Raw genomic sequence first — 108215 nt, forward strand, 5'->3', positions numbered from 1 at the left:
TTTGTACGGTTTGGATCGCTATGCAACTCTGCCATGCGTATGGTGGAAGAAAAATGGTGCCGAACTATCATAGGAAGCTAGCCCTGTCCACTGTAGGATGCAGATTGCCGGCTAACGCAGCCAGCAGGGAGGTGGCTACTGGACAGTTCTATGTGGGCTCCATGCTGATGAGTTTGTTGGAAACGGATTGGCTACTCCCCTGCCACCGCCTATGGCTGATGATCAATGCTCTGTGGGACCCACCATGATGTATGTGTTTCATCCATGTCGTTCATCTATTCTTCCAAATCATTTTATGGCATGAGACCAAAAATGAGGTATAGCCCAATCTCAAGTGGACCACATTACAGGAAACAGTGTTGAATGAGTGTGGACCATTAAAATCCTTTTGGGGACCATAAAAGTATTGGATCAAACTGATCTTTGTTTTTTCCCTTCATCTGGGCCTGTATGGCCTAATCAACAGATTAGATGTCAAATAAACAGACAGTAGGCCTTAGGGGATTTTAATGGTGGATATCCAATCACTACTGTTTTCCTTTGGTGTAGTGTACCTGAGATTTATATCCCTCTCAATTTTGGAATAAAATCCTAAATGATATGTAAAAATGGATGAAACGGAAAACACAGACATCACGGTGGAGCCGATGGAGCACTGACCACTAGCCACAGGGCTGGTGGCAGGGGGAATAGCCAATCCGTTTCCATATTAGTTTTACTAATGCTATTCAACTTCTTTTTTTTTTTTTCGTATCATTTTAGAGTATGATACAAAAAATTAGGCACATCAAATCTCAAGTGGATCACACCACAAGAAAATAGTAGTGATCTCACCATTAAAAACTTTCTAAGGCTCATTGCAATGGTTATTTGCAATCCAACACGTTGATTAAGTCACATAGACCCACACGAAGGGAAAACACAAATATCAACTGTATCCAAAATCTTTGGGACCCCAAGAAGTTTTTAATGGTGGGCATTCAATTACAACTGGTTTCCTAAGGTGTGGTCCACATGAGATCTGGACGTATCTTATTTTTGGGTTCATAGCATAAAATGAGCCCGAAAAATGGATGGATGGTTTGGATAAAAGAAATACAACCTGATGTGGCCTACAAAGCACCGTCCAGTAGCTAGACTCAGTAGGCAACCGGCGTCCTCCACTGTAGGGATTGGTAAGCATGTTATCTTTCCATTTTACACGCGCGGATTAAGTGTTATTACACGGGTAACTCGTTAACGGGAGTTACCCTTATCGTAGGGCCCACCTTGATCATATGTTGTATATCCACTCCATCTATCTGTTTTTACTGCCCTTTTAGCACATGTTCCGGAAAATTAAGCGTATCCAAATCTAAGGTGGACCACACCGCAAGAAACAGTGATGATTGCACGCTCACCATTAAAAACTTCCCAAGGCCCATTGTAAGCAGACCTGTAATGTTTATTTATCATCCAACCCGTTCAAACAAAACTAGATGAAGGAAAAATACAAAGATTTGTTTGATCCAAGACTTTTGTGGCCAACAAATGGCTTTTAATAGTCATTCACCACTTTTTTCCAGTGGTGCGGTCCCCCAGAGATTTGGATCTTCTTGATGTTTGGGATAACATCCTAAAATGACCTGAAAAAACGAATGGACGGTGTGTATATGAAACACATTTAGGAGGGTGGGCCCCACATGGTAAGGGGCTGTTACCCGGACCGCTCCCCATTTTACATGAGATGGCTTCCCGTGTGGCGATTCTATCACCAACATGAGGGTGAATCAGGTGGTACCCAGATAGCACGTCTATGAATGGTTCCCTGGTGGTGAGCGTTCAATGACCACTATTTTCTACGGTGTGGTCCACCTGCCATTTGGATATGTTTCATTTTGGGGTGCATGTCCTAAAATTAACTGGGAAGATGGTATGAATACACAACACAGACATTACTAAAAATCATATATTTTACGTCAGATAACTCATTCCGGATTGCGAGATACGCCGGATCTAAGGTCCGATGGTCCGAATCACTTCTGTCGTCGACCGGGCCTTTTCTGATCCATCTTGGCCATGAAACTGTCTGCGACCCGCTCTACATCAGAGGTATACATCTCTGGAGTCATTATTTGTTTTTCAAGTACTTTGTACAAGTATAAGATTTTTCTTTGTTGGGCCTTCATGAATATTTAGCCCTCCTAGCTGAGTTCCATTCAACATCAGTGAAACCTCCTCTGCACAAGCTCTGTTAGCAAATTGAACAAACCCTTAATGTTTTCCCAAAGGAATTTTAACATGTATCAATTCCTCAAACTGGCTAAAAATTTATCTCAAATGGTCATCAGTAACATTTGAATCCAGAGTGCCAACAAATATAGTTGTATTATTTGGGTCGTTCTTGGACTGAGTTGCTTGAGCAGTCGGGTAGGAAGTTTTTGCAGGATACTGCTGCTGTCCACCCGTGTTCTTCTTAGTAGCTGCTGGACCGATCCGCATTGGCCTTGTCGAACAGAACACTCAATTCATTTCTATCATGGCACGCACTTGCTCACTTTCATCCCCAAATCTTACAAACCCATAGCCCTTTGAGTGTCCTAATTGAGAAAATATCAGGCTTGTTGAATGCAATGTGATAGTTGCAGCAAGTTTAATAGACATGACCAAGGGTAGCAATGGGCTGAGTAGTTTGCCCAACCCAGCTTTGGGCTGGACTTGTACCTACTTGCTTAGATCATGTGTTGGGCTTCCGCCTCCATGCATGGTCTGATTAATTCTCAAGCCAGGCTTGTGCTCATGTCATTTTAGCTGCTAAATATGTGCATGTGTTATATCCTACAAATATATAAACTAATTCAATCCTAGGTTAAGCAATCCATCCATCTTGAATGTATTCCTTTGTTTTAATTCCTCTGTAATGTCTTTTTCTTTGTGCATTTGTGCTCCACGTATACCAATTTTTGGTCTGGGCTGGATCAAGTCGGTCCGTCTCAGGCTTTGGGTAGGGCCAGGCCTAGCTTGGCCGAGCCTAAATCTGGACCATTGCCACCTTTAGAAATGACCAAAATGTAACTACCTTCCTTGGCCGAGCCTAAATCTGGACCATTGCCACCTTTAGAAATGACCAAAATGTAACTACCTTCCTCGCTATCCATAATTGACGTAGCGATTGTATCATTTTAGTATCGATTATTAATATTTGTAGTACTATATAAATATATATGATGCAACCACATGGAGTATGCATGTGCCAACGTTACGTATTTCAAGTGACCATGTTTAAATGGTGGGAATTTTAACTGCCACTTAATAATAATGAACATTTAGTACAGATACATTTTGGATTGTTTGGTTAAGTGTAAATACCAGTACAATAATGGTAAAAGCATAATAATAAGTTTGCTCGCTGGCAATCACACCTTAAAATTTAAACAAAACTAAATGTTACTTTCGAACCAAAACTCTGTGAGCCCATTATAATTTATGTGTTATTTGCACTCTGTCTATTCATTATTTTACCTCATGAGCTTAAAAATTAAGGCAGATCTAAGCCTCAAGTGATTGTATCATCCAAGAATCCGAATCTTCTTTTTGCTGCAAATAGAATTTTCTTGTTTTTCATGTCATCAATAACATTATTGCTATTACTACATTAAATGCAATATATGATGATGTGGCTCAATCACATTGTAATAAATATGTTTTACCTGTTTGTAGCAAGGAGAGAATCTGGATTCATCATTGAAAAATGTAGACTCAATAATAATATAGCTCACTTTAGATCTACCTTGTTGATGAACTGTGCTCACAAATGAAAGAATGACCCCAATGAAACACACCATCATGGCATTGCCAAGTAGATAAGTACTGATTACACATAAACCAAGTCTCCTTTGAAATGCCATACCTGTCAACGGCAAATACTAAAGGAGCACATCTTTGGTGGATTCCAAGGTGGGTGGGATCCCTGACCGTGGGACCCACTGTGGCATGGTCCATCTAAGATTTGGATCTGCTTCATTTTTTTGAATCATGATCTAATATGAGCTTTTAAAATGGATGAACGGTGTAGATGTAAGGCACATACACCACAATGGCCCCACAGTTAGAGGGATCCACCCAAACCGCACCAATACTAAAGTAACCAATTATTACCTATTTATGTAATTACGCTAAATCCAACATACCCTTTGGTTATTCATTATCCAAAAGTGTGTGATCCAAGGCCCGGCTAGCTTAAATTTGATTTTTATTTATTATTATTATTATTATTTTACTGTCTAAATTCAGCAAACAAGCGTATGCTAATCAGAGTTTAAGATCATCTGACAGATCTCTAGTGTGTCCCCCACTAATCATGCGGTTTGGATTTGTTGTATGTGTGTCACATGTGGACTGACTGAGTGCAGGCGCACGGATCTCATACTCTAGCAAGTGAACCTATCAGGCTTGTTGAATGCACAATCTGTATACTTTTGAATGGGAAGTAAACATTTTGTTTCATTGTAAAGACGATTTCTCCGATATATGCTGTTGATCAAAGGAATAAGGTTGTGTTTAAATGCAATGTGATAGTTGCAAAAGTTCAATAGATAGGAAATGCAAGGGTAGCAATAGGCTGGGTAGTCTGCCTGACCTAGGTTTGGACTGAGCTTGGACCTACTAACTGGCCCATAGGTTGGGTTTGGGTGGGCCTCCCATGCATGGCCTGATTAATTTGTAGGTCAGGCATGGACTCATATCACTTTTGCCTGGCTTGTTCGGCTAAATATCAATTCAATCCCAGGTTAGGCAATCCATCCATCTCGAATGTATACCGTTGGTTTAATTCCTCTGTAATGCATTTTTCTTTGTGCATTTGTGCCCCGCATGATCAATGGATATATTAGGAACAATTTTCGACGATCCCTGATATAGAAGTAGTTCAGGAATTGCTAAATATGGGACCATAGAGGTGGATTCAATAGTCAAAAAAGAGGATTTGATTGAATAAGTAGGAAGTATGGATTTTTACCAATTTTTGGTCGGGGCTGGATCAAGTTCGTCCATCTCAGGCTTGGGCAGGCCCAGGCCTAGCCTGGCCGAGCCTAAATCTGGCCCATTGCCACCCATAGAAATGACCAAAACGTAACTGCCTTCCTTACTATTCGTAATTGATATAGCCCTGTTATTTCTTTCATTTTGAACTTTAAAGTAGGATAATTGCATTTTAGGGCATAGGTAAATATAACAAACTTTTCTTCTATAGTTTCGATTAAGAAACTCCAGTTAAAAAACTCCCATAAAAAATGATGTGAACTCTGTCTTGCAGATAAAGCTGAAATTTGTGATGATGCTATTGCCACCAACGAAACAATCTTGGGAGCTTGGCAAACTGAGATTCTCCATTTGTCTCGATCGAGACTGCATCAAGAATATCCATATCCTGGACAGTAAGAGGAGGAGCTCATGTAAATTACTGCATACAAAACTTTCTTTCTGCCTTTAAGAAGCAATATCCCTCTCCAGACTCGCTCATGAAACTCAACAGCTTGGACAGAGCAAAGATAATAACATGTCTCTCTTTACCCTATACAGACAATGCATCAAATGCATGCCTATCACTCTTATGGACTCCAATATACAGGTAATTGCATGTCAATGCTTCTGATATGTGACCATCATCATCTAGACAGTGTCAAGTAGGAGGGATGCCAACTTTGTAACAAGGATACGACATTTCTTAAATGAATAAATAACTGTTGTCTGACACCTGCATAGGATACACATGTTGGACACATTTTGACACTTTCTATTTGGAAAAATAATTTAATTATCCTCTTTTCATAATTTTTTCGTATTTATATTCTAATTACAAGAATATAGTTCGTAGTATATCCATATCTTATGCATATATGAAGCACAAATTCTATCATACCATGTTTTTCTTTATCATATGATTCTGCATGGATGTGTGGCCAGATTGATTTCTTGGGACCCCTCTGTGACACCCTGCATTCGTGACCAAGTTACATAGGATCCTAAAGTATCTGAAAATTCTCTACGTGATCAGGTTCAGACTGTTGGATTGTATGTGCTGAAAAGCATTTTCCAAAGGGAACTTGGTGAAAGCGCAAACATGGAAAATAATTCTTTCATTCTCTTTTCTGCTGGAGAGCTCCTTGGAGATATTTTCTCTCTAATTCACAAGATCTCGGAGGTACTTCCCATCTGAATTTATGGCATATAAGCTAGTTGGTTTTCAGCATGTGCTTCTAAAAGAGCTGTCTTATCCACTTGATTCTAGAAAATTGCGACCCGAGAATCACTTGTTATTGCTGGTGAATGATTGAGACTTCTGGTTCTCCTGCAAACACTGTCACAAGCAAGTGAATGTCAGAAAGATGTCATGAATTTACTATTGGAAACAATAATCATGGTTGCGTCGGTGTGAATTGAAGTTCATTCACAGCTAGTGAAAGTTCTTACAACCGTTCATGTTGATTTAATGGGCTTTAAATTATTTATTGGGTTGAGCTCCTGATGTGTCTATCAGTTTGGGTGCTCCTATCAGAATCAAGTTTAAGTGGTTTTCTTTAATAAAACTATGGTCACAGAGAATTTTTTCTCTAGCAAATTTCCCAATCTCAGTTTAATTCCAGGAACTAATTAAATTATATTTAACTCATTGACTGTTCAATTTCAGGAACTTGTTGAGGCTGGTTTCTCACCTTGCTCAAATTCCATCCTCTGCGGTTCAATTCAGAGAAGTTTTATTAGCAATGCCAGTGTCACGCAAGCAGCAACTTCAGATACACTTGTTACAAAGTCAGATAACAACCGTTCCGCATAATCCACTTGATTCCCCTGCCTGTAAAGCTAAAGGGGAGTTATTTGATGCTTTGGTAGTGCAAGAACTTTTGATATGCATGCATCCCTACACAGCGTACGTTTTACTCAAATTAAACAGACAAAGCTGCCAAACCTTCATGGTACGTCTAAAAAGGGACCCATAATTTATGCAGCTTAATTTAAATTACTTGTATGCAACCTATGCAATTTTTGACCAATTTTTAAGTGTCTGTGTTTCATCCATCGCACTGCCAGTGTCAAGTTTTTCTCGAAGCTAAATCCACGTAGAGGTGAAATTGTAAATGTAGAGGTTGAGTTCCGTACTCTTTCCAAGCTATTGGTCTTACGGGCTCCAATCTCGAACGTACCGATCAGGCGCAACTTCGGTGGATCCCGGGATCCACTGATGTGGGTGGGACCCCTGACTGTGGGACACACCGTGATGTATGTGACTACATCCACACTATCCATCCCTATTGAAAGCCCATTTTAGGGTATGATCCAAAAATTGTAGCAGATCCAAATCTCAGATGGACCATAGTACAGGAAACAATGGCCACAAAAGCTTTGGATCAAGATAATATTTGTGTGGTCTCTTCATCTAGGTCTTTGTGACCTTATCAATAGGTTGGATGGCAAATAAACATTCATGTGGAATCCATGAAGTTTTTAATTGTGGGGATTCAATCACGACTGTTTCCTGTGGTGTGGTCCACCTAAGATTTGGTCAGCTTCATTTTTCGGATCATGCCCTAAAATGAGCTGTCAAAATGTCTGGCGGATTTAAGGCACATACATCACTGTGAGCCCCACAGTCAGGGGTTCCACCCACTTTGGTGGATCTAGGGATCCACCGAAGCTGTACTCTCAAACCACATTTAATGGAGGAAAGACCACTAAAAAGAAATGCCAGGATCTTCCAATTTGGGAGATTTTGAGGTTACCATTCTAAAGGAAACTACTCTTCAAAATTTTCATCATCCAGGTTGATTCAGTCACTTGCAATGAATTTTCAGATGCTTATTAGACCTTTTTGGCTATTGTTGTTTGTGCAAATATTGTATTCCTGGCTGTTGAAGCAAATTTGATACTAAATCTTGTATCTTATGAATTCACCTATCTACAGTTTTATTCTTGCATTACCCATTTTATAAATGTTTCCATCCACTGGCTTGTTTATGTGTATTATGATAATTTAGAGACAGTGGCCCATATTCCATTGATGGCTTGTCAAATTCAGTGGTCATGTTTGTTACACTTTTATGTCGGATTGGAGTAGACCAACTCATGAATGATGCACTTGCATAATTTGTTTGAGAACTGATCACGTGCAGTCAAAGATACCACAACTTGTGGTATTGTGCTATCTTTTCCGCCAAGTTGCCAGATGTGCAGAACATGAAAATGGTAGGCCACGCCATGAGGTTTACGCATCTAGAAAATCAGGTTGATATGCTCACTAGATTGGCCACACCTTAATGTCAAATCAGATTGTCGTTTGTCGATTTATTATAGTGGAATAGCTCACCTGATGCACGAAAAGGCCTGATTTTTGTTCCAAGTGATCTTCACGGTGGGTCCTATTGTTTTCACAGTATTGATGCCTACACAAGTGATATGTTAATGGGAAAGATAGTATGGTTCCACAAGTTGTCTTACGTTGCCCGTATGTGACCAATTACTCAATTCATTTTCATTTTCAGGATGAGAAAAGCTTCAGTGCTCCGGGAGCATGTGATAATCCGCTGCATGCATAGGCACCCATGTACCTCAAATTAACCGTCCGAATCATGGACCCCAATTAGATTTTTGTAATACAAAATTTACCCGGATGATCCGAACTGCCTGATTAGTGGACAGAATAGAAAATGTTCAATTGTCCGAATTACACAAACTGAAGTCCAATGAGCAGAGGTCAGGATCATTTGATTAATCCAATTTACAGTGGGGAACTCTATTTGGATTGTTTGAGGTTTGAACTAAGGTACAAATATGCAGTATGCCACTATGGCTCTCATAATCTGCTAGCGTATCAGGAAACTCCTTTTTCATATATGTACTGTATTTGATTCCGATTAGGGAGACAATATTTTAACATTCTTGGATGGTAGTTTTCAGGATATCATCCATGCTTCAGTTACTCAGGGCCAGAATGTAGCTCAGGTGACATCCATCACTTCATCACCATCTCCAATCATCAAGATATCATTGCATATGGACAAAGAGCCTCGAGCTAATGTTTCAGCGTAACAGCACATCTCAACACTTATGATGATGGTTGGGATGCATTTCAGTCTTTTTCTGCAGATAATGCTTCTACAGCTGCCCAACAGAAGTGGTAGGAGTGGAAGCTGTGCCTGTTTTAAATGACAATTCTCCCATCTTGGAAAGCAACCACCAAAGCAAAATTGACTTTGAGGAGAGTTCAAATTTTGAACTTCATGAGGATAGTAGACAGGTGAATGATATGCACAATCCAGAGGGTTGTGGAGAGAATGTATTAACAAGACAAGGCAACGGAAATGATCTCCAAGAGTTCTCTACTCCACAACCTCCCAAAAATGTCGTAGTGCGAAGCAGCAACAACCCTCTTCGTGGCAATGCGGGTCCAGTGATCAGAAGTGACGGTGATGGAAATGACGAAGAGCTCTCTGATCCTCGATCGGTTGAGGATGCTGAAGAATCGAATCCCAACCATTATTTGCAAGTGGGTGGACAGACTATGATGCAAAGCCGAGGTGATGGAAGTGATCTCCGGAATCCTCCAATTTTTATTTTTTTTAAAAAAAAATTTTAAAGGAAAGTGGACTGATACCACTCCATGCATTAATCACAAAAAATTACAGCCATTCGGGTGGGGCCGAACAAAAAAGGATACGGCCGTCACCTATCTTGTAAAACAGGGCAAAGCAAAACAAAAATAAAGAAACAAAGAAACGGGGCTGAACAAAGGCTCCACTGATGATGAACCAACCCGCTAGCTAGGTGGGACAGATCTGATTGACCCAAGCCTGACTTTATCCAGGAAGATCAGGCCGCGCACTTGCATATGAACAGAAGCAGAGAGAAGGTGGAGCGAATTGAGCTGACACCTGCTGCCTTCGCAGGCCATGCCGTCAACTGGTCCATTGGCTTCTCGAGGGATGTGACTGAAGGAGAAGGAGGCCAAATGTGAAAGATGGTGTATCCTGCTAACCCAAGCCTTCCATCTCCAAGGGACAACAGATTTGCCGATAAGAAGATCAATCATCACTTTAGAATCGGACTAAACAATAACTTTAGATAGCCCTCTGTTTAGACATATTAACATACCATCATGGATTGCTCGCAGCTCAGCCAAATTATTGGATCCTACTCCGTATCCTGAGGAGAAGGAAAACAAAAAATCCCCATTATCCATTCTGCATATGCCACCGCCACCAGTGAGACCGGGGTTCCCTCTCGCCGAACTATCCACATTGACCTTCATCCAACCAGGGGGCGGCGTCATCCATTTGATGACCAAAGAACTACCGTTACAGTGAATCAGGACTCTGGGCCTGGGGCTAATGGGATGAGGATTGTCGTTGTGGCTGAACATGTCGTCTCCAATCACCGTGTTGGCCCACCACTTGATGCGGGCGATAGAAGAGTTGATGTGCATCTTTCTATTCACGAATGTGGAATCATTTCTGGAATGCCATATCTCCCATAGGATAATAATGGGGAGGATGTATTTGATGTGGGTCGACGCACTGCCCGGAGCCATGGCACTTCTCCACTGGAGTATTCTATTGGCAATTGTTGGATTTGGGCGCGTGGGAACGCCGCAAAGGTTGCCGAAATACTTTCAAATTGAGGCCACCTGATGCCCATCTAGGAAGAGATGGTTAATTGATTCAGTGCCCGGTCTTGGAGAGTCTGTACCTTCATAGCACTTGCATTTGGATGCCAAAGCCATGCCTTTGGACTGAATTCTACCATCAGCAGGGGAGGCTCCCAGAAGTAGTCTCCAAGAGAAAAGTGACATTTTAGGAGGAAGTTTTTTATGCCATAACCACTTGGCCCAAGACGCTGCCGGGGGAGAACTTGTGAAGAAATTCTAGGCTAATCTAATGGAGAAGACACCCACCGAATCAAGGGGCTAGAAACAAGCAGGGTTGCAAATCCTTCTTGGAAAATCACATCAATGATATCCTGAGGGAGGAAAGAAAAGACCCCTGATGGAGGAGGGCGACCTGCACATCCCAGGAAATCTTTTACCTGAAGATCTTTGAGGGCCTCTGGGATCGGTCTGTCTACTAGGAGCTAGAGTGGGCCCATGTCCGTCCAATTGATCGACCATAAGTTGAAGTCTCCCCGGCCCAGATGCCATTGAGCATTCTCCACCAAAACAGGGAGGAAGCAGCGAATCTATTTCCAAAAGGGAGAGGAGCTAAGGTGCGGCGTTGATGGGGCGTCCAATAGCAGGTCCTTGCAGTGTTTGTGTAATGCCTTGAGCGACCCATCTGTATTCTTTTGGACATGTACATATGTATATCTCTTTTATTTCAGTAGACTAGTTGCGGTTGTGTACATGCTCCAAGTGATTCCAAGTTGTGCAATTAAATTTGATTAACTGCAAAACCATAAAAATTATGATAAGTGACACTCGGGAACTCGGGAGTCGAGTGTATGCACGACCCCCGATTTTCAAGGTGTTACAAGATGGTATCAGAGCAATAGTTTGGACTCCCTTGGGCGATGGGTCATGAACTCACTTACGCGTCTGCTGACTTGAGAGGATACGTATTAGAAACACAACAGGGACTTAGAATGCTAGGAACCACCCCATCCCCTGAGCTGACGCTCTTAGACGGAAGGTAAGACTCACAAAGTGTTAGGGTTGGGTAGCGAGAGTAAGTAGTGACGCTACGAAACAGGTTCGAGAGCCTTACGAAGGGCTTAGGCTGAGGAGAGAGAGCATAACAATATTAGAATTCGACTTAGGAGCCTTACAACACGTTTCAACCCATTCCTGGGCAAGAACTCGAGAACTTAACAGCAAGACCCGATTCGACTAACTAGGAAATTTAGGTGGTCCAGTCCACCTAATCCCTAAGGGCCCGTTTGGCCAACTGTGTTAGGTGGGACTAAGGTGAATAGAATGGTAAGAGTAGCAATAAATACATGTGTAAGGTATTGTCCCTAGATTGTTTATATTCCATGTTTTCCAATACTAGGTTTGGGATGCATGCCATTAAAGGTAAATCGCGTGATTTCCCTTCAATTACACTTGGTAATCTATTATTATGGGCCTTAAAAATCCCATATCACACCTTCCAACATAAGGCTCATTCTACAAAGCCTATGAAATAAGTTTCAAAATCCTGTCCCACACCCATTCTAGACAGGCCATTCCCAAATCTTGAGTTGGAAGTAACATTGTAACCCCGTTTAGTACAAATAAATGCCCATAGCCAGACTGGCCTAAGTCGAAATCCCTCTTTCCAACATATCTCCTTAAATATAAACCTGACATCACCTTATTCTTGAACTCTCCCAGTACATTGGTAGGAACGAGATGGGAATGGAGTGATTAGATGGTCGAAACCATCGTCCTAGACCAAATGAGCAAACACCAGGCCAAACTTGATAGTTTCAATATGTTCGGGGATAAAGATCCATGGATGAATGAAAATTTGACACAAATAGTAAAAATATAAGTAAATTAGAATTTTAGCCCCTAAATGGGAGGAATCTCATGAAACCAGTAGGCTCATTGCGTAGATCGTCTTCTCCTACCCTAAATTCATATACGGTACGTCGAATAACTCATTTCGGTTTGTGAGATATGACCGTCGCAAGGTGCTCTCGCCGATGAGCCAGGGGACCGCGGGGTCACGCCGCCGAACCGGCATGCTCGTCCCTCCACAGGTGTGCTCGGCCAGCCACTGCCGCGTGGCCACCCCGCCAAAGGTCCAGAGGACTGCGTTGCCACCCCGCCGCTGCCGCATTGTCACCCCGCCGTAATTTCCTACGAATTTGGGTCCACTTCAAAAATTCATATCTCCTTCGTTAGAACTCTGATTTAGGTGATTCAGAAACCAGATTTAAGATTTATGAGTCTAGTTTTATATAAAAATAATAAAAAAATAAAATAAAAATTATAATATAAGTAAAATTAAGATGTTTTACCAACTGTCTAAAAAAAATTATTAATTTCGGATAGCTGTTGTTCCTAGAATTTTAATAATTTATCTACAACTCCAAATGATATGAAATTTTGTGAGATGACTTAGAACTTGATGGTAAATCATTAATTTTTTTAAAAAATAATACAGTTTCTAAAAGTACAAGAAACGTTACAAGATGGGTCCCTTCCTCCCTTTCAATGTACACACGAGTGGGGCCCATTCCCTTGCTATTTAGGACTATCTAAAGTCCATAAAAACCTATCTGTACTACTTCCATTACCCTCAACCATCCCTCATAGACCCTAGAGAAAACTCTCTCTCTCCTAATCTCAAAACCCAATCCCCAAGCCCACCATCTTCTTCTTCACTCTAACCCATCTCAATCCTCATTCTCTCAAACCCTTTCCAAACTTATCTCAATCTCATTTCTTCAACTCATTCCTAATCACTTCTCAACTTCCATCCCTCAAATCCATTTTCTTAAACTCATCTCCAAATTCATCTCACTCAACATCTCTAAACCTATCTTCTCCTCCTTCACAAACCCATCACCGAATCCATTCTCAACATCATCTCAAACCCATTCACCAAATCCATTCTCAACACATCCCCTTCAACACCCCTATTTTTAACCCATTCTCATCACATTCCCCTTCAACAAAACCTATTCAAAACCATCCACTCATTCACTCCCATAAGCTCATTCATAAAACCCAATGATTTGTAAAAATTGATTTTATATACTTTGGCATAGATTGATCATTAGATTATTGCAATTGGAAATTTTTTATATGAGGTGGTAATGATCAAGAGGCAACAATTTACTGTCCACTTTTAACTTTATTTTAGCCCAATTATTAATCTTTTCCATTCAATTTCCTTTCATAGGCTAATTGGTGTTGTTGCCACAACTCGAGCACACCCTTTGAGGTTTGTGGCCACAGACCTTAATTTCTTTACATTCTCCAAAACTTTCCAGATAAAGAAAAATGCTAAGGATGCTATGTAGTCCACCTAATCAATGAGATTTAAGTTGCCTCTAGGATCCAACACATCGACCTGGATGGTGTGATCTGACCCTTCAACAGCTTGGGCTAAGTATTCCATCCGATAAGTTGCCTTTGTTGTCCTGTTGGAGCTGTAGCAGAAGTTGAGTCTTGATTGACTCCATTAGCTCTCTCCAAACCACCCTCATTTTCTACACCCTCTCTCCAAACCTCCTCACCTTTAACACTCCTTCATTCTCTTCATCTTTCCTCTCCCAAAACCCACTCCCAACATTTATTTTCATCCCATTCTCAACTTTCTTTTCTAAACTCATTCATGAAAACCGACCTCAAACCCATCTCCTCCTTCTTCTTCTTTTTTTCTTCTTCTCGAAACCCATCATCAAAAGCCCATTACTTCAATCCTTTCCTCTTCTTTTCTTTCTTCCAAAGGTAACCATTGAACTAAAATATGATCATCTGAAACTCAAATGGGCCATCTCATGGAATAGTTGAGAAGGAACATCCATTGTTAGTTATATACGGGGCCTATCATGATCTTTATCTGCCACCCAATCCATTCATCTAATGTGCTTCATCACAGATAGGTGAGATTGCTCTAAATGAAAATAAATAAATTGTGATTCCATATACACATCCCCATCTGAATATTGTGTTGTCCACGATTAAAGATACTTTGTAGCCATAGACATTCAATACTAGATTTTGGTACCAATGTTGGGTGTGGAAGTGGCTAGGAAACAGATTAGTCATGAAGACAGATGGTTGACTGGTGAAGACTCTACTAAAATAGGAGCTGATAAGCAAGTTCCAGGACAGGCGATGGGTGTTGGAAACAGTTTTAGAAGCAGAAACTAAACAACAAGCTGAATCTATTAATGGGTTTTGTTGCAAAATGCAAAATAAGTTAAAATGGATTGAATTTAAACAGGTCTGCAGTAGAAACGAAATATGCAGTGAAAGATAAGAATGTTTATTTCTAATAATACTAGGAATCATCCTATGATTAAACTAATTTTTTATATATGTTTTTTTTTTATATTTTAAGTAGTTTTCAACGCAATTGAATTAGGACCCTTGAGTAGGATTGGGTTTCACAGTTTAAGGCTCCGAAAGTTCGTATTAAAGGCGGGCTATGGTAAAATATGTCAACTTTTCCTATTCTGTTAAAGAATTAAGGTTCGTACCACATTGAGAAGACGACATTCTTCGTCTTTCCTTTTCTGCATCCTTCTTAGCGTTATTAGCACTTCAAACCTCTAAAATACCTTAGAACCTTCGATTCTTCCTTCCCTCTCGAAGTTTAGGAAACTGAAGTGCAGTCTGCTCCTAACCCACTAGACATGAGATCGAAATGGTGATATACATATAAGATTTTATACTATTAGAAACCTTTTTAGGATAATCATTTGACCATAAGAACCATGGGAGATTTAAATCTCTAAGTTAGGCAAGAATTAAAATGAGAACCCTCTCAAACCAAGACCCAAAGGACAACCTTATAAATAGGAGATTTAAACTTTCCAATAATGGTCGTTCCCTAAACATTTATATTGATCAGCCTACGGAATTACGGAAGTATACACCTACGAAGCATTCGTGGCTTGACTCAATTCTCAATCCTGGGTGACTACCAATGGACTCACTGCTTTGACCGAGCAGAAGACCAGGATCCACCAGGACGAAGAAGAGATACAATGAGTCTTCTACCCTGGTCAGGTAGATGATCGACATATCGGGTTAAAGCTCACTACAACTGTCTCTCCGTATTGGTCTACCATTGAAAACAAATATTTTTACTCTAGATAGAGGAAAACCATCGCCATGAATCTAAATCTTTATAAATAAATTTTAGTAAACCATTAAGGTGAAAAAGTTTTAAGGGGGGTAGACTAAAATGAGTCAGCCTAGCATAGATAGTATACACCCTACCATGCATATAAACTTGAAATCAACAAACATAGGCAAATGTAATAATGAAACCTTTACTCACTACCCTTAGGCAATTTCGGGGATGAAATTATTTTTAAAGGGGGTAGATTATAACATCCTGGATTTTCACTGTTTTGGATTTCCAAAAATCCATTAATTTTTTAAAAAAATTTAATTAACATAAATATTACTTAATAACCATTAGCACTCAATGTTAGTGTATACAGGGGTGGTACCAATAAAGAACCACACCAGTCCGATTAATCAGCCGTAGGAAGCCAATGAATCCTCCCGATTACTTGAACATCAGGTGTAGTGTAATGTCCCGCCCAATCAGAACAGTGTCTTGGGGCGTCCACGCAGGATTTGCCACAAGACCGTTCATTTAAGCTACTCATAGTGAGGTATCACAAATAAATTAGACCAAGATTAGCCCAATTGATTAGGCCAGACGGGTCCTGATAGAACCTGATGCGGGCCTCCAAGGCAGATGGCAGTTTCCACCTAGCGACAGCCCGTGCGGGCTATACCACATCACGGGAAGGTCAGAAAATTATAAAAATTTAGGAGAGCATAGATCTCACTGGGCTCAGGGACCATCGCGGACCACGAACCCAGTAGACACTCAAAAGTGGAATCTGGCACTTGCCAGATGCGCCCCACCAATGCTAGAATTGGAATCTGGCACATATAAATAAAACTGAAATGTAAGACATTTCAGCTGTCAAATTTTTTCATAATTTATGATGAGGGTCTAATATATTTTTCTACGCCCGTCCACAAAATCTGGGACCCGATCATGGCACGGTGACCGTTGATCGCAAATCAGACCCGTACGACCAAACCCCATATCTGATCGTCTCTAAATTTTGCATGGCCCTTCATCGAGCCATGGGGCATTTATCTTATAAGTTTCATGGTTAGAATGCCACCAGAACCGCTCCAATCACCAGAATGGACCCCACGGGTCCATTTAAAGGTCAGAATTGTTTACTCAGACCCCATATCTGTGCATCCGTTTGTTCTCAAATTTTATATGGCCCCTCATTGGGCCATAAGGCACCTACACACCAAATTTGATGGCCAAAGGGGGTGTTGGGTCCGCCCCAAAGCTAATGAGGAATCCTAAAGGGCCATTGTGGGAATCCATTAAAACTTAAGGCTAGAGGGCCCAAATTTAGCCAACCCTTCGCTAACTAATCAAGGCAAGCATGACTAAATTAAAGATCTAACTGGGGCAGAGTCAGATAAGGCCCGGATCTTGAATAATAGACTAAATCAACCCCGTTACTCTTTTAGCTTGAAACCGACGGCTTAGAGTAATCATGACTAAATCTCCACTTTCACTAGTTATAAATAGGCCACACTATGAACATAGTTAATCCATACCCTAATCATCACCCACAAGAAATTTCAATACCTAATTCATTCCAAAAATGCCTTGATTTTCCGAACAAGCTCTAAACCGCTCGTTGGTGGGCCACCAGTTACAAAATTATAGAGTAATGTCCGTCTTACTGGGCTTGACGTCCATCGTGGGAGTCGGAGCTAGATACTATCCAGAATCACTTAACTTAAGCCAAAGGACGAGTACATGAGAAGTGCAAATACCCTAAAGGAAGAAGCTGAAACTTAAGTGAATTTGGTCGTCCACTCTTATTCAAAGTTGAGAGTTTCGGACCGTCGGTTTACGACCAAACTTCGCACGTGGAGTAAGGATATTTCCCTGCTCATATCCGTATAACCGCGACCCCGATCGACCATCGGTGACCATTGAACAGACTTCTAATCATATCTGTCAATCAGCCCATCCAAATGGCGGGCCGATCATATTCATGTGTAGATCATCATTAGGGCCAACTATCCAACGGTGGGTGCCAAATCTTATGCCTCGTAGTGGCCCCTAAATGGTAGAAACACACTCCCCTAGGGCTAGTATAGTGAAAACCCACCCTTAGGGTCATTTACACCAAACCTGACACTATATAAAGGCCGTATTTAGGGCACCCCCTCCCCCATACGAATTTGCCCTAGGGAACAAAGGGAGAGAGGAGAGAAAAAGGAGAAGGAAGAGAGGAAGAAGAGAGTGAAGGTGAGAGTGAAGGTGGACTGTAGGCAAGGTGGGACCCAAGGGAGTTCAATCTTGCACCTACCTACCTCTTCTTCAAGGAAGAATCCTCCACCACAACCACGCATTCGCTCCGTTGATCATCTAGGTAAAAGCCCTTATCCTTTTTCTTAAAAACCATGAGTTGAGGAAGGATTTGCTTGAAACTCTAACATGCAAATGGTTGCTTTAGGGATTCCGGCCGTTAGACCCCAAAGCCCTCATTCCTAGGTCAATTTTCGAGTCTCCAACGACTCCAAGGTGCGGACTATTATCCTTAGGTGGCTTAGCACCAATTATAGTTGGAGTTTAATGATTTTGTTTGCTTGGTATGTTGTATGGAAGAATCTAGAGGAACCTAAGAATGGTATGTTGTTGAATTGTATGGAATGACATGTTTTGTTCTCCTTGATGTTAAATCTTGACTCTCATGATCTAGTGTATGGATGATTACATGCTCATGATTGTTTGATTTTTTTTTCTCTCATATGTGTTGCTTCCTAGTGTGTATGATTCATTGTTCTTGTATAATTGATCCCTTGAAGTGTAGGAAGTGCTTGACTTCCTCCCAAATCCACACCACTCACATGCACCTTATTCATGATGTTGTAGTTTGTTTGCTAGGAGTGTTCGAATCATATGTTGAGATGTATGTGAATATGATACTGTATGCTAGATGATATCCTTGATGGTTGGCATGTTAAGAGTCATTCTCAAATCCTTGGATTGATTAGGAAACTTGAGGAGAGACGGTAACCCCATTGGTAGGGCTATCCAAGTCTAAACCCATGGATTTGGGCGGGTGCGCGTGGGAGGCAGTAATTCGACTACATGGGCCTCTTGTACTCGATGTCGTCCGTCACATGCTCGCCTGACTCATGCGGTTTAGCCTATTTACTGTCCAACCCTGGTTGTTAACCATGTTTGCTCACTTATGTATGGAATCTGGAACACCCTACCACTGTTGTAGCCCATCGATACCGGATGGAATATTGATCCATAGTCTCGTGAGCCGGGCATGGTGGAATGGGACACTGTATCTGAGCTGTCGGCTTACGCTGGGGTGACGCGTCTCCCCGTAGTGACAGCCAGCGATCCCTTTCTCTCAGCACTCCCCGTGTGCTTGAAGTCGGGGACGGGGAACCCGACAGGATCAAGGATCGCAGGGTCATGGCCTCGCAACTCGTTCAGGGCATTTCATACGTGGGGTGTATCAGATTCCTAAATCTGCTGGATGAATGGACTTAACTAAGAACCTGGTTAACATTATCATTGCATTGTACTAGTTAGGTTGGCGACTCGACAGTCAAGGTCGCTCTGAGGGAGTGTTGACATATGCGATCGTTAGACGGAGTCGCTCGAGGGAGAGTTGTGGCGAGGGCATACATCATATCATCCACCATGCATGTGCATTAATAAGATTAGTTAGGTATTTGTGAATGGTTGCTTTTCATTAAATTCTTATTATAACTGATGTTTATTACAACTTAAGTGTAATAGCACCCACTAAGTTGATCACTCACTCCCACTCTGGGATGGTGTTTTAAAACACCAATCAGACTCGCCCGTAGATGCAGGTGATGCAGGGTACGTGGAGCATAACGATGCGGGCCTCGAGGAGGAGGACGAGTTCTCCTATTTCCAGCTGATGAGCGGGACCTCATCGGATCAGTTGGCGAGATGTTGGATTGCTAAGTAACAGACTCAGTCCTATTCTTTTTTACATGATATTTTGTGATTTTTGTTGGGCAATGCCTTGAGCGACCCATCTGTATTCTTTTGGACATGTACATATGTATATCTCTTTCATTCCAGTAGACTAGTTGTGGTTGTGTACATGCTCCAAGTGATTCCAAGTTGCGCAATTAAATTTAATTAACTGCAAAACCATAAAAATTATGATAAGTGACACTCGGGAACTCGGGAGTCGAGTGTATGCACGACCCCCGATTTTCAAGGCGTTACAGTTTGGCACGCATGAGAGAAGCCTAGGGTCCAATGCTTTCACTATACAAAACCGTCGAGGCTAATTTCGTACGAAAGTTAGCCATAACTTCCTGTAGTCTTCTAATCCCCAGGCCTCCTTCATGTAGCGGTGTTGCAATTTTCTTCCAGGCGATCCATTGCATCTTACCTTTGCCTTTGGCCCAGGCCCAAAAGAACCTGGTGAAACTTCTTTCAAGAATATAAAGCACCTGACCCAGGACATGCATAGTTGCCATAACATGAATCGGGAAGCTCGCTAAGACATGCCGAATAAGGGTAGAACGCCCTGCTTGGGAGATAAATCTGCTTGCCCAACCGCTGATTTTTCTGTTCACCTTATCGATTAGATACTGAAATTGAGATGATTTGATCCTTCCTTTAGCCAGAGGAGCCCCCAGGTAATGGATACCATCTCTGGATCTACCGAATCCCAACAACCTCTCTGAAGCTCTGATTCTCCCCGACTAGATGTTTTTGGAGCATATTAATCTGCTTTTGATATTGTTGATTTTCAGACCCGTAGAAGACTGGAAAATGTCCAGGAACTTTCTGGCCTAGTTGAGCAAAGACCTGCTGTTGTTTAAGAAAAGAAGGGTATCATTTGTGGATAACAGGTGAGAAATAAGAGGAGTGTCGTGTTGCATTTTGAAAGGTTGACACCCACCACTCGCAACAAGATGCTTAAGGTTAATCAAGAAAACCTCCATCGCTAGGATAAATGGGGCCGGAGAGAGGGGGTCACCCTATCTCAATCCTCTGGACGACTTAAAGAAGCTCGCAGCTTCCTCGTTGATGAGGATGGAGAACCAATTGTTTCCCCAATAGGCTACCATGAGCGTGATACATCTGCTATTAAAACCAAATCCGCCTAAGGCCTGTTTCAGGAAGCTCCAATTCACTCTGTCATAAGCTTTTACCAGATCTAGCTTGAGGATGAAATTCCCACCCCTCACTTTCCATTCAATATCTCTCATTGCCTCCTGGGCCAGCACAATATTCTTCACAATTGATCTCCCTGGAACGAAAGCTCCTTGTTCCTGAGAAATCAGCTTAAGCAGTAGATAACTTAGACGGTTAGCCAAAATCTTAGCAAAGATTTTATAAATAACATTACATAGACTTATGGGTCTGAATTCAAAAAATCTGGTAGCCGAGGGGACTTGGGGATTAGGCAGATGAGCATGGATGAGAACTCTCTCGGGATGGCTCCCCCCGCAAAGAAATTGACAGCCGCTTTATGGATATCATTGCTAACAATGGGCCAGCAGGTAGAGAAAAATGCCGCAGAGAAGCCATCTGGGCCAGCGGCCCCGTCTTTAGGAATGGACTGAATGGCGGCATGAACTTCCTCCATAGTCGGCGGGAGCAAGCTAAGGGATAGTTTGGATGAAGTCCGTCTGGGCTAAGACAGGTTCCTCCTTTAATAGGTCTTCAAAATATTTGGTAGCTGCTAGGCTAATCTCTTGCGGATCAGTAATGGGATCACCTGATTCTGGTTTGATGGAGGAAATCGTCGTTCTTCTGATCTTCTCATTAGCCGTAGAGTGGAAGAACTTTGTATTCTTATCCCCTTCTTCCAACCAGGAGTTTCTCAATTTCTGCTTCCAAAAAATCTCTTCAATGAGTTCTAACTGGGTCAGTTTTTGTCTGACTGTGAAGTTGTCATGAGACAGGTCTTCGTTAGGTGAGTTTTGCATTCTGATATCTAGGCTTTCTAGGACATCCTTTGACTTCTGGATTTGGTGGAAAATATTGTCAAAAACTACCTTGTTCCACACTTTGAGTAGCTGCTTGGTTTTCTTCAATTTGAAGTGGACATTGAGCATTGGTTGGGACGCACAGACACCCTCCCAGGCCTTCGAAATCAGTTGTTGAAAAGAGTCATGCAATGTCCACATCCTAAGAAATTTGAACGATCTTGCCTTGGGCTAGGAACGGGAAGGAAAAAGTAGCCGAAGCAGGGCGTGGTCGGAGTGGATGCGAGGGAGATGTTCAACTCTAAAAAGTGGAAACTCAGTCGCCCAACTATTATTGAAAAGAACCTGTCCAACCTGGCCCAAACACATGCAATCCCCGTGCGATTGTTGCACCACGTGAATCTATTGCCAACAAAACTTGCATCAAGAAGGCCAGAGCTATGAATTGCATCTGCAAATTCTGACATGTTGGATTTGTCCGAGTCTCGGGATCTTCGTCTTTTCTCAAGTTCCACCACCGCATTAAAGTCACCTCCAACTGCCCAAGGGCCTTAACAACTGTCATTTCATTCCAAAGATTTCTTCTTTGCAATTTACAGCAGCAAGCATAGACTATAGAGAGGACAATGGGGATGCTAGGGGGCTATAATGCTAGGGATAGAGAAATCATCTGATTGGAGTTGGCGGTCACCGTGACATTTAGGGAATTGTGATAAAAGATCCAAATTTTACCTCCTGCTTCGCTGTTGGAAAGCGAGGAATGGAAGCCCAACTTGAGCCCAACCGCTACCCTTCTCTCCTCCCTTAACATAGGCTCTAAGATTGCAACCATACTAGGATTGAAGTTCTTGACCATTTTCTTGAGCGATTTCATGGTCGGAGCATTACCCACTCTGCGCGCATTCCAGATAAGGGTGTTATCCATCTGTTACACAACCTGTATAAACTGCCCTTCGCTTCAATCTACGAAGCCTACTATAACATTCTCCTACCGGCTGAATACTAGGAGGACCTCTGGTAGCTTTCTTCCTGCCTTTTATGGTGACCGATTTCTGGGTCATCTGACCAGTTGAATGGTCATTTAGTTGGGAAACTGCCTGTTGAACACTCTCATGATCCAGGTGGGTGGGTTGCGAGGTAAAACACTGGGCTTCCTGCCTGAAAAATGGCAATAGATCAACCGTGATTTGCCCCATATTTTCTGCTGTGCCAGGATCTAAAACTTTATTCTTCCACCTAGTATTCTTCCTCCCTTCCAAATAAGTTGTTTGCTCTTTGTACCTGGGCCAAGCTTTTGGGTCCTGAGGAAATAGGGGCAAGCCGCCAACCAATTGTGCTCGAAAGGATGAAGTGTCTTTCCTGGGAGTGATAGGGGGATCACCCTTAGGTAGAGGTCTGGATAACTGAGAGGAACTGATTGTTCCTGCAATGGGGGAGAGGACTGCGAGGTTATCAAGCTTGGGTTGGGGGACCGGGCAAGGGTAGGCTATGGGGAGAGGGGTAGGATTAAAGGGAGGTACTGCAGGGATGAAGAAGTCCTCAAGATCTATTGAGGGTCAGATATTGCATATTAGACCCCATTTATTACTTGGATTTACGAACATGATACTGTTTAATGGCTTATTTTAATCGTGTTTGTGTTGTAAGGTGAATTTATGGGCATGGACTGAAAAAGGGTGCTAAAAGCATGGATTTAATGGTCTAAAATCACCACTCGTGCTAAAAGATCAAAGAATTTACATGCCAAAAATCTGAGAAAATCATACCACTCGTGTTAAACAGACCTGAAAACTGTCCAGAATGCAAGATCATAGGGTTCCCACCATCTGTTCAGCTCGAAACTTTATATCTGGCCCAAGGACTCTAAATTAACCGTAAAAGTCGAATTTCAGCCCTCCGATCCCTGTGCAAATGGCCCAACGGACAAATCTACCTATAAACCATTGATATCAGCCCACCTGATATTTGGATGTACTTCAATTTTGGTCTCAACCCGTTAAATGGGGAGAAAAAAATGAATGGATGGATTGGATTTCTCAAAACAATCACGGTGGACCCCACAGAGATGGTGTGTGTACCATGCACAAGAGTTCTCGACGTGCACCACACCGCAAGACGGGTCAAACCGACTTTGACCCGTCTCATCTTCATAAAAACGGAAACTCCATTTCGGCGTGAAACAGAGATCCGCGAATGGTGTAGATGGCCCACCATCTCAGTCCAGATGATTAATCTGGACCGTCCATGAGAATCACACAGGTCCACTGATCAATGCCTAGGTGGAAATATTTCAAGAAACAACGAGGAACATATTTCAGCGGTTCAAATTCAAGATAGATGGCAGCGAAAGAGATTAAATGGGCCAAACCATATCTGATTCAAAACTATCCATCTCCGACCGATTTTTCGAGGAGAGTGCAATGGACAGTGTAGATTTCTCAACCGACGTTGATCATGGGCCCCACCAATGTCACAGTGTAAGATGCTTGCGCAGGCCCCGTTTCCGCGTCCGAGACCCGACGATCCGAGCTGTTTTGCACTCGTGGCCAGGATCGGTACGACGATCCTGGCCGTTCAAAACCTCTCTAAGGAAGTTCCTACTAAGTCCAAGAAGACTAAACGTCTTAGATTCTTCTTTCATTGGCCGCAAAGCTGATCCGACGCAAGTCAGTTTCCAAAGATACCGCATCGACCGTCTGCTGCTGCGTAAACAAACGACCTGGCTGCATAAATATCTGTGGAGGCAGCTTCTAAAAACAGCCTATCCACCGACTCTACAGCAACCGACCTCCCTACAACTGCGTATAAAAGAAAGAGAAGAGGGAGAGAGAGGGGATCCAATCCGATTGTGGACATGAGTGCAAGAGAGAGAGAAGTTCAAGTTGTTGTTTTCTTTTTTTCTTTTTCTTTTTTTTTTCTTTTTTTTAAATGATTTTTAAGGTTAGCCCAATCATGGTTGGCTTAACCTTTTAGCTATGGCTTAGAGGTGAAGCTTGTAGCGTGATGGGTAGTACTTTACGGTCTTGATTCATGTTTGAACTACTTTGATCATCGTTTGATTAATAGAAATATTTTCAGTTTTTAATGGTTTGTTGTAATTGAAATTACAATAGATCTGCGATGGCTTTGAGTATTCTCTTTCCATTATTTTGATTGTGAAGTTAGGATGTTCTGTTGTTCACCATTGCCCCTTGGACATGGTTGGATGATGGAATATTTCCTAACATTCATTCATCTCTTTGATTGGTTGTGGATTGGTTTAATTCTGTTGTTTACTTTGTCTCATGGGCATGGTTTGGTGATGGAATCAACTCTAATCCTCGCACCTTTCATCTCTTTGAAAACTAGATCAAAGGAAGTTCAGATTGAGTTTTAGTGATATATCTTCCAACTAGATGAAGATGGGACTCGAAGTCTAGTTGAGTTCATGAATCAAGTGTAGATCTCCCTGATCTTTACAAGTGGATCCTCTGAATCCCTAGTTTCTTATCTTTGAAATTTACAAATTTTAGTTTCACCATTATTCCCTCATATTCATTCAATTTAGATTTCATCTTATTCTAGTTCTTGTTTTGGTTATTTTCAAATTACGTACAGGTTTTAGTCCCTGTGGATTTGACCTCGGTCTTACCGAGTTTATTACTACATCACAATCCTATACTTGGGGTGTAAACAAGTTTTTGGCGCCGTTACAGGGGATTGACGGTTACGTTTTTCTGAAATTAACTAGTTTTAGAATTAGGTTAAAATTAGGGTTTTCTAACTTTAGGTTTAGATTTTTTTTCTGACTTTTAGAAACTAATCTAACTTTCCTATTTTGTAGGATTCTGAGATAAAAACTTCTAAATTGGTAATCTCTTTTTGATTTTCTAGTTTTCTAAACTTTCTATTTCTAAATTAGGATTTGTTCTATATTTTAGGAATTTTCCTATTTTGGTTCATCTTTTCTTTCTTTTATTTTTTAGAAACTTCCTAATTCTAGGTTAGAATTTTCCTAATTTGTTTTTAGAAAGTTTTTATTTTTAGACTTTCTATTTTTAGAAACTAACTTGTTTTGGTTTGTTTTGCAGGTTTTTAACTTAGGGACTCCAATCTGGTAACTTCTTTCCAACACTCCCTTTCTTTCTAGATTTTTATTTCTTTTCTTTCCTTTAGGTATAGGTTTAGAATCTGAATTGAGGGTTGTGAGTGTTTCATGCCCAAGTGGGTTCGTGACAACACTCGCCGTCTCTTGATTAAAGGAGGATTGGTTGAGGGGTTAACTGTCCATCACAGGACTAGACACCGCTCGAAATCCCCTTAGTTAATTGAAGTGATGGCTGACAGCGAACCTCTTCTACCCCAACCTAGGGTGGAGGACATTCAGGATGAGAATGAGGTGCATCAAGCACCCCCGCCTCGTACTTTATGAGATTATTTACAACCGGCGAGGGTGAGTACGCCCTTTTGCATGGTTTTTCTTGAGAATACGGGACATAAGGATATCAAGCTAGGGGTGATCCAACTCTTTCCTAAATTTCATAGGCTTGAGTCAAAGAATCCATATCTACACCTGAAAGAGTTTGATGAGATCATAGCCACATTATATTTTCCAAATGTGTCTGAGGACATAGTCAGGCTGAAGCTCTTTGCCTTTTCTTTGAAAGAGAAAGTTAAGACGTAGTTGCATTCACTACGTCCTACATGTCATGCCCCAAACTCAGAAAATGGGCTCACAAAATTTTCGATCGCCGAATACGGCACCGACAGCCTCCGTAATGCCCCATTCTCGGATCCCGGCATTCATATGCCAGATTCTGATCCTACGATTCTACAAGGAGGATTTTTAGTATGATTTTTTTTAATGGAGCATAACTACAAGCACAACCAAGTCACAAAACAACATCACCACATATCCACTATATCAAAAACTTTAAGTACAATGCGGAAAGGAAAATACAAGGTGATCAAAAGGCTCCAAAATAATCTAATACGTGCTCCTGTCTCAGTGCTGCTGCGATCCAACGTCACCTGCAGGCAACGGTCGTGCATAAGCTTACAAAAGCTTAGAGGGTGGTGTAAGTGTGTGCGCAAGGCGAGTACCAAGTATACAATATTAGAGTAATGCAGAAATATGAGGGTAAGTCCATGAATACTATCAGCTGTACCAAAGCTATGTGAAGCAAGGTATAAATGCTATCGACCATACCAAGGTCATGCGATGCAAGACCTATGTAGCCAAATGTCATATGCGAGATGTAAAGCAAGCATGTCAGTCCTCATCAAGTACATATATCAGTACAGTTACTCTCTAGGATATCACCGGGGTCTAATACACTTCACACTGACTGCCGCCTCCCTAGCCGCACAGCCCAGTAAATGGAATAGACCACATTATCCACCTGACCAGTAGTTTGCTAATACCTACCCGACTCGTCGATAGCAGACTCATTTGCAAGCTGGTCAAACTCAGCCTAGCTTATAACCCCCTCACTCTGGCGGATAAGGCCACACCCCCTTCCAACCGACCACGACACAGTGGGAGACGCGACCTACTGGTAGTTGGCACTCCTGCCCTCGTGTATCCACCCGGTCTAGACGTTAGAGCATCTCTTGGTACTAAAAAGGTTCTGGGACTTTCACCCAAGAACATCCTAAGTGCCCACAATGCTAGAACCAAGTATTTTCAGTATCCGATACGGCCATCCACGATGTGCCTGTGGAGCCACGACCATGATGTCACTAGGGCGTACAATGATCATGACACACAAATATGAGATGCATGAGTCATACTATCTAGTCATGCAGCAATCCTGCGCGTACCATGCGCTCATGTGGGTAACTCTTATCAGTGAGTCTCATGAATAATCTGCTCAATGGCATATGCTATGATCAGTCACTCCTCATATCAAGCATACATATGATGCGAATGGGTATGAATCATGGAATTATACTAAGCATGTTATATGGCGATAAACTATCCTCACAACGAAGATGGGCCTAGACAGCCTACACACAACAAGTATGGGCCTATCAATGGGCCTTAGGGAGAGTTACAATGTGGACATTTAACCAACATTGTACTTACAATGTGGGCTTCAAACCATCATTGCTCCCAAGGCATAGCCCGCCATAAACATCATTACATAAACTATGGTAGAATCATACATTACAATGGACTTGTGTACATCCCGTTGGGCCTCGACCCATGGGCCTCTGATACATTAAATGGGTCGCGCCACATGGGCCTCATATATATATCAAAGTGGGCCTCAACGGACGGGCCTCATATATCACATCGAGCCTAATTAAATGGGCCGAGTTGAATGCATCTATTTTTAGAAATCAATATAGAGTATTATATAAAAAAATGAATTATATCAAAAGATCAACTAGACCGTACCATATCTAACCGTGGTGATAATGATTTCCACAGTAAAATTCCAGTGGGCCCCATTATAGGGTTTATTTCCCATCCAGTCTATTCATAAGGTCATAAAGACCGGGATTTAGAGGAAAAACAAATATCATAATGGTCCAAACTTGGTAGCCCAAGGGTTTAATGGTGGACGTTCAAACCCACTGTTTTCTATAATGTGGTCCACCTGATCCTAGATCTGTCTCATTTTTTATTCCATCACAAGCCTTAAAATTGTCTTTCAAAATGGTTGGACGGTTTGGATGTAACACATGCATCATGATGGGTCCCATAGGGATGGACAACATAGATAAAGTACATACCTTATGGTGGGGGTCCACACTGATGAAAGGTGTGAATACAATACATACATCAGTGGGTCCCACATGGGGCCCACCATAACATTTATCTGCCATCCAATCTGTTAATAAGGTCAGACAAACCCGGATGAAGAGGAAAAACAAATTTCATAAAGATCTAAAACTTCTGTGAAATCCAAAAACGATTTTAATGGCAGACGTTCAATCATCACTGTTTCCTGTAGTGTGGACCACTTGAGTTTTACATACGGCTGATTTTTGGGGGGCCCACTGCCCCAAAGGGGGCCTACCAAATGCACAGTGTTGATGTTCTACACACATCATAGTGGGGGCCACGGCTGGGACCCACGTCCCTGCCCACCACGGCAGCGCAGGACGCTGCTGCGTCCTCTGGACGGTCAGCAGCGACAACGCCTTTTGTTGCTTTATTTTTTTTCATTTTTTTTTATTTTCTTTAGGTTTTTCCTAGATGGGGCATGCATCAGGTGGATCCACTCCACCCATTGGACTCTATGGCTTAAGACAATCCAAATGAGCCTAATATTCGGCATGTTTTGGCATGTAGAAACATCAAGGTGAATTTCAACGGTAAAACCACTATTTTCTATGAAATGGCCCGCCAGATAATCGGATTAACTTTATTTTTCGGCTCAACGCCTAAAATGAGCTAAGAAATAAGATGGATGGCGTGGGTTTGATCCTTGCATCAAGGTGGGGCCTGCATGAGCGGTCCACCCCAAAGCCTTGAACCAAGCTGATATTTTTGTTTTCATCCCAACCTCCAGCATGCGTCCAGGGAGGTTGGGCGTTAATACACCACATTGTCAGTTCACACTTCAATGTGTAGCCACGTCCAGTGTCCATGGATAATGGATGGTTTACATACAATTAAGGGGGGCCCCACCTACTAGATGGCTTGAATAAAATACATGCTTCATGGTGGGGTCCATCCGGGTGGGCCACATAGCCACATCATCACACACAATAAAAATGAAAGAGAGAAGGAGACACATGCGATGGAGGGACCCCGACACTATGGGCCCTCCCTTCATGCATTCAATCATACATCAAGTGGGTCCCAATACATGTGGGCCCACCAAATCAAAATCAACGGTGGAGATTCCTTCACTAAAATGGAAGGTCTAGATGACCTCTTTCAAACTTAAAAAAGTAAGCATCATGATGGGGTCCATGGAGAATGGCCCCATCATGGAATGATCATGTGAATCATAGTGGGCCATCGGCCACATCTAGGGTCCAAAGTGAGATCCATACCATCAATCGGTAGGCCCCACTTGACTCATCATCAAAAGAATGAAATCTAGGCCTATAGAAACACCCACCGTTCGATTTTCTTGGTCCGATGGAACGCCGATCTCCTTGTGCCTCTCTTTGATGGAAGATGATGAGAAATGAAGGGCTAAGATGATGGATTTTGGGATGGAAAGTGGGTCACACACATCTCACTTTCTCTCCTTAGAAATGCTTGGATGTCCACCACTCTTTTGCCTGAAATTTGTGTTAAGAAAGAGAGAGAGAAAGGGTGGTTGTAAGAGAGGTGATGCGTGTGAGTGATGGATGTGAGTTGATAGATGTACTTGACATGAGAGTTGACTTAGGGTGGTTGCTTAACTTGGGGAGAAAGAAAGCATGGGTTGTGCACTTTGATTGATTGATTGATTGATTGATGGGATGTGTTGTAGAGATTCTCTTGGGTTTACAAATGCGTGGCGTTTCTTCAAAATAAACACTGACCTACATCTCCTGGCTAGGGTATCGAATCGGTGTGCAAGACGCGGCGTTGGAACTGCGGTGACGATGCGGTCGTAACGGTACAAGTCTTGGATTAAGCCAACTCAAATATATGGGATACAACTTAGGGTTGCGTACAAACATCGATTATAGGTCACGGGTTGTCGAAATTCGTCGAGAATGATCGCGAGAGTCGACGGAACAGTACGAAATAGGATACGGGCCTTACACTAGATCTATTGGCACATGGAATAATATGCAAAGGGAGTTCATAAAAAAAAATTTTCAACATCATAAAACGAATACCCTTAGAAAATCAATCATGAACTTTGCCCAAAAGGAGGATGAAACATTCTTCAAATGTTGGGAAAGGTTCAAGGATCTTGTCAATTCATAACCACAACACGGTTTCAAAACGTAGCGCATTACACACTTTTTCTATGATGGACTGACATCTTCCATGCGCCAATTAGTTGAGACGACGTGCAATGGGGAATTCATAAATAAAAATGTCGTTGATGTGTGGGATTACTTGGATAGACTTGCTAAAAACGCACAATCATGGGACACATACCCAAAATCAAACACTATGTCTAAGCCGACTTAATCTAAGGTGAGGGGAGGAATGTCTCCTGAAAGAGGATGATGATATCAATTCTAAAGTGACTAATCTCATAAGAAAAATCGAGGCCATGGAATCAAAGAAGGATAAGGTTAATGAAACAGTTTGTGGTATCTGTGATTGCAACATTCACACAACTAAAAATTATCCAACAATACCTGCCTTTCGAGGGGTGTTGAATGAACAATCCAATGCCGTAAACAATTATCAATGACCTTTCAATGGATCTACCTCCAATACATATAATCTTAGTTGGAGAAATCATCCAAACTTCAGTTGGAGGAATGGACAGAATGCTACCCCTCAAGGTTTATTTAATCAAATTCCACAACAAGAGAAACCTCAAGAGGACTCAGTTCTACAACATTTTCAAAAGAAAGAGCTTTTTAATTAGAGTATGCTACAAGACTTTCAAAATCTTACATACATGAACTTAAGGCTGAAAATACAATTGGAAACAAGGGGAGCTTCCCAGCTCAACCTCTTCCCAATCCTAAACTGCATTATGAAGTTAGCAACCCAAGTTCTTCAAATCAGATGGAGCAAGATAAATCCAGCACCACTCTTAAGAGTGGGAAGACATTGACAAAACCATTCCGATTAGGGCTGAAAAGCCTAAGGACCCAAAAGTGGACAAAGAAGATGGATCTAACCATGCCCCACCAGAGTTAGAACTGGAACCTCAAGGGAAGCTGGTTACTCCATTTCTCCAACGGTTGGTTGCACCAAAATCTCTCTCTAACTCTCAGGATATTATAGAAGTGTTAAAAAAAGTGAAGGTCAACATTCCTCTACTTGATATTGTAAAATAAATACCTTCATATGTCAAATTCCTAAAAGACTTATGTACGACCAAAAGACGGCAAAATATTCAAAAGAAAATCTTCTTGATTGAGAAAGTGAGTGCCATCCTAAAGCAAGATGTGCCGTAGAAATTCAAAGATTCTGGTAACCCAACCATATCATGTGTAATCGAGGACTATTGAATTGAGCACGTACTTCTTGACTTAGTGAGAGTCAATTTGATTCCCTACTCGGTATACAAACATTAGGTTTGGGTGAATTAAAACCCACTTTAACTATACTACAACTTACTGATCACTTTGTTCGTGTACCAAGAGGGATAATTAAGGATTTTTTGGTCCAGGTCGACAAATTTTACTACCATGTAGATTTTATCATCCTGGATACTGAACCCATCAGTAACATGAGCACTTAGATTTCCGTCATTCTTGATCACCCATTCCTTGCCACTTCAAATGCAATTATCAATTGCAAGAATGGTGTCATGAGTATGTCTTTTGGGAATATGACATTTGAGTCAAACATATTTTTCAATGCGGGTAGACGGTTAGAGGACGATGACGATTTTCACCACATTAACATGGGACACCTTTAACCTTAACCGCTGACCCTCTAGAGATGTGTCTGGCCCACTCTCATGATTTTGATGATGACATGATTAGGGAGACATGTGTCATGCTTGATGCTACACCGGTACTTGAAGTTAATCGATGGAGGCCACAATTTGAAGAGTTGCTTCAAACTGATGTAGTGCCTCTACCATCTAACCTCAAGCCACTGAAGCTTTACCTAAAACCTTTGCCCTCTGATTTGAAATATGCATATTTAGGTTAAGATGAGATATGCCCAGTAGTGATTTCTGCCTACCTAGAGAAAGAACAGGAGAGTATGCTCATATCTACTCTTATTGAGCATAAGGGAGCCCTTGGATGGACGAGAATGCGAAGACCGCTCGGCAGTTACAACGTAGACTAAATCCAAACATGAAGGAAGTAGTTAAGGCCGAGGTTCTTAAACTGTTGGATGTAGGTATCATATACCTTATATTTGATAGTCAATGGGTGAGTCCAACTCAGGTGGTTCCTAAGAAGTCCAGAATCACCATCGTAGCCAATGCCAATAATGAACTCGTGCCAACTAGAGTTATTATTGGTTGAAGAATGTGTATTAAATACAGGAAGTTGAATACCGTTACGAGGAAGGACCACTTTCCTTTGCCCTTCATTGATCAAATCTGAGAAAGGTTAGCTAGTCATTCCTATTACTGTTTCCTTGACGGGTATTCGGGCTACAATCAGATAGAGATAGCCCCTGAAGATTAGGAAAAGACCACATTTACATGTCCCTACAGTACCTTTGCTTACTAAAGGATGCCATTTGGAATATGTAATGCCCCTGCCACCTTTCAGCGATGTATGATGAGTATCTTTTCTGACATGGTGGGGCAATATCTAGAGGTCTTCATGGACGATTTCTCTGTCTTCGGTCCATCTTTCAGCGAGTGCTTAGAAAGTCTTAAATGTGTGTAGAAAAATGTGAAGAAAAGAGCTTGGTACTTAATTGGGAGAAGTGTCATTTCATGGTTCATAAGGAAATTGTCCTTGGACATATTATCTCGTCCAAAGGAATCGAGGTGGTTAAGGTAAAAATTGATCTTATCTCTAACCTACCTCCACCCAAGAACATACGAGACGTGCGATCCTTCTTAGGACACACTAAGTTTTATAGAAGATTTACAAAAGAATTTAGTCTCATCTCTTGTCCTCTATGTAATCTGCTTCAAAAGGATGCACCATATGAGTGGACTGATCCATGTCAGGAAGCTTTCACTAAGCTTAAGGGCATGTTGACCAGTGCACTCATCATATAGCCACCCAACTGGAGCATTCCTTTTGAACTTATGTGCGACACGTCTGATTATACTCTTGAGGCAGTTCTAGGCTAGAGAAAAGATAAGAAACCCTACGTTATTTATTATGCGAGTAAGATTCTAAATCCTGCCCAAGTGAACTACTTAACTACGGAAAAAGAACTCTTGACCGTAGTGTTTGCTTTGGACAAATTTAGGTCATACTTGATCGGATCTAAGATCATTATTTATACAGATCACGCAGTGCTCAAGTATCTTCTGTCTAAGAATGATGCTAAGCTCCGCCTGATAAGATGGATCCTCCTACTCTAGGAATTTGACCTAGAAATTAAAGATAAAAATGGAGTAGAGAACGTAGTGGCTGATCACCTATCCCGCCTTAATCCTTCTGATTCCCTTGAGACGACACATATTAATGACATATTCCCTGACGAATAGTTATTTAGAGTCTCTCATTCACCTTGGTTCGCTAATATCGCTAATTATCTTACCACGGGTTCCATACCGACACATTGGACTGTGTAAGTTAAGAAGAAATTTTTCACCGAGGTGCGTAACTTTTTCTGGGATGATCCATATTTGTTTAAATATTGTCCAGATCGAATGTTAAGGAGATGTGTGTCAGATGATGAGTATCAGAGTGTTATCTCCTTCTGTCACTCACGGACCTGTGGTGGTCACTTTTCTGCTAAAAAAACCATGGCGAAGATTCTGCAGTGTGGCTTTTACTGGCCCACTATGTTCAGGGATACTCATGAGTTTTGCAAAGCTTGTGAGCGTTATCAGAAATTGAGAGCATTTTTTCCATCGAAATATGATGCCCTTAAATCCCATTCTTATCATAGAGGCATTTGATTGCTGGGGCATCGATTTCATGGGACCATCCCCTAATTTTTTGAAAATTTATATATTTTGCTCGCTGTAGACTATGTCACTAAATGGGTCGAAGCGATTCCGTGTCGGAATAATGACCATCACACAGTCATTAAATTCCTAAAAGGGAACATCCTTTCCTGATTCAGAATGCCTCGAGCCATCATTAATGATGGGGGCTCACACTTTTGTAATAGGCTATTCGAGAGCTTAATGAAGAAATACGGTATCTCTCATAAGGTGAGCACCCCATACCACCCACAGACAAGTGGGCAAGCTAAGATTTTCAATATGGAGATCAAACACATTTTGGAGAAAATGGTTAACCCTGACCGTAAGGATTGATCAATCCGATTGACCGATGCCTTATAGGCTTACCGTACTGCTTTTAAAACCCCTATTGGAATGTTTCCCTTTAAACTTGTCTATGGGAAGGCTTGTTACTTGCCTGTGGAGTTGGAACATAGAGCCTACTGGGCGATCAAAATTTTGAATTTCAATCTGGACAATGCTGGCTCGCTACACAAACTTCAATTGAATGAACTCGAAGAAATCCAAAATGACGCATACGAGAACTTGAGAATTTACAAGGACAGAATGAAGGTGTTTCATGACCAACATATTTTGTGAAAATCATTCACGCCTGGTCAGAAAGTCCTTTTGTATAATTATCGATTACATCTCTTTTCGGGTAAGTTTTGATCTCCTTGGACCGACTCTTTTACCGTCATCAATGTTTATCCTCATGCGGCTATCAAGATTCGGAATCCAGACAATGACAATGAGTTTAAAGTGAATGGACTTCGCCTAAAGCCATTTGTCAAGAAATTTGATGCAGAGGACATGTCCATGCCTCTAAATGATCCTGTTTACTCGGATTGACTTCCTAGTCTGATGGAGGTATAAGTATATTTACTGCTTTCATAGGACTTGGGTAGTTTGTTTTATGTTGTTCTAGGTAGTCGGTTTTATGCCATTAAGTTAGTTTACTTTCTACATTATTGTAGGATAGTTTACTTTTATTGAGTTCACTCTTGCGCTGACCTGCTTCCATGCTAAGATCTTTGTGGACAAGCCTCTTGATTCTTCCGTCCAAGTACTATCTTTCCATCACTCATCTTTTCCTTTCGTTGTCTCATGTGCATTGCATGCTTATTTCTTTTACATTGAGGATAATGTAGATTTTAGGTTGGGAGTGGGAGATTAGGTCACCTAATCAGTGTTTTCTCTGTCTTGAGCAAAATTTGTGAAAGTTTTTCAAAATTTTCTAAAAATTCTTATGAATTCGAAGTGATTTTGACGGCCATCATTGATTTAGAATTATAAGATATGGAGTGTTGGGGATTTACATCTCTTAGATTTAGCTATCTGATAGATTCCACATTTGAATTTGAATTATCAATTCATGATTAGAAGTTTTAAATATTGATTGAGTCATGATTTCACATGTCATATCTCGCTTACACATTGAGGTTTCAGTTCGATATTAAAGGATTAACTTGGTAATCACTAAGCATGAAAGGAACCAGCCTGAGAATTTTACCATCATGCTTATAAAGAAGAATTGAAAGGGTTGGGCGAATGACCTTCACCATAGGTTTGCTCCCTATAGGTGAATGTTCGATTCCCCACGGTTGACAGTTGAAAAGGGTTGGGCGAATGGTATTTGATTGCTTGCCTTCAAGTGCAGAGGTTCATAAGTAATATCCTATGAATACAAGGTCGATTCCACAGGGAGATGAATTGCGAGAAGGAGAAAATCAAATGCAAAACAAACTAAGTAATAAACACTAATCCGATGATTTGATTTTGGGATTTTTGAATGGATGTAATTCAACTGAATTAAATCAACACCCATGCTTCAAAGTTCCACACATAGGTTAATGTTTCAAAATCATGATGACTTGGATAACACAACTAGGATCCAAGCACTATGGTTGGCCTAATCAGAAAATAAAACAATTTAAATATTTTCATAAATAATATAAAAAAAAAAGAAAATCATGGATTTGCACCATTGATATATATTCTCAAGCATCAGTGATTTTAAGAATTCAATATAAATAAGATAATGAAAATTAAAGAAATATAACAGGTTAAGAACCTCTCCTATCTAGGAAATCTGATTGATCTAGGGTAAGCCTATTCATCAATGTGAATCTCATATGATGGAAACATATGGATCTCACAAGAGGATAAAAAAAATTAAACAATAAATAACATGCATACACCATTCTTCTCATCATTAAAACAATCAATCATCATAATCTTAAAGAATTATTAAACCCATGTGCTTCCTTTATAGCTTGGGCTAAAGGGAACTTAGAAAAACATAACTAGGATAGCAAAAGAAAGCAACAAGAAAGAAATAAATGCAAATAGAAAAGATTTAAAAGGAAAAAAAACTACTTATAAAATTGAAAACCTTTTAAAAACCCTAAATATTGCTCTTGAATACTTCTAATGATGCTTAGGAATGCCCTAGGAAGCCCTATTTATAAGTAGGGAACTCCAATTTTCGTACAAAGTTGAAAAACCCTAGAAACCGCCTCGAATATACATAGTTTCTCAAAATAGACTTCTCACTACACAGTTTAGTTAAAATAGTATTTACGCTGCATAGTTTTCTAAAATAGACTTCAGAGCTTCATAATACACTTTTCAGGATAATTTCAGGATTATTCACTTCAAATCTTCGATTTTCTTCATCTTCATTTGGTTTTCTTAGATCTTTGGCATGTGAATTTTTCAATCTTGGTCTCCTAAGATCCATTCCTTGCCTTAGTGATTCTTGAGCATCATATCCATGCTTTTTAATACCATTTTTCAATCCAAGCTCTTAAATTCACCTTTCAACACATATATGAGTAAAATAGAACATTAAGTTGATTCATATTTTAAAACCAAGATGTAAATGGAAAAAATTATGCAATCTTTGAGTCTTAACACACCCCAACCAGCATTTTGCTAGTCTCGAGCAAAATAAGCGAAAAAATTTACATAAGAATAAAAATTAATTCTAGAAATAAAATTAAAATGAATACAAAATTCTAATTACACCACTTTCGTAGGTAATCTCGATTGCATTTAGCATATGCAATAAGCCTATAAACCCCTACGTTTTCCCTAGTGGACGAGTTATAGTCTCATGAGGATTTCTATAAATGTTACCCACAAACATTGAAAACATGAAAAATAGTTCAACTCTCAGAAATTTGTACAATTATGCCTCCATTCATCATATGAATTCCAAAACAAAACAATACTTACCCTAAGTCTAAAGTTAGTTAGAATCTCAATTTTCTAATCCATTACATCTTTGAGTTCAAAGACCTAATCAAAATTTAGAATAGTTATGAAATAATATCCTTAGGTGCTCCGTGACACTAGTAATTTTGAGAAATATACATGTTCCCTATCCTAACTCCTTTCAATCATCCCAAGAATATGAAATCTCTAGTTATCTCATTTTTTTCATGACATTTCTTGTTTTATCATCATATCCCCATTATTATAGACCACCCTTAGATGAAAATTCCTACCGGGTTTGCTTCATAACCTAAGATATCGTACTTGTAACGGTAACAGTAATGGATACTTAGGTATCCTTATTCCGGATTACTGACATGATTGCTATGGTAATTGCATTCATAATTTATAATAAAATTTTCTTTTTCCATCATTTTTTTCCTTCAATATTCTCTCTTTTAAGCATATATCAATGGTACTAGTTCATTCAACCTTGTTTGAATCTAAATTTGTTATTCTAGTTCATATATCATATTCCTCACTTAGTTAGCTAAGGTGTATTGTGAATTCAGTATATCAAATTACAACTCACTTTAAACTAGTGATTAGATAATTGAACTCAAGTCTATAATTTTCAATTATCAGATTTCTGACTACTATCAACCTAGACTAAGTATTAAATTTGCCTTTTGAATTCGCATAATATCATGTTCACATTCTTATATATTTTGAAAATGTTGAAAAATTGTTTCCATAAAACTAAAAAAATAAACTTAAACCTAACTGAAATCTAAAAATAATAAAAATAATAATAAAATAAACTGAAACCCAAAAAAAAAAACCTTCACATGGATGACTATCCACACCCCCCAACCTAAAATCTACATTGTCCCTAATGTAATGATAATGTAATGCAGAGAACAATAAAAATAAAAGAAAGGGTGGATAGTACCAACTTTGAAAAACTCACCTGCTATGTGACACTAAAAAGAATTGAATATGATACAAATCCTACAGAAATGCTCTGTCAGACTAGGAGCTTCATTCTGAATATTCTGGCTCATGAAGAGGGAATGACTCCCCTATCAAATGAAAGTTTTCCACATAAGGCTTCAATATCTAACCATTAACCTTGTACATATTGCCATTACATGGATTCTCAATTTCAATAGCCCCATGAGTATAAACATTCTTCACAATGAAAGGGTCTGTCTATCTTGATCTTAACTTTTTTTGAAAAAAACTGGAGACGAGAATTGTACAATAGGACCTTTTGCTGAGGTTCAAAATTCTTTTTCAGGATATTTTTGTCATGAAAATCTTTGGTCCTCTCTTTGTAGATTTTAGAATTTTCATAGGAATCTCTCATCATCTCCTCTAATTCATTCAACTCTAATTTCTTTTGTCTACTTGCTTGGTCCATATCAAAGTTTAATTTCTTTATTGCCCAGTAGGCTCTATGTTCAAATTCCACAAGCAAGTGGCAAGCCTTCCCATACACCAATCTATATGGAGACATTCCAATCAGGGTTTTATAAGCATTCTTATAAGCCCATAAAGCGTCGGATAGTCTGAAGGACCAATCCTTCCTATCTTGCCATGTAGTTTTCTCTAAAATGTGTATGATTTCCCGATTAGAAATCTCAACTTGCCCACTCATTTGTGGGTAGTATGGGGTGCTCACTTTATTCTTGATGCCATATTTCTTCATCAAAGCCTCAAATGTTCTATTGCAAAAGTGAGACCTACCATCACTAATGATGGCCTTTGGAGTTCCAAATCTAGAAAAAATATTTTTCTTGAGGAATTATATGACCACTTTGTTGTCATTGGTCCTACTTGGAACTACCTCAATCCACTTTGAAACATAGTCCACACCAACCAATATATAAAGAAATCCAAAAGAAGATGGAAATGGGCCCATAAAATCAATACCCCAACAATCAAATATCTCCAATGGTAAAATTGGGGATAAAGGCATCATTTTGCGCCGGAACACTCTTCCCAACCTTTGACATCTATCACAAGCAACACAAAAAGCATGAGTGTCTTTAAATATGGTGTGCCAATAAAAACCACACTGTAAGATTTTTGCCGTGGTTTTCTTAACAGAAAAATGGCCACCACATGCTTCCATGTGATCAAAGGAAATAACACTCTGAACTTCATCCTCTGGAACACAACGTCTACAAATCTGATCAGTCACATATTTATATAAATACGGGTCATCCCAGAAGTTCTTAACCTCGGTTTTAAAATGCTTTCTATCTTGTGACTTCCAATGATATGACATTTTTCTTGTTACAAGATAGTTCACTATATCTGCATACCAAGGCAATTTGGAGATCACAAATAATTGTTCATCAGGGAAAGTGTCCTAGATATGCATCTGCTCAGTGAGATCATCTAACACCAATCTAGAAAAGTGATCAGCCACTACGTTTTCTTGTGACCTGGTTCTTCTTTGTGACCTGGTTCAATTTTTTATAGTCAATGTAAACACGCCAACCAGTGGTGACACGTGTTGGTATGAGTTCATTATTAAAATTTTGCACAATAGTTATTCCAGATTTCTTTTGGACTACTTGAGTTGGACTCACCCAAACACTATCGGATATTGGGCAGATGATTCTCACATCTAATAATTTGATCACCTTAATTTTTACAACTTCTATCATATTTGGATTGAGACGCCTTTGAAGTTGTCTAATTGGTTTGGCGTCCTCATCGAGGTGGATCCAATGGGTGCATATGAAAGGGCTTATACCCTTGATGTCAAAAATGGTCCAGCCCAAGGCTCCTTTGTGGTCCCTTAGAACTTTCAACAATTTAATCTCTTGATTCTTCTTTAAAAATGAAGAGATCACCATAGGATAAGTTTTATTTTCACCTTAGTATACATACTTAAGCTCATTTGGTAGTGGTTTTGTAACACCTCGTACTTTCAGTACTCGGGTGTCACCATGTGGGTCTAAATTAGCCTACGTGTATGTGGTAACACACGTAGCTAGATAACGCACGTCGAGTGGTCCCACAACCTACATACCTATATAATAAATGAATAAATAAATAAAGATAGATAAATAAATAAATGACAATGTAAAGGTAATAATAATGATAATTAAATATTTAATAACATAAAACCATGAGATGGATAACCCTAATAATCTATACATGAGATGGACCCACAACATGATAGAATACATATATGTGTGAAAATAATAATAAAGTGAAGCAAAGTGTGAAATTAATATTAATGTTAATATGTGGTTAGTAATATGCTATAAGAGTCTTAAAAATGATCCATTAGCACCTTTGGACCGTTGGTGCTCGAACTGAAATTGATCTGACCGTCGAATCAACGTAGTGGTCACTTTAGGGATGTGAATCAAGTTGCGGGCCCCACCTGGACCTCGGATCTGCCCTGTCTTCGGTAAAAGGCTATGACAGGACCCTGCAAATGGAATGGGCAGAGTGGATTTATCACAAAACATCATGGTGGACCCCACCTCGCAGCGCGAGTGCACAGAAGAGACGTGCACCGGCGGTGCACTGGTCGACCCAGCTCGGTCAAAGCGGGCTGACCCGCACTCTCCCAAAACAGAGAGAATTCTTTCTCTATCTCTGTTTTCGACAGACGACAAACGGCGTCCATGTGGGACGCGCCCTGGCCCACCATCTCATATCAGGTGGATGATCCGAACCGTCTATCCTGTGCACAGAGGGGGCTCGGCCAAAACCCGATGACTCCCGCATGTAGGTACAACGTACGTACACACAAACGCCAGCGCAAAAGGGCCCCACAAAACCATGTTTCCAAAAACGGAAACTGCCTGCTGGCACGATCCGTGTGAGCCCTCCTCCCTCAATCTTAGCCCTTCATGTGGCCTAATCCTAGCCCTACAAAGTTAGAGTTTCATGCAAAGAAAAGGGATAGAAGCAGCAGCCGCACCAAATGCCGGTTCTCTTCCCAAATATCGGCCGAGAGCTTCCAATCTCAAACCCACCAGAGAAATGCATTCGGAGCTTCACTCCGACCGTGCTCTGAGCTTCAAACCATCCCTGTGGACTGTTCTGAAGAAAGAAAAGGGAGAAGGAAGCCCTTTTGAAGGAAACGCCATTAACAGCTCCCTCCTCCTTGTTCAAACGGCAATGGCCCCTGTTCGAGTTAGGACGAGCAGAGTCGTTCTAGTGATGCTACTGACCTTCAAAGGAGGTGAGAAATAGAGAGAAGTGGAAGAGAAACAGAGGAAGAAAAGAGAGAGTGGGGAGGAAGGAACGGCTGGGCGTCCATCCAGCTCCAACGGGTTGCAGCAGCTCGCTGTGCGACCTGGTCCGGTTGTTCAGACCTCCATCCGAGCCTAAAATCTTGGGGCTTCCAGGAAGAAAGAATAGAAGGGAAGAAAAGAAATGAGTGAAAGGAAGAAGGGAAGGAAGAAACAAGGCAGTGAGAGAGAGATGGTGGGTTCGGGTAGCAACCCGACTCGCTGCTGAGCCGAGTTGACTCGGATCTGGTTCGAATGATGCTGGGGTTCCTGCAGAGAATGAGAAAGGAAGAGGAGAGAAGAAGGAAGTGAGAGACAGAAGAATGATGGTGCTTGGAAGCACTGAGCTGACCAGGCTGAGTTGACTCGCTGATTAGTGAGTTGGGTCAACTCAGTTGAGCCGAGTCGAGTTGAGCTTGGGCTGGTCTGGTGTGGATGGACCTTCCAGCAAATAAAGAGAAAAAGAAAGGAAAGGAAGAAAAGATAGGAAGAAAGAAGGAGAAGGTGATGCCGTGAGGGTTGAGCCGAGTTTACTCGGACACCGAGTCAAGTCGGTTCAAGTCGGACCAACTATAGGTGCGTTTCCTCTCATGCATTACATTGGGACTCTAAATAGAACATCAGTAGATTATTTATACTATAACTAGCTATTATAATCAAAGGTTTTAATTGTCAAATAGTTGATCTTAGTATTTATCATCATTAATATTGCTATAGTTAATGCATATGGTTAACCATCGGCAGGTTAACTTTGCTAGTGTTAGTTATTATGAGTATTAGATATTAACATTTATCATGCTATGCCTATTTTGTCACCGTAGGTTATTAACAATAGGGTTAACGTTAATAGCCTTAATAGGCAATTATCATCTACTTGCACTTCATTCTAAAATTAATATGGATTAATTATGTGAGTTAGATTTCAAACTCCAAACCAAGGTCTAAAATTGGATTGGTGGATAAAACCCTGAAGATAGGTAACCCAAACCATAAGTCGTGATCCTAATCTTATAAATTAATGAGTTTATCCTCTACGATATCACTAAAGGTTCTTTTCACTATTATTATTATTATGAGTCACTACTAGTACTATTATTCATGGGTGGTTAGGTAATTTAATATAATATTAGTCATTATAAGATCCTCAAAATTTATAACTAAGTTATTTATTAACCTTACTTATTTATTACTCCCATTAACAATATCATTAGTGGTCATGCAAAATAGAGTTCAAACTCCATAATCAAATCCTAGAATCTAAGTTCAAGACTAAACCCTAGAAGGAAAATCCTAATGTTACATTAAAACCCTAAGAAGGAGTAATATAAACTTTAGGTTATGACTTCAACCATAAATAGTATGCAGGACTTGATATAACCATACAACTTCATAATTCGTAATATGACCCGACTCTAAGGGGGCGCGTACCTCCTAACAACACAAGTAGGTGATCTTATACGTCAGGTGATGATTTTTTTCCTTGAGCTTTTCATCTTCTCATTAGCTTAAGTTATAGTTTTTATTTAAATTCATAATTGATATCTCCCTTTATAATCATATGTGTTAGCTAGTGGAAATTGAATTGCTGTATTACATGCTTTATGATTATCCTGTATAATTGTTCATGCTTGTGGATTTCTTTTTGTGGATTGCTTACGGAACTTAAACTGGTACATTAGTGGGAAATTCCCACATATGAATGTACACTCATACTTGGGATGTAACTTGATTAGTCGTGATCGTAATGGACCTTTGACTTGGTGGTTATTGAGTGGTGGTCTAGATGGATCATTGATTTGGGCCTACCATCCAGGGTTGTTGTGCCCAATGGTCTTTAAGGATGGTCTTTATCATATAGTTTTGATATCGGCCTTATGTGGCATATTTTGATACTCGCCCTACGTGGTTTTGTTTTGGTACTTGCCCTAGATGGGTTCGATATTTTATACTGATTAACCATGCGATGGTAAGCCCCATATATTGTAACATGATTGGCCACTAGTCGATGAGTTCCATTAAACATCTTAAGGTGGTAGCCTCATGGGCCAGGGATGGTGGTCATGGGACACTATGCCCGAGCCGTCGGCTTACGCTGGGCCATGTGCTCCCTGTAGTGACCGTGAGCTTATTTAAATTGGCTGGTTGCAATTGGACTAATAACGGGTTGGCTAATCATGTATACATAGTGCAGAACAACATCTATTGCTGTCGTACGTGACATACGATTCGCCTGACTAGATGTTTTGCCCGGGGCACAGACCATCATCTATTGTCATCGTATGTATTTGCATGTCTGGATGTTTTACCCGAGGCACAGACCGTCTAGAAGTTTTTCCTAGGTCGACGTTTTTGCCTGACTGGATGTTTTTTCCGGGGCACAAACCATCTAGATGTTTTACCCGGGTTGATGATTGCATGGCTGACGAGCCTAACGTCCGTCTGGATGTTTTACCCGGGACAGTGATTACATACATGCATCCATGCATATAATAAGACTACATTTACTCTGTTTTTGCTGCTTGAATGTTTTATACTATTTCTTACCTAATGCGGCGGTGCGTAATCTTGAGGAGAGTTCACACTGAGTTGGTCACTCATCCATCAAATATATAATCGTACAGGTAGCACAGGTAGCCCTGATGATGTTCACATTCATATTGGTAAGGAGCAGGCTATGGTTGACAAGGGTGCATGATTATATTTGCTAAGGGCTGTTACAGGATTTCACATCTCAAGATTGTTGCAAATTTACTTTGTTTCACATGTAATGTTATTTCATTTTGTATTCGTAAGAATGGAGACATTGGTTTGTATAAGTCATTATGGGCACTCTCTTGTATAGTCTAAATGTAATTGCAATTTTCCTTTATGCTGATTTGTCCACTTTACGCTCATCTGCTTACTCTGATAAAAGAAAAATATTATATATGACCATCTTTTAAGGTTAACACTCGGGTTTTTGGGATACGGGTCATATACTCTGGTCCTGAAAAGTCGGGGTGTTACAGTTGGTATCAGAGCATAGTTTGGACAAACTTGAACTTGGGAAATGATCGTATACAAACTTTAAATGTCTCAAGTTAGGATATTTAGAACAAGAAATTTGAACTTAGGTGAATTTTGCCTAGAATTAGAAGAATGGTTGAGAACGTAGAGATCCAAACTTAGGCTCCCCCATAAATTGTTATGGTAGCCATTTGAATTGATGTGAAATTTCCCTATAACTAGGAGAAATTGAGAATATAGGGAATTAAGATTTTAAATTCCCTAGAAAATTGCTTGAATAACTATAAAACTTAGAAGTGAACTTAGATTCCCTTGGAATCATTAGATAGTCAATTGAACTTTCACTTATGTAGGAATCCCTTAGAACTGGGAAGAAATGAGAATGTAGAAACTCAAATGTTAGGTTCCCTAGAGAATTGTTTGGGTAATTGTAGAACCTAGAAATGAACTTAAGTCCCTTGAACATTTTAGGTTTGGTTATTGAACTTAGCAACAGAACCTTGGTTCTCTTGAAAGCCACCAGGATAATCATTTGAACTTAGAGATTAAATTCATGTGCCGTGGAAGGACAAATACCCACTATGATGCGATTGAGATGGAATAAGAACATTCCTTAAACTTGACTTTTGATGAATAGTTTTCTTAGAAACATAGACTTGACAATTCTAAAAGCCTCTTAACTAGAAATAACATTGTCGCAATGGTTAGCAAATGAGATGAACTTAGACTTCGTAGGAAATTTCTTATCCCCTAGATTGTATATGGGATCAAGCATGAACACTCTCTGAACCTAAGAAGTCATACAAGGAATGTAACTTGAATTCCCTAATACATCTTCTTACACAGATGTAACATTTTCCACAAGTTTCAACAAGATAGAGTTAGTTAGAGATGAACTTATAGAATCTTAGATAAATTTTCAACCATAGGATGATCATGTCAAGGCTAGATTTGAAACCCTGGATGAACTCAGCAAATTTCAAACTCAAACTTCCACGTAGGAATTTGGTCATGGAATTTTTAAGTAGTGCACTAGGTGATCAGACTGTGCACTGGAAGTGTGATGGTCATTCACGCCCATTCACGTAAACTTTCGGGCACTTTCATTGAAAAATTTGAAGATCACATGATATTTCCCACGAGTCTAAAATAATTGGGGTCACAAGTTGATGAAATCATACTTAGGCGATGTTGCGCTGTTTGACTCAAATTCTAAGTCCTAGCAAATCTTAATGATCTCAATGCCCTGATTAGGTAGAAGAACTAGATTTACCAGGATTAGGGATTGATACAAAAAGTCCTCTGTTTTACGTAGGCAAAGGATTGATGTATCAGGCTTAAACATACAACAGTCATCTATCCGTTACAGCTCGAACACTGAAAACCAGAAAGTTGTATTGTACTTTACATGTTGGGAATTATCATTAAAGGTAAAAGAAGAAAAAAGCAAAGCTAAGATATTATCATTAGCCACCCAAAGGAACTTAAAATCTTAGTAAGTGCTATGAGAAATCCTGATGTTAACAAGCATTAGTAAGATCCCCTAGTTCCGATTGATACTAAAATGATTTCTAACATTTAGTGGGACCTAAATGCATCAGTAGGTTTGCTAGGATGGAGAGTTAAGGGTTGTGGTAGATCGGAATACAACATTGAAGTTTCACACATAGGCATACACAAAATAGGGTACACCTTGTCACCAAATCTCGGGACGAGATTTCTATTAAGGGGGGTAGATTGTAACACCCTTTACTTTCAGTACTCGGGTGTCACCACGTGGGTCTGAATTAGCCTACCTGTATGTGTTAACACACGTAGCTAGATAATGCACGTCGAGTGGTCCTACAACCTACATACCTATATAATAAATGAATAAATAAATAAAGACAGATAAATAAATAAATGACAATGTAAAGGTAATAATAATAATAATTAAATATTTAATAACATAAAAGCATGAGATGGATAGCCCTAATAATCTACAGACGGGGACACACAACATGATAGAATATACACATGTGTGAAAGTAATAATAAGGTGAAGTAAACAATGTGAAATTAATATTAATGTTAATATGTGGTTAGTAATATGCTATAAGAGTCTTAAAAATGATCCATTAGGACCTCTGGACCGTTGGTGCTCAAACTGAAATTGATCCGACCGTCGAATCAATGTAGTGATCACTTTAGGGATGTGAATCAAGTTGCAGGCCCCACCTAGACCTCGGATCTGCACTGTCTTCGATAAACGGCTATGACAGGACCCTGCAAATGGAATGGGCGGAGTGGATTTATCACAAAACATCATGTTGGAACCCACCTCGCAGCACGAGTTCACAGCAGAGACGTGCACCCGCGGTGCACTGGTCGACCCATCTGGGTCAAAGTGGGCTGACCCGCACTCTCCCAAAATAGAGAGAATTCTCTCTCTCTCTCTCTCTCTCTCTCTCTCTCTCTCTCTCTCTCTCTCTCTCTCTCTCTCTCTCTCTCTCTCTCTCTCTCTGTTTTCGACAGCCGACAAACGGCGTCCGTTTGGGACGCGCCGTGGCCCACCATCTCATATCAGGTGGATGATCCGAACCGTCTATCCTGTGAACAGAGGGGGCTCACCAGGGCCCCACAAAACCATGTTTCCAAAAACGGAAACTGTCAGCTGGCATGATCCACGTGAGCCCTCCTCCCTCAATATTAGCCCTCCACGTGGCCTAATCCTAGCCCTACAAAGTTAGGGTTTCATGCAAAGAAAAGGGAGAGAAGCAGCAGCCGCACCAAATGCCGATTCTCTTCCCAAATATCGGTCGAGAGCTTCCAAGCTCAAACCCACCAGAGAAATGCATTCGGAGCTTCACTCCAACCGTGCTCCAAGCTTCACACCATCCCCACGGACTGTTCTGAAGAAAGAAAAGGGAGAAGGAAGCCCTTTTGAAGGAAATGCCATTAACAGCTCCCTCCTCCTTCCTTTTTCAAACGGCAATGGCCCCTGTTCGAGTTAGGACAAGCAGAGTCGTTCTAGTGGTGCTACTGACCTTCAAAGGAGGTGAGAAATAGAGAGAAGTGGAAGAGAAACAGAGGAAGAAAAGAGAGAGTGGGGAGGAAGGAACGGCTGGGCGTCCATCCAGCTCCAACGGGTTGCAGCAGCTCACTGTGTGACCCGGTCCGGTTGTTCGGACCTCCATCCGAGCCCAAAATCTTGGGGCTTTCAGGGAGAAAGAATAGAAGGGAAGAAAAGGGAAAGAAAAGAAATGAGTGAAAGGAAGAAGGGAAGGAAGAAACAAGGCAGTGAGAGAGAGATGGTGGATTCGGGTAGCAACCCGACTCGCTACTGAGTCGAGTTGACTCGGATCTGGTTCGAATGATGCTGAGGTTCCTGCAGAGAATGAGAAAGGAAGAGGAGAGAAGAAGGAAGTGAGAGACAGAGGAATGATGGTGCTTGGAAGCACTGAGCTGACCAGGCTGAGTTGACTCGTTGATTAGTGAGTTGGGTCAACTCAGTTGAGCTGAGTCGAGTTGAGCTTAGGCTGGTCTGGTGTGGCTGGACCTTCTAGCAAATAAACAGAAAATGAAAGGAAATGAAGAAAAGATAGGAAGAAAGAAGGAGAAGGTGAGGCTGTGAGGGTTGAGCCGAGTTAACTCGAACGTCGAGTCAAGTCGGTTCAAGTTGGACCAGCGTTTCCTCTCATACATTGCATTGGGACTCTAAATAGAACATCAGTAGATTATTTATACTATAACTAGCTATTATAATCAAAGGTTTTAATTGTCAAATAGTTGATCTTAGTATTTATCATCATTAATGTTGCTATAGTTAATGCATATGGTTAACCATTTGTAGGTTAACTTTGCTAGTGTTAGTTATTATGAGTATTAGATATTAACATTTACCATGCTATGCCTATTTTGTCACCGTAGGTAATTAACAATAGGGTTAACGTTAATAGCCTTAATAGGCAGTTATCATCTATTTGTACTTCATTCTAAAATTAATATGAATTAATTATGTGAGTTAGATTTCAAACTCCAAACCAAGGTTTAAAATTGGATTGGTGGATAAAACCCTAAAGATAGGTAACCCAAACCATAAGTTATGATCCTAACCTTATAAATTAATGAGTTTATCCTCTACGATATCACTAAAGGTTCTTTTCACTATTATTATTATTATGAGTCACTACCAGTACTATTATTCGTGGGTTGTTAGGTAATTTAATATAATATTAGTCGTTGTAAGATCCTCAAAATTTATAACTAAGTTATTTATTAACCTTACTCATTTATTACTCCCATGAACAATATCATTAGTGGTCACGCAAAATAGAGTTCAAACTCTATAATCAAATCCTAGAATCTAAGTTCAAGACTAAACCCTATAAGGAAAATCCTAATGTTACATTAAAACCCTAAGAAGGAGTAATCTAAACTTTATGTTATGACCTCAACCATAAACAGTATGCAGGACTTGATCTAACCATACAATTTCATAATTCATGATATGACCCAACTTTAAGGGCGCATGTACTTCCTAACAACACAAGTAGGTGATCCTATACGTCAGGTGATGATTCTTCCCCTTGAGGTTTCCATCTTCTCATTAGCTTAAGTTATAATTTTTATTTAAATTCATAATTGATATCTACCTTTATAATCACATGTGTTAGCTGGTGGAAATTGAATTGCTGTATTACATGCTTTATGATTATCCTGTATAATTATTCATGCTTTTGGATTTCTTTTTGTGAATTGCTTACGGAACTTAAACTGGTACATTAGTGAAAAATTCCCACATATGAATGTACACCCATACTTGGGATGTAACTTGACTAGTCGTGATCGTAATGGACCTTCGACTTAGTGGTTATTGAGTGGTGGTCTAGATAGATCATTGATTTGGGCCTACCATCCAGGGTTGTTGTGCACAATGGTCTTTAAGGATGGTCTTTATCGTATGGTTTTGATATCGGCCCTATGTGGCATATTTTGATACTCGCCCTACGTGGTTTTGTTTCAGCACTTGCCCTAAATGGGTTCGATATTTTATACCGTGCAACCATGCGATGGTAAGCCCCATATACTGTAACATGATTGGCCACTAGTCGATGAGTTCTATTAAACATCCTAAGGTGGTAGCCTCATGGGCCAGGGATGGTGGTCATGGGACACTATGCCCGAGCCCTCGGCCTATGCTGGGTCATGTGCTACCCATAGTGACCGTGAGCTTATTTAAATTGGTTGGTTATAATTGGACTAATAACGGGTTGGCTAATCATGCATGCATAGCACAGACCAGCATCTATTGCCGTCGTACATGACATACGGATTCGCCTGACTAGATGTTTTGCTCGGGGCACAATCCATCATCTATTGTCATCGTACGTATTTGCCTGTTTAGATGTTTTACCCGAGGCACAGACCGTCTGGATGTTTTTCCCGGGTCGACGTTTTCGCCTGACTGGATGTTTTTCCTGGGGCACAGATCGTCTGGATGTTTTACCCGGGTCGATGATTGCATGGTTGACGAGCCTAACGTCCGTCTGGATGTTTTACCCGGGACAATGATTGCATTCATGCATCCATGCATATAATAAGACTACATTTACTCTGTTTTGGTTGCATGGATGTTTTATACTATTTCTTACCTAATGTGGCGGTGTGTAATCTTGAGGGGAGTTCACACTGAGTTGGTCACTCATCCATCAAATATATAACCGTACAGGTAGCACAGGTGGCCCTGATGATGTTCACATTCATATTGGTGAGGAGCAGGCTATGGTTGACAAGGGTGCTGTTGAGGGTCAAATATTGCATATCAGACCCAGTTATTGCATGGATTTACAATCATTGATACCGTTTAATAGCCTGATTTAATCGTATTTGTGATGCAGAGTGTATTTACAAGCATGAACTGAAAAATGGTGCTTAAACCATGGATTTGACGCTCTGATGACACCCAAGGCAAGGGACGGACTCCAGGGGACCAAGATCAATGGAATTACACACCAGGGATCTGAGAAAATCAAGTTATTCACGTTAAAGAGGCCCGAAATTAGTGAAAAATGCAAGATCACATAGTTCTCGCCATCTGATTGGATCAAAACTTCATACATGGCCTGAGGGCTATAAATTAACCGTACATATCAAATTTCAGCCCTCAGATCACTATAGAAGTGCCCCAACTGACAGATCAGCCCATAAACCGTTGATTCTGGGCCCACCTGATATCTGGAACTGTCTCAACTTTGGTTTCGGCGGTTTAAATAAGACGAGGAAACAAATGGATGGATCAGATCTTTCATATACATTACAGTGGGCCCCGTATATACAGCGTGTATATAAGGTACACAACTGTCGCGAGCCGCACCGAATCCACGTAAAGCGGGTCAGCGCTGCTGACCCGCGTCTCCTTCTCAAATAAGGCAACTGCCGTTTCACGCGGCGAGACGGACGGACGGTGTCCGTTTTTGCGGATGCTAGTGGGCCCCACACATTGTCCCAGTAGGAAATCCAAACCGTCCATCGTGTAGAGGGCCTCGACTACTACAAAACCTTGCTGAGATTTTACACCTATGCATGCACATGTGCGCGATACAGAGGCCACAAATAGGCGGTCCTGCGACGTTCAAAATGATTTTTGAGGTGATTTCTTCTCTGGGCCGCGTCAATGGACGTTCAAAACCACCCATTCTTGACTGAAATTTCGTCTTGAATCTAATGGACGGGGTGGATTTTCCTGAAAATACCTCTGTGGGGCCCACCGATCACGTCAGCGCCGGACGTGCGAAAGGCTACGCACGTCCGCGAAATCTGACTTTTCAGGCAGTTGTGGCCCACCATCTTTGATCATATGACAGATCTGAACCGTCCATCGTGTAGGCCAGCCAAAATACTTTCAAGAGACGCTGATTTTACAGAAATAATGCAAGGAACGCGAGAGTTATGAAGCCCCGAACTTGGCTGCGAAAAGGCTTTCGCTGCGCGTGCGATAGCTTCCCAAATCCGATTTCCACCACTCCAAAAGTTATAAAAAGAGTTCCAAACGTGGAGAAGAGGGTATGCTTGAATAGGGGACGTCAGATAAAGAGAGAGAGGCAACAGGAGGGCTCATTTTGGAAGGCTTCAACGTGGGATGTTCGACAGGGAGCTAGGAAAGTAATTTTTGTTTTTTTTCTTTTTTCTATTCTTTTCTTTCTATTGTATTTGTTTTGGATCCAGCCCATTCATGTTGGGCTGAACCTCTTAGCTAGGGCTAAGAGGTGAAGCTTGCAGCGTGATGGGGGACCTTTTTGCTTGTGCCTTTTGTTTAGACTGAACTGATGTTGATTTTAGTTGATTATTAAAGGAATATTTTTCTTAGTCTTTAATGGTCTGTTGTGACTGAAATTACAATGGGTCTGCAATGGCTTTGAATATTTCTTTTCCCCTTTTAATGTTTATGACGTCAGGAAGCCCTGTTGTTCACCATCGTCTCATGGGCATGGTCGGATGGCAATACCCTTCCTAATCTTCATACATTATTGATTGGTTGGTAATTAGTTTAATCCTGTTGTTTGCTTTGTCTCCTGGGCATGGTTAGATGATGGAATCCATTCTAATTCATATACCTTTCATCTTGTGAAGACTAGATCAAGTAGGTTCAGTTTGATTTCCATGATTCTTGATGCAGGCAAAAGATCTCCCTGATCCCTACAAGTGGATCCTCTGAATCCCTAGTTTCTTTCCTTTAAATTTCTTAAAGTTTTAGATAATTATTCCACAATTATTTCTTAAACTCTATTTGGTTTAGAACACATCTTAGTCTAGTTCTAGTTCTACTTGGTTTCAGATAACGTATAGGTATCAGTCCCTATGGATTCGACCTCGGTCTTACCGAGTTTATTACTACATCACAACCCTATACTTGGGGAGTGAACAGGTGCATGATTATATTTGCTAAGGGCTGCTAAAGGATTTCACAACTCAAGATTGTTGTAAATTTACTTTGTTTCACATGTAATGTTATTTCATTTTGTATTCGTAAGAATGGAGACATTGGTTTGTGTAAGTCATTATGGGCACTCTCTTGTATACTCTAAATGTAATTGCAATTTTTCGTTATACTGATTTGTCCACTCTACGCTCATTTGCTTACTTTGATAAAAGAAAAATATTATATTTAACCATCCTTTAAGGTTAACATTCGGATTTTTGGGACACGGGTCATAGACTCGGGTCCTGAAAAGTCGGGGCATTACAGGTTTTAAATTAAGCTTTAGAACATTGGTTGGTGATGGCAGAGGTCGCGAGTCTTTGATAGATAGGATTTGAGTGTGCGGTCTCCATTGGTACATACCAATGTCCTGTGTGGTAGAGCTATCATTATCATCACAAATTTCAATAAAAACTTTTTCTAAATCAAAAATTTTCAAGTTTCCAATGACTTGAATCAATTCCTCAGTCAGACTAGGTTCCAATTTCTCTTCTTCTATCAAGAAGTCCATGAAATTCAGCTCATGGATCTCATTATTATCAATGGGTTGCTTACATAGATTGAAAATATTTAGCTCTAGAGTCATGTTACCAAAAGACAAGTTCGTCATTCCATTCCTGCAATTTATGATTACATTTGAAGTTGTTAGGAATGGGTGGCCTAAAATATGGGAACTTGAGCGCTAGTATTTACACATGGTTCAGTGTCTAGTATAATAAAATCTATGGGGAAGTAGAATTTCTTCACTTGGACTAGCACGTCCTCTAAAATTTCCCTTAGTACCTTAATAGAGCGGTCAGCGAGTTGGAGTGTAATCTTAATTAGTTTAAGCTCGCCTAACTTCATTTGTTTGTAAATCGAATAAGGTACTAAGTTGACACTTATACCAAAATCTAGCAAAGCATGCTCAAGTTGAAAGTTCCCAATAATATAAGGAATAGTGGGACTTCCCGGGTCTTTATATTTAGGTACAGCCCTTTGTTGAATGATAGTGCTCACTTTCTCAGTAAGGAAGGCCTTTTTGTGCACATTTAATTTTCTCTTTACAGTACACAAGTCTTTGAGATATTTAGTATATGATAGAATTTGTCTAATAGCATCAAGTAGAGGAATATTGATAGTAACCTTTTGGAGCACATCCAACACCTCTTGATATTTCATGGGGACAGTTGGATTCTGAAGTCTAGATGGGAACGGAACTGGAGGCTCATATGACTTAGTCTCTTTATCCTTTTGTTGTTGCGGTTCTTGAACCATAGTCGGTTCATCATTCTCTTCAGATAGTGGCTCATCCTCTGGTATTTCTACCGGTTGCATTATCTTGTTATCGACCACTTTTCCACTTCTCAAGGAAATGATAGCCTTAGCTTGTTCATGATGTAGCTCACTTAGATTTGAATTTTCAATGAAATGTGTATTTCTAGGGTTTGACACAGGTTGAGAAGGGTGTCATTTTCCCTAGCATTTAGTTGAGTCTCAATTCTATCCACAATTATCTTTAATTCCTGATTTGATTGGATTAGAGACTGATTCATTTGAGCTTGAGAGTTCATGAATGCGGTCAATGCATCCTCCACAGATAATCGCTTTGGTGGGGGCACATATGGTGCATTGTTAGGTGCCTCAAAGAAGTTGTTTTGTGGAGGCATTTGAGGTGCATTGGGCACATTAATTTGTGGTCCATTCCTCCAACTAAGATTAGGATGGTTACGCCAATTTGGATTATACGTGTTTCTCATTGGCTGCATAACTGACCTTTGGTAGTTATTTATAGGATTTACTTGATTATGCTCATGCGTGATATTTTGTACAACTGAGATTATTGGATAATCCTTTATGTCATGGTCTGTACCACCACAAATGCTACAAAAATTACCTAAGGAAATGTTTGCTTTAACCATATCAACCTTCCTAATTTCCAAGGTTTCGACCTTTCTAGCCAATGCAGCGAATTTTGCATTAAGGTCATCTTTCTCCCTTAAGACATACATCCCCGCTTTCTCTCTAGGAATGGGTCTAGTTTGGTCTGATTTAGCAGATACATCCCATTTCTGCATATTATTTACTAACATATCTAGAAAATCCCAAGCCTCATTATGATCTTTGTCAAGAAAGGTTCCACCACGCATCATCTTTATGAACTGACGGGTATCCATGGTGAGCCCCTTTCGGAAAGCATCAATCACGTGCCATGGTTCATAACCATGATATGGACAAGTAATTAGAATATCTTTGAAGTACTCCAAAGCTTGAAAAAATAGTTCATTCCCCTTTTGGGAGAATCACATGATTTCTTATTTTAGTGTATTTGTTTTGTGCTTGGGAAAGAACTTTTTCAAAAACTCTCTACTTAGGGCTTGCCATGAAGTGATGTTATTGAGTCTCAGAGAGTTGAGCCATGCTTTGGCCCGATCCTTTAGAGAAAATGAGAATAACCTAAGCTTAAGTACATCCCTATTGCCATTATTTACTTGTAACGTTGCAATTACTTCCTCAAAGTCCTTGAGGTGCAAGTAGGGGTTTTAAGAATCCAAGCCATAAAATTTAGGAATTAATTGAATCACACTTGGTTTAAAATCAATGTTCCTTATGTGAGCAAGGAACACTATGCAAGATGGTAAAGTTGATCTCTCAGGGTGTAAATGTTCATGTAAAATCCGTGGTTGGTTTAACACATTCCTATGAACTTCATTTTCATCCTCAAGAGGAGGATTAGGTTGATTTTCTCTGTTTTGATTTATAGTTGGATCTTGCAGATTTGAATTTGGATTATCAACTGGGTCTGTTATGGATTCCAAGTGATGTTGAGTGCTTCTTCTAAGTGAATGATCAAGGCCTGGAACTAGTATGCCTTTGGAAGAGAGTCGATTATTTTGATCCCTACTCTAATGGGACATAAATCATCCATACCACACAATAAATACCACTAATTCAAATAGCAAGTATGATACTTAAAATAAAAATAAAAACTTAACCAACAATACAAGCGGCAGGGCCCACCATGAGGGTTTAATCCACAAAGCAAAATAAATTAACAACCCAGGCAGTAGGGTCAACCATGAGGGTTCAATCCACAAAAATAAATAAATAAATAAATAAATAAATCAACAAAAAGATAACTAATGCAGAAATTAAACTATGCTAATATGGAAAATAGATTCAACAGATGATCTTTGTGATTAAACAACAACTACAAGACAACATAACACTTATGTGATAAAATCCCAAGCAGGGAAACCTTATGTTATAGTTAGTGCTTAAAAGACCCAACTGAATTTACTTTCAAAGAAAAAAAATCTATAAATTTTTTTTGGAGGGTTTAGAAGAGAACTTACCTTAGAAAAAAAAAAACTTACCTTAGCTATCTTTCACAGATCTGATCTATCTCAGTCTCTCCCCGGCAACGGCGCCAAAAACTTGATTGCTTACCTCCAAGTGCAGAGGTTCGTAAGTAATATCCTGTGAATACGGGATCGATCCCACAGGGAGATGAATTGCGAGAAGAAGAAAATCAAATGCAAAACAAACTAAGTAATAAAAAATAATCTGATAATTTAATTTTGAGATTTTTTGAATGGATGTAATTCAACTGAATTAAAACAACACCCAAGCTTCAAAGTTCCACACATAAGTTAATGTTCCAAAATCATGATGACTGGATAACACAACTAGGATCCAAGCACTATAATCGGCCTAATTGAAAAATAAAACAGTTTAAATATTTTAATAAATAATATAAAAATTTAGAAAATCATGGATTTGCACCATTGATATATATTCTTAAGCGTCAATGATTTTAAGAATTCAATATCAATGAGATAATGAAAATCAAAGAAATATAACAGGTTGAGAACCTCTCCTATCTAGGAAATCTAATTGATCTAGGGTAAGCCTATCCATCAATGTGGATCTCATATGATGGAAACATATGGATCTCACAAGAGGATAAAAAACAAAACCTAAATAATGGATAACATGCGTACACCATTCTTCTCATCATTAAAACTATCAATTATCATAATCTTAAAGAATTATTAAACCCATGTGCTTCCCTTCTAGCTTGGGCTAGAGGGAACTTAGAAAAACATAACTAGAATAGCAAAAGAAAGTAACAAGAAAGAAATAAATGCAAACAGAAAAGATCTAAAAGGAAAAAAAACAACTTATAAAATTAAAAACCCTTTAAAAGCCCTAAATATTGCTCTTGAATGCTTCTAATGATGCTTAGGAATGCCCTAGGAAGCCCTATTTATAAGTAGGAAACTCCAAGTTTCGTACAAAGTTAAAAAAATCCTAGAAATTGCCTCAAATATACATAGTTTCCCAAAATAGACTTCTCACTACACAATTTCGTTAAAATAGTATTTATGCTGCATAGTTTTTCAAAATAGACTTCAGAGCTTCAGAATAAACTTTTCAGGACGATTTCAAGATTCTTTACTTCAAATCTTTAATTTTCTTCATTCTGCACTTGGTTTTCTTGGATGACATGTGAATTCTTCAATCTTGGTCTCCTAAGATCCATCCCTTGCCTTGGTGATTCTTGTGCATCAAATCCATGCTTTTTAGCACTCTTTTTCAATCCAAGCTCTTAAATTCACCTTGCAACATATACATGAGTAAAATAGAACATTAAGTTGATTCATGTTTATAAAACCAAGATGTAAATGGAAAAAATTATGCAATATTTGAGTCTTAACAGTCTTTGCCATAGGTTTGCTCCCTATAGGTGAAGATTTGATTCCCCTCCTTGGCGTTATTTTTAATGGAAAAATCAAAAGTTAGTAGAATGAAAGGATGATATATGAGGCGAATCTTGGTTTAGGTTTTAGTTGTCCTGAATGCTCTTGTTGGTTACTAATGATATCATGAAAGAACGAATTAAATCTTAATGTTGATAAGTCGAGATTACACTATACACTCATGGATCCTAATGTTTAGAATTTTTTCTAATTGAGGGGTTAATACTTTGAACTTGAATATGAAATCTACGGTGCACTCGAGTTTAAGAGAAAGTAATACCTAACCTTCATGAATCTTAGAATTCTCGTATCTGGATTGTTTTCAAAAATCACTCGAGTTTATAGAAATATGTCTTGTAATTGTCAACTTATTTTTCGCATACTTTGCTCGGGACTAGAAAAATGCGGGTTGGGAGTTGTGTTGAGGGTCAAATATTGCATATTAGACCCCAGTTATTACCTAGATTTACGAGCATGATACTGTTTAATGGCTTATTTTAATCGTGTTTGTGGTACAAGGAGAATTTACAGGCGTGGACTGAAAAATGGTGCTAAAAGCATGGATTTAATGCTCTAAAATCACCATGGCAAGGGACGAATCCTAAGGGACCAAGATCAAAGAATTTACACGCTAGAAATCTAAGAAAATCACACCACTCATGTTAAACAGGCCTGAAAACCGTCCAGAATGCAAGATCACAGGGTTCCCACCATCTGTTTGGCTCGAAACTTTATATCTGGCCCAAGGACTCCAAATTAACCATACACGTCGAATTTTAGCCCTCAGATCCTTATGGAAGTGTGGCCCAATAGAAAAATCATCCCATAAACCATTGATTTCAGGCCCACCTGATATCTGAATGTGCTTCAATTTTGGTCTCAACCCCTTAAATAGGGAGATAAAATGAATGGATAGATTAGATTTCTCAAAATCATCATGGTGGACCCCACCTGAGATGGTGTGTGTACCATGCATAAGAGTACTCGATGTGCACCTCACTGTAAGACGAGTCAAACCAACGTTTGACTTGTCTCATCTTCAAAAAAAGGGAAATTGACCGTACTCGCCTTGAAGTTTGGGCGAATTACCTCAAATGCTACGACACTTCATATATTCCCTAAAGGGCCTTCTGACATGCTTTTAAAAATTACTTGGACCAAAATGCCCTTATCCTTGTTTCAGTAGTTGTATGGTTTTCCAGGGAAGAATAAGTTACGTCGTATTGAATGCTAAGAAAGTAATGTGTACGAAATCCTTTTTTGCATGCAGGCAAGGGCCAAGCTCGTGGGGCCCACATTGATGTATGTGTATAATCCATGCCGCCTATCCTTTTTGCCGTGTAATTTTAACGGCTAGGGTCTAAATATCAGCCTGATCAAGAGCTCGAGTGGGCCACATAATAGAAAACAATGGGGACAATGGAACCCATTATTGAAACTTTTCAGGCTCACAAACTGTGATGTTTGTTAGAAGAGGACACTGCCCAAGTCAGGACTTTTTTAAGCCCACATCGAGCAGGTTGATAAGGCGGACGAAATGGATCACCCCATTGTGGGCCTTAGGCTATTGTATCAATGGCTATCCTTTCATTTGGGAGTAAAGGATGTGACCATGTAACAACTGTGACTCATATAACATGATAACTACGTGTAACATCTCAGAAAAATTCATACAAAGGCCCGAGTACCACCTCAGGCAGAAATCACTAAGGACCAAATTCTTTAGAAAATTGATGAGAATTAACTAAGTGATAAACTAGATTATCTATAAAATTAGCTCTAACCACTTTAAATATGAATTGCAAGACCCAAAACTAGCAGAATCGTTAACGCTACATTACCCAAAAACCTAGGATCCATCCCAAAACCCAGTTGCTCTTGGGAGCACTTTGAAACTCTGTATCAGACCTGGACCACACGTAGACATTCCGATTAATGTGAAACAATACGCTTATGACCGCCTTACTGGGCTTGACAACCATCTCAGAAATCAAGTCCTAATAGTATCCAGAAACGCACAACTTGAGCCTGGAGCGAAGTGTGTGAGAAACGCGAATATCTTTAGGAAGTGAACTGAAACTTAAGTGAATTGAGTCATTCGCTTACAGGCTAAATCTAAGGAATTAGACGGTCAGATTCTGACCCAATTACACCCTTAGATCAGAGAAATTTTTTAACACATGTCAGTGTACTTGTGGCCCTGATCAAGCAACGACGACTGTTGAACTAAAACTGATCCTCCGCGATCGATTTGTAAATTCGATCGGACCGAAAACTTAACTTAACCTAGATCTAATGTCAGGGAACTTACTTCGGACTGTACGCAGAAAAGAGGCCTTCAGATGTGCTCCGTTGGACCGAAACAGCCAACTTTTGGCTATAACCTAAGTATACAATTGCCCTGGGGCCATTCTCATCAGTTCTAGGCCTATAAAAGGGCCTTAAACCTTCTTTCTCTCATTCCATAAGAATTTCTAAACCCTAGGAGAGAGGAGAGAAAAGAGAAGAAGAAAGTAAGGAGAAGAGAGAGAGAGTTAGGGATTGTCGCTGGGATTCGATTCCACCACTCCTCGTGCTTAATCACCTCATCCGTGTCGCTATACCAGCGATTCTAATTCTGTTTTTAGGTAAGAAATCCTAACCCTAACATATTTTTGGGATTTAAATAGAGCAGATGGTGAAATAGCTAACCTATTTTATACTATAAGTTGTTGTTGTGCCGTAGACAATGACTTAGTGTTTAAACTGAGTTCGTTACGAGTCTACCAGCGAAAGGTGCGGACTATAAACATTTAGGTTATGGTTTTCAAGGCTCTCAATGTCAGTAATGATTTATAACTGACTAGATTGCTGTCACATGTGCTTAGATATGACGTATTCCATGTATTACACATATATATATATATATGAACTATGTTGAATATAGTGTATTTCATGTGTTTGTTCAAATGTTTGAATGAATATGAAATTATGATTTGTGCTTGCCATAATTATTCATCGTAAATATATGATTGTTGTGTGTGTGACAACTCCTTATGAAAGGATTTGCCCTAATATAGGTTATAACTAAGTTATATCATGTATGTTGAAATGTGTAGTCCAAGTATTTGATAAAATGCCCGAATGAGAAAATGCTTAATGTAATGTACATAAATTGGGTGCTGAGATAGGATTCTCAATCCCCTTATACATAGTTACAGTTTCCTTTATGTAACCTATCTTACTACTGTGTGATTTACAGATGAAATGCCTATGTATGATGACATGTGTAGTATGTGTTTGTTAAAATGCTCAAATGAGATTTATGTTTAGATTTGGTTGTCACATGCTGTCTTGGATTATCATATGTGAATGCTATTGGTTGGAGTGTGATTGGGGTTACAATGTAGTCCAGACAATTGATAATGGTTTACAATCGGTGGCCATACTGGTTAGCCACGACGGATACGTTCAAGGAATTCGAGTCAGGGCTCGTTACATTAGGGTTACATGTAAACAAAGGCATAGGTTACTCATTATGCGCCTGTAGACTGGAGTATATTCGATTGACACTTTGCATTGTGCTACAATACTGCCATCATAGTCACATTTCCAGAGTGTGGATTCATCGTTCCTTTTTTTTTTTTCTTCTTCTTCTTCCTTTCTCTTCTAATCAAAGAAGCCACGACTTACCATCTCTTTATCCTTTGGATTTGGGAAAAGCTTCACTTAAAGCCCATTTAGCTATTTATCCCTCTTCTTCAATCTATTAGAAATCTTGTGGAGGGTTACATGTGTTATGTTCCTAACATGTTGAGGAAGCTTTATTTCCCAGCCCTTGTTTGACATATTTAGGGGGGAGAAATAACGATACTTTCAATTCTAAATCCCTCTCAAAGGAAACCATTCTTAGACCATATCATTAATATTTTGAGATCTCGAGTCATTTTTTTCCAGGTAGTTATTTTTGCCAATTCCACGAGGTTGCTCTTTGCTGCCTGGGATCTCCACATATCGTATAATAGAGTGAGTCTTCTTGTGCTCCAAAAGCATGATCAAAGATATCCCGACCCTTGCTCAACAATACCTTGTGTTAAAATAAATGATACAAGAATTGGGGTCATGTTCTTTCCTCTCTCCTCAAGAGCCATCTAGGGAGTTATCTCAGAGGTTGACATGCATAGGTTGGGAGATAAAAGTGTAGAAACCCTTTTTGTTGGCATCTCCAAATTAAATATTATATATATTTGAGATGCTCTTATTGAAATTTATAACAAGGAGGTGTGAGAACTCTACTCCAAGCTCTTGTTCGTGGACAATGCGTCTATTAGTTGGTGCACTCTTATATCTCTTACCATGGATTATTAGAAAATGCTAGAAAGCTCTTATTTTAAGATTGTCTAGGGCTCCCTTGGGTGCTACCTTTCGAATTATTCTTGCTAGCAAGTTAGCTTCTTGTTTGATTTTCTTTTATTTTCTTCCATGACCCAGGGTGTGGGCTCTCCCTCCCTAGCTTGGGGTGTAGGCTCGATCTTTTCCATGTCTTTTTCTTCTTTCTTTCTTTCTTTCTTTCTTTCTTTCTTCTTCTTCTTCTTCTTCTTCTTCTTCTTCTTCTTCTTCTTCTTCTTTTTTCCTGACCTGGGGTGTAGGTGCTTGTTCCAAGCCCCACTATGTGGGCTTGTTTGTTTCCTTTGCTTTAAGGGCTTTGGCCCTTGTTTTTTATTTGTATTTAATTAGGTTTTGGCCCTTGGTTCGTAATCAAAGAAGTCTTTTCTTGCTTCCTTGAATGTATTCTTTTAATTTTCATAATACATTAGTATATATAAGGAAAAATTATTATAATTCCTAGAAGGTATATTTTTTCTCTCTCTTGAAACCTTCAGTTAAAAGATAACCATCACACAAGAAAACATCTTTATTGTTTCAAATACTTTATTACATATAGATTTCTGTCACTAACCCTACAATACTACATTTTTTTTTTATAAACATCGATTCCACACACTGAATTATGTACATATCATAACAAGAAAAACACCTTCTCTATGTTCAATTATTTTCATACAATAATGAATAAACACACATAGTAACCACATGCCCACAAACTTGGTGATTTTCCTCCACCCAACTATACCTTCAGATCCATCAATTGACGTAACGTAAGTGCATGGAATGGCTATAAAGAGAAAGAAGGCCCACCAATAGATAGCTCCTGAGCCACATGTCGCATGGTTGGCCGAGAGTCTGGATCTGGCCGAATGCATGAAAGAGCCATGGATACCACAAATAAGACTTCCTGTGCAACACCAGTCATTGGATCCGAGAGACGTTGGTCCAACATATCTTCTAGGAGTGTATCTTGTCCACTTGATGATGACAAAGAGGAGATGAGCTCCCCGGGATGACTTCCCATCATCACTTCAAGTGCCACAACACCAAAGCTATATACGTCGCATTTTTCAGTCACTCTCATTGTATATGCAAGCTCTACAAGAAATAATATAATTAGTATGTTCTTTTCTCTTTGTTAATCATCAATAGCTAAACTCTTAATCATATATCAAAACTCACGTGGGTTTCTTGAGTTAGGTTTCATATCTTGTAGGTTTTTGTGCTTGCTAACCCTAAGGCATCTCTACAAGAATGTGTTTGGTACATTTGGGAGGTGAATAAGATGGGCCAGGCTTTCGGATGATCTTGCTAGAAAAGTAGGGATGGTCCACTCACCAATCATGCCACACACACACACACACGGACACGCACAGACACACACACACAGATTTTATATATATATATATATAAAGTGTGTACTGTTGGCTTATTTATTTATTTATTTTTCCTCAAAATTGTCTATTGTTTTCACGTGGAGGTGGCCTGCCCAATAAGCGGACTAGTATAATCATAATGTCGGGTCATCTGGATGGTTGAGCCGACCTTCATGTATGCCTCAAGAGTCGGGATCCTCTGTTATCAGGTCAACAGAGAACTCCTGTTACCCTAATGGTTTGGCGTCCGAAGCTGTTTTTTATTATTTTTATTTTTTTAGTGAGTAGTGACGTGGACCAATGAGAATTAGGGTATCAGGAATTCTCTGTTGACCTGATAACAGAGGATCCGGACTCATGCCTCAAATGCCCTAACTGCATGAGAAGTTGACATGTATGAACTAGAGTGTAATGGTGCGCATATAGGCATCATTGCAACTACATATTTCTTTGGCAAGGATTAGGTGATATGGACATTGTTTCGCAATATTAAAATGGATTTAGCGTAATTACCTGTATCAATATTCTGAACCGATAAACTAAATCTCTCTCTCTCTCTCTCTCTCTCTCTCTCTCTCTCTCTCTCTCCCCAGAAACATATGGGAATCAAAGGAAACAACCAACAAACATGTTCCACCAAAGAGATTCTATGCTATTAATTTTTAAGTCTGTAATGGTGGGACCCATAGTTCTAAGATACAAACTACTGATATGCCCCAATTTGGATGGCTCGTACATTAATAATTCTCCTAATTGGAAATACTAGCCATTGAGTTTGAGATATATGGTTATAATCATTGAGTTTGTTTCAAAAGGGGGATAAACGACTTTTTTTTAATGAGACAATGACTGGTTCATCAGTCATCCTTTAATTAAATTCATACAACGAGGCTTTAGGACTATATTTTGAACGAGTAAGTGGGTTTTTGGAAGGAGTTTAAGTAAGCTCTTTGGGACAATAACTAAAAGGATATGCAGGTGTACCTCAAAACATCTAACTTTTAACTAAATAAATTTAAGGATTGGAATAATATCCGTGGTACGTTTCATTGCCAGGCCTGTTACAACCGTCTGATTAGAGAATCTTAGTGTGAAAAGTGAGCATTTTCAAAAACAATTTTTCTTATATTCCAGTTGCCCTATAATGCCACATCCGGCACCAGTATGCTAACATATGCACAAACTTTATAATATGTAAGTGCTAGCCAAAAGATAGAAAAGCTTATGAAAAATAAAGACCAATTACCAATAAAACTATTAAAGTGTGGAGAATGTACTAGCAACTAACCTGGAGCTATGTATCCGCAAGTGCCTGCGAGTGTAGTCCAATTTGAGGAATCGGGTACCAGCAACCGTGCAGTTCCAAAGCCAGAGACACTAGCCTCAAGTTCTAAATTCAACAGAACATTGTTGCTTGATAGGTCTCGATGGACAATTGACAGGGTACAATCATGGTGCATGTAAGATAAAGCATGGGCCACACCTTTGACAACCTTCACCCTTGCAGTCCAATTCAATTGTGCAGCTCCTTCATCATTTCTTAGGATGCTTGCCAAGTTTCCCCTTTCCATATACTCATATACTAGAAATGAGAATCGAGCATGCGAACAGAAGCCATATAGCTTCACAATGTTGCGATGGCAAATTTCCATTAATGCTTTTATCTCATTCCTAAAACTTCTTTGATCGGATTGATTCCCACCTTCGAGTGGGTGAAGTTTCTTCACAGCTACTACCTGGGCTGCTGGTAAATTTGCTTTGTAAACTTTCCCGTAACCTCCAGTTCCAATGCAGTACTTTTCATCAAAACCCTCTGTCGCCTCCAAAATGTCTTCAAATGTGGCAATCCCATCATAATTCCATATTGAAAATGTATTTCCTTGCTTCTTTCAAGAACTAATTTCTCTATTCCTCTTCTTCTTTGATAATAAATGGAAGAAATTATGCTAACGATTGCAAATAAAAGAAACAATACTGAGAAGCGAAGAATAATGAGGATCACAACTTTGTGGCCTTTCCTTGCATCACCATGACTTATTGAAGAGGCGTTGCAAGGTCGCAAACCTTGCACTTCACCACATAAGCCTTTGTTTTTTATGAATGCCTCTGTCGGAGCCTTCTGAAAGGGTTTGCTACGAGGAAGATGACCTTCCAAAGCATTGTATGAAAAATCAACAGACTGTAAGCTGACCATCCATTCAAAAGAAGGCGGAATGGAACCTGACAGCATGTTGTGAGAGAGTAATGTAGGAGCATTTTCACACTGGGCTCGAGTGGGGTCGCCTGTTGGATGCAGGGGCACACTTGGGGTGGGTGACCCATGCGATTTGGGGCCCACGAGGGAGGTCTCGTGTTCGAGACTCCTTACCAGGGGTGAGTAATGCGCATTTCACACCGGGCTCGAGTGGGGTAGCTCGTGGGATGCGGGGATACACTCGGGGTGGACGACCCATGTGATTTGGGGCCCATGAAGGGGGTTCAGCCGAGGTCCTAACCCATGAGATGTGGGGCCTGGGATATAAGATAAAGGGATTAATTCGTCATACTCTAACAGTTCAAGCTTTTAGAGCAAGTGGTTAATTGTCCTGCATCAAATTGGTATCAAAGCGGGAGGTCTCGTGTTCGAGACTCCTCACCGTGGGTGATTAATGTAGGGGCATTTTCACACTGGGCTCGAGTGGGGTCGCTTGTTGGATGCAGGGGTACACTCGGGGTGGGTGACCCATGCGATTTGGGGCCCACGGGGGAAGTCTCGTGTTCGAGACTCCTTACCAGGGGTGAGTAATGCGCATTTCACACCGGGCTCGAGTGGGGTAGCTCGTGGGATGTGGGGACACACTCGGGGTGGACGACCCATGTGATTTGGGGCCCACGAAGGGGGTTCGGCCGAGGTCCTAACCCATGAGATGTGGGGCCTGGGATATGAGATAAAGGGATTAATTCGCCATACTCTAACAGTTCGAGCTTTTAGAGTAAGTGGTTAATTGTCTTGCATCAGAAAGGTTTAAATTTTCCAGACTAACCAATTTTGCGAGTTGTGGAGGAATCTTTCCATTGAGGGAGTTATGACTTAGATCTAGTAAGCCTTGTAGGTATACTAGGTTACCAACCTGAAAAGGAATGCTTTCATTTAAAACATTTTCACTCAAATTCAGATAACGGAGTTTGGAGCAATCCCCTATGTGAGGTGGTATTGGACCACTTAGGTGATTCATTAACAGATCCAGAATCTCCAAATTGGATAGTTTTCCAATCTCTTGTGGTAACTGACCAGAAAGCTGGTTATCATTTAAAGTCAAGTTGAACAAAAAAGTGAGCCTCCCAAATTCCTTTGGAATCTCTCCTACTAAATGGTTCGAAGAAAGATCAAGCACCCCTAGCTGCTTCAATTGCCCAATCTCAGGAGGAATTCTACCAGTGATTTTGTTCCCCGAGAATTGTAGCTTTGTCAAGTTTTGGCATTCTCCCCAGTTTGGTGAGAGTTCACCAAACAACATGTTATTGCTGATGTCCATGTATGTGAGATGTGGGTATACACCAAAGGCTTCTGATACATTTGCAATGAGTCGGTTTCCACTGAGTCGCACTCTTGTTAAGCTTGTGCAGTTTCTGAAGCTTCTAGGGATCTCACCGGTGAAATGGTTGTTTGGCACAGCGATTTTTTAAAGAGATCCACCGTGGCATAATTGAGGTAAGTAGCCAGAAAAGTTGTTGCCATCCAAGTAGAGTTGAGAAAGATTTGTCATGTTTGTCATTTCTTTAGGCAAGGAACCAGATAATTGACAGTAAACAAGGGACAAGCTAGTAAGCTTGGTCAAGTTCCCTAAAGTGAAAGGGATAGAACCTGTCAGAGGGTTAATGGACAGGTCAAGATCCATGAGATTAACCAGATTCCCTATTTCTGGTGGAATTGAACCAGAAATTTGATTTTGATGGAGGTGGAGGAAAGTTAACTTTGTCAAGTTCCCTAAAGTGGAAGGGATAGAACCAGTTATAAGGTGAACAGACAAGTCAAGGTTTATGAGATTAACCAGATTCCCTATTTCTGGTAGAATTGAACCAGAAACTTGGGTTTTGTAGAGAAACAAAATTGTAAGGTTGCTCAAATTACCTAAAGCAAGAGGGATAGGACCAGTCAGATTGTTACTGTACAATTCTAGCTCATTGAGACTCATTAAATTCCCGAGTTCTGGAGGAATAGAACCAGAAATTTGATTCTCAAATAGGTGGAGGAAAGTTAGCTTGGTCAAGTTTCCTAAAGTGGAAGGGATAGAACCTGTTAGAAGGTTACTGGAGATGTCAAGTTGCTTGAGATTAACCAGATTCCCTATTTCTGGTGGAATCGAACCAGAAATTTGATTGTCAAAGAGGTGGAAGAGAGTCAGCTTGGTCAAACTTCCTAAAATGGAAGGGATAGAACCTGTTAGATGGTTAGTGGACAAGTCAAGCTTTCTGAGATTAAACAGATTCCCTATTTTCGGTGGAATCGAACTAGAGACTTGGTTGTCATACAGAGACAAAATTGTAAGGTTGCTCAAATTACCTAAAGCTGGAGGGATCGGACCAGTCAGATTGTTACGGTACAATGCTAACTTATTGAGACTCATTAAATTCCCAAGTTCTGGAGGAATAGAACCAGAAATTTGATTCTTAAAGAGGCAGAGGACAGTTAACTTTGTCAAATTCCCCAAAGTGGAAGGGATAGAACCAGTTAGGAGGTTATTGGATATCTCAAGACTCCTGAGATTAACTAGATTCCCTATTTCTGGTGGAATTGAACCAGAAACTTGGTTGTTGTAGAGATACAAAAATGTAAGGTTGCTCAAGTTACCTAAAGCAGGAGGTATAGGACCAGTCAGATTGTTATTGAACAATGTCAACTCAACCAGAGCTTGTAGATTCCCGATTTGTGAAGGAATGGAGCCAGAGATTTGATTTTGGTGCAGGCACAAGATGGAAAGCTTTGTCAGATTTCCTAAAGTGGAAGGGATGGAACCATTCAGATGGATAATGGACAAGTCAAGCTCATTCAAATTCACGAGATTCCCTATTTCCAGAGGTATTGATCCACTTATTTCATTTGCAGACAGATTCAGGGACATGAGTTTGTAAAGAGGGTCAAGATGGGCTGGAATGGTTCCAATGAGTGTGTTGTTGCTGAGATCGAGATGAAGGAGGTTTGGAAATGACGGGAAACTCAAGTTGTCGAGCTTACCTTGCAAGCCCGCACTTGGTAAGTGTATCTCTGTAACACTTCTAAGGCTGTTGCATGAGATCCCAATCCATTTGCATGGAGAGATTGTGTTGGTGGTAGAATTAGCAGCAGGAAGTGACCATGAATGGAGAGCATGTGTTTCTGAGAGGCTGGCTTTCCATTTCATGAGAGCCCCTACTTCAAAGAGTGCGGATGATGGTGCTGCTGTTGCAAATGATGTTGTATGATAAGAAAGAAAGGGTATGAAAAAAAGGAGAAAAACAAGGGAGAGAGATTTATGTATGGCCATGGCAGATGCTGCTTATGGTCTGTTAGAAACTTATTATGGATGAGTATTTATAATAGAAGGTTGATGGTGATCAGGTAAAGCTACCGACTTGATCATATGTTATTCTCCCCTCATTGTATATGCGCACATCCAACGAGTCGTATTGGGGATTAATGATATTTTGCCAGGTGGCGCTGTGTGAGAAAATTAGAAGAAAACACCGAAAAAGACGACAAAAAGAGAAACGCCGGATAGATTGTCTAAGAATTGGTCTCATTCAACGGGAAGCAGATTGGCTAGTGTACCTTACGCCAGCTATATAGCTGTTGTAGGTACGTGTCGTTCGGAGACAACGCTGTAAGAACTCTGTTTGGTGGGCCTCACTGATCAACGGTCTGGATTGTCATACATTTGGACTGGATGATTGAGTAGACCAGTGGGCCCCAATTCAGGTGATGCGCTACGAATTCTATCTGCGCAGCTCTGCGTACTAGGGCTGGAATGCTATAGCTATCTTACGCAAACAGTAATTTGAGTTGCACTAGGATGCTACAATGTGGAGCGTGGGAGAGAGAGTTGTGATGGGTTTCAAACTCTCTCTCCACAGATTCTATAAAAGAGAGCTAGGTCCCCGATCCTAAACCACAATAGAAATTCGAGTCCCATCTTGTGAATTGCAGAAAGGGTGTGAAGGAGAGGAAGATTCTAAGCTCTACAGGTATTCTGGTATTCTTATCCGGCTTCCATGGCGGCGTCTCAGCTAGATAAGCTATCCGACCCCTGATCGCCATGTCTCATGCACAGACAGATCCGTGGGCCTATTCCGCAAATAGATTAAGTCCCACAGACGCTCCTCGAGCTCCGAGTTGTACGAACGATTCAAAGGAGATCAAATTTACATGGCCCTTATAGTGATGTATTTATTATATCTACACCGTTTATATATTTTTAGAGATCATTTTAGAACATTATCCAAAAAATGAATCATATCCAAAGATCATCTGGACCACACCACAAATAGCAGCAAAGATAATGATTTTCACCGTTAAACAATTCACAATTCATAGGGCCCACCATAATGTTTATTTTCCATCTAATCTGTTCATAAGGTCACGTGATAGTTAAATCTATCTTATTTTTCGTCTCAAGCCTTAAGACGAGCTCACCAAATGGATTAGACAGTTTGAATATAAAACATACCTCGTGATCACACCCACAAAACTTGCTGACGTAAATATAGTAGCTATATATCTGGTGTCGGCTTCCCATTTAAAGTAGACTGGAATGGAAGCAGGTTGCCTGGTCCGCCCTACACTACTGATTTGGTGGTGTGTCAGCGTCACCAAGTTTCGTGGGATCCTCTATGATATATATGTTATATCCACGTAGTCCATACAGTTTTTTGAGATCATCTGACAGTATGGGCCTGAAAATGAGGAAGATCACAGGCTCACTAAGATGTTTATTTGCCATCCAACCTGTTTATAAGGTCACTTAGACTTTAGATGAAGGTAAAATAAAAATACCAGGTTCATCCAAACTTATGTGGCCCCTAAATTCTGTCACCGAGATGTTTCATCTTGATCTGAAACTTTTGCTACCTACAAAAAGTTTTTAACGTTCATTCACCTCTTTTTCAATGGTGTGGTCCGCCGGAGGCTTGTGTGTCTGCTTAAGTTTTAACTTGATGTCTTAAAATGTGCCCGGATGTAAAATACATTCATCAAGGTGGGCCCCACATGGCAAGGATAACATTAACTAAGAAGTTATCCAGGTAACACCTATTCCGGTCCATGGTGTGAGCAAGGAAGTTGGCCGGCTCAGGCGTGTTCACCATAAGGTGTAACTGAAGTGAAATCGGATTGAGCACTGAGTTACTCAGTACGAGCTTATCCTACTAAGTAAACTCAGTTGGGTTCACCTTGAATTTGAATGTATGTAGTCTGTTGACACAGTTCATCTGTTTTTACGTCTAATTTAAGAGGTTGAGTCCAATATTGATACATATCCAAAGATCAAGTGGATCATATCATAGGAAACAGTGAGGATAATGATTTCCACGGTTGAAACCTTGCTAGGCCCCATAGTGATATTTATTTGTCATCCAACTTGTTCATAAGATCATATAGATATGGATGAAAGGAAAAAAACAAATATCATCTTGATCCAAAACTTCTGTGGCCCATAAGAAGTTTTTCAGCAATATACATTCAATTCAACTGTTTCCTGTGGTATGATCCATTTGAACATTGTGTATACTTCATTTTGGTATAAAGCCCTAAAATTACCTAGATGAACGGAGCCGATAAAATGCATAAATTATGGGGAACCTCACAGAGTTTATTCAGTAAGCTGAGTCTAGTGAGTTACTCACCACACAATCCGCTTCATTCTAAGCCTACTCCCACCACCTGGTTCATTACCCAATTTTAGGCCCAGGCATAAAAACGAGCCCAACTCATGATTTCATTGATCCATACCAATTGAAACGAATGGAAGGGGGTTCCACCCTTGATTTTATTTTTATTTTTTACAAGGAAAACCACAATAGGTGCCTGAAATCCACCTGGACCATTATATTTCTGATCCCACTTTAGACCCAGGCTCAAAACATCCTATTATTCTTAGATTCAGATGTGCCACCCAAAGAAAGGAGTTGGGAAGGAGATATCCAATATTGATTTCTTGTAGGGCCTATAATGATGATTATATGAAATATAATCAAGACTCTTATAGGCCACAACAAAATTTAAGCCTCACTACAAAAAATCATGCCCATTGGTATCTCACCACCACATTTTTTTAATTTTTTATTTTCCAATCGCGTGGTTCACTTGAACCAGGATGGAGCTTTTTCTACTGCCCTAGTTCTAAAATTAGGTCACTCACCTGGTGGTAAGAGCGGATTTTGGGAAATACATTTGCATGGGGCTCATCCAATCCGGCCGGCCTCCCTGCTGTCATGAGAAACCGGTAACGGTGGGGAGCAGACTAGGTGTTACTCTTACCGTGTGGGACCCACCTTGATGAATGTGTTGTATATCCACTACACACATCCATTTCCTCAGCTCATTTCAGTACGTTATCCCGAAACTTAATTAGATCCAAATCTCCAATAGCCCACTCCATCGAAAAACTGATGAATATACATTACAAACTTTTTGTATGCTGCAACAGTTTTGGATAAAGCTGATCATTATATTTTCTTTTTATCCAGATCTGTTTGACCTTATTAAAGGGTTGGATGGAAAATAAACATTACCGATCTGCTTAAGGTGGGCCGTGGAAAGTTTTGAATGGTGGCCATTTACTCACCACTGTTACCTGAGCGTGTGGTCCACTTGAGATATGGATCCACTTAATATTTTGGACCACTTCTAAAAATGGGCTGAAAAATGGGTGGACGATATGGATATACAACATATCATCAATGTGGGCCCCACGTTTAGGGTAACACTGCTGTTAACTCGGCAACACCTGATCCGCTCCCCATATGATACCGTCTCTCTAAACGGTGTGGCATGTTATGTTTGGCGGGTAGCAGCTGAATTCTTAAATGTTGGGACGGCACCCACTATTAAAAATAATTTTGATAACGCAATTTGATAATATATCTGCCATTTTTCTTTTGAAGCTGGACCACACTATCGATTCCGTTTGTAATATGTCAAAACTACAGATAAGAAGGAACCACCAACCTACACCAACCAAGCTATAAATAACATAGCTCTCAAATTAAAAGTGAGTAATTTTCCCCTCACCTCTCTCAGACGATCCAACACAAAATAGATGTGATGAATTGATGCATGCAACTCAAATTTTGCAATTTTAATTTTTCTTACTTTCCTTTTTCTGATATATATATATATATATATATAAAACTCGAGATTTTCATGTGTAGCATATAAAGATACAAAAAAAAAAAAAAAAGGTTTTGCTTCTGGCATAGAACAAAGTGCACTTTCCACTCCACATCAGCACTAAAGTACCCTCAATCCACACCATTGAATTTATAGGAAATAGTAAAGAGGAAAAGGAAAACAAAAAACCTTAACTTCAATAATCCTCCAGACGAACTCAATTAATTAAACAAAGTGCAGGAAGAAATGTTGACAATGGGATGGTCCGAACTAGTTCCCAAACATACAAAAATCTGTTTGATTGAAGAGCTGGAGAAGTAGATTGATGGTGGAAACACCCATGGGCAGTGGTGCATGCATGATGCCACGTAAATTAGACAACCTGGACCCACCGTGAATGGACCATCAGTCAAAAACCAAATCATTCACATGATCCTATCATTGGAAGCATTTGTAGTACTTTGTGTAGGGGTTGTCAGGCAGAAGTCTATTGAAAATTTTATTTTGCACAGCCCAAGCTTAAATGGGTGGCTAAATTAGGGCTGGCAATGGGCCTGTTTCTCTTGGCCAGGCCCGCTCTAACTCAGGCACAGGCATACTTACTGAGATCCAAGTTAGTAAACTCCACACCCGACAACAGCATAGAGGCACGGGATCCCAGCTATTATCAAGTGGGCACATCATGTAGATCTCATGTCATGGAAATTAAGTTGGGCCTGCACTCCGAGTAGGCCACGATGTTAGAGATAGGCAAATGATTTCTAAAAGTTTGCCGTAAGTATTATAATCCTTCTATTTCTGCCGTAAATGGTAGCCCATGTAATTAATAACCATATCTACATTTGTGCTAGAGCAATTGGATCCATGGGATTGATGGCTTGGACCTCACACACGCTTACGACTCTAGCACACTTGCTGGCATGAAGTGAGATGACTTATGCTCGAGTGGGCTTTGGAAAGCTCTTTATGGTATACCCCATCCAGTGTCTGCGCCCATTGATAGTATGGATGACCGAATGGTGGGCCCCACATGCAAGTAAATGGGAGCCTCGGTAAACACCGAGTCTCTAGAAGTTCATGATCTTTTGCACGTGTTAGGCATGGGGAAACTTAATGTCACACAACTCCATCATGTTGGTCCAACCATGTTGCTTCTCTTTCCTAGAAATCACCCTTGTTCACTCGTCATATGACCCACAATATTTGAATTAGATGGATGGCTTAGAAAAATTAGCTCACTTTTTATTATTATTATTATTTAAATTATGGCAGGTCGGATGAGCTAGCTGCCTGATTTTTGTGCTAGATAATAATTTTAAAAAAATGATGGCACTGAATTGATTACTTGGACATCTCATGCACGTGTGCTACTCAGGGACATATGGTGGCTTACCAAGGTCCTGCTACACGATACTATCAAATACACAAGTTTGCTTTGACATCCCAATGTAGGATTAGAGTCTATGTCAATTTGCACCATTCAGAAAATGGTGGTGATTTTCAACCATACACATGGCATTGTCGTACGTCAATCCAGACAGGCCAAATCGGACGCGGATTGCCTGCAAAAGCTTTTGCAGGAAGCACTGGAAGTTAGATGGGCCTTCCATGATGTTTTTGATAAATCTGTTCCATCCATCGGTTTTTCCAGCTCACTTAAGGACAAATACATGACACTAAAAATGAAGCAAATCCAAAAATCCAGAACTCACAGTAAACGAAAAAGTGGGGAAAGAAATGTCTACCATTGAATCCTTCCTGGGTCCACTTGATGTTTATATGCCATCCAAACCATTTATAAGATCATTTACACCGGGATGAACTGAAAACACAAAACATATAGCTTGATAAAAAGAAACTCATGTGGTTATAGAATGTTTCAACTATGGTCATTTAATTCCCATTATTTTCTCTCGTGTGGCTCACTCGAGTTTTGGATTCACTGCATTTTTTGTCTCCTATACTAAAATGAGCTAGCAAAATGGATGGATGGGGTGAATTTCTCAAAAACATGACAGAGGACCCTCGTAGGTTCCTAGTGACAAGAACCTCCCAGGCAATCAACGTTGCAGATGAAGCATTACGACAGGCAATTTGCGTCGCAGATGAAGCATAACAACAGGCAATCTGATTTTTTATTTTTTATTTTTTATTTTTTGTTTCCATTTAAATTTGGATTAAGCATAACCACAAAATTGCACTGAGAAGATAATATTAACCATTTAATTTTTATTTTTTTTCCCTTTAAATTTGGACCACTCATTATTTTACTTTTAACTATCCATGATTGCGACTGACTAATTTGATCCTGAGAAAAGTCGGAAGATGACTGATTCAGGCCGGGATGAGTCAACCCAACTTGTCCGTTAGAACCATGATTTGATTGCCATTAATTGAATGGTTCGGATTGCTTGATCACCTGATGTTAGAGATATTCTCCCCACATACAGTGGAACCCACATGTTTGAGTTTTCTTCATAGTTGTACATCAGTGACACACGTGAGAGGACAAGTCTATGGTGAAAAACTACCATGGAACTCTTAAGCCATGCATGTAGATATCTTTCACAGCTTGAAATGGTCTAGGGCAGATTTCCCATCAAGACCTTTTGAATTGTAGTAAGTAATGAAGTCTATGACCGTGGTTTCCTTATATTTTGCGTGATTCCCATCAGACACCAACTCTTTGATTGGGCCATATACTCTGGTGGATGGATGAAAATGTGTGGTGAAGAAGCATGCCACGGATATCCTTGGGCCCACACGGTTGGCCAGCACTCTATGCTCCACGCTCTTGAGCTTGTCGTTGGAAATAAGCTGCATCAACACAACAAAGGAACCAATGAAACATATATAAGGAAATGGAAAGCATGGTATATCCATCTCTTCTAAGCAAATCTGGTGGCTGATAGATCAATCGGGTCCATCCATCTACTGGGCCGCAGCATGGATGACATATGTTGTAAAACACAGAGCTATTAGATACTCCTATATATCGGATGGAGTGCAGTCAAAGTGACAATAGAAAATAAGAAATTGTTAACGATCAAAATATTCACTGGAGTGACTTCAATAAAACGTGAGGGAGAAGATAGAGTGATATGTTGGTTTTTTCAAACATACGCGGTTTATGAGAGGACCAAGTAGATATAGACCTTCTGTTGGCTCCTTGAAGATAGAGGGAGCTCCTGCGGCCGAAGCTACGTGGAGCCTACCTGACATGTCCGTGACCAGAAATCAACCCCATCTATCTGTTTCTCCACCTCATGTAAGGACATGATCTCAAAAATAAAATAGATTTCTAATTCATTCCAATTAGAATGATCTTATGAATGGTTTGGATGGCATATAATCATCACTGTGGACCCAGCACGGTTTCAATGGTGGGGATTTTAATTAATCCTACTGTTTCCTGTTGTGTGGTCCACTTAAGTTTTGGTTCTGCCACAGTCTTAACATGAACCGGAGAAACTGAGGGTGGATTTTTCATGGATATCCAAGTGGGCCCCACGTAGCCACCTACAGGCAGGGACATCCTATGTCCGGGTTCCGCGTCATTGCTGCGCTCCTCATCACCATTTCTCGGTTTTGAAAATTGTGGTGGCTAATGCTCCTAGCATATGGCAACGGAGGTACTTCAATTCAAATCATCTGAGTTGTGAGTCCCATCATGGATGGAGAATGTCTCTCTAAGAACATACTAGTAAAGCAATCCTAACCACCCATTTAGTGTTAATCAAACAGAAGGTTAAAAGTAACATAGTGAATAGTTCAAATTTGACGAGAAAACCAGATTGTTAACATTATCTTATTCATGTAATGTTTTTGTTACGTTCCATCAACAGCAGGGCCAACAATTTGTACAGTTCGGATGGCCGTGCAACTAAAGCCGGGCATCGACTCCAGTGGGACCGAGTTAGTGTTGACCTGACTCAATTCAGTTTTGAAACAAACCTGACCCAAACTCAACCTGACTCGAACCCGATCCGAGTCCGGGTCTGGCCTGGACTAACCCGGACTGAGTTTGACCCAGTCATAGGGACCGAGTTGGGTCGAGTCAGCACCGAGTGGGGTAGGTTAGACTAGATTTAGGTCTTTATTATTTTATTATTATTATTATTATTATTATTATTATTTTAATACTATCTAAACCCGAGTAAAGTTGGGTTTCGGAATGAGTTGAGTTAGTACCGAGTTGGATTTTGGGTCGAGTCGAGTTGAGTCAAGTTAACGGGTGACATGGACTCAACTCAGTTTGAGTTTGGATTGGATGAAGTCGAGTCAAGTTAATGGGTGACACAGAGTCAACTCAGTTTGAGTTTGGATTGGATGAAGTCTACTCAATTCTGATCAACTCACCCACTTGATTTGGGTTGAGTTGGGTCTGACCGAGTTGGACAAGTTGAGTTTGCTGAGTCAACTCATCCCGTGCCCAGCTCTACGTGCAACGGTGCCATGCTTAGGGTCGAAGAGACCTGGTCAGCTTCAGCGGTTGGTAAACATCGTTCTCTTATTATTTTACATCCCATGCGTATGGTTGAAGAGACCACCGTGATGAATGGGGTTTATCCACATCATTCATCTATTTTTCTATATCATTTTAAGATAATCGGCCAACGCTGCGATTGATCCAAGCCACAAATGGACCACACAATAGGGATTAAAATATTACTGTTAAAAACTTCTTGGGGGACAGAAGTTTTGGAACTAGCTGATATTTGTGTTTTCGGGGTCTATATGACTTTACGAATAAGTTGGATGGCATCCCAGGAAAGTTTCAACAGTATATGTTATTATCACCACTGCTTTTTGTGGAGTGGTTCATTTGAGCATTAGATCTGCCTTGATTTTAGTCTTCGACCCTAAAATGATATGATGAAATAGATGGATGGCGTGGATAAAACCTATACATAATGGTGGCCACTCAAAGCTCCTGTCAGTTTTGAGCTCAGGACGGGCAGGGTAGCACGCAATCCGTGTCCTGTTATATTAGGCCATCATAAGAAAGTTACGTACTGACTGGATGATCCTGACCATCATCTAAATTATGTATATAATGCTAGTAGCTATTGAATAATTTTGGCCCTGCAATTAGTCATCCTGAGGAGATTTTAATCAGGAAGAGGATACAGTACTTCCACAGACCACAGGGCATTTTTCGGCTTTTGTTTGCTTTTATTAGTTAATGCAAATAGCCCCCACATCTCTCTTCTTTCCATGTAGCCCGATCGAGTTAAAGACATATACGGGAGAGCATATGCAACAAAGGCTCCATCTGACCACCATGATGAGTTTGTGACATCCACTATATACATTTGTTACGAGGGCTCATCTTACAAGGTTAGCCTAAAATCATAGCAGATCTCAAACTCAAGAGGGCTAATCTATGATCTAGTTTCTGGGTGTAAATCTCTTCATAATCTAGTTTCTGCATTCAAATAATAATAATAATAATAATGAAAAAAAAAAAAAAAAAACACTCAAGAGGGCCTCAACACTAAGAAAAGTGAAGATGGGTCATCCATTATTGAAACCATTGCCTGCATGGATGTGAACCCTTACCTTCGTCTCTCTCTCCCTCTCTCTTTTTTAATTTTTTATTTTCTCTCCTTATTAATTTATCTTAATGGTTCCATGCCTTTTCCACTTGCATTCCACATGCCATACCCCTAGTTCTACATTGAAAGGAAAATTTTAAATGGCCCCAATGGAATATAGATCATCCAAAGCGTTTTTACGTCATAGCTTATTTATGATAGCAATGAGAAGATGGTAGTTTCCGAACTTTGGACAATGGTTCGAGATGAACCGACACATGCTGGCGATCCTGAATCAGGATGCAAGCAAACCAAGCTGCTTAGACAAAATGAACTCAATGACCATGTGGATGTGTATGTGATTGGGTGCATGGATCATGCAAACGTACCTGTAGAAGATCTCCAATGTTGACTACAAGAGCTCCATGCACTGGGCTAACATTGACCCATTGATTGTGATGAAGAACTTGGAGGCCACCAATATGGTCTTGGAGTAGGATAGTAAGGAAGTCAGGGTCCGAATGATGGGTGGTTCCGAGGGTGAGGTCAGGCTCCGGGCATGGGGGGTAGTAGTGAGATAGAAGAGTATGGCCTTTGGCACAATCCATGTCTTTTAGATAGTTAGGGTCGAGACCAAGTGCTTCTGAGAGTAGCTCAAATAGGGTGGTCCCTAACCTTGTGACATGCTTTGAATACTCCATTTTTATTTCCCTGCCAGTTGGAGTCACTCACTGCGTTATACATGGCATACAAAAATCATTACATAACAGTGTAACCACCGTAATAGACGTGAAATAATAATAATAAATCAAAAAAAAAAAAAAAACCTAATTCGTCCGTTAAGGATTAATATATGGTTTTTCAAAAATAAAAAATAAAAAATATTGCCATTATTGAATACCTTTCTCTCTCTCTCATGAATGGTAGTGGTTGTAAGGAGCCCTTGCAATAACATGCTCTGATGGGCCTAATATGATATCCATTCCATTCATCTGATGGGCCTAATATGATATCCATTCCATTCATCTGTTGCACCAGCTCATTTTAGAGCACGAGCCCAAAAGTAAGACAGATTCAAAACTCAAGTGAGCCACACATCGAAATATCCCGATGCATTCCAAAGAGGTCATGCAGCAACATCTCCATTGTTTCTTGTGGTGTGGCCCACTTGAATTCTGTATCTGCCTTACCTTTGGGCTCACATCTTAAGATGAGCTGACACAAATAATGAACAAACTGGACCCCGGCTTTGTGTTGCACTTACCCCCTACGACAAGATTGGTAGGAAATGGTATCCAATGGTATAGCTCTGAGTCATGGTTTCAAAACCCAAACACTTGTATGGATTTTTTGCGTAGTGCTGCTTGCATATCTCTACATTGCCCAATGTAAAAGGAGGCAGATTTTACATCATGGCACATGTATTTGAGATTTGAGATTTGGGCCATTCATTAGGCAGGCCACACAATGTATTTCTGGTCTAGAGGATCCAGTTGGTCTGAACATTAGATTAGTGAGGTATATACGTTGATATTCTGTAAGACCTTTCAGGCACCCATTTCTCCATAGTTGTGTCCTATGTGATGGGTGCAACGCCTGATTTTAAACTTTGTTCATTTGTTTACATTTCTGCACTCTTTTTTCAGCCGTCTATTCATACACCTCTGATCAAAGGACAGGACTATATCTATAGGGCTTATCATCCATGGTGGGGCCAATAGATGAACGGCCTGGATTACACTTTTCAAACCAAGTGGTTCACCTCTTTTGAAGGTATGAAATTACCAAAATGCCTCCTTTATTTTTCTTTAGAAATTGAATACTATGCGTATGATATCCAAGGTATCCAATAGATGCACCAACCATAATAATCAGAAGAACATAAAATATAATGGATTCAATCATTGAGTGGCAACTGTGTAAATAATAATTTACACCAACCAAATTCAATTTTAACCCATTCAATGATTTGAAAGGGCTAATTTTTTATTTGGGTGACTATCATGTTAGGTGCATACATTAGACAGACACAAACCAAAAGGAAAAGTAATAGAAAACTCCCTAATTCAAACCCTCAAAAGCAGCTATCCGGCAATTCCATTTGTCGAGGGATTATTTTGCAAATTTGTGGTTTATTTTATTCTTAATAGACCATGTATCTAACATCTAATCCGTCCAACAGATGCACCCCACCATGGTTAACAGACCAACCACAAACCTAGTGGATCCAATCACAAAGTAGGCCAAATCATAAAGAAATAATATACAACACTCATGTGTAACCCATCTGATGGATGATTAAATCAGCCAGATTTTTTATCCATACCTTCAACATGGTAGGGTGCATATATTGGATGGGTTGGATGTTATAAAGTCCATGTTAGCTGTATAAATTGACCGGGATCGGGCCAGGCAAAATTGAAATAGTGAATAGGGACACCCATCAGGCCCAACCCAAACTGTTGAATATGCAGGCCCAAGACAACAACAGGCCCGGCCCATTCCACCCCACTAATAATTAAATATCTACTCGGTCGGGTCGAGTTTTGAGTCAGTCAGCCCACCCCAACTGGACGCGGTTTGGCCAGTGACGCTGCCACTAGCCAGGTGCCTAGTGGTCGGTCCTCTGTAGGCCCTACTTTGATGTATGTGTTTTATCCAGACTGTCCATTCATTTTTAAATATTATTTTATGGGTTTATTCCAAAAATCAGGCAGATATAAATCTCATGTGGACCACACCACTAGAAAACAATAGCGATTGAATTTCCACCATTTAAAACCTCCTAGGGCCGATTGTAGTTTTTATTTGACATCCAACCTGTTGATTATGTAATACAGACCCGGATGATGGGAAGCAATAAATATCAACTTCATCCAAAATATTTGTTGCCTCTAAGAAGTTTTTAATGGTGGCGGTCAATCAACACTGTGTGGTCCACTTGAGATTTTGATCTAATTCATTTTGAGATTAATAACATAAAATTATCTGGAAAAATGGGTGGACGGAATGGATGAAACAAAAACATTATGTTAGGGCCCACAGATCACCGACCACTAGCCATTGGCCACTCCGGTGACCCGTTTCCAGCCCAACTAGACATTGAGTCGGATCCAGTTTTCGGGTTTTGAACTATGGTACGGACAGAATACATCGAGATACTCCAACCGTACCTGCAAGCGGCGGGCAATTCATGAGATTCCAACGGATCAGGGGCCATCACACAAAAGAACGTGTCCCTCCAATTCGCAGCCGTTGATTGGTACAGATCGAAATTGCTAGAATACTGCACCTTTCTCTTCAAATCACGCGTGTAGTATTCCATCTTCACCTCATCTGGTTGCTCGAAAAACCTACAAACACCTTTAATCATCTCATCCAGTAAACTTACAGGGACCCCATGATTCACTACTTGAAAGAAGCCCCAAGATTCGGACGCATTTCGGATCTCATCAACAATCTCCAACCGTCGATCGCTTTCCACGCCTTCCATATCTATGATTGGAATACGGATATCGATCAGATCAGAAGCTGACGTCATGATCATGTCCTCCGGCGGCCGGATGAAAATGTTGGGGATCTTGACGATGCCAGCGTCCACTAGTCCTTTGACGCCAGTTTTGGTGTCATCAAAGGCTTTCAGATCTTTTAGTCGGTCGTGATCTGACCCAATTGCCGCGGAGAGATCTCCAGAGCTGGCGATGGCCATCTGCTTCTCTTCGGAATGATAGATGATGCAAAAAATCTAGGATATCTGCTTTCCCGATCACTTGTTGATATGATTGAGTATAATATGGTAGTCAACAGGACTACCAAAAGATGCTACTCGTGCACTTAAAGATTACAAATGACAATGGCGAAATAGTCCATGCAGTGATGTGATGTGTGGCTCAAAATTTCCAAAGGGTGGGACCCTTGTTGGAGTCTTGTGTAATGTACATTGTACCACGTGCACATACCTCGTAGCCACACAAAAGTCATCTCGAATAGAAGTTGATTGCGTAGCGGACCAAGGAAATTCAGTGGGGCCTACCGTGGATGTAAGTGTCTTATCCATGACGTCCATCCGCTTCGCATTGAGAATCTCAGGACAATGGCATCGACGGTTGAAACCTTCGGGCCTCATTAATGTTTATTTGTCATTTAACATGTTAATAATGTCACACAGATTTGGAAAAGGAAAACCTAAATATCAACTTGATCGAAAACTTATGTGACACACATCCAATTCACGCTAGGGGTGTCAACGGACTGAGTTAGGGTCAGTCCAAGCTTTGTCTACCGTTCAAGTTAAACCCAAAGCTGGCATAGGCCTGTGACTTGTCACAGTAGTCCAGCCTGGCCAGGCGCAAGTCCGAAATTGTTTTATAAGATAAAAGTGTTCGTCCCTGTTATAGTCATAGCAGTTTATGTGTGATTTATACAGAATCTGTGTGGTGTGTTTGGAGATTTGAAAAGATTTCTCAACAAATAAAATGTATCAAATATTGTCACGTGGATGAGGGGTCAGGCCAAGTTTCAGATGCATCCAAATATCAGGTGTCCTCCACTAAGTGCTTTTATATGTTTTAAGCATGTCTTCACATGATTTTAAATGGTATAGTTATACGACTGATTTTTGGGATATCCCATGATTTAAAGTGGACCCATCAAGTGCACAGTGTTGATATTTGACACGCATCACGCTGAAGCCCACACAGCTTAACCACATAGAACCATTTCATATATATATATATATATATATATATATATATATATATATATATATATATATATATATATATATATATAGCCGAATGCTCAATTGCACGGACACCAGTTTGCAAGGAACTCGGACAAACTTTTTTGATAACTATCATACGTGATGTGAGTACAAAATCTAAATAGTCCACGTGAAGCAGCACCTCATTAAACTCCCTGGGTCCAATTTTTACTTTGATCCAAAACTTTGGTGGGCCATGAGAAGTGAAAACGGTTTCCTCTCTTTATTTTCATTTCTCTTTGCTATGGCCGACTAGAATTTTAGATCATGGTGAAAATTTGTCCCTTACAGTTTCATGGGATCCCGCATTACATGGATTGTTCATATTAGACACCCATGACTCGTGTGCAAAGGTGCACATGTGCATAGGTGCTACGGGGAGCATGGCTCTCTCTCTCTCTCTCTCTCTCTCTCTCTATATATATATATATATATAATTAAAAAAAAAATCAGTAATTCTCTCGCTCAGAGAGCACTGATCCAACAATTCCATTTACGGAGGCTTTATCTTCTTAAACTAAAATTTTCTAGGAATTTTGTAGTAAACATTCACTCTTAATATTTATATAATAATTACGAATTTTTACAGCATATATAGTTTCCCAGTGTTTATATAATTCCCTAATATTACATAATTTTCTCGAGGAGCAGATACTCTTCATTAGTGTTTTTTAAGGATGAAATTAATTACAGAGATGCTCTCATTTATTTTGTTCTTCAAAGAACGAAGAACCATAATTGTGGAACCACGACCGTGTATCTAACAGCTAACCTGTCCAACAGATATACCCCACCTTGGTTAACAAATCCAATCACAAGGTGGGACAAATCAAGAAGAAATAATATACAACCCTCATAGACATTCAAATTCATGTATAACCCATTTTATGGATGATTAAATCAGCTGGATATTTTGTACATGCAATCATCGTGATTTAATACACCCAGATCCATAGCTCAACTGGCAGACTGAGCGGAGATACCTCGCGCGTTTCAACACTTGAGGTCTTGGTATCGATCCCTGGTGGGGGTGGCTAACATGGAGTGTGTGTATTGACATGGGTGTGTACCAACAAGCTAACCCAAAAAAATTAAAAAAAATTAAAAAAATCATGTTTTAATGCATATTTAATTTTTGGGCCTTTAAACTGTGGTAGGACTGAAAAGATGGACATACTACTGCATGTTTTATTATTATTATTATTATTATTTTTACACTTACCTACATCCCCGCACTCACCATACCTGCAAGCGATAGGCAATTCATCAGGGTGGGTCGAATGGATCAGGGGCCATCACACAAAACAAGATGTCCCTCCAATTCGCAGCCGTTGATTGGTACAGATCGAAATTGCTAGAATACAAGACCTTTCTCTTCGAATCACGTGTGTAATATTCCATCTTCGCCTCATCTGGTTGCTTGAAAAACCTACAAACACCTTTAATCATCTCATCCAGTAAACTTACTAGGACCCCACGATTCACCACTTGAAAGAAACCCCGAGTTTCCGACGCACTTCGGATCTTATCAACAATCTCCAACCGTCGATCGCTTTCCATGCCTTCCATATCTATGATTGGAATCTGGATATCGGTCATATCAGCGGCCGACGTCTTGATCATGTCCTCCGGCGGCCGGATGAAAATGTTGGGGATCTTGACGATGCCAGCGTCCACTCGTCCTTTGACACCAGTTTTGGTGTCATCAAAGGCTTTCAGATCTTGCAATCTGTCGTGATCTGACCCAATTGCCGCGGAGAGATCTCCGGCACTGGCGACGGCCATCTGCTTCTCTTGGGAAGGATAGATGATGCAATAGGGTTTAATCAGCAAAAATTTAGGGACCTCTGCTTTCCCGATAACGTATTGATATGAATTGAGTATAATATGGTAGTCAACAGGACTACGTAGAGATGCTACACCTACATTAAAAGATGACAAATGACAACGGTAAAGAAGTTAAATGGTACTTTTTTTTTCTCCCTAAATGGAATGCTTGCATTTTCACTTCATTGAGGACTAAGTAGATACAAAAGGGACCATTCGGACAGGGCGTAAGACAAAAGGATAAGCTCTGTCTAGAGAGTTTCAATGTGTTTCCTTGGTCGAGCCTAACTCAAATTCCTTTTTTTTTTCTTTTTTTGTTAGCTTTTTAGTACACCCCACTGCCAGATCACACTTCATTGTTAGCCACCACCACTAGGGATTGATACCAAGACCTCATTGTTGAAACGAGGTATCTTTCACTCAATCTACCACTTGAGCTATGGATCAGGGTGTAGCCCAACTCAACTTTGTCAAGAAACATCCGACCTTTAACTAGGCGAGGGACATTTGAAAGGTCCCGTAATAGTATGCAAATTTGCCTCAAGCTTCCTTACTTGGCCAGTCCATCAGCCGGCCCATGCACCTCCCTAGGAATAATCTGCATGTTAAATGGTACCCTGCTTTACATGGAAGTCAATGTAGTGATGTGATGTGTTGCTCAAATTTTCCAAAGGGTGGGACCGTTCCTGGAGTTTTGTGTGATGCACATTGTACCAAGTACACATACCTTGTAGGCACATATAAGTTGTCTTCAATAGAAGTTATTTACGTACCGTGGATGTAGGCACACATAAGTTATCTTCAATAGAAGTCTGAATATAAAGTTGGAATCGTAAGTCCGAGAACTAGTAGCGAATCTAAAATAACCGACTTGTCAACTAATGTCTGAAATATTTGAAATAGGTTAATTTTATATATTTATTCATATGAAATAATCGTGATTGAATCCCTTGCCATTAAAATCTTTATATATTTTACTGAAACATTTTTTTACCATCCAACCTGTTGATAAGGTCACAAACAACTAGATGATGAGACGACACAGGTATCATCTTGATCCAAAGCTTTTGTGGCCCATAAGAAATTTTAAATGGTCAATTACCAATATTGTTTCCTATAATATAGTCTATCTAGGATTTGGTGCTGCTTTATCTTTTAGATCATACCCAAAAATGAGATTTCAATAGGTATGGACAATGTGGATGTTAAGTATGAAATATTACATATTTTCCTCTATTTATACCTTGGTTTTATAAACATGATAATATTTAGTCGATTTAATTATGCATATTTTCATGTGTGAGGTGATTTCGAGAGCTTAAGATGAAATTGATGTCAAAATGAAGATTGATACTTAAAAGATTACTAAATGAAGATTTGAAGATTTGAAAATGAAGAATTCGCATGTCAAAGATCCTAGAAAACCAAGTGAGGAATGAAGTGAAGGAATCCTGAAATTGTCATGAAAACAAACATATTCCTGAAATTGTCCTGAAAATAAACATATTCTAAAACTCTAAGTTTATTTTAGCTATGCAAAGTGAAGTGTATTTTTGTAAACTGCGGAGAGTGAAGCTTATTTTTGTAAACTGTGGAGAGTGCATAAATTTGAGGGGGTTTCTAGATTTTTCCAACTAGATTTGAAAGTTAGAGTTCCACAACTATAAATAAGACCCCCTACGATGATCCAAAACATCTTCTAAGGTTTGGAAAGGTCTCAAAGAGCATACATAAGGGTGGAGCCACCGCCAAAGAGTTTTTCATCTTCCCTAGTTTATTTTTCATGCTTTGTTTAAGAGATTTGGTTTTAGTTATATATATGGTTGGCTAAACCTCTTAGATAGAGTTAAGAGATTAAGCTTGTAGCGTGTTTGAATGTTTATTTTGCTTTTATTCTTATTCTTATTGAACTTCATTGATTTCTAGTTTGAATTGAAGAAATATTTTCAGTTTTCTATGGTTTATTGTGACTCAAATTATAATAGATGTTGTGATAGCTTTGAGTATCTTCCTTTCCATTACGAGATTGTGAGATTGGTAAATCCTATTGTTCACTATAGTCTCCTGGGCATGATAGGGTGATGGAATCCCTTTCACTCATCACAATTCTCTTCCATTCAGAATTAGGTTAATGAAAGTTCATATTTGATTTAATTGGTTTATCTTCCGATTAGATAGGATAGGACTCCAATTCCAATTGTGTTCTTTGAATCAAGAAAGGTAGCATCTTGATAGGTACAAGTGGATCCTTGGTACCCTAGTTCCCACCTTTAAATTCATACGTTTCAATTACAAATTTACAATTACTATTTCAAATAATTTCAGATTTAGTTGTAAATCTTCTTCTAATTCTACTTCTAGTTACTTTCAGAATACGCACGAGTTTAGTCCTTGTGGATTCGACCTCGGTCTTACCGAGTTATTACTAAATCACGACCCTACAGTTGAGGTTGTGAACAAGTTTTTGGCGCCGTTGCTAGGGACTAGATTTGCATTTTTCTGAATTTAATCAGTTTTAGAATTAGGTTAAGATTATGATTAACTTTTTATTTTGTTTCTAGGTTAGGAATTTTTCTGAACTTATTTTTAAAAACTAACTTTGTTCTTTGTTTTGTAGGATCCTAACCTAGCATTTCTTATCTAGTAATTTTGTTTTAACTCTCTCTCTCTCTATCATACTTCTTATTTGCCTTAGTTTTCAATTCTTAGATTTTATGTTAGATTTTGAACTTGAAAGCTGAGAGTGTTTTGTTCACAACCCCAAGTGTAGGGTCGCAATGTAGTAATAATCTCGATGAGACCGAGGTCGAATCTACACGGACTGACTTGTGTGTCTTCTGAAAGTAACTAGAACTAGAACTAGAAGAAGATGTAAATCTAAATTTGAATTAATTGAGAGAGTAATTGTGATTAAAATGATTAAAACTAACAAATTCAAAGGTGGTAACTACGGTTTCCAAGGATCCACTTGTAGAGATCAGGGGAGATCTATACTTGGTTAAAGGACACAACTGGAATCAGAGTCACATCTTATTCAATTAAAAGATATCTCAGTAAAACCAAATCTGAACTTCTTTTGACCTAATTCTCAATGGATGAGAGATATGAGAACTGAAAGTTATTCTATCACAAAACCATACCCAGGAGACAAGACACACAACAGGATTTACCAATCCCATAACTAATTATAAGAGAATTAGAAAGATTAGGCAGGATTCCATCACCCAACCATGCCCATGGGACGATGGTGAACAATGGGATTGTCTAATTTCACAATCTCAATACATGAAAAGAACTTACTCAAAGCTATCGCAGATCTATTGTAATTTGAGTCACAATAAACCATTAAAAACTAAAAGTATTTCTTAAATATCAAATTAGAACAAAAAATAGTTTAACTTAGACATAAATCAAAGCAATAGAAAACATCTCATCATGCTACAAGCTTCACCTTTTAGCCCTAAATAAGAGGTTTAGCCAACCATACATATGATTGAACAAAAATCTTTTAAGAAAAACATAAAAATAACTAAACAAAATGAGGAAAAACTCTTGGCAACGGCTTCTTCACACTTTTGCTCCACTCTCTTAAACCCTAGAAGATGCCTAGGAACATCCTAGGGAATTCTATTTATTGTTGTGAAACTCCAACTTTCGCACCTAGTTGGAAAATTTTAGAAACCGCCTCAAATTTACATAGTTTCTCAAAATAGACTTTTCTCTACAAAATTTCACATAATGACCTAGAGTTTTAGAATATGTTTCTTCAAGACAATTTCAGGAATATGTTTATTTTTAGGACAATTTTAAGATTCTTTTTCTTTACTTCAAATATTTGATTCTCTTCATTCCTCACTTGATTTTTTTGGATCTTTACCATGTGAATTCTTCAATCTTGGTCTCTTATGATCCATCCCTTGCCTTGGTGATTCTTGAGCATCAAATCCATACTTTTAGTACCCTTTTCAATTGAAGCTCTTAAATTCACATTGCAACACAAACATGAGTAAAATAGAACATTAAGCATTATCATGTTCATAAAACCAAGATATAAATGATGGATAATATACAATATTTGAGCCTCAACATGTTCCATGCCCAAGTGGGTCCATGATAACACATTACGTCTCTTAAGTGAAGGAGAATTAGTCGAAGGGTTACCTATCCATCACCGGATTAGACACCATTTGAGATCCTCAGAGTTAATAGAAGTGATGGCTGCAAATTAACCTGTAAATAAACCTCAACCTCCAGTTGAGGAAACCTAGGATGAGAATAAGGTGCATCACGCACCCCCGCCTCGTACTTTACGAGACAATTTACAACTAGCGTGGGTGAACACACCTTCCTATATGATTTTTCTAGAAAATATAGGAAATATAGACATCAAGCCACGAGTGATCCAACTCATTCCAAAGTTCTATGGACTTGAATCTAAAAATCCATATCTACATATGAAAGAATTTGATGAGATAATAATGACTTTATACTTTTCCAATGTATCCGAGGATACGATCAGGCTGAAACTCTTTCCTTTTTTCTTAAAAGAAAAGGCGAAGACGTAGTTGTATTTACTACGTCCGCAATCTAATGGCAGATAGAATGACATGATAAGGGAGTTCATAAAAAAATTCTTCACATACCATAAAACGTACACCATTAGAAAGTAGATCACGAACTTCGCCCAAAAGGAAGATAAAATATTCTTTTAATGTTGGAAGTGGTTCAAGGATCTTGTCAGTTCATGCCCACAACACGGTTTTGAAACGTGGCGTATAACAAGTTTCTTCTGTGAAGGACTGACATCTTCTATGGGCCAATTCGTTGAGACGTGTGCAAGGTCATTTTGGTGGGCAACCAAGGGCCTAACTACTTGCGCTTATGGCTCACAACCCATCACAATAGGTGGTGAAATACAGGCCCAAATGGTGAAGGGGCCTAACTTAGAAGATCCAAGATGATTTGGGCCTACCAAGGCCAATCGAAACTATGAGTACAATTTCAAAATAAAACCCAATGGCAGTGGGCCTCCAAGCATACATACATGAAGCCCAAAATCACCTTAGAAAGGGGCAATCTTATGTGCATATTTCACCCTTAACCTGGTGGGTCAGGCTGCCCCCAAATAAACCATTAGGGGCGGTCAGTTTGGGCCTTTTACTGAAATTTCAGCCTGCCCATAATCTGGGCCTGTTGGGGCCCAACAAAATCATATAGGGGTAAGCATAAGTCCCCTGGTGGCCGACATATGTCTCTCTGGGTCCCACCTGATGAAGGGAATGAATTAAACACATAAAATAGGTGGATCATGCTGCTAGATTGAAAGTCCAGCAGTGGTCCAATGTGTCTGGACGTCCAAGGGAAGATAGTCCTATGGGCTTGGATAATTGGCCCAAAACTCATCCAAATGGCACCCTAAATGGATGTCACTGAGGGAAAAAATGATCATGCCCCACATGGACCCCACTTGGATGAATGGTGGGACACAAAATACATCAAGGTGGGCCCACAAGGTGGCCAGACGGCCAGTCAAGGCTGGACGCCCTAGCCTGCGCGTCCCAGCCTGGTGGGCCACTCCAGGCCGCACCACGAATGGTACAGGGGCCCGTAGCCCCTGAAAATTTACAGGATGGTCCTTCCATAGGTGGGCCATATCTCTACAAAATTTCACAATTTTTGGATGATCAAAAGTATTTTAATTAAATTAAGGAATATAATCTGTGCAGGAAGTCTGCTAATTGCAGAATTCTGGATAGACCATGATTGAGCACCCAATAGGGCGGGCCCTGGATGTCCAAAAATTGGAAAAATTGAATTCAAACCTTCACACATATATGTAATATAAGGTAGAGTCCACCAAAGTGGCTCACCTGATCAGGAACTATTTTTAAATTTTGAGTTTCCAAATTGCAACCTTGCTGGAATTACAGCAGAAAATTCAGCAAGGTACCCATATTGGCCAACCCTTTTGGGGACCCAAATGAGGTCAATTGGGACTTGAATTTGGCATGCATATAGGTGGGATATTTATCTTCAAAAATCATATTTCATTTGGTATAAAATTCCCCACCAAAAGCCCCAAATTCTGGCCTCAAGTTGGCCCAAAAATCTGTCCAGACAGATTTGGACAGCAACATATGCCTGATAAAAATAAATTGCAAATATTATTTAAATGGGGATTTAACCCTAGAAAATTATGGTGTGGTCCACCCAAGTGGGCCCCACAAACATCCAAACCATCCCATCATCCAAATCATCCTTGCATGCACCCCATTTTGGTGATTTTAGGGGCTACACGGCCAAGGGATGGACTGTGAAAAATGTCCTTCCTCTATGAATGGTTTGGATCTTGTAGGTCTACAAGGTGGGCCACACACTCATGATCAAAAATTTCTAACAAGAAAATCAGAAGAAAACAGCCACAAGAGAAGGGTCTCCGCCTCAATGAGGCCCTTCCCTTCATCACACACATATATAGACATTTCATTACCATAAGATGTACAACCTACATGATCAAGGCTATCTATTGAGATCTTATGGTGGAGATCCAATCTCCACCAAGGATCAAGGGTCTATATGACCCAAAGATCCCTGATCTAAGGAAGAAAGAAGTATAAAGGGATCCATGGAGAATGGTCCCTTGCATGCACATACATGCAATGTAAGATAGGCAATAAGCCATATCCATGGAGTCTTGGGGCCACCATCATCACTTGATGGGTCCCACAAGCTCCATCAATGGAAGAAGAATGAAGATCAAGAAGGAAATCTGAATTTTTACAATGGAAGCACACCCACATCTTGGATCTCCAAGCTTCTACCATCACCATGCACGGTCATGAATATGTGGCCAAGATGGGATTGTAATGGTGAGATGGAGGGGAAATAAGGAAGAAAATGGGCTGGAAATGGAGGGAGATGGGTTGGACGTCCAAGGCTAACAAGGAAGGAGAGAAGAGAAAATGAAAGAGAAGGGAGAGAGAGGAGTGGTTGTAGAGGTGTTATGATTGCAATGTAAGGTTTTGGGAAGAAAAAAGGTAATGATGGATTTTCTTATTTAGAGAAGCAAATGAAGGGCTTTGGGGAAGAAAACTCATCATGAGTTGCTAGGCTCTAGGTGGGGTAGCCTTTATGGGAGAAGGTGCACTAGGGTGGGCCCCATAGGAAAATGTGTACACCCTACTAGGTGGGTCCCACAAACATGATCAAAGGCTCAAATGATGCATGCTTACAACTTATGATTTACAACTCGGATGGAAGCACAAGGCACGGCATCGGAACTGCGGCGACGATGAGATCACAAGTGCATAGGTCTCGGGTCGGGTCGAGTCCGATCGACCGATCTCAAGGACGATTGCAAACACTATCCTTAGGTCGTGGGTCGCCAGAATTCGACCAGTAGGACCGCGAAACCTAAAGGAACGGCGTGTATACTTAAGTTAGGGTCTTACATTTTCCAATCCGCTTCACTAAGGCTTGTCATCTCGGTCTCGATTAACTCATAATTAATCTTTAGTGAACTAGGTCAGACCGAACTCTTTATCTTTGAAAGGGCAGAAAGAATGGTTTAACTTCTTAATGGTGAAAGAAAGGAAAATGCTCATATATTCAATAAAAGAATAATTAATTTTGGGGCATGGGATGTTGTGGTGACCGAAGGAGGTAAATTCTACATCTGTTAGAATAAATTCAATGAATTTTACTCTAAAGTACTCATAGAACCACATATGGACAAGCTAGCTAGGTCCGCCTTAGTGGTAAAATCCCTTTGTGGTCACTTCAAACATCATTTAGCAAGCACTTTGACCAGATGAATGTATTTCTTAGTGATCTGCAGGGCACTCACATATAGAAGGAACACTATGTATTTTGGCTCATCCACTTTATCAGGAGACTTGTGTTGTAAATTTATGAAAGTAGAATTGCCTTGCTAGTCTTATCCATAAGAGTGAAGGGATGCTAATTGTTTTAAGAAAACTCGAATTGACAAGCTCGCCAAATGGCAAAAGGTGAGTAAATACACATACATTAATGATTGTTAGACCCATAGGGCTATATCTAAAATGGAACGTATTAGTTGATCGACTCCAAAGAGTCAACCCCGCTGCAAGAAGTAAGGTGTTCGCCAGATATTTGTGCAAGGAGACATTGATGCATTCGTAAATTCTTACCCACCTTCATGTATCATCATGCTGTGCTTTAATGTGTGTGAACTACTTAGCCCAACTGTTCATCAATTTCATCCATGCCCTCGGAGATTTAAATACATTAGAAGGATCCAAAAAGTTATCAGATTGAACTAGAAAGACTTCATCGGGACACTTTGAGAAACTTAGTTCGATCTTACGCAATTGTCTATATGAGTGATTTGGATCGAGTGTCAACACTGCCTTGTCCGATTCGATCAGAGTGTTGAACATGAGGTCATTGACTACTCTCAATAACAATATATCTAGATCTTTGATGAATGATTCTAGACGGAAAGTTAAAGTAGATGAAGAAGAAAATACAACCATTGAGAAGAGAAAATTAAAAGGAGGGATTTCAATGCAAGAGAGAAGAAGCAAAGGTAAAGGAAGAGGCGCACCGACTTAGGGTCTTGTTTATGTATCGGCTATGATACATGCACATTAATGAAATGATAATCATGATTTCTTATACGATACGATTCTATGCAACATGTCACATGGATATTTGAAAAGGGTGAGGCAATTGATATCTTTCGGTATGACCTCGATCGAGTATAATGAATAGGGAGGCAACATCTGGAACAACGACTAATTGTATTTATTGCATTAGGCAATGGAACAATGTCGATTTCACCTTTTTCCTAAAGAAAAAGTGATGTAGGGGCAATGTTGTACCATATTTCTGACCATTCTAGACAAAGTCAATAGAAGAGCGACATATGGCATTGTATGAAAATTAGAATATGGATGTTAAAAGATCTTTAAGATACTTGGAGCAATTTTTACGAAATCATAGGAAGCGTAAGTTCAATTTTACATGTCAGTCAATGATCGATGGAGTGATATAGTTGAGTTACTCAAAAGTCTAACAAGCAAAGAGAGAAACGCGGTTAAGCGGTTTGATGTACAAAAGGAGACTGAAAGGAGCAAAACTTAGTGATAGAAGAGGAACAATCGCAAAAGAGAAAATTAACAAATTAAAGGATCTAGAGAAAGACTTTTTTACTGTTATAATCGCTACAGTAATGGAAGAACAAGGTACAACATAACTTTATAAAAAATATAGCAAGATATCTAAAAAAACACACAATCTCAAAAAAAAAAAAAAAAAACCAATCAAGTCTATCAATTGACTTCTATCTCAGCTTATCATAAGAGTATTGATATAATATTCTTAGCTATAATATTTAGTTGTAATCTAAATATATGTTCATAAGTTGGATTTGTTTTCTATCCAAATATCATCCAATTCTTTCAAGAGATGCATTCTTGCAGCTACTCATAGTGATTGATTGTGAGTTTTTCCTATTGTTTGATTGTATTGGTATTCCGTAAGTCTTTTCTTGTGAAAGGCATTAAAGCTACCCATCTTTAGAAGAAAAACCCCACAATTTGATTATCAACTAATTGTTATAAAATTTTGCAAGTGGTTGAATAAGCAATAATCTACTTAGAATCTGGTCACACACACACACATTAAATATAATATATCTGCTTATTTCAGCACTGGGGGTTGAAGTTGATCAGTTTGGATTGAGCCACTTTATCAATTTTGGTACGCTATGCAAATTACACATCTAAAACAAACAAACTGAGGTGCTAATAAATTATAGATCAGTGCCACAAGTGAGGAGGATGAGTCGCCTCGTTTTCAAAAGGTGAATTACTACTACCGGACTCTAAGCCATGCATGTAGACATATTTCACAGCTTGAAATGGTCAAGTGCAGGTTTCCCATCAAGTCCTCTGGAGTAGAAGTAAGTAACGAAGTCTGTGACAGTGGTTTCCTTGTATTTTGGGGCGTCCTCATCTGATGTCAACTCCTTGATTGGGCCATACACTCTGGTGGATGGATGAACATATGTGGTGAAGAAGAATGCCACGGATATCCTTGGGCCCACACGGTTGGCCAGCACTCTATGTTTCACGCTTTTGAACTTGTCGTTGGAAATAAGCTGCATCAACACAACAAAGGAACCAATCAAACGTATGTACATCCATCTCTTCTGAGAAAATCTGGTAGGTGATAGATTAATTGGGTCCATCCATCTACTGGCCATAGCATGGATGGGTTATGCTGTACAACTCAGAGGTATTGGACACTCCCATACATTGCATGGAGGGCAGTCAAAGTGACAGTAGAAGGAAAGTAAATGTTATCGGTCAAAATATTCATTGGAGTACATTAAAACATGACGGACAGGATAGTGATATGTTCGATTTTTGAAACATACGCGGTTTATGAGAGGGTCAAATAGATAGATGGTCCCATTGATATACAACCATCATATGCGTCTTGTGGCTGAAATCGGATTGGGTACTGAGTTACTCGGTAGCCTCTTATCGTACTGAGAAAACTCAGTTGGGCCCATCTTGAATGTATGTGGTCTATCTACACCGTCCATCCGTTTTGTCATCTCATTTAAGGAGTTGATCCCAAAATTGAAGCATATCCAAAGATCAAGTGGATCATACCACAGGAAACAGTGGGGATAATGATTTCCACCGTTGAAACCTTTCTAGGCCCCACAGTGATGTTTATTTGTCATCCAACCTGTTCATAAGATCATACGGACATGGATGAAGGCAAACCATAAATATAAGCTTGATCCAAAACTTATGTGGCCCCGAAGAATTTTTCAATGGTAGACATTCAATTCAACACTTTCCTGTGGTGTGGTCCATTTGAACATTATATATGCTTCATTTTTTTGCCTAATGCCATAAAAATATTATCTGGTAAAATGGATGGACGGAGCATATTATAAACATTATGATAGGCCTTGCACGGTTTCAATGGTGGAAATTTCTATTACACTGCTTTCTACAGTTTGGTTCACTTAAGTTATGGATGTACTTTATTTTAGAATGTCCTAACATGAGCGAGAGAAACTGATGGATAAAGTGGATTTTTCATGGATAACTAAGTGGGCCCACGTAGTGTATGTCCCGATGGGGTCGGTTTTGAAAATGGTGGTGGCTATTCCTCGTCGCATATGGCATATGTGGAAGTACTTCAAGTCAGACCATCTAAGTTGTGGATCCCATTGTGATGGACAATGTCTCTCTAATAACATACTATTAAAGCAATCCTAACCATCCATTTAGTATCTAACTAATAACATATTTTTAAAGAAATCCTAACCATTCATTTAGTGTCAATCAAATGGAAGGTTAAAAGTAACATATTGAGTGGTTCAAATTTGACGTGAAAATCAGTTTGTTTACGTTATCTTCTTTGTGTAATCCTTTTGTTATGCTCCATCAACAGCAGGGCTAACAATTTATACAGTTCAGATTGCCGTGCAACTGTGCTATGTGTGTGGCCGAAGAGGCCACCATTTTTTAAATGGTGCCCAACTAACATAGAAGTCTAGCGTGGTCAACTACATCAGTTTGTAAACATAGTTCACTAGTTATTTTACATGGCATTGGTTTGCATGTCTTCACCGGCGTGTGTTTATGCATGGGTCCACATGCTGTGATTGCTTGGTGTTAGGACTGAAAATAGTACACAATGGAAGATAGAAAAAATAAAATAAAATAAAATAAACAAATAAAAATGAGATAATCAGATCTATTGGGTTCAAAGCTTGATGTGAATACTCAATTTCTCAAGATAGATTTGTTGCCTTTTTTCTGTAGTTTCACATAGTGCAAACGAAGGAAATCTGTTAATTGTTTTAAGGATATAATGAACTCTCAATCCGAATTTCAATACAAAAATTTACACATTTAAGTGTTAAATAGATATCTAGTTTTAACATTGATATGTCTTTAAAATGTTTAGAAAAAACATAGTAAGACATCAAATTCGAAAGTACTGCACAATGAATGGTTTTCTGAAAAATGGAGAGAATATATCTTCTCAATTATGATATCTAGGATTTATAGTAATTGAATGATCATGGAGTTCTTTCTAAAGAGATACCTATATGCGTGTTCAAGATTTCTACACTCATTCACAATAACTAACATTCTTCCATGAAAGGACATGGCCATTTGTCCTATAATAGTTATTTATATGCCCTTTTAAAAAGAAATAGTTATTTAATAGTTTAAAACTGCAGCCACATGTCCGAATAATCCTAACTGTTACCACATGAGTGACACTTAGCATATGTGCCACATGTACAACTACGTCACAGTCACTCTCAATTAATACTAAGATTAATAATACATCAGGGTAGACCCTAGTTCAATTTAAGTTGCACCATGGCGCAAAAAGTTTGAACCACGTGCCAAAAAGCCTATGGTTCAAGACTAAGGTTCTTTTAGTTCCATGCGACGAAGCGCACATGTGAAGTGCACCTAATAAAGCACTTAAGCAGCCCTACAGTCCATGCCACGTGCCCGCGGACGGTGCTTTGCATCGTACTTGAGGAGATTTGAACCCTGGTTGCATAAGCAAGAACTCATTCTCATACAAACTAGCTATACATTCTTTTTATGGAAACTTTCCGAAGCTAACATGTGTCATGGCTTATTTATGGTAGCAATGAGAAAATGAGTAGTTTCTGAACTTGGGACAATGGATCCAGATGGGCCGACACATGCTGGCTATCCTTAATCACAACGAAGAAAAAAGCAACTTTGGACAAAATGAACTCAAATGTACATGAGGATGTGCATGGCTGCATGGATCATGCAAACGTACCTGCAGAAGATCTCCGATGTTAACTACAAGAGCTCCATGCACTGGGCTAACATCGACCCATTGATTGCGATGAAGAACTTGGAGGCCACTAATATGGTCTTGAAGTAGGATAGTAAGGAAGTCAGGGTCCGTATGATCGGTAGTGCCGAGCGTGAGGTCGGGCTCTGGGCATGGAGGGTAGTAGTGCGATAGAAGATTATAGCCTTTGGCACACTCGATGTCTTTTAGATAGTTAGGGTCGAGACCAAGTGCCTCTGACAGCAGCTCAAATAGGGTGGTCCCTAACCTTGTGACATGCTTTGAATACTCCATGTTTATTTCCCTGCCAGTTGGAGTAAGTCACTGCGTTAAACATGGTATACAAAAATGAATACGTAACGGTTGTAACAGTGTGTATCGTTACGTGTTACAGGACCTGAATAGCCATTGTGAAAAAAACCTTAGCGATCCGTTGCAGGCCAAGATATGGTATTTCAAAAATAATAATAAACAATAAAGACCGAAAGATGGCCATTATGGCCCGTCATAACAAAAACAACTAATGCTGAGACCATTGCCATTATTGAATACCTAAGTCTTAGGATTAGAGTCTGCATCGAGTCCAGTCGAACGAGTTAGGGCTGATCCGACTCAATCCGGTTTTGAAATAGGCCTGACCCAAACTCGACTTGACTCGGTACCGAGTCCAGCATGCTTGAATGGATCCCAATCCGGGTCTGGCCTGGATTAATTCGGAGCGAGTCCGACCCGACCAAAAGTACTGAGTCGCATTTTTAATGGTGGGCATCACTCTCTCCACTGTCTTCTGTGGTGGGGTACATTGGAGCTTTTGATCTGACTCATTCTTTAACTCACTTCCTAAAATCGTCTCTCCAAATGGATGGACGGTGTGGATACAAAACATATATTATGGTGGGACCCACAGAACTTGGTGGCGTAACTTCAGTGGTGAGTCTCGCTACCCAACCTGTCAGTAGCTAATCCGCGTCTGTTTGTGTGTGGCTCGAATCAAGTGAAAAGAATATAATAGGAGAATAAATTTCTAAAATTGGGCAAGCCCAACCCAAGGATTAATCAGCCCGTGCATGCAAGAGCAAGCCCAGCCCAAAGTGGGGTTGGGCCCATCAGGTCCAATGGGTTGGCCCGCCCAATGCCCCCTTGACTCTCAGCCCGTAAGTTGTACTTTGTTGCCATCTAAGTATCTTGTTTTATGTGTACAGCTATGAGAAAAATTCCTCATATCTTAAAATCATAAAACATTAGCCTACAAATCAGAATAACGGTGTAGAGGGAAGTTACCAAAATACCCTCATATATTGCTTTTTTTTTTTCCAGACGGTAACAAAGTCATAAAATTTTTGGGTCCACGCGGTAAATTTATACATGATAATGACATATGCACCTAATCATGTCAACGACACAAATCACAAAAATCTTTTTGGCCAAATCAGTAGATGGGTTGATGGTGCGTTTAAATGTTTTTGAATAGTATATAATGGGCATTATAGTAATTTCACTTTTCAAAAAACACTTGCAAGGCGTTTCCATTCCACCTGGCACCATTTGATAGGATCCTAATGTCTAAAGAATTTTGCAGTAAAAATTACTAAGTATATTTTAATATTTAGCAACTTTCTTAATAGAGATTTTTACTGTATAATTCCTGTGGGATGATTGAAGGTGTGAAATTACCAAATAGCCTCATTTATTTTTATTTAGAAAATGTTGAAGTTGAGAGCTGTGGGGCCTAATTGGAATGCATATGATATCCACGGCATCAAACTGATGCGCCCCACCATGATGACCAGATGAACATAAAATATAGTGGATCCAATATTGGCTGGTGCACAATATAAAAATAATTTAGACCACCCAAGAGCACCGACATTTACTTTTAACCCATCCAATTATACAGCCTAGCTCATGGGAACTTCTCATGAGGTCGAGGTTGAGCTGTGTGGCCTTACTGTTATGTTTGTCGAACATCAACACCATGCATTTGATGGGTCCCCTTTAAATGATATCCGTACTATACAGTCCAGCTCATGGGAACTTCTCATGAGGTCGAGCTGTGTGGCCCCATTGTTATGTTTGTCGAACATCAACACCATGCATTTGATGGGTCCCCTTTAAATGATGGGATATCTCAAAAATCAGTCATATAAGGAAGTCAGGTGGGGTACTATACAGTCCAGCTCATGGGAACTTCCTCATAATCCAACTCATGGGAACTTCTCATGAGGTCGAGCTGTGTGGCCCCACTGTTATGTTTGTCGAACATCAACACCATGCATTTGATGAGTCCCCTTTAAATGATAGGATATCTCAAAAAGCAGTCGTATAAGGAAGTCAGGTGGGCCATACCATGTAAAATAATATAAAGACATGCTTAAAACATATAAAAGCACTTGTTGGGGCCCACCTAAAATTTGGATGTGTTTGAAACTTAGTCTGACCCCTCGTACAAGTGGAACACACATAATGGATGGCCTGGATTTGTTAACCACACCTTGATGGGCCCAACAAATGATTATGAATGTTTTAATGGGATGATAACCCCTTTCATCTTGTGTATGTGGTGTGGCCCACAAAAGTCATGGATTGACTTGATTTTTAAGAATGAGGCCCACCATGGAATGTTGTATCTGACTGATGGGGTGGATGTTCGACACACATAACAGGGGGCCCACAAAGCTCAACCTTATGGGAAATTCCCATGTCTTTTCCATATATATATATATATATGTGTGTGTGTGTGTGTGTGTGTGTGTGTGTGTGTGTGTGGTTCTATGCAATCAACCTCATGGGAACTGTGTGGACCCCACATAATGCGTGTTGAACATCTTCCCCATCAATCAGATGCACCATTCTATAGTGGACCTCGGACTTAAAAATCAAGTCCATCCATGACTTGTGTGGGCCACACCACATCCAAAAGTTGAGAGGGGTTACCCTCCCATTATAACATTCATTATCATTTGTTGGGCCCGCTGAGATGTGGTTTACAAATCCAGCCCATCCATTATGTGTGTCCAACTTGGATGAAGGGTCAGACCAAGTTTTAGATGCATCCAAATTTGAGGTACACTCCACCAAATGCTTTTATATGTTTTAGGCATGTCTTGGCATGATTTTAGATAGCATGGCTCACCTGAGTTCTATACAGCTGATTTTTGGGATACCCCATAATTTAAAGGGGATCCGCATAGAACCATATATATATATATATATATATATATATATATAATGGTCAGCTCCAAGCCAGTTTGCAAGGAACTTGGGCAAACTTTTTGGATAACTATCATTAATGATGTGACTCCAAAATCTGAACAGTCCATGTGAAGCAGCACCTCATTAAACTTCTTGGGTCCAATTTTTACTTTGATCCAAAATTTTGGTGGGCCATGAGAAATGAAAACAATTTCCTCTCTTGATTCTGATTTCTCTTTGTTATGTCTCACCAGAATTTTATATCATGGTGAATATTTGTCCCTAAGGATTTCATGAGATTCCGTATCACATGGACCGTTCAGATTAGACGACCATGACACGTGTGCAAAGGTGCGCATGTGCGTAGGTGCGTAGGTGAGCATGACTCTCTCTCTCTCTCTATATAACATAAAAAATAAAAAATAAAAAAATAATTCAGTAATTCTCTCCCTCAGAGAGCACTGATCCAACAATTCCATTCACGGAGGCATTATCTTTTTAAACTAAAATTTTCTAGGAATTTTACAGTAAACATTCACTCTTAATATTTATATAATAATTACGAATTTTTACAGCATAATTCCCCAGTGTGTATATAATTCCCTAGTATTACATAATTTCCCTGAGGAGCCGATACTCTTCATTAGTGTTTTTAAGGATGAAATTACATAGATGCTCTCATTCATTTTATTCTTCAAAGAGCGAATTAAGAACCATAATTGTGGAACCACGACCATGTATCTAACAGCTAACCCGTCCAACAGATACACCCCACATTGGTTAACAAATCCAATCACAAGGTGGGGCAAATCATGAAGAAATAATATACAACCCTCATATACATTCAAATTCATGTATAACCCATCTTATGGATGATTAAGTAAGCTGGATAATTTGTACATACAATCATCATGATTTAATGCATATTCAATTTTTGGGCTTTTAAACTATGGTAGGACAGAAAAGATGGGGATACTACTACGTGTTTTATTATTATTATTATTATTATTTTATTTTATTTTACACCTACCCACATCCCCGCACTCACCATACCTGCAAGCGATAGGCAATTCTTCAGGGTCGAATGGAGCAGGGGCCATCACACAAAACAAGGTATCCCTCCAATTCGCAGCCGTTGATTGGTACAGATCGAAATTGCTAGAATACAAAACCTTTCTCTTCGAATCACGTGTGTAGTATTCCATCTTCGCCTCATCTGGTTGCTCGAAAAACCTACAAACACCTTTAATCATCTCCTCCAGTAAACTTACAGGTATCCCATGATTCACCACTTGAAAGAAACCCCAAGTTTCTGACGCACTTCGGATCTCATCGACAATCTCCAACCGTCGATCGCTTTCCACACCTTCCATATCTATGATTGGAATCTTGATATCGGTCAGATCAGTGGCTGACGTCTTGATCATGTCATCCGGCGGCCGGATGAAAATGTTGGGGATCTTCACGATGCCAGCGTCCACTAGTCCTTTGACGCCAGTTTTGGTGTCATCGAAGGCTTTCACATCTTTCAGTCGGTCGAGATCTCCGGCACTAGCGATGGCCATCTGCCTCTCTTGGGAATGATAGATGATGCAAAAAATCTAGGATATCTGCCTTCCCGATCACTTGTTGATATGATTGAGTATAATATAGTAGTCAACAGGACTGCCTAAAGATGCTACTCCTGCACCAAAAGCTGACAAATCACAACGGTGAAGAAGTCCATGCAGTAATGTAATGTGTGGCTCAAAATTTCCAAAGGGTGGGACCCTCCTTGGAGTCTTGTGTGATGTACATCGTACCACGTACACATACCTCGTAGCCACACAAAAGTCATCTCGAATGGAAGTTGATTGCGTAGCAGTTGTGCCTACCGTGTCTTATCCATGACGTCCATCCGCTTTGCTAGCTCATATATTTCGTAGGTAAATGATATTATGTCGTAGGCAAAGAATTTTACCTACGAAAAATTTCGTAGGTAAATTCGTTGGTAAAAAGCCATGGCTAAAGACTTTTACCGACGCAAAAATGTCATCGTTGGCAATGGTAAGACTTTTACCAACGAAATTAAAAACTTTGCTAAGACTTTAGCTACGAAGTGTTAAAACTTTTCCCTACGAACATTTCGTAGCTAAAAACTTTGTTAAAAGTTTTACCTATGAAAATTTTCGTAGCTAAAAACTTTATTAAAATTTTCACCAACGAATTTTTTCATAGGTACAAACGGTGTTAGGACTTTTACCTACCAGCATTTTCGTAGCTACAAACTTTATTAAAACTTTTAGCTACGACATGTTTCGTAGGTACAAACTGTATTAAGACCTTTACCTACGAATGTTTCTGTAGCTATAAACTTAGTTAAAACTTTTACCTACGAATTTATTCGTAGGTACAAACGGTGTTAAGACTTTTACCTACGAATGTTTTCGTAGCTACAAACTTTGTTAAAGCTTTTACCTATGACATGTTTCGTAGGTACAAACTGTATTAAAACTTTTACCTACGAACGTTTTCGTAGCTAATAACTGTGTTAATACTTTTACCTACAAAATTTTGCGTTGGTACAAACGATGTTAAGACTTTTACCTACGAAAGGTTTCGTAGGTACAAACTGTGCTAAGACTTTTTACCTATGAAATTTGACGTAGGTAAAACTGTTGATGAAACTTTTACCTACGAAATGATTCGTAGGTAATAAAATGTGAATGAACCTTTTACCTGCGAAAAAATTCGTAGGTAAAAATGTCGATGAAACTGTTACCTACGAAAATTTTCGTAGGTAAAAGTCTCTTTTTTTTTTCTTTTTTTTTTTTGCAAAAATTCTTGTTATACACCTGTTACAATATATTTCATTATATTCATATTTTCATTTTTCCAAACAAACATAAACTACATCCATCCAAACACAAATCACATCCATACATACACAAATAGTCTTATCCACATTACATTCATCCACGCACAAATACATATAAGTTTAACATTCTTATATAAAATAAATCATAAATAAAATATGACAAATTACAAAGATGAAGGTGGAGATGGTGGGGCATCGATGGGTAAGCGTGCAGCGAGAACCTGTAATATCTCCTGCATCCGTCGCTCATGCTCCACCCGCATATCCTCCATCCTCCTCTCTTGCTCCTCCCTCTGCCTCTCCTGCTCCTCCTTCTGCCTCTCATGCTCCTCCTCTCCGCTCGCCGCTGGTCTTTGATCTCGCCGATGGCGCCCGTAGATGTTGAACCTCTTTCTCTGCGATATCAGCGCGCTCTCGCCAGCGACGGATCGGCTGGATGCAACTCTAGCGGTGCCATGAGCTTGGCACCATGGCCAAGCCCATGCACATATCTAACGTGTGCGAAGCACTCGCCAGATCTCTCGGCTCACTCGCCGAGTACTATCGGGAGTGGGTCGATCGCGTATGGCGTCCATCGCCGCCTGTAATGAAAACATGAATTTTCATAACAAATAACATTATTATAATTCAATGCAATTAAATTTTACAATGTAATGATTTTTATCCAATTCTCGCTGGCTGTAGGATGTACCCAAGATCCCGTCGCCTGCTGACAATGAGTCTCTCTGTAGAAGTCTACTAGTCCGGCTCTTGTCCAGTGACGAAATCTCGCTGCACAATCAAAATGACAATAGAGCTAATATAAATGCATGAAAAAATATATCAACTTAATAATAACCAGTAACTTCTTACCATGTCGCTACGAAGTTGTACAAATAACTTTGAACCAGCTATGTGGTTCACTTCCAACTTTCCCCTATTCGCAGAATTTATTTTACTTCTCTTCTGAACACATTATTCATAATACATTATTATTAATTACGAATTTAATTGTTACCTTAAGATATCGTAAATATGTAAATATTACCTGAAAAGACTCAGACGAAAATCTCTCACAGAGTATCCGCCAATCGTCAATGGTCACGTGCGGCGGTGCGGTCAGTACGGCCTCCTCGAGGCTCCTGCACCGCTTGTACCACTGGTGTAAATCACTGCGGTACTCCTTAAACCGCTCCTTGATCATGTCGTCGACGGCATGGGAAATGTACGGAACACTCAAATCCAAGACAAATTTATCCTGTAATTTTGTAAATAATGGATTAAGGTAATAAACTTATTAAGAAAATAACTTAACCATAAATGAAATTTTACAAAATAAAATTTAATTTACTAAATTTTACCGTAAGGCGCTGACGGATGTGCTGCCGCACATCATCTGTCACGTCTACCCAACGGGGGGTGGTGGTAGGGATCAGAGATCGACATAAGACACCGACCTCCGATGTAAACAACCTGGCATTGTCCCCAACAGGTCTAAGGCAGTCCTGTGGGAACTCTACTGTCACCCTACCCTCATGCGTAAGTCTCTGTAAAACTAACCCACGCGTGGGTCCACGTCCTCGTCGGCTGGTCGACGATGCTGTCACAAAAGAAATATGTAAGTCTATTGTATCAACAGAAGTCTTTAAAAGAAATATATGTCTAGACTTACATGCAGTGCTCGGTGTATGAACGATTGATGGATCAGATGCCTGTGATGCAACATGTGACGGCGATGCTGTCTCCGCCGCATCACGGGTGGAAGGGGTAGATCCAGTGAGCGAATGATGTGATCTCCCACCTGGTGCCATCACTGAATATGTGTGAGTTACAAACTTATAAATTTAAAAAATGTCAGTGCAAGTGGAATATACTAAAATATTATAAAAGTAGTGTTGATGGTAGAATGCATTTGTGCTTATGTTTAGAGAGATGATTAAAATATGATTAGAACATTACACTACAATGCAAGCAGAATATAATAAAACTGTAAACTTTAATCTATAACCTTTGAAAATTCTATTACACCTTGTCATTCTATATTAAATATATGTATTTCATTGTAATATGAAATAACTTTGAAGTGAACTATCCGAAGTACTCCCTGTGTAAGTTACCGTACACTACAGAAGTATATGTCAAGCTGTGTGAAGCACTCAACATTGTTACAGCTAACATGTCAGTCACAATAGGAGAAATTTGGTCTCTTGAGACTCCATTCAGATGCGCAAGTGACATAACTGCATCTTCCATACGAAGTTTTCCACGGTTATAATCCTTTGTCAGCTCCGAAATTTCTCTGAGATTGTTTAATTTGTCATCTGAGTCAGCGTCGATATATTCCTCCCTACGCTCATCGACCAGACTGGGTATCTCTTTGGCCCTACCAGAAGAAGATAGGGCCGAAAAGTCCATACACAACAGCTGATGAAGTATGCTACGTGCTTTTGCTACACTCCGATTTGAGGAGGACATGATCAGAAATTGACTCAAATGCAAATGTGGATTATAAACAAGTCAATTAAAGGAATAAATCATGACTTGTTATTTTCACGTATACATGTAATACACAAATTATTCGAATTGAAAAATGACATGTAAATTATGTGTACATTTAATAATCACCGTCTGTATCACTATCGCTTAGGATTATTTCTTCATCACCATCACTATCGCTGATCAGTATTTCCTCTTCATCGTCTGCAACGTCGTCATCAATGAAACCGCTATCATCTCTAACAATGTCATGTATTATTGAGGCATCAACATGATCAGGTGGCACATCATCTCTGTCCAATTGCACCACATCAATATCAACATTTGAATCAGTCCCTATATCCCTAGATGGCACGTCTTCTTGATATGCTTGTTCAACCCTAGACGTTTCATTTCCCCCATCCTCGTTATCTTCAACTTCTGGTACGGGAACGTCAAATACGTTCCTGGGCTTTATTTTCTGTACCACGTGCCAAGAGCCGCCTAACTTGGTGTCAGCGAGGTAAAATACTTGTTCGGCTTGACTGGCAAGGACAAATGGGTCGTCCTTAAACCACTTCCAAGATAAATTTACGCTCGTAAAGTAGTTGTCAGTCTGTATTCCCAATTTCTTATTTCCAATGTCCCACCAATCACATTTAAATAAGTACACCCGCTTTCTCATACAATAACTCAGCTCAATAATATCCATCAAAACGCTATAAAAGTCAATTTCTACTTCCTCATGCGTCCCTTTGACAACCACCCCACTATTTTGTGTGGTCCTATACTTCTCACGTTCTTTAGTGTGGAACCGAATCATGTTTACAATACAACCTGTATATCTAAATATATGTCTATCAAGGCTACACGCCAGTGATTAGAGTGTATCAGACGGATCTGCAGAGTTGCTAGTGCGCAACGTCTTCATCGATCATTATGTACATAACGTAATTGTTTAGGGATTTTCTTAGGTTCAAATTATGTGTAATACAACGAAAATTCTAAGTGTGGTGAGATACAATGTAAAATCTTACACGTTTTATGAAACATTTTAGAAATTGATCTTGATGCATTCGATCATAATTTGTTGGGTATTGGGACTTCATCTCCTCGATGTGTTCACTACACATAATTAGCACGTCATCAGCAAGAAACATTAAAATCATCGTATGCAGTGATACAATTATCGAGGAAAGACTTACTCTAAGTATGACTCTATTTCTTCACAATTATGCAGCACATACCACCGCGCTTTTGCTAGATCCCCAAGGTCCATATCCTGAAACGTTGGGGTTCCTAAAGGACGGACGTTATGTGCGAACACAGATATGAGTCCTTGTTCATGCTCCTGCCCTTCATCGACATTCCGATCTTCTCGGTTGAATCTAGTCTCTATGCCATGAAGATACATGGAGCAAAATGTCAGGCACTCATTATCAATGTACACCTTAGCAATGGATCCCTCTGGACGTGCCTTATTCCTCACAAATTGTTTTAGTGTGTGAAGGTATCTGTACACAAAACTATATGTTAAAAAATATGGATATATGTAGTTTATGGAATGAATAAAAATTTTAATAGGTTCTACCACCTTTCGATCGGATACATCCAATGATATTGTACTGGGCCTGCAAGCTTCGCCTCGTGTGATAAGTGAATCGTTATGTGTACCATGACATCGAAAAATGTAGGTGGAAATATTCTTTCAAGTTTGTAAAGGATTACGACAATGTCCGTCTCCAGTCATTTAATAACCTCTACATTCAACGACTTCAAACACAAATCCTTAAAGAATATTCCCAACTCAATCAATGCCACACTGATATCCTTACTCAGGAATCCATGAATCGCAACCGTTAGTAGACGTTGCAAAAAGACATGACAATCATGACTTTTCATTCATAATACCTTACAGTCCGTAATGTTTACGCGCCAAGATATATTTGATGCATACCCATCGGGAAACTTCACCGATCTCAACCATTCACATAAACACTTCTTTTCTAGTTTTGTCAATGTGTAGCTAGCTACTGGTATAGTATATGAATTTCCATGTGGTTGCAAGTGCAACTCTTT

General features: G+C 39.9%; 8 protein-coding genes and 3 non-coding genes across 13 annotated transcripts; 2 read left to right on the forward strand and 9 right to left on the reverse strand.

Moving 5' to 3' along the window:
• The first annotated feature begins 5407 nt into the window (after positions 1 to 5407).
• LOC131231258 (protein SWEETIE-like) lies at positions 5408 to 6388 on the forward strand. The gene is made up of 3 exons (XM_058227398.1): positions 5408 to 5608; positions 6035 to 6181; positions 6269 to 6388. Exons 1-3 carry the CDS (start codon positions 5537 to 5539, stop codon positions 6308 to 6310), a joined length of 261 nt encoding a protein of 86 aa, XP_058083381.1. The 5' UTR covers positions 5408 to 5536; the 3' UTR covers positions 6311 to 6388.
• Positions 6389 to 6722: 334 nt separating this feature from the next.
• On the reverse strand, positions 6723 to 65536 carry LOC131231172 (MDIS1-interacting receptor like kinase 2-like). 2 transcript variants are annotated; one of them, XM_058227279.1, is made up of 3 exons: positions 64589 to 65536; positions 62670 to 63022; positions 6723 to 6767 (listed from the first exon to the last, which is right to left on the reverse strand). In XM_058227279.1, exons 1-2 carry the CDS (start codon positions 64950 to 64952, stop codon positions 62712 to 62714), a joined length of 675 nt encoding a protein of 224 aa, XP_058083262.1. In that variant the 5' UTR covers positions 64953 to 65536; the 3' UTR covers positions 6723 to 6767; positions 62670 to 62711. The 2 variants fall into 2 exon arrangements, with proteins under 2 accessions (XP_058083262.1, XP_058083261.1); XM_058227278.1 differs by lacking the exon at positions 6723 to 6767 and having other exon boundaries at positions 62639 to 63022.
• On the reverse strand, positions 30471 to 30577 carry LOC131232126 (small nucleolar RNA R71). The gene has a single exon (XR_009164732.1). It is a non-coding gene; the product is annotated as a small nucleolar RNA R71 (small nucleolar RNA).
• Positions 55014 to 55120, forward strand: LOC131232153 (small nucleolar RNA R71). The gene has a single exon (XR_009164764.1). It is a non-coding gene; the product is annotated as a small nucleolar RNA R71 (small nucleolar RNA).
• On the reverse strand, positions 65033 to 66815 carry LOC131230568 (MDIS1-interacting receptor like kinase 2-like). The gene is made up of 2 exons (XM_058226473.1): positions 66407 to 66815; positions 65033 to 65520 (listed from the first exon to the last, which is right to left on the reverse strand). Exons 1-2 carry the CDS (start codon positions 66813 to 66815, stop codon positions 65033 to 65035), a joined length of 897 nt encoding a protein of 298 aa, XP_058082456.1.
• Positions 66703 to 68829, reverse strand: LOC131231170 (probable leucine-rich repeat receptor-like protein kinase At1g35710). Of its 2 annotated transcripts, none has more exons than XM_058227277.1 (2): positions 67412 to 68829; positions 66703 to 67123 (listed from the first exon to the last, which is right to left on the reverse strand). In XM_058227277.1, the coding sequence occupies exons 1-2, from the start codon at positions 68802 to 68804 to the stop codon at positions 66963 to 66965; spliced, it is 1554 nt and encodes a 517-aa protein (XP_058083260.1). In that variant the 5' UTR covers positions 68805 to 68829; the 3' UTR covers positions 66703 to 66962. The 2 variants fall into 2 exon arrangements, with proteins under 2 accessions (XP_058083260.1, XP_058083259.1); XM_058227276.1 differs by having other exon boundaries at positions 66703 to 67267; positions 67412 to 68827.
• Positions 68830 to 74988: 6159 nt separating this feature from the next.
• LOC131231001 (1-aminocyclopropane-1-carboxylate oxidase homolog 1-like) lies at positions 74989 to 81947 on the reverse strand. Its single transcript, XM_058227050.1, has 3 exons — positions 81354 to 81947; positions 78570 to 78891; positions 74989 to 75460 (listed from the first exon to the last, which is right to left on the reverse strand). The coding sequence occupies exons 1-3, from the start codon at positions 81887 to 81889 to the stop codon at positions 75209 to 75211; spliced, it is 1110 nt and encodes a 369-aa protein (XP_058083033.1). The 5' UTR covers positions 81890 to 81947; the 3' UTR covers positions 74989 to 75208.
• Positions 81948 to 84192: 2245 nt separating this feature from the next.
• On the reverse strand, positions 84193 to 84827 carry LOC131231003 (1-aminocyclopropane-1-carboxylate oxidase homolog). The gene has a single exon (XM_058227052.1). It carries the CDS (start codon positions 84725 to 84727, stop codon positions 84209 to 84211), a length of 519 nt encoding a protein of 172 aa, XP_058083035.1. The 5' UTR covers positions 84728 to 84827; the 3' UTR covers positions 84193 to 84208.
• A 4597-nt stretch (positions 84828 to 89424) lies between these two features.
• On the reverse strand, positions 89425 to 89531 carry LOC131232058 (small nucleolar RNA R71). Its single transcript, XR_009164663.1, has one exon. It is a non-coding gene; the product is annotated as a small nucleolar RNA R71 (small nucleolar RNA).
• Positions 89532 to 94542: 5011 nt separating this feature from the next.
• LOC131231002 (1-aminocyclopropane-1-carboxylate oxidase homolog 1-like) lies at positions 94543 to 102405 on the reverse strand. Its single transcript, XM_058227051.1, has 3 exons — positions 101879 to 102405; positions 97616 to 97937; positions 94543 to 94913 (listed from the first exon to the last, which is right to left on the reverse strand). The coding sequence occupies exons 1-3, from the start codon at positions 102388 to 102390 to the stop codon at positions 94662 to 94664; spliced, it is 1086 nt and encodes a 361-aa protein (XP_058083034.1). The 5' UTR covers positions 102391 to 102405; the 3' UTR covers positions 94543 to 94661.
• A 2138-nt stretch (positions 102406 to 104543) lies between these two features.
• Positions 104544 to 106076, reverse strand: LOC131230569 (uncharacterized). Its single transcript, XM_058226474.1, has 4 exons — positions 105779 to 106076; positions 105334 to 105474; positions 105023 to 105261; positions 104544 to 104919 (listed from the first exon to the last, which is right to left on the reverse strand). Exons 1-4 carry the CDS (start codon positions 106074 to 106076, stop codon positions 104641 to 104643), a joined length of 957 nt encoding a protein of 318 aa, XP_058082457.1. The 3' UTR covers positions 104544 to 104640.
• Between the last annotated feature and the right edge of the window lie 2139 nt (positions 106077 to 108215).

The sequence above is a fragment of the Magnolia sinica genome, chromosome 17, assembly GCF_029962835.1.
Source record: "Magnolia sinica isolate HGM2019 chromosome 17, MsV1, whole genome shotgun sequence".
In the NCBI taxonomy this organism is placed as follows: domain Eukaryota; kingdom Viridiplantae; phylum Streptophyta; class Magnoliopsida; order Magnoliales; family Magnoliaceae; genus Magnolia; species Magnolia sinica.

Bases quoted from the DNA above. Each gene is read 5' to 3' on its own strand.
- LOC131231001 (XM_058227050.1), bottom strand. From the start codon at position 81,889: ATGGCCATCGCCAGCTCTGGAGATCTCTCCGCGGCAATTGGGTCAGAT. The intron at 78,892-81,353 runs GTACGGTTGGAG...TCCAACTGGCAG, and splicing joins GAATTGCCCGCCGCTTGCAG to GGAAATAAAAATGGAGTATT. The intron at 75,461-78,569 runs GTACGTTTGCAT...GTGTTGATGCAG, and splicing joins ACATTGGAGATCTTCTACAG to CTTATTTCCAACGACAAGCT.
- LOC131230569 (XM_058226474.1), bottom strand. From the start codon at position 106,076: ATGGACTTTTCGGCCCTATCTTCTTCTGGTAGGGCCAAAGAGATACCC. The intron at 105,475-105,778 runs GTAACTTACACA...ACACATATTCAG, and splicing joins ATATACTTCTGTAGTGTACG to TGATGGCACCAGGTGGGAGA. The intron at 105,262-105,333 runs GTAAGTCTAGAC...CTTTTGTGACAG, and splicing joins TCATACACCGAGCACTGCAT to CATCGTCGACCAGCCGACGA.
- LOC131230568 (XM_058226473.1), bottom strand. From the start codon at position 66,815: ATGGACATCAGCAATAACATGTTGTTTGGTGAACTCTCACCAAACTGG. The intron at 65,521-66,406 runs GTAACCTAGTAT...ACATGCTGTCAG, and splicing joins AAGCATTCCTTTTCAGGTTG to GTTCCATTCCGCCTTCTTTT.
- LOC131231258 (XM_058227398.1), top strand. From the start codon at position 5,537: ATGTCTCTCTTTACCCTATACAGACAATGCATCAAATGCATGCCTATC. The intron at 5,609-6,034 runs GTAATTGCATGT...CTACGTGATCAG, and splicing joins TTATGGACTCCAATATACAG to GTTCAGACTGTTGGATTGTA. The intron at 6,182-6,268 runs GTACTTCCCATC...ACTTGATTCTAG, and splicing joins TAATTCACAAGATCTCGGAG to AAAATTGCGACCCGAGAATC.
- LOC131231172 (XM_058227279.1), bottom strand. From the start codon at position 64,952: ATGGAAATTTGCCATCGCAACATTGTGAAGCTATATGGCTTCTGTTCG. The intron at 63,023-64,588 runs GTTAGTTGCTAG...TATTTCTTGTAG, and splicing joins TTGCGGATACATAGCTCCAG to AGCTTGCATATACAATGAGA.
- LOC131231170 (XM_058227276.1), bottom strand. From the start codon at position 68,804: ATGGCCATACATAAATCTCTCTCCCTTGTTTTTCTCCTTTTTTTCATA. The intron at 67,268-67,411 runs GTAATTTGAGCA...CTTCCACTTTAG, and splicing joins TCCTATCCCTCTTGCTTTAG to GGAACTTGACAAAGTTAACT.
- LOC131231002 (XM_058227051.1), bottom strand. From the start codon at position 102,390: ATGGCCATCGCTAGTGCCGGAGATCTCGACCGACTGAAAGATGTGAAA. The intron at 97,938-101,878 runs GTATGGTGAGTG...TCCAACTGGCAG, and splicing joins GAATTGCCTATCGCTTGCAG to GGAAATAAACATGGAGTATT. The intron at 94,914-97,615 runs GTACGTTTGCAT...GTGTTGATGCAG, and splicing joins ACATCGGAGATCTTCTGCAG to CTTATTTCCAACGACAAGTT.
- LOC131231003 (XM_058227052.1), bottom strand. From the start codon at position 84,727: ATGGCCGTCGCCAGTGCCGGAGATCTCTCCGCGGCAATTGGGTCAGAT.